General features: G+C 45.3%; 1 protein-coding gene across 6 annotated transcripts; it reads left to right on the forward strand.

Moving 5' to 3' along the window:
* Positions 1–5218: 5218 nt before the first annotated feature.
* LOC102104844 (serine/threonine-protein kinase PAK 3) lies at positions 5219–83201 on the forward strand. Of its 6 annotated transcripts, none has more exons than XM_014258769.2 (16): positions 5219–5281; positions 47354–47433; positions 49049–49245; positions 53253–53353; positions 57944–58097; positions 59138–59175; positions 60410–60541; positions 61145–61307; positions 63009–63072; positions 66642–66690; positions 68368–68480; positions 69359–69476; positions 69836–69935; positions 70364–70560; positions 72895–73032; positions 74555–83201. In XM_014258769.2, the coding sequence occupies exons 3-16, from the start codon at positions 49071–49073 to the stop codon at positions 74642–74644; spliced, it is 1632 nt and encodes a 543-aa protein (XP_014114244.1). In that variant the 5' UTR covers positions 5219–5281; positions 47354–47433; positions 49049–49070; the 3' UTR covers positions 74645–83201. The 6 variants fall into 6 exon arrangements, with proteins under 6 accessions (XP_014114244.1, XP_005530086.1, XP_014114243.1 ...); XM_014258768.2 differs by having other exon boundaries at positions 5251–5321; XM_088062467.1 differs by lacking the exon at positions 5219–5281 and adding an exon at positions 31792–31812.
* The last annotated feature ends 60523 nt before the right edge of the window (positions 83202–143724 follow it).

The following is a 143724-nucleotide window of genomic DNA, read 5'->3' on the forward strand; positions in this document are numbered from 1 at the left end:
TGCACCTGAGCTAAGAGGGATCCTCAGGACAGCAGAGTCATGTATGAATTCTCTTTGAATGAGCTGCATTGCTGTAAGTCCGTGCCCTGCCCTGAACAAGATTTGCAGGACAGGAATGGGAAGTATTCTAACCATTCACAGAAGCTACCTGCAAATGGGGTAAACTAAAGCACAGAGTCTTTCAGTGCCTTACCCTCCAAGAGGAAGCACATGAGAGCTGCAGCACCGTGGGAAAGCCTCCATGTGCCAGCCTCACTGTGTCACTTGTCCCAGGCTGTTCCCATGCAAGCCGTGGGCACTTTCACTGCTCAGCAACTTGAATCATTCCCAGGCAGTACTTGTGTGTCTTCCTTGCTCTGTCGCTGCCTGGATCTTAGCGTTCCATAGCTGAGCAGTTGGGACCCTTCGCTGCTGGCAGGCTGCCTTCTTGTTCCCATCACTACATGTTGGTAGGTGGTTCCTGTCTAATGAAGCTCCTTTCCAAGGGAGGCTGTTGACATGCTCCAGCACAGCCAGATGGTCCCCTTACCTCTTCTTCTTTTACACTCCCTTGGAAACATTAATGATCCCTAAACCTCTCTGATGGAGGAGCTCCTTTTTGTGACAACCTCATTACATGATTATCAGAAGCTGCCACTATCCATGTTGTCAGGACAACCAGCTTGATTCAGAGCCAGTGGGAAAGGTCTGAACCTCAGGCAAATAACCATCCCCAGCTCACAGCAGATGCTCACCCACAGCCAATCACCTGGGTGCTGGAAAGCCATGACATCATGGGCCAAGCAGGCCTCCAAATTTAATTGTTAGCTTTCAGCATCCCTCCGTGTTGCCTCCCCCCAGTGCTCTTCACATCAGCCCCTGCACAGTTAATCAAGTGCTGCTGTTGTGCCATTTCAGACCTCCCTGGAGCTGCCTGGTCTCAGCAGGGCTGGCAGAGGGGCTCCCACAGTACCCCATGTAATGCAGCCTTGGGGAGGAGTGGGACCATGGGGCCAAGTACTGGTGACTCATCAGCCTGGCATAGGGGAAAACTGCAAGGGACTGTAATACCCACAGCTCTTAGGCAACAGAATAAGTTGCTTCTTATTGGGGTTTTGTTCAGGGGGATGGATTTATGGTCAGAGTTAATTTTATCTGTAAGATGAGCTCTCTGGCAGCTACCTCTGAGTGTGGGAGATTATTGGGATTCTTAACAGGATCCTCTTCCCATGAAAACCTACTAACACCCCATCAGCAGTCATACTGTATTACTCAGATTATGTTGTGTTTGCCAGCAAGGTGTGATAAATATGGCAGAACCAATTGTGGTGTAGATGAAGGCTGTGTCCACCTTCCTGCTCTGCTGAAGCAGAGAAGTTTTACTCTGTGCCCTTGTGCCTTTACTAGAGCATGCCTGAGCCACCTCTGGAATAATGTATCAAATTAAGGTTACATCCCACATGGCACTGAAGCTAAGGCTTCCTACAGATGTGTATCTGCAGAGCTTTCCTGAATTCCTGCCCTGCTTGAGCACATTCCCTGTGAAAGCAAGATCAGGCAGTTCATTGAAAGAATTCCTCTTTTTGTTCAAGAAAGACTTTTTCTAACTCGCTGACCATCCCAGCTAAGTGTACCTTTGATTTCTGAAAATCTGGTGCTTGGTGTCCTTTGCTGAGACATTCAGCCTTGCACACCCCTCTGGCACAGGGAAGGCTGCTGGTTAGGCAGTGCAAGTTTGCAGTTCTGCAGTCAATTTGGGTGGTTCTATCTGATTAAATTTAAGAGGTCAGGTTACCTGACACTGGGCTTTTGAAGTCCTCAGGCATGTTTTGGAGGCTACAAGAAGACTAGTTGTTGCTCAGAGCTAAAATTTCTTCCTCTTGCTTTGCTAGGTGTTGGCTACCAGGCCCTGAATTTCTCTGGGGGTGCATCTTCAGGAAGGAATTTCCCCTGGGCCACTCCTGGCTGGGAACACCCCAAGGAGGGGCTGGGAAGCTTGTGCACAGCCCATCACAGCACAGATGGTTGTGATACAGGCAGTCCTGCCTATTTTAGTACACAAGAAAGGAGCTGTTTGGGTTGGTGATGCATGTGGCTCAGCCAGGTCCTTCCTCCTGCTTCTCAGATACCTAAAGCATTGGAGCTCAAATTAGGACAGCTTCTGAAGTTATTTTTGCAGGATAAGATTCTTGCTCAGAGACCAGATGGCTCCTGAAAAAAACAGGGTTTGGGCAGGCCCTGTGGGTCTTGGAGGCTGGACCTTGTGGTTGGGTGCACAGACTCTCAAAGCATTTCCATCTTGCTGGGACATGTGTGTGACAGTTACACGGAACTGACATCTAGAAGGGACTGGCCTGCTTTCCTATGCCCTGTGAGGACAAAGCCATCACCATGTCCGTGTCTGGCCCAGGCCAGCTGGTCCCAGGTGGGCCTGTGGAACAAGTCCAGCTTGCACTGCTGAGCCTGGCACGCCGGGACTGTGTAGGTGCCTTCACCATGCAGTGACTCATTTTTTCTTTTTTCCCTCTCCCAGCAATGTGCTTGAGCAATGTGCCCATTGTCAGCACATGCAACTGCTCATAGTGTGCAGCACAGCCCTCCAGCTCCAACAGGGTCAGCCTCATTACAGCTGGGATGAGGAGCAAGGGAGCTCTGTAGTTTGGGTAATTTCCTCTTTGTGACCTTTGTTTTTGCTTCTTCTCTTTGTCTCCTTTACCAGGAAGGCATAGGACAGGAATGCAAAATCAACTTTCTATCAAGTATGGGACAGTTTGCTTCCCTTTAGCAGCTTAAAGATAGCTGGAGAGTCCTGGAAGGCTGAAATGCACAGGTTCAAGGGCTTTGTGGTCTCCAAAGGCCAACCTGAAAGGCACAGACATTTAAAAACCTTTGTAATTTTCAGGCAGAACTCCACTGTGCACAGTCAATGCTTGCAAAGTTTCTTTGTCTCCCAGGAGAGTTGTAGCTTTGGACAGGGCTGAGCATAAGGGATCTGATCTGCTTTTTCACTGCATGCAGTCACAGAGTCAAGTTTTTGTTCCTTGTCAGGGGAAAGGAAACTGAAACTCTTCCTTCATCTGCTGTTGCCCAGCCTTTGGCAAAGTCAGATGGAAGCTGAACTGGGTTTGGTGTTTCAGAGAGCCTGCAGTTTTCTTATGGTGCTAATAAGAGCAGTTCTGCTGAAAGTTTATGCTAAAACTAGATTTTAGTTGTACTTCTTTTTAAAAGGAATGGAAGTGATTCACTCACAGATTCAGTCCTAACATCTGTAATTGCCTGATTTCATGCTCTATCTGCAGCTTTTCCTTAAGCTGCCTCCCTCTTTTGGAAGCCTGTAAGTGGGACTCACACTTCCCATGGCTTGTGGTACTCCAGGGTGTGGGGCTAGTAAATGACCCACAGTCTTTCCAAAGCCATCAGGAATGATTTTTACTCTGAAAGTAGCTGGGTACTACTGGTCCCCCATCAGCTCAGTCCTTTCTAGCTCTGGGCTGTTTTAAACAGCAGTTTGCAGCAGCCAGTGTGGTTTTCAGGGCTGTGAGCCTGCAGGGACCCTGACAGCTCCTTCAGCTGCATTCCGTTCCATGCTGCAGTCAAGAGACATTTCTCCAAAAGCTTTGCATGGACTTTGATAGGAGAGGAGCCAAAGGCCAAAACCTGCACTCTCTGCTAACTAACCCGCTTTGGCTCAACAAGAAAGTGTCCTCTGCAGGAGTTACCCCATTGCTTGTCCCAACCCTCTTGGATGCACACAGTGCTGTCACCAGGGTGGACACTACATGCAGCAGAAAATGGAAGCCCTCCTCTTCCATTGTTGAGGGACAGCAGATTTGCACAATTCCCGCTGACCTTACAGGATCCTGATCTAGCCACAGGCATAATTCTCTGAGGGAGCAGAAAGAGCACTGACAATTTGCTCAAGGGCTTGACTGTAATCATTGCAGAACCAGCCAGCTAAGTGACAGATTTGACTCATACTGGGAAAGAAAACCTTGGTGAGACTTTGGCTTACAGCAGGAGGGGATGGTAGTCAGGGCTGCTTGTCACGTCAGCGTGGACTGGGTAACTCAGTGAGTTCTTGCTTCTTGAGAACCTCTCCTTTGAACAAGCTGTAAAGCAACAGCCTGATCATGGTCAGAGAAAATCACATGGCATCTGGTGGGGTTCACATAGTTTGTTATCGCCTCTTGAATACATGTGGCCTGCCTTACCTTCTGCTGGCTGCTGTTGAAAAAGGTAAGTCTTCATTGCTTATCCTTGGCTGCTACATAATGTGGTATTACACATACTCTGTGCATCTCCATCAGGAAAAAAATTCCCAGCAAATCAAACAAAAAAATGGTCAAAGGTATGCTCACTTTGGTATGTAACAGCAAAACCCTTTCCCTTGGTGGCACTTGGAGCTGGTGAAGCTTCCTGCCAGCCCTGGGACCCAAGCGCAGAGCATGGATGGTGCTCCCAGCTCCATGCCCATATCCCTGTGGGCTCTGCCACAGAGATTGTAAAATTTGTCATGTTTATCTGCACTTTTTTTTTTCCCCTGGAAATATTGTAAATGTGAGATCATACTCATCAAAGCTGGGTCTGTTTCTACTTTTGATACCTTTCATGGAGGAGCTGAACTTGTGGATTCAGAAGGAGCAGAACAACCACACTTTACCTAGGGAAGCATAATTCTAAAAGAATGAAAGACGAGGGAAAACACAGACCGTGATTTTTCTTCTGGTGCGTCGGGGGATGTTTGTAAGGAAGTGCTCTCTTTGTTGCAGGAGTGGCCGGAGGTAGTTGCTCCAGCCTCACTCCTGCTGGGCTTCTCCCACGTTTGGATGCGGACAGAAGCCCACAGGCTGCCACATGCAGGTATCATCCGGGGGAGCCCCGAATTTCACGGTACATTTCCTATTTCCAGCAGACGACGACCAGGGAGCGTGATGATGCCGTTCAGGACCCCTTTCACCGCCGGCTAGTGCCGGTCCCGCCTCCCAGATACCCGCACACCTCCGAGGGGGCACCTCGGAAAGGGCTTGGAGGGCGAGCACCCCCCCGCGCCGCACTTTCCCTGCGCGCTGCCTTGAAACACGAGATTTGCCCCCAGCCCCAGCCCCGGCATGTGTGTCGTCACTGGCCGCCCGCCGCACCCATTGGCTGCGGCAGCGCCGCTGCGGCGGCCCCGCGACGCGCGGGGGGGGCGGGCGCGCGCGCGGCGATTGGCGGCGCGGGGGGACGGGCCGCGCCCGGGGGGCGCTCGGCGGCGGCGGCGGCGGGGGACGGGCGGGGCGGCGATGAGCGGCGGCGGCTCCAGGTAACCCCGGCCGGGCGGCAGTGAGCGACCGCGGCTCCAGGTAACCCCGGCCGCGAAGCAATGACCGCCCTGAGTTCCAGGTAACCCCGGCCGGGCCCTGCGGCCGCCGGCGAAGCACGGTGCCTGTGGCCGCGTCTGCGGCGCCCCGTCTCCTCCTGACGATGGGAAGATGACGCCGCGGGCAGGGCCGGGGTGCGCCGGTGCTGGGGTTGGCTCTGCGTCTCCGGAGTGCCGCTGCCGTCAGTGACACCTGTGTTGCCGGGCAGTCGGCGGTGACCGGAGCCCAGTGTCCTGCAGGAAGGATTCGCAGAGCCGCAGCTGAAGTTGTGTCAGCGCCCCGGCACCGGCCATGAAGGCGGTCGCGGTGCGTGTGTTCCTCATCTCCCAACAATGCCGCCTCTGGGCTGCGCTTCTGCAGAGGAGTGAGAAATTCTGGGCTATAAATAACCCCGCCTTTTTTTTTTTTTTTTTTTTTTTTTTTTTTTTTTTTTTTTTAATGGTTGTTATTGGCAAGGCGCATATGCGCATCCGATTGACCTTAGCACCTGCCAAGTTTTTTTCCCGAAATCCATTCAGGGAAGGGTGGTCTTTCCATGTGCATGCATGGTGATGCCTGATGCCACATTGGAGCTGGTCTCTGTGCTGGTTTGTCCCTTTGTCCCAGACTTGTACATCAGCCAGCTAAGGAAATGCTCCAGCGTGATGTCTGGCCGCTCCAGGCTTCCCTCCTCCTTGCGGGGGATGCACTCGGCATGAGTGGCCCCTTTTGCCGGTCACTGAGGCAGTTTTCACATCCAGTTTTCACCGATGCCAGAAAACGAGCCTTTTTCTAAATGCAGCGAGGTATTTAACTCCTCAGTGGAAGACTGAGAAAATTCAGGCAGGAGAAACCACGGCTTCAAAGTGAGCAACATCTGACAGATGGTGGGCCCGGGCTGGGAAGAGGGGGTTGTTTGGGGCCCTGCAGCCCTGGGGGGTGTTGAGGGGCTGGATTTTGCCTCTCCTCGCGTCCTTCTGTTTGCGGGGTGGGCACAGCGTGTGCCAGGAGTGAACAGCCTGGGTATCTGTCTGGAGACTTTGGCAAACCTCCTTAAAGGCTCCGTGCCCCTGGTGCCTTCGACCCGGCGCCGAAGCTGCCTTTCTCTCGGTTTTCTGGGCACCGTCGGGGATGCCTGCACAGGGAATCTGGAGGCCGGAGATCAGCATGGGCTTTGCTGAGCGACTTTAGGGCTGATATGGACCGCCTCAGAGCGAGGAGGAGGGGAAGGAGAACGGGCCTTCCGGAGCGCCGGAGCCAGGCTGCTGCCTGGCTGCCCGAGGTGGAGGGAAGAGGACGCTGCGGCTGGATGGGTGATGAGACTGGCTTTCCTGGCTCCTCTCGTGTGAATCCACCTTGTCTGTGGCTGTCAGGCAGGGCAGAGGGGGCCCGGGCACAGCTCCGGAGCCACCCGGGAGGAGGACGCTGTGCCGGAGGAAGTGGGGCACCGAGGAGCTTTGGGCTTCCAGTCACAGGTTACCCAACGATGTGGGCAGAATGTGGAGTAAATTAGGGGTCGGGGTAATGGGTTGTAGGTCTGTAGGGACATGGACTGGTGGGTTGTTCGAGGCCAGGGAGTGAAGGTTGCCGTGGCAGATTATGTGCACGGAAGGGAAGGTTTGCCGTGAGCAGGGTTTTCTGCAGTGAGCATAGGCTGGTGAGGGAGGGTGATGCTTGTATGATGGCTGTATGGAGGTGCATGGGTTGGAGCTGCATTCCTTGAGTGTGGACCTGGGTTTAGGAGCTGGTGGCACTGTACAGGAGGCTGGGGCTGGGGGCTGGCTGGCTTCATAGGCAGGGGGCTGCAGAGGAGGTTGTACTCTGAACCAAGATGTACATGGGTGGCATTTCTTCACTGAGTGACTCTGGATAACTAAAAGTAAGTAGCTGCTGTGGGCCCTGAGCTCCTGTTACAGCATTAAGTTTCAAGCCTCATGGGCCACCACTTGCAGCAGCAACAGTTTGGGAGGCAGTAGTGCTGCAGGAGGCAATACCCAGGTTGAGCTGCTTTGGTTGTCACAGGCCCTGGGCTTGGGCCTCATTCACCTCAGGGCTCTGACACAAGTGTGCTGGCTTTTTGTAGGGACTGATGGGGGCTTTGTGCCCTCTAAACTAACAGGCCCAGCGAGGAGGGTTTCCCAGAAGCTGGTGAGCATTTTACTGCTGACTGCAGGGAAGAGAACTTTACCTTTCCAGGTAGACTGTTGACAGTAAGCATCTGACCAGCACTCAGAAAAGGTGTGGAAGTTGGAATCCAGATTGTCCTGTGTGTGTTGAGCTGACTCACAAAGTCTGGAAAAATAAAGCTGGACACAAGAGGTTGTTTTCCTCCAACCCCCTGCATTTCTTTGCAGGTTTTCTGTGTGTAGTTACAGGGATAGTTGGGACACATGCAGCTCTGCAACATATTTTTGGCCATAACAACCCAGCTCTTGTGTTAGCCATCTCCTGGCCTGGCAGCTCCTACAGGAGAGCTGGTTTGTGGCGATAGTCCCATTCTCAGTTCCTGTTCCCTTTGCTTGTAGCTTTCTTCTCTTTTTCTTTTAATACTTTAATTGTGACTGTGGATCCAAACATCCCTGGAGCTGACAGTGTTCTGGGATCAAAACCAACTGGGAATCTGAAGGTCTTTCAGATCTGCCTACAACTCTCTCATTTTAGCTATGTCTGCATGGAACTGGTCACAGGGGGGATGTTGCCAGATTTGGCTTCCACTGCTGCTCTGGTTGGACTCCCTGTGATTTTGGGGCATAAACAGTGCTGTCACTTTGTGCCTCTCTGGTCTGAGTACTGATTTCTGGTTTTGCTGTGCTCCACAGTTGGGCAGGCAGGAGTCCACTGTGATCTTCCTCTTTCGTTACCATCTTTAGCTCATGCCGAAGGTGCTTGAAGCCTTTCTTCAGGAACTTAATGGGGAGGCCAGTGGTAGAAAGGGGAGAGAAGAGCGTGAATTAACTTTCACCTGCAGAAATGAACTTTTTCATTCACCAGTGCTATTTTGTGCTTGGCTAGGATTTTCTCCCTGTAGCTCTATTTTGCCTTTTACCTTTCAGACACAAATAGTTGAGCTTGTATATCTGCCTTTATGTTTGCTTTGATTTTCCTGTTACTTGAAGAATGGCATTAGGCTGAGTGGTAGTTAGTAGGTTTCACTGGGCTGGGGTCAGCACAGGTGGAGACACTGATGTAAATGTCTTATCTCAGACCTGGTGCCTGCTCCTGGCAGTAATTTTATAATGGAAAAATATGACAAAAGTGTCTGTGGTTTACTAGTGGATAGTCTCAGTGCTTGGAGTTCTGGAGATTGTTTTCAGGTAAACATCAGCAGCTGTAGCTTGTATGCAGTGAATAGCAAGTGTGTCACTGTGCTTTGAGGTAGCCAAAGGACTTCTCATTTTGCATGTTCAGTTGCACTGCTCCAGTTTAGCTCTGACAGTGCAGTGTTTATGAGTTGGCTTCCTAGGTTTTCTGAGACAGGGAATTGGGCTGCAAGGTGGCACTCACTGCCTCAGGTGGTGTGAGATGTGGCAGGTTGGGTGCACCTTGCTCTGGGCAAGCACCATGGCATCCTGCTGATAGTCATCCAGGAAGCCTGTGATGTTGATGCAGTCTCTTGCTACCCTTTTCTGGAGCTTTTGATCCCAGGAAGCCCTGGGCAGGGAACAGATAGGCCTACAAGTGCTCCAGTCATTGGTTTCTGGGTTGGGAGGATCTTTGTGTCAGCATATGGCACCAGCCGTACCTGCAAGTCTAGCTCTTGGAGCACTGAGCTAGGTGCACTTCTAGGTACTCTGATGTCCTGTCTTGTATTGTTCCTTCCAGAGGCAGACTTGGAAATCATGTCCCTCTTAAACAGGGGCATGTCCCATTCAGTTAGGAAACCTCTGCTAGGGATGTTGTTTTGTTTTGCTCTAAAGACTTATCATTATGGCTGTGTGCATTGAGTATTCAAGGGTAAAATAATATTGTTATATATTCAGTGTGCTCATTTCCCAACATTAGTTTAATTTTCAGTTGCTTATCTAGTAGTGTACCGACAGATGTGACTGAGTCTTGAATGATGCTGAACAAAGCATGTCTCTGCCCTGGAGTCTTTGCTGCCAGTTCCACAGTTGGAATAGTATTCAGTGCCTCCACGTACTGGATTTGGGGCTCAGTGTGGTGCTCTGATACAGCACTGTAAGGCTTACAAAGTAGGGGAATGGCAAAGTTCAGGTTGGATATACATCCTTTGCTCTGCTCTGGTCATGTATACTGTCTTATTGCCATCAGAAGCAAATTAAGGCAATTTGGATCCAAAACATGCTCAAGGAATCTTTGGGTAATTTCATGTTTCTTTATTGTCCTGGTGGCAAAAGTGTGCTTTCTCAGGGAATGGAAACAAAGATTTGGATATGATCCATTGACACCTGGCATGTGGACCAGTGGGCTCTGTGCTGTGGTCCAGCTTGCTGCTCATGCATGTACTTCACTTTGCCACAACTCAAAGTACTGCAATGTCATTTTTTTCTAGCCATAGATCTCCATAAGCCTGAAACAAACTGCTATTTCGACACTGCAGAGCCAAATCATTCTCATTTCCTTTCTAATCCTCAGGTATTGAAAATGCTCTGGCACCTTAGCAGACTCAATGTTGCTCTTCAGGATGTATGCACAGTTGGATGTATGTGATGAGGGCAGTACTAAAATATTTTCTTGTCATGTCACCTGAGTGGACTCATTACTCTAGACAATGCTGTTGAAGGGGCAGCAGCTGTGTGCCCATCTTCCCCCCCGTCCCCATCTCAGTCCATTTGATGGCATAAAAAAATCAGTTTCCTTTATTTAGAAAGGAAAGCACTTCTCTGTGTCTCTTGAGGGGAGTAAAAGGCCTAATGTTTTCCATTTTCTGTCTGCTACTTCTTTATTCCCTATTGTGAAGGAGAAAATCCTCCAGATCAGAAATCTTCTAGGCGCTTCCCTGCAGAGAGTCTTGATTCAACCTGCAGTGCCCAGATGCCAGCTCATATTTATCAGGTGCATCCAGCCACTCCCCAGATGAACCATAGAGCTACCTGGCGCATGGTAAACCTGAGAGGGAAAAACTGAAGGCACACAATTAAAATCCTAAGCAGTTGCTAAAGCTGTTTTTAATGTCTCCTGCCCTCATAGGCAGAAGATTGTGGACTTGGATTTGAGACGCTCTTGATGTGTCACCAGAAAAACTGTCATATGTGTGCTTGCAGAAATGGAGGCTTGGGAAATGCTTTTAATTGAGATTCCACTCTGCACGACACAGATTGTCATGCTTTGAGCTCAGGTTATTTTGTATCAGGGACAAACATTGATACCATAGCTCCTATTGGTGCATGAATATTTCAACAACTGAAACGATGCCTGCTCCAGAAAAGAGCTGCTTACATCCATGTTTGATCTCTTTAGCAAGCCTAGCCAGCTCAGGTTGCCATTTCCTACATATGTAGTCTGTGTCAGCTATGCTGTGCTATGACTCTTCTCTCTTCATTCCTGAGAATTCAGGCTAGGAAGAAGTGAGATTTCTAGCAAAAAAAAAGGACTAAATCAGACAGAATTTGTTCCCTTATTTGTTTATTTTTGAGGAAGGTACCTTGCACTTTGTAGGATGCATGCACCAGAAAGAGGTGGGGTAATATTTGGAAGTATCTAGAGTGGCAGTCTGCAGGGACAGTCTTCTCCTTTCGTTTTTGCCCCACATCTTGTACCACACCTTCTCTCCATGCTGTTATTCTCTCTCCACTTCTTGCAGTAGGGAAATGCAGAATCCTTCTCTTCATGGGCACTAATGAATAAAGTTTAGTGTTTCAGAAGGAGTAAGCTGAGAGTGGAGTCTTATTCTTTTCTGCAGTATATTGACAGTTCATACACATGGGTTGTGTCCTGGACCATTCTTGAAATCTATTGTGATACTGAAATGCTGGAATTTCTGCTACCTTTATGTGTTTCTGGAGTAAATTGTCCACAAAGCATCTCTAATTAGGGGGCACTTCTGTTCTCTAATTAGGGGGCACTTCTATGCCATAACTTACAATGCAAACAGAGCTTTTGAGCAACCTTCTCTTCAGGGCATTCCCTGTCTTCTCCCATGGTCTGTGGAGCACTCTGGACACTCAAGGTTAATTCCAGTCTTCTTCATGTAGTAAGGAGAAGAAATAAGAATCTGGTTACAAGGTAGTTTTCCAGTTCTAAGTCCTTGGTTTGATAAGCTCTCTTTCCTGTCACTTAGTGAAAACAGCAGCACATGGATGAAAGTCCCAGGCCCACATGACACAAGAGGTTCGTTACCTGATTCTTGAGTACTTTTTGAGCTGCATTTTGTGTTGTTTGCATTGCTTATCTCAGCACAATGACAGAGCCTGCCCTTACGGGTACACCTGAACACATGTGGCTCTCTGAGGATTGCATCTATCCTGAGTGTTCTTGCTTGTGTACTGGAACAGGAATTATACATATCTGTGTATGTATCCACATGAAGTCTGGTAAATATAGTCCCCAAATCAACCCATGATAGGACTGGCTTTTGGGCAAGGAGAGGAAAAGGTTGTGCTTCTGCGTAATCCAACAGCCTCTAAAAGCGCAAGTTCTCATCAGTCTGGTAGCTTTTGTTGGTGAGGTCATTAGGCAGAAGACACCTTGCACTGGTCTACCCTGTAGTGCTGGTGAGGCATTGCATTGTGATCCATGGAGCTGGCCATGTCTGACTCCTGATTCCCCTTGCTGTGGAAAGTGAAGGTCAGGCTTCCTTATGTGCTCACTGGAATGTTAAGTGTTGGTGTCAGAAGGCAGTGAGCAGTAGGTGCATGCGTCTAGCATTTTCTGCACTCTGAGGATCTCAAAGCACATTTTCTGTGAAAGCTCTTTTAAAGATTTACAATAAATGCCTAAAAGTCAGTCCCGGAAAAAAAAGCAGAGGTGTTAAGGCAGGGTCTGACTGCCCCAGGGGGTCTGGGTGCCAGCTTGACTCATGTCAAACACACTGGAAACAAAAGGATGAAGTCAGATGCCCAAGGTCATCAGTAGGGTGCTGTCAGAGCAATGAAAGATAGCAGTTAGAAGTAAACATGATTGAAGTTTTGTGTCCTGAACTCACTGTGGGGAATAGTGGTGTTTGTGTGGCTGGGAACATTGAAAACCTAGGCTCGTAGATGCCTAAATGGGTCCATGGCAAATAGTAAGAAAAATTTCTGTCCAGCAGTGTCCGGAGAGAAGAGCCTTGGCATCCCTGAGGCTGCAAGGCTCATTTGAAACACACAAAGTGAAGGAGGGACATATTGGATGGAGAATTGCTACTTGTGATATGTTAGGTGTTAAATGCATCTGACACAGGGAGCTTGAGAAAAGGTCTGGATTCAGGATCGGCTTGTTTTTAGCAGAAATGTTCTGTTCTGTGACTGCTGTGAGCAGAAAGACAAGGCCCCCCAGCCCCTGCTCAGCTGTTGCAGGCTGGTGCCAAGCTGAGTGTTGTCAGGTAGCCATTTCACTCTACACAGGTGGCTGTGGAATGCTGTGAGATTTGGAGTGGAAGATGTAGGGATCCCTGGCTTCTGGGGTTTTAAAGGTGCTTTAGACCCCTTGCATTGCTTTTTGCTTTTAAATGTTTGGGAGGGTGTCCTTGTATGTGTATATATCATATGCAGATAGATTTTGAGTTGTGTGTTTTGTCTGAATTTAGAAAAAGGAGTGATTTGAAGAAAGAATCCTCCAGGAAATGCTGCTTTTGCAAGCACAGGCCTCAACTGTGATTTTTGGGGGAGGAAGGAGTGGGAATGAGGGGGAGGTTCACTGAGGTTTTTTCTTGTTGCTTTTTGGGAAAACTCCAGCCAAGGCCTACATACAGTCGGATGAATCAGCCTCCCTTTTGCCATAAGTAATTAGCAGCTCTAGCTGCAATGCAGTTTTGATGTATGCCTAATACACTTTTCCTTAGTTAATTGAGAAACACTGCAGTAGATGTATGATGTTGACTTGGCCTGTGTATGGAGTCTTTGAGCTGCTAGGGAGATACTGTAGGCTGCTTCTTGAGAGGCTGGAATTTGCTGCAAATAATATTCCATACTCAATTCTGAAGGCTGTCATTGCTGTTCATCTGCTATAGAAAATAAATTTCCTGTCTCATACCCATGTAGAGAGCACTGTAAGTTGGCACATGGCACTGGACTGAGTAACAGGGTTTCCTTGGACCAGTCTGATTTTATAACAACTTCAGCAGAATTTTCATGCTCTTAGATGAATGGCTGTTCCTGTGCTGACAAATAAAGCATTTTGGCCATCTCATATTCCTGTAACAAAACGAAAATCACTTGTTTTCTAAAGCATCTGGTGCCAATTCAGACTCAGAGCTTTCTGTGTCTGCTCTAGGATTTCCACTGGGCTCAGAAAACTCACCAGACAAACTCAGCATTCACCACTGGAAGAATATGGAGTAACTGGAGGGCTTTCTTCTCCTGGAAACAGGACATGGAGCAGTTGCCCTTGGCAGGCTAAGACTTGCCAAATGTCTCATATTTCCTGTTGGAAGCCTGCTTTTACATGGAAAGACTATATTACTTTCACAACTGTAGTCATCTATTGGTAAATATTAGCTTTAATAACATGCACTTCACTTTATCAGAATATCAACAGTGTAGTGAAATGGATGTGCTGTACTGGAGCAGTAGTATCAGTATTCTTTTACTGTTTTTAGTGGTAAATACTGTAGCTATTATTTTCATAGCATTTGAAAATTCATTAGAAATAAGTACCCTTGTGGAACCCACAGTCAAAAATGTGATTATCTCAGCCTTGGAGTTTTAGCCATGGCCCAAGCTTTACTAAATGTTGTCTAAAAAGAGAGAATAAGCCTGGCCTTGAATTATTCTTTTATGGGATTGCTTCATTGCAGGCAGCATGTGGCCTTCCTCCAGTTAGTGTGAGGTGGAAGAAAACAGGTACAAATCTAGTCTTCACAAGGGGAAGCTTCACAACTGAAACAGTTGGCTCTGTAGCATTTTGCACCTGAAGTAAAACACAGAAATGGCTCTTTTGCCACGTACCTTTGTAGGGTACAGAAAGGACTCTTGAATGTTTGAAGATACAAACACATAGAAAGCAGCATGCTCCTTTCCATGCGTACTTAGCAGAGGAGCACTCCTACTTGTTTGATTCAGTGTGTTCATTTGTCTGGAGATGGGTTGTATCAAGGCCAGCTGGGCTGTGTGTATTCTCTCTCCAGTTCACTGGACAAGTGTTTTATGTTTTCTTCAGCATAACTTTAAATGGACATTATTTTACCCCATTTTGAAACGGAACTGGTATTTTTACAACTCAGGCTGATATATAACTAACCTTTTTCTTTCCTCAACAAGGTCATTACATCATGATGCAGTAATCCTGTCTGTGGGATAAAGCATTCTCTCTCTGTGTCTCTGTCTGTTGCTTTTATCTGTGTTTGTATGCATGGTGGGGAGGAGACATGAGTGAAGAGAAAAAGTTTTGATTCTGAACAGTTAAACTATGTTTAGAGAGAATAATACATAGGTTGTGAGATGCAAAGGGCTTTTGTCTCAAATCTATTGCTTTGATACTTTATCCACAAAGAAAAGCTCCATAGTCTCAAGTCAGAAGAGCCTGGGGATGAAATTACACCTTTGCCAGGCTATGACAGGTTAAACTTTATGGAGATGCAGGTAGGAAATTATCCGCAGACTGAATTGCAAAGGAGAGCTTTAAAAACCTGCTGGGGAGATTAAGTGAATAAAAATATTCAGTTCTTGTGTCCCTCTTTTTGTCATAGTAGAGCAATCTGTGAAGGAAGGAGGGACATCATTGTTATCTTGGTTTCAGCCCAGAGGAACCTAAGGGATGGGGAGGAGTGGCACTGTGAAACAGGAACAGGAAAGAACAGGAGCCAGCAGCAGGACCCAGGCATCTTGCTGCCTGTCTCATTCCCTGGCCATTAGACTAAGCTGCCTCCCTGCTTGTTGCAGTTTCTAATTTGTCTGTGTACTTTCTCTCAAGTCAGTTTATACTACAATAAGCCATGGCTAGCCTGGGATGTGCCCAGTGAGGTATGGTTCATAACTATTTTTGATTCACTTACAAAGGGATTAGGTGACATGGGTTGCCTGGACAGCAGGGGCTGTACTTGATGACTCAGTGGGTCTCTCTCAGTCCTGTGTAACCTGAAGTGATGCCATCTAAGCTGCAGCAAGATGCCAGTGATGTAATTTCAGACTGTCTGGCCTGAGCACCAGTGAAGGCTGGGAGGCTGTGCATGTATAAGACAGGCTGAAGCAGAAGATAGACAAGGTTTGATTCAAAATGAAACCAGGTGACTGAGCAAAATAGAGCAGGAATATTAGTTGTTGACTCCATCTTTCACTTGCTCTGAGGGGAAATAGCCCATACTTATTTTCCTGAACAGCTCTGAGTCTGTTGCAGGTTAAGACAACTAAGTTGAGTCACCATGTTGTAGTGTCTCAACAAACTACTTAAAAAGATGTCAGGTCCTCTTTGTGTGTGGATGCTAAAGTGACAGAACTATCAGAGAAATATACCTAAAATCACATGAAGACTTCTCTGTTAGCATCATACCAGGTTTATGGCAGTGATAGAGTCTTCCAGGCTGGAAGTGATAGACACCCATAGCTGTCAGCAAGACAGGGCTGTGATGGACCCCTTGCAGGTCATGCTGTGTTGCAGTCTGCAACCTCAGGATCTCGTCCAGGGAAACTGCAGGGTTCTGGGGACCAGCATAGAACACCAACGAAATGGGCTTCCGGTTCATGAAACCATTTACTCAGCATGGGAACAAACTCAGATCCAGAACAGAGAGCCCCGAACAAAGGCAGAGCCGGGGTTTTTGAGGGACAGAACTCCCGAGGGTCTCCACCCCTTGAGGGTGGAGTTCAGGGTCAGGGACCACTAGAAACACAGCACGGGAGAAACCCCCCCAGTGACTCAAACCCAACCAGAACTCCTGGGCCACCCATCACAAGGGGTTTGGGGTGGAACAGTGTAACTCTTTGTCTCCCCCGAGGCAGGTCGCCACAATGCTGGGGTGGGTACAGTGCTGCAGTCACATGCTTTTGCAGCTCTCAGAGCAGACATGTGCATCAACTTGCTTGGAGTGCAGGCAGAGAGCTCAGATCAGGCTGGGCCCATCTGTAGAGACTTAGCTATGGCTGAGCAGTCCCTGCTCCAGTCAGAAGGGACACCAGTAATAACCGCAGTATCCTTAAGACGATATTTCTATGCTTTGTACCTGTCCTTAATTTATTAAATCCCCAAATCCAGGAGTCTTCTTATGGAGATTACATGGCCAACAGTATTTTCATCCATGTTTTATCTGTACTGGCTGTTGATGCAGGTAGGCTCTGTGTAGCTTGGTCCAACGTCAGTGTTTTAATGGAGAAGGGGAGATTTCTAAATTAGATTAATTGATTATGCTCTTCTATAATTTTCTGTTACTAGAAAAATTCTAGCAAATGAGTGTGTATAATTTATTTGCATTATATTGGTTTGTGTCTATTGTATTCAGTGCAGGGTCTCAGTGTAGTGCAGATGAGAATGTTTTGACTCAAATTCTAGGGGAATGACCCATGTTTGAGAAAAACCATGGCCAAAGCAATACTTCCCATTTCTTTGTTTTTCAGCAGCCATTTGTTATATGGTAGTTTTGACTTTTTTCCCCTGCCAGGATGAATTTCAGAGCAGCATTGATTTTTGTTTCTTCGTATAACTTGGGATTTGCTGAGTTACAGGTGACAGCAGCTTTCACCTGTCCTTAAGGGGTCATTCTGCCTATAAGTGTGTGTTTAAAAGCTGCAGAGTCACATCTTAAAAGTCCTCTAAACATGCTTAGCTGAGTGTAATACCTTTCCTTTTGCACTTAGTTTTAAAGCCAAATATTATGAAAAAACTGTCAGTGCTTTGATATGGGTTCCTAATTTTCTCATTGATGCTATTAATATTGCATGCCCAGTTACTCCGTGGTGGGTGTCAGTGCTCTGTAACAGCAGCTGTCTATGAGAAAGGAGCTGCTTCCTGGTATAGAGTAAAATTTAGGCCAGCTGTGAATGCTGGAACCACATCTTAGAGACTCTTCCTCTGGGCTCTTCCTCCCCTGTGCTTTGCCTGAGCAGAATTTCTGGTACTCAGAATCCCACAGCCTGTGGAGCTGTATTTCTGTGTTAATGTGTGAGCCTCACACTCTGAAGAGAGAAGGTAGGGCCCGAATTACTGCCGCACTGTGCTTGTGCTGGTGGCATTCCAGAAGGCTGGTTCCCCTCAACTCAAAGGCTCACCCATGCTCTTGTTCAATTTGAGCAGTACTTGAGATGTCTCCCCCTGCCCCCATTCAGCACAAGTGATGTTTTCTGTAATTGCAACTCTGGCCTGATACTTTAGAGAGCCAGTTTTTCTGTGTTTTTTTTCTGTCGTGTTGGGGAACACATTGTCTCTCTATCCTTAAGCTTTAATTTCTAGGCATATAAGCAGGTTAGAATTGAGAGAGCAGGGGAAAATAAACTCTAAGCAGCATCCCATCTAAGTCTTAGATATAGAGAATGTGTGTCTTTCCCTATGTTGAATTGTTTTCCAATTAAACTTCTGGGATCTGAATAGATTTCCCAGCCTGTGTCAGAGCTCTCAGAGAGGACCTGACAGAGATTACTGTTAGCAAAAGCATAGTCTGTCAGTACCATTTTCTTAGTCTGAATTAACTACTTTGGGGCATCATGATGCACCTTCTAACTTAGAGGACAGTCCTTATGAAAAATAATGATCATTGGCCAAATTCTGCCTGCAATTATGTGTTCTGTCCTCAGCTTTTCATTTAATTTACAGAATTGAGGTTTATAAAATAGCTGTGTTTACTAATGCATCAATTCTTATCTTGATGCATTAGTAAACATCACATTAAACATTAGTAAACATTAGTGACATCCTAGATGACATTTGCACTCAGACTGTGGTCTCAGGATTTCTGCTGATTTCCAGCACACATTCTTTCTTTCTGTAGCTACCTTCAAACTCCTTTCCCTCTCGCAAGATTTCCTTTTTCAAGAGTTCTTGGGACAGGCATTTTTCAGATCACCACAGGCACAGGCCAGTTACTCAGAAAAAGGCTTCAACCCTGGAGGTGCTTCCATATAGGCGAGGAAAGAATAAATACATGGTTCTGTTCTCTATGCAGCCTTTGGAAGAAAGAAAACTTAGTTATTTTTGAGGGCAAATGAACCTTCTGCAAAGTCTTGGGAAGTGATTCATCTCCATTTACACTGTCTTCAGTATCAGCTTGTCGGATTGGGATTGTATGTTGTACTTTATGGTATAATGCCCCTGAATGTAAATTAGATCAAGACACTCTTACAGTTTGCAGCGGCCAAAGTTATATTAGTGCTGATGATAATGGCTGAAAGAGTAAAATGATTACTGAGATAATCATGGCTGAGTTCCAACAGAAATACTGACTTCCATCTGAGCACTCAACTTCTGATAATGGGCCCAGCTTTCAACTGCTGTGAGACTTTGCTGAGCTGGTAATGATGAAAGCCCAGAAAACTGGCACAGATTCTATCTTGGTGGCTTGTCAGATACTGGCCACATGGAAATGTTTTGTGGGATGAGAAATATTAGAACAGGATTTATGTGTTTTTTCCCCTCAGACTTTTATGCCATACAAGTCAGTGGAACTAGTCAGAGCCAAAGGGGCAAAACAGCTTTCCTCTTCAGCTCACAAGGCATCAGAGATTTGTATTATCTGATGTGAATCCTTTTTCAGACTTAAAGGAATACAGCCCCAAATCCTTCAGCGGTTCCCAGTTTTTTCATTGCAGATACCAGAACCACTGTTTAACCACTGCTGTGGTGATCTTGGAGGCCAGGACCTGAATGGTCTGTGGAAGCACCAGGAGCTGTCTCAGTCATGTAGGGTCACAGAATCAGAATGGTTTGGTTTGGGTTGGAATGGACCTTAAAGATCATCTGGTTCCAACCCCTTGCTATGGGCAAGGATGCCTTTCAGGAGAGCAGCTTGCTGAGAGTCCAAACTACCTCGGCCTTGAACGCTTTCCAGGATTTCCACTTTTCTGGGCAACCTGTTAAAAATAATTGAATGCTTCATGAATTTAGGTGGGTTCTTGGTAGTAAAGATGTTAATCTTGGCCAGGCCCTGAAGGTAATATACCATATGTCCTCAGTAAGTCGAAGTAACTTCTCCTTGGAAGATGAGTAGAAGTATTTGCTTCCCATATGGATGATAAGGTACATGCAACTGGAGGTGGATTTCCATAGGAGCTGATCACTCCTTCCATGTGCACCTGAAATGGCCAGTAATTTCTCTGCTGCATTACTGTGAATCCCATCATATTCCTTAGAAATTTATGGATAAGTTTAGCACAGGAATTTTGTCCCAGGGAGGTTGAGGTATGAATTTAGGTGGAGGCCTTGAAAGAGGAGCAAATGAGCTGTGCAATGAGGTCTGGAAGTGTTTTCTGATCAGGATGGTATGTCTTTCTGAAGGAAGAATGAGAAGAGCAAAGAGGACATGGAGGCTCTGTTTTGTTGGTAGATGCTATTGACTCCTTCATAAAATCCTTGATGAAAGAAAGAACTTTTTATGGTGGAAAGTGCTCATGCCAAGTAAAACAACAAGAGGTGGTGGCTTGAAATAGAATTAAGGTTTTCTAGGAGAAGCATGAAATGTGTTCTATTTTCAATGCATGCCTTAATGCCACATCTTAGAGTTTCCTTGATAGCATTTCTAATCAGCAGGCACTTGTCCATTCTCTACCACTATTAGCTGCAGCTTAATGATACATAATTGTATTGGTTCTTTATCACTCAACTTGCCAAGTTGTTTATGTCTTGGAATGCAGGACGGAGAGGAGAATTTATTGCCTCACTGTCTATTGATGTTCTGCAATGCAAATACATAATTTGCCAAAGCCTTTGGGAAGGTGAATTATCAGAAATTGTAGGCAACTGCACATCTAGAAGTAAAGGCTTTGCATACTGCCTGTACTGATCATCTTGCTGAGTCTTTTTAATGTCACATTACCCTACATCCACAGAGTTGGTAAAAAGATTAGTGAGAAAGCTGAATGATAAATACCGATTTTTGATGTGTGCACATACATACACATAAATTGAATTTTTGACAGCTGTTGCCAGCAAGCCATCAAAGCAAATTTTTTTCTGAGGATTGGCAGGTAGAGTAGAGGTGTGTAATTCCTGAGGTACCAGAACAGCTGCGGTGTTCTCTGCTGGGGCAAATGGTGATGCTGCAGTTAGATGGGAGTGCATCTTTCTTCCAGCTTCTCCATGGAAGACAGTGTGGGCCAGCTGCTCAACAGGGCACTTGTTGCTGGAGGTACCAGTGTCCTGTGCTGATGTGCTGGCTGGAAAAGCAAACTTGGAAGCACCTTTCAGAACTGCAAGCATAGCTTTGGCAGCAGAGTAGATGTTTCTTTGTTTTACAGCCATAGCTGGTCTATGACTGCACAGATAATTTGGCTTTGACAGACACTTACTCAACCAGCTAGCTCCTTGGAAGTAAACAAGTCCCCAAGCATGTTATTGATAGGCTGATTTCAAGTTCAAACAGGAGACCCCAGCCAATCCCTTTGAAGCCTACGTGCACCGATATCATTGGCCATTGAGGTAGGTGGAGTTTAGATCTGTAACCAATCACGAGTGTAAGAGCAGGTAATTAGAAAGCCCTAATAAAAGGGGGTGCCTGAGAATAAAATCTGGCTGTTGCTGCATTATCTTGGCGTCTTTATGTCACATTCCTGTCTCCGTCATCAGTGGCAATTGGTGACCCCGATGTGATAGAACAAGCTGCCGCAGTACTGCAAGGAGACAGGGAGCAGTGGAATATTGCTGCAGGCAGTGGGATTTGCTGTGGGTGGCCGGTAAGGCTGCAGAAGGTGGCAGAATATTGCAATGGGCAGCAGAATTGCTGCTGAGTCCTGGTGGAGAAGCGCAGTATTGCTGTGGGCAGTGGAAAGTGCTGCAGTAGGTGGCAGAGTGTGCTTTGTGGGTATGGACCCTCCTTTTGTAGACTGGAGACGCTGCCAGGAACATGGGAGCATAGGCTTCTGTGCCAGAAGACTCTATACTCCAGGTACGGACTTACAATTTAAAGAGAGAGGGATAAAATTCAACAAGTAGGCTTTGCTAGCCCTGCTGGCATGGTGTGAGAGCCACGAACTGGATGTTTCTGAAGGGGCTACCCTAGACTTAAAAACTTGTAAGTGGGCTGGGCAACATATACTTGCTGTAGCCTCCATTGGTGATGACACAGCCATCAGTGTTATAAAGGCATAGAGGCTTGTGCTGGACTTATTAAAACAGTTAAAAGATGAACAGGGCGTGAGAACAGCAGAGGGGATGCAGCAGGCACCACCCCTTGAGGTGAGTGGCAAAACCAGGGCTACGGCAGAGACAGCAGGAAGCATAGACACCAAGCCCGGCAGAGCCACTATGGCGAGTTGTGAAACCACCGCACAAAATCATGAAGTCTCCCTGGGCGGGGACAACCTGTCAGTGGAGCACCCTATGACCTCTGGAGACTGTACCACCACTCCCTGTGGGGACATCTCCCCAGTGGAACATTCCCCAGTCAGCCAGGACCCTGCCACCAACCTGGGTGGGGACACTCTGCTGACAGGGCACACTGCCATTGAGCTGGGCAGTAGGGATGCCAGCAGCAGCAACACTATTTTAAATGAGCGCTCTACCCCTTCTCCATTCTGTCCTGCCTGCCAAGACCCTGGAGACTGCAACTGGGTGCTTTGCTATTCCATGTCCTGCCGCTTCAGTTGAGACCACCGAAAGCATGACTGCCTGCCTACAAGATGGCTAGCTTCTGCAGAGCTACACCTGGCCAATATGGAATTGCCCCTGGCTGTTGCCAAGCGACACCCAGCTGCTGTGAGATGCCTGGCCATCATGAGATAGCTAGCTGCTGTGGAATGCCTGGCTGCCACTGTGAAGAAGCGCCTGTCACTGATCGCTGCTGTTGCCAAGCAGCATCTGCCGCTGAGCAGTGCTCTGTGACCTCTCCTGACTGTAGCTTTGTCACTGCACCGCAGAGGTGCTTGGCTCTTGCAGGAGCAGAGCTCCCTACAGTTCCAACTATGCCTGCCCAGACCATGAGCATGCCAGGACCACCTCCTAGAGCTGCCTGTCCCATCCCCGAGACTGCACCCTCTGCCCAGCCTCTGTGGGGAGTGTCCAGCTGTCAGGGTAACTCATGGGGAGGCAGAAGAACTGTGTCATCAAAAGTTTTGGAGACCCAAGTGAGTATTGTAGTCAGAAGTGGTGCCGCAGTCCCGAGCACTCCTCCACTGTCAGAATTGGAATTTTCCCTGGATTGTTTACTGGCAAGGGACATGAGAGAGAACCAGGGCCACCATCCCTCCATGGAGCCCTGAGATAGTGTCACCATTGCTATGTTGCTAACTGCCCTGCCTGATCCTGTAACCATATGGCAAAAGGTAAAACAAGCAAGCCACTATCGCGGATAGGGACTATGAAGGGGCAGAACTCATTGACTTACCCATGAGGGCTGGGAGCCAGAAGACAGTTCACTGGCAGTTTATCCCATAATAAGAGGCAATGGAACTACTCCAGAGAAATACACCCCTTTCCAGTGGCCAGTTCTTTCCGAACTGCGTCAGCTAATTGTCAAATGTGGTTTAGGTTCTAAATATTGATTACTAACATGCTGAGTTTCTTAACAACAGGGGACGTAATTCCTTTTGATATAAAGCAGTTTGCCAAATTTGTGTTTACAACAGTCCAATATATGGTGTTCAAACTGACATGGAGAAGCAGCACTGAAGAACAGAAATTAAAACAATCTAGAAGTTCCAAGAGAAGACCCATGTTATGAGACAGGGGTCTCTGTGCTCTTAGGACTCCCACCAGTGGGGGATCCACAACTCCAAGCCAGGCTGCATCCATTAATATTGACACAGGTAAAGGAATTGGGAATGCAGGCTTTATTGAAGATAGCAAATATGGCACATCCTAGCCAAACATATTCCAAAATCTGAGAAGGAGTCAATGAACCATATTTACAATTTATAGAAAGATTACAATACACTATGGAAAAACAAATTGTTAATGTTGAGGTCAGAAATCAACTAAGTTTACAATTGGAAAGGGACAATACCAGTGATGACTGCTGAAAGGTCATAGAACTGCTACCAAATGAAAACCCATCTCTAAATGAGTTAATAAATGCCTGTGCTAAGGTTGGTTGTAGTTCTTCTAACATGACCATGCTAGCAAATTCCATAGCAGCTGCTGTAAAGGTAACACCTCAATGCTACAGGTGTGGACAGCAAGGCTATCTGAGAGCAAACTGTCCCAAGTACACTCCAATGGGGACATATCAAGGACAAAGGAATATAGTCATTAATTGCAATCGATCTGGGAAACCTGGTCATATGGCCAAACAGTGCAAATATAAAATCTATAATAATAAACAATCTTTTAAAGAATCTTTTAAGAACCAGGGAAATGGATAACCCAGTGCAAGGAGGAAACACATGAAGACAGAAGCATCTCCTCACCTTCCTGTGCAAGTTTATGTGACCAGCTCATGGGAAGGACTTGAGGAACAGCTGGAATGGATGTGTCCACCTCCATTGCAGTAGCCATAAGCAACTCAAAGGTACATAAAGTCCCTCGAGGCCCAGGGACCTACTGGGAGAGGATTGAGTGCACTGTTAATTGGAAGATCTAGTGTCACAATGCAAGGTATCTGTGTGCACCCTGGTAATATTGACTCAGACTTTACTGTACAGTTACATGCTATGGTTTCCACCATAGTGTGACTATACCTGAAAAAAACAGAATTTCCCAGCTTACCCATTTTAAGTCTTGTGTCCCTAAAACAGACACCAGGGTACAAGGAGACCAAGGCTTTGGGTCGACTGGAGAACCCCAGGTATTTTGGACCCAGGTTGTTGGTGATCAGAGGCTCAACATGGTGTGTACCACCATGATGCCTTGGGTAAGGCCCTCCAAAATAAAGGTCAGTGGCATGATTGACACAGGGGTCAATGTCACCATCATCTCTGCCCTCACTTGGCCTCCATCGTGGCCCACCGAGCCTGTGGGATCCGTTGTTGCTGGTCTCGGAGGGACCACACAGAGCTGTTCGAGCAGCAGCAAACCTGTTTTGGTAAAATATCCTGAGGGTCAAACAGCTACCATCTGGCCTTACATCATCGCAGCACCACTCAGTCTGTGGGGGAGGGATGTTTTATCTGCCTGGGGAGTCCAGGTGGTACAGGTGCAATAACAGGCTTGCAGTGAGACACTTCTCCAGGGTCAGGCTGTTCTTGGTATAAGCAGTTTATTATTTAGGTAGAGGCTGGAAGAGATCCATTTACGCTGCCAGCCATGGCGTAAATGTGCTCAGAGAGGGAGAGAGAGAGTGGAGAGATGGGTAGGAGAGCATGAGGGTGAAAGGTAACTAAGGGGGTAGAGAGAGAGAGGGGCAAGAGGGGGTAAGAGAGTAAGAGTGGGGAGTAAGAGAGGCTAAGTACGAGGGTAAGAGAGAGTAAGTTAGGAGAAGAGAGCAAGTTAAGAGAGCAACTAAGTAAGAGAAGAGAGAGTTTAAGAGAGCTAAGTTCTTGTTACAACACATTATAACTTTTTCTATAGTGAATATTCTAATTCCCAGTGAGCAACCAGTATATGATACATATTCTATAGAATTTACATATAGCCTACAACAACAACTACATTACCATACAGTGTTACATTTTAAACTGTAAAAGCTACTTTTCAAATTCTTCTCTTGCTGCTTCAGCCTTTGGATTCATTATCAGCAGAAGGGTATTGTTTAATCAACAGTGATTCTCCTCCAGCTGGCTAGGCTATTGTTCATTGGTTATATTGTAACTAACAATGTCTTATAGCTCAAAGCTAGCTTTCATTTCTATTTTGATTCTAGGTTTCATATTTTCAGAATCTTTTGCCAAATAATCATATTCATAAGGTTTCCCTGTTTCATCTTCCCCAACAGAGTGGGAATGGATTTTTGATGGGGGCCACTGTTTTAAAGGACATGAAACACCCCACGCTAGCCTCAAAATGGCTTTCCACTCAGCCTGTGTGGGTACCACAGTGGCCCCTAGAAAAGGAGAAGTTATACACCCTTAAGTCTTTGGTGCAGGGACAGCTGGCTCAAGGGCACATAGAACCGTCCACAAGCCCTTGTTAATACCTGGTGTTTGTCATCAAAAAGAAGTCTGAGAAATGGAGGTTGCTCCGTGCCTTAGGAAAAATCAATTCAGGCATGGAGAGCATGGGTGCCTTACAACCAGGCATGCCGTCTCCTGTGATGATTCCTGCTAACTGGGATATTCTAATTGTGGACCTAAAAGATTGCTTCTTTACTATTCCTCTCCATCCAAATGATACCCCAAAGTTTGCCTTTACAGTGCCTTCTATTAATAATGCTGCACCAGTGGAGCATTATCAATGGAAAGTTCTTCCTCAAGGTATGAAAAACAGCCCCTCAATTTGCCAATGGTATGTTGCTCAGGCATTATTATCAGTAAGGGAACAGTTCCCAGGGGTGTACTGTTATCATTATATGGATGATATTTTAATAGTAATACCAACTGAAAGGGATCTTTGACTAATTCAGCCAAGCCTGATGGAGACATTAAAAATATTTGGGCTGCAAGTGGCACCAGAAAAAGTACAGCAGCAATCACCTTGGAAGTACCTTGGACTCAAAATTATTGATCAGATTATACAGCCCCAGACAATTCAATTTCCAGCAAAAATTCAGAATCTAAATGATGCTCAGAAACTTCCGGGTACCATCAACTTGTTCAGATCCTATCTAGGGCTGACCACCCCACAATTAGTACCTTTATTTCACCTAAAGGGCGATCCTGATTTGACATTTCACAGGAAATTTGATACCAGATGCGAAAACTGCTCTTGAAGTATAGTAGAGCAGGCTCTCACAAACAGACAAGTCCAGCAAGTATACCTGGAAGTGTGTATTACTGTGTTTATTTTCCTTGTTGATTTCCATCCTTCTGCACGTACTGGACGATGGGATACTCAGTGGTATGACCCTTTGCATGTTTTAGAATGGATGTTTCTACCTCACCAGCTTAAAAAGACAGACCCTACCATCTTTGAGTTAATAGCCCAGTTAATCATGAAGTGTCATCAAAGGTGTTTACAACTGACTGCAAAAGATCCTTCCAAATTTATCATACCTGTTGACACCAAAGGAATTCGAATAGTGCTATGCCAATGGTGCTGTGCTAAGCACAGCTTTACAGAGTGCTTTGCGAAATTTCTCAGGGCAAATTAGTTACCACGTACCAAGTCATATATTGCTGCAAATGAGTAAAACCACTGCACTATCCCTAAAACCTCTCAGCAGTTGTACACCCTTAAAAGGTATTACTGTCGGGAAAAGCAGTTGTGACATGGAAGGAAGAAAATATGGCAAACTTCAGAAGGTCATGAGAGAGGGTCACCTCAGCTAGTGGAGCTACATGGTGTAGCTATGGCTTTTCAGCGTTTTCCTAATGATTCCTTAAACATTCTCACTGATTCTGCATATGTTGCCAACGTCACATGGAGATTAAACCAAGCTCTGTTAAGGAAAGATGACAATGCACAATTATTTGGCCCACTCAAAACCTTGTGGGATACCATTCAAGCAAGAAATCATCCTTACTCCATTCTTTGCATTAGAAGCCACATTTATCTTCCAGGTTTCATTACAGAGGGCAGTGCATGAGCAGGTCACCTAGCTAGCCCTGCCTGGACAGCACCACAACCAGACACACTTGAACAAGCAAAAGCCTCACACACCATCTTCCATCAAGGTGTTCCAGCTCTGCAGAGGCAATTTCTGCTGTTGAACACAGAGGCTCATAACATAGTTAATACTTGTGCTGATTGCTAGGGCCGCACTGCTCCATTACAAATGGGAGTTAATGCCTGTGGTTTAAGTGTTTTATAAATTTGGCAGAGTGACCACTCATATTCCAGAATTTGGAAGATTAAAATACGTGCATGTGTCAATTGGATACATTTTCTTCTGCCATATGGGCATCAGTACATTCAGGGGAGAAAGGTCAGAATGCCACTGCACATTGGCTATTAGCCTTTGCTGCTTTGGGTATCCACCCTAATATCAAAATAGATAATTGACGTGCATATACATCACAAAAAACTAGACTTTTTTACAGCTCTGGAGTATATCCCACCAAACTGGTATTCCCTGGCTAGCAACTGGGCAGACCATCATACAAAGAGGACATGGCACTTCAAAACTCATTTTAGGTAAACAAAAAGGGGGAATGTGTGGAGAAACCCCACAGATCAGACTGGCAAAGGCTGTTTACACATTGAATCACTTAACAGTACTGGAACAATCCCAAAACCAAGTAATCTTGAATCATTTCCTGTTGCTGCAGTCATCTGGTGATGCCAAGTCACCCAAACCTAAAGTAATGATAAAAGACATTATTACAAACAAGTGGGAAGGTCCATGGGACCTCATTACATGGGGACGTGGGTACGCATGTGTTTCAGTGGACACTGGAACACGGTGATTACCAGCCAGGTGTGTCCGCCCTGCCCTATGTCCAGCTCTGGACCAGAGCCATCTCCCTGATGAAGCTCCAGCAGACATCATGAAGCAATGAGCTAACCAACTTGTGCAATTGATTCAGGACTTTCAAGGTGACAAGTTTATTTAAGAACTCTATCTATTTAAGGACACACAGATTTTGTATATATAAAGATGATCTATTGAAGAATATGAGCTACAAACCTAAAGACAGATTGTTTTTCCCTATTGGTTGGTTGTTTCCTAGGGTTTTAAAAATTGAAATATTTCTTGTGGATAGGGTTAAGTTGTAAGATTGTAACATTCAAGTAATGAGCCTGTGGTGCGCCAATTTGAAAGTTTGTGTGGTTGATGATCCCGCCTGACAGCTCCTGGAATTGAATGTATGAATGGAATTGAATTAACACATCTTCAATGATATGTGGATTGCATCACTGGCTGAGAGAGAGGCTAGGCTGGTCGAGTTTAGTAGAATCATACATGTCACCTTGCTGTCCTGTCATTCTATCTGTAAAGGACCTGTGCTGGTTTAAGACAAATTTGGGAGAGAACTTCCATATGGGGTCCGCCCAGAAAAGCAAATTCAAGCAGCCCTTCCCCCCAACTGGTTTGGGGAAAGAGATTTCTTTGGAATGAAGTGGAAAAAAACTATTTGACAGAAATTGAATAATATTAAACAATAAAACCTCTTGCTGTTTGATGAAATGGCAAATCCAGAAAAAACGTCATTTTCATGTGGTGTAGCTCAGCTCGCTTAAGTTCTTATCAGTCTCTCCGGTGCCAGAAAGTGCCGAGGCCCAGGCCCCAGTGGGCCACAGGAGTGGGCACCCGGCGTTTGTCTGGGTTTTTTTCAGTCCAGAGCAGGTTTGAACAGATCCAAGAAAAAAGGAAAAAAAGTCCAGGGAACTCTTCTGCCTCAGCTAGCTAAAAACTAACTAAAAGCCAAAGAGAAGCTCTGTCTTGCTGTCTATCTGTCCATGCTGCAGACACTACAGTCCAGGAGCAGAATGCGGGGGAGTGAGCATTTTTCTTCAACACCAACTGAGCGCTTCTTCTTCCCCCCCCTTTGCTCTTAGAGCCAGTTTTAAAGGTGCAGAACTTAATACGTAACATAAACAAGATGATTTGGGATACAAGCATCATAAAGTCACCCCAGGACAGGGCCCTTGCTGAAAGATGACAGAGAACACCTTGCATTTTTAATAAAACAGAAAGTGGGAACTGTGACAGCCATAGCTGGTCTATGGCCGCACAGATAATTTGACCTTGACAGACACTTGCTCAACCAGCTAGCTTGGTAGCTCCTTAGGAGTAAACAAGTCCCCAAGCATGTTATTGATAGGCTGATTTCAAGTTCAAACAGGAGACCCCAGCCAATCCCCTTGAAGCTCAGGTGCACCGATATCATTGGCCATTGAGGTAGGTGGAGTTTAGATCTTTAACCAATCATGAGTGTAAGAGCAGGAAATTTGAAAGCCCTAATAAAAGGGGGTGCCTGAGAATAAAATCTGGCTGTTGCTGCATTATCTTGGCATCTTTATGTCACATTCCTGTCTCCATCATCAGCGACGTCTTTGGTCTTTTGTCTTACAAAAAAATGAAGGTGATCCATGCTGTCAGTGTGGGAGAAGGAATCATTATATAATCATAGAATGGTTTGGGTTGGAAGGGACCTTAAAGACCATCCAGTCCCTCTGCTATGGGACATCTTCCACTACACTAGGTTGCTCAGGGCTCCATCCAGCCTGACCTTGAATAGTCCCAGGGATGAGGTAGCCATAGCTTCTCTGGGCAGCCTGTGCCAGGGCCTTGCTGCCCTCACAGTAAAAAATGTCTTCCTAACATAAAATTTAAACCTGCTTTCTATCAGTTTGAAGCCATTCTTTCTCTTCCTGTGACTACATATCCTTGTAAAACATCTCTCTCCAGCTCTCTTATAGCCCCTTTAGGTACTGGAAGGAAGTTCTGGGCTCTTCAGAAACATGGGAGCAGCCTAACTGTTTCACTTATAAATCTCCTGCTTTGATTGATGTAGACAGCCAGTGTAAACATGCTTGTGCAAATTCCAGCCTTTGCCTTGATCTGTTTTGTGCAATTGGATTGTCAGACTAAGTAGTACTGGCTGCTGAAAGAGTTAGGATAGAGTTTAGATGTGCTGGCATTGCAGTTTAGATTATAAGTAATTTTCTACGGAGAGTCTGGCCAGTGTGTTCCTTGTTGTCAGCTGGGTGAAAGAGCTGAAGGAAAGGCTGATGATTTCCAGTAGATCAAAGTCCTGGCAGTCCTCTCCTCCCCTCTGGTGGGAGTTACCATTCTTAGAGCCAAGTTGCAAGAGTGTCTGCCTCAGTATTTGTTGCTGTGGAGTAGGAAAGTTATCTCAAATCCCTTTGGTGGCACTTTAAGTTAAGTCAGCAGATGCTACACAGAAGTGGTTTAGTACAGACACATCTGCCAGCATTTCTGGGTGAACAGGAGCTTTTGGCAGAAGGTCTGTGTCAAAAGAATCTCACGGGACACAGCGAAGTCACACAGCTGCCTTTGCGTGTTAAGAGAGTGTGGCCCTGTGCCCATCTCCAGAGCTCTTTTAAAAGGTTCTAGGCCAAGAACCTTTTCATCATTCACTTGTTATAATTTATATGTTGTGCTTGCTTTGTGTTGATTCCAGCATCACAGGTTCCTATAAAGGATAGATCCAAGTTGCCTGTGGCATGTATGTCAGATAGCCATGATAATAATGGGAAATAATAGCAGTCCCTCACTGTTACCGCTGAAGATCAATAGATCATGCGAATACAGGTTGAGGTGTGGTGAAGGAAGAGCAGAGTTTATTTTTCCTCCCAGGATTTATAGGCTTCCTACCACGGCCAGGGATTGGATGGTCAGGATAACACTTTCTCACTGCACTGGCCATGAGAGATGCCCATCACAAGATGTGTAACAGAAAGAATGTACACATATCTATGTTTATAGTTACTGTCCTGGGAAAACTATGTTAGCAAGCTCAGAAGCTGAGTTTTCAGGGCAACACCTCACCTTCTACCTTTTCTAAGCACTCACCAGTCATTAATGAATTAATAATCTGCACAGAATCCTTGGGAGGTAGCCAGCACATTGTTTTTTTGTTGGTGAGAGGTTGAATGGAGATCTGACATCCTTGGACTCTTGACAGTTCATCTTGTGATACATATCTGTGTATATACAGCACCATTCAAAGGTAAGTAGAACCTGAGCTCTCCCTGTTGTGGGGCCAGGTAGGAAATGGTTTTGTCTTTGATATCTCCCTGGAATCAGGATCTTTTAAAGTTTTTGAGAAAAGAAGAAATGCTATTAAGATTTCACGGAGGAGTGGAAAAATTGTGCTAGGGAATCTGGATCTCCTGCCTTGCACCTACAGTGCTGATGCTTGCACTGAGCCCAGGTTTCTTGTGGATACTGAAAGCAGGCAGGGAGCACAGAACCTATGTGAAACTAAGTCACACAAAGTTCTCACTCTGACCTGAGAAATCATAAGGAGGAATCCAAACAGTCCTTGGAGAAAGACAACAATCTTTGCAGGTGTTGTCTAGATCCTTGTTTACTTGCAAGAAACAGTCAAAGGGGGGTACTTGAGTACTAACTCAATTGACCAATGATGGTAATGTGTTGGTTTAATGACCAATGAGAGTTTTACCTCTTGGACCTTTTCGGACCTGTCTATAAATGAAGATCAGGAATAATAAAACTTGCTGTCTTGGGCAACCCAGCTAAGAGAGTCTGTGTTGCACTTTGCCATTCCAAATATAGTGCGACGTCTGGTGGCCTCCTGATGTGCGTTGCAGCCACGAGCTGAAGGACATTGGAGTCTCCCTCCTCCTCCTTTAAGAGGTAAGGAGTTTTCGCCCATGTGCTCCTGGAGAGCTACAGGTCTGAGTGGCCCCGGGCAGAGGGCCCAGCGGGTGAGCGGGCCTGGAACGGCAAATCTCAACGAAGCTAGAGTTTACATTCCCGGGATAAGCCACTGCATTTGCATATTGCACTCACGTGTCGTTGAGATAAAGATTTTCCACAAAGGGAAGCCGAAGTTCTGCAGAGGAATAACTCATCCTCTCTCTGAATTGGATGTAAGCAGCGCTTAGGACTCACTGTATCAGAAGGCTTTGAAGCGTTACAGCTGTGGCCATCTGGGTACGCGAGAGCGGATCAGCCGGGGCGGGTCCCCGTTTGATTGATTCCCAGATAGCCTGGTCCTAGCCAGAGCAGCTCAGCTCCTGGAAACGCCTGTGGATGCAGATCTGGGAGACCATGCAGGGGTTCCTCAACCTCTACTTCCAGTGACAGGAGCAGCAGCGCGCCCCTGCCGCGGCCAGCCCGACTTCCCCGCCTGGCATCTACCGCGCCCCCCGTGCCAGCCTGTCCGGACTTCTGAAAACATGGACTACCTCCGCTGATAAAGCTTTGAACAGAACACCGTGGTCCCGAAGCGGAAAGAAAGTCAGGCAAAAGACGCTGTAACAGAGGGTTTTCCCCAGGGTCCCTCCCCATGGGTTTCGGGGTGAAAAGTTTGCCTTCTGAGTGTTTTATGCCTTTAACTTTTCCTATGTTTGTTTTAAGGATTGCCCGTGTGCTCTCCCCGCAGCGCTGCGCGTGGAGCACCCCCCCTCCCCCTACCCTTCCCCTCCTCCGCTCCAGTGTCGGAGGCGGCCGGGGCAGCGGCCGGGCGGGGAGTTGGCAGACAGCGGCTCGGGTTTCTCGGTCCGGGCTCCCCGCCTCCCACCATACGGCGCGGCAGGCACTGCTGTGACGTTAGCACACAGCGTGGCGGAGGCTGGGCGCAGCTCCCCCGCTCCCAAGGGGCAGCTCTGCCAAGGGGAACAGCCGTTTGTCTTCGCCCCCGCTTCCCCTGGGGGCAACGAAAGAGTACTGATACTTTGGTTACAGAATGTGAATCTACTGATACGATATTATATTGTTGATAAGTTACAGTTCTAGGGATTCATTTGGTTTTTACACCAGGATTTTGGGGAATTTTGTTTTAAAATTATATCATGTAGGAGATTCTTTTCCAGTTAGGGTGGGCACTGGCCACACCTTAGCTCTTTCTGAATAAGAATTACCAACAGACACAGATATTTCTGCAGCAAAAATTACATATGGGTTCTTTGACTCAACAATTTGACTTGTAAATATAACAGCTGAATTGATCTTTGGAGTGAACCTGAAACCCTTGCCATGGAGAGGTGTTCAGGTCTTCACTGAAAAGAAACACTTTAGCTGTTTGCAGTTTCTGGGCTGATCAAAATTTAAAAAATAAATTTAAAAAAAATAAAATAATTTGAACAAGGTCTATTTATATTAGAAATTTGAAAAATTAATTACCAAATCTTAAATTTGATTGACTAACAACAGTAAAGCCTAATAAATTTAATAACTTGGGAGAAGATATGCCTATGTTTTTATTATCAGCAGGTTCAAGCAGTCACATCAGACACCCATCACCTTCAAGGAGTGAAAACGGACACATCAAAGACATCTAGTGATGCTAAAGATCAACGTTCAGCTGATGGACTTTTCCCTGAGTTTCATTCATTTGGACTCTAAGCCAAAAATTATTAATTTTCCAAAAAGATGTAATTGTACCTCATGTAATATCTCACCTGCCTTTGGTTTGTTTGTGGTTACCAAGGGCTGTGGTTCTACTTTGTGGTAATTGGGATCATGTAGATCTTTGGGAATCAGGCTCATCTTGCAAATTCCTCCATCGATATTACTGTTTTCAATTCAAAGTATCATCCTACTGGTATCACTGGCAGTTGAATTAGCAGTGGTCCAATCTTGCAATGGGTCTTTCTAAAACATACAAGCTTGCAAAGCCCATACAGCTCACTCTGGTATTTTTACCACACTCTCTGCAAAGGGAAAAAGTGTAAGTGCAAATACACAGATTTCCAAAAGCTCTGAATGGGCTTTGGAGATTCAAGTTCAAATATTTAAGTTTAAATAAATATAAACATGCCTCTGCATTCAAACAAACAAACAAAAAAAGCAGCACCCATGCTGTCTAAATTGCTCATTTGAAACAATTTGAAAATTGTGAAAAACAGGAAAAGCTATTGATACCTGGAAGGATGAATCTGACTGGCAAGTGCTAGAAGGTCACAAACCAAGCTTGGCCCAGTTAGGTACCCCTGAATTTGGTCGTTGAATCTGCTTATATAGCAGACATAACCAAATGTTTGGATTATTCACTTTTGAAAGAGGTCAGTGGTGCAACCTTGTTTCATTATTGAAAATTTTCCCTGCACATTTAGAGTCACTCCAGTTTACCAGGTTTAACTGACTCCTTGCAAGAATGAACAACAAGGCTTGATGGTAATGCATAAAAGATTCGATAGCATGTGCCTGACAACCTCCCTGACCATTCTAAGTCAGTGTCCAAGTGAGGTCTTGTCTGATAGTTGACAAGTTACTAAAGGGACCTCTGATGCTGTGTTTATTCTCCTTCCTGCAAGGGCCCAGCAGGAGATGACAAATGCTGCCTTTCTGCCGTAAAACAAAAAAAGGGGAATTATGGATGCTGAAAGCAGGCAGGGAGCACAGAGCCTATGTGAAACTAAGTCACACAAGATTCTCACTGGCCTGAGAAATCATAAGGAGGAATCCAGACAGTCCTTGGAGAAAGACAACAATCTTTGCAGGTGTTGTCTACTTGCAAGAAACAGTCAAAGGGGTGTAGTACTCAATTAACCAATGATGGTAATGTGTTGGTTTAATGACCAATGAGAGTTTTACCTCTTGGACCTTTTCGGACCTGTCTATAAATGAAGATCAGGAGTAATAAAACTTGCTGTCTTGGGCAACCCAGCTAAGAGAGTCTGTGTTGCACTTTGCCATTCCAAATATAGTGCGACAGTTTCCCAGCCCAAATTCTGTGTTTTCTTCATCTGCTTTTTCTAAGAAAACAGAAATTATCTTCATTCTCTGTTTTCTTCAGTGACACATCCTTTTGATTAAGCCTTCCCAAACAGTGGCATATTCCCATGAAGAGATTCTCTTTCAAGCCACTGACATGTAACTTGCTGAAAAATTAATGACCAGTTCCTGTCAGAGACCTTACCTTTCCCATGAGGATGGCCTATGCCTGTCAGATACCTTCAGGGAGGCAGAATCTGAAGCATAGAATCAGTCCCAGGTGACCAGAGATTTGTTGCAGCATAATTGTAGCCACTGAGAAATGAAGGAATGGAAGCACATTGTAATTCTGCAGTTGGTGAGAGTCACCATGATAAGTCAGTTACAGAGCAAAAGAGAACATCTGATTTTTGGCATTTCCTCCTGTGCTCCTACACAGTGGCAGGATGGGAAACGTCCTTTTGATTTTTGGATTTGATTTGGATACTGAAGGCTGTTTGAAATGCCTTAGCTCCCATTAAGAAATTAGGAGGATGTCAGTAGTAGAGTTAATTTTTTGAAAGAAATCAGCTACTAAGAGATGTAGCGGGAGATTGAGAGACTGGGGGTCAGGGGCTGCAAACATGCAGAGGGGATGTGATCAATGTACATAGCAGGAGAGTATTCAGTAAGGAGTGTGACCAGGTGCACTTGCTCCTAGACCTGTAGGCAAGTATTTAAATGTCAGAATATGAAGATGAACATGTGCAGCAGTACTCTAGGGCAAAAGATGATATTGCTGTCATTGTTTTCAATTGACAGTGATTGCTATTCTCCGGAGTACAGGAGATGCTTTGTACAATTTAATTCAGCATATAGATTTGATGTCTTAGGTGCTGTGTACACAAGGGCAGAACCAGGGCACTCCAGTTGCATTTCTTAGCTGGGGACCTTACAACTGCTGGTGGTAAATGCTGGGCTGCTGCAAAAGTAGGAGTTTAAGCTCTTGAGGTGTGTATCAGGGACAGGTGGTGGCTTGTTTGTTAATTTAGATCATCTTTGCATCCATAGATTTCTTAGGGCAATTTGGAATGGTAATTTGATCTCTGTGCATTGATTTCCTAATTTGTAACCTCTTTGCAGACCAGTGCCTGTGCTCTGGCTTGCTCGGGTCAGCTGTTTCTGATGCTGAGGTGAGCTCTGTGTGGCACAGGCTGTGTGTGTCTGCCCTTAGTACGTTATTTAGGCTAAAAGGCCAAGACTTTCAGCAGTGGAAAGCCCAGTATTCTGGCCCTTGTTCTACAGACGAGTGTGTGATTTGTCTAATAGGAATTCACTGATTACTCCAGAAGTCCTTTGAGATTATTTGAATTAGGGATGGCTGTTACTCGCATTTACCTGTATGGTGTCCAAGGATTTACTTAATTGTAGCTGGTGAAGGGCTTCATGAACCTGAAATAAATCACTCTTCAGATGCCCAAAATGTTAGCATTCTGTAAAAATATTTTCTGGGCAATGGAAGAAAAATATTTTAAAACACGGGAAGTAATACAGGAACAAGATTTGTAAAATGTTGAATTTATTTAGGAGCTGTTGCAGGCTGAACAGAATCTGAAGATAGTGAAATAGTAATAAACCATGATGTGATGGTCCACATTTTCCAGCAGAGGCTCGTTCCATGTGTACTATTCTGCCTTAGCCCAAATTAGACTATTGGGTCCCAGGATGACATGGAGAAGTGTGCCCACTCATACAGCAGGACTTCCATGTGCCTGGCATGCCCAGAAAATGATACAGGGCTGCCCATTCTGAGCTACAGGCTTTGTCTTCACACTCTGTTCTCCCAGAAGATTGTGCATTTATTAGCTGGCAGCTTGGCTTTTGCCCCTGTGGCAGCCTGGTTTTTGGCATGCAGAGCCTGAGAGATGCCCTTGACTTTGGTGGGCGCAGAGGGAACGCAGCCGTTCTCATGCGTGGGCCAAGTGTGTCTGAGTCACAGGGCAGGCAGCCAGGGCTTTTCCTCACAAAGGCAAGGAAGCTGAACTCATTTAGTTCTTAAGGGAGTGTCTAGATCACTGATTGGAAGGGCTTATAGAAATCTGATACAACATTACTGGAGCCTATTCAGACACTTTGGTGAAAATTGAACAAGACTTGAAATGTGCTAAAGTCTTTGCACTTTTAGCTGTAATGAAGATGCTGATAAGCAGAGTTGAATTAAAGATAATAAGGGAGAAAGCTGTCTTCCCTGTACTGTTACCTGGTTTCTCTTGAATCTCTTAGAAATGTCTGCATCTAGATTATTTCAGGATTTGTTTTGTTTCCCTGTGGTATCATACTCTCTTTAATAAATAATTTGTGGCTCTTTGTGACAATTTTTCTTTACTCCTTAAGGGAGGAGATCCAGTTTTGTATCCATTTTGGCTTTAAGGTCTGTAGTTGCAAACAGCTTCTACCATGTCTCTTAACATTTCTTCCTGTTTACAGTTGTGCCTGCACCCTGGGAAAAGTTTACGCAGTGCAAGGTAAATATTTTCTCTCTTCTGGTACATTAAGGTTTTATTGTTTTATTTTGCTTCTGATGACAAATAAAAGCTGTTTGAGGTGCAAGAAATTACTAATTTTGCAAAAAGAATTAATCTCTTAAAATTGAGTAGATATTTTCATTCAGGTATAAAGACTAAACGGGATGGGTGGTAACTGCCTTTTTCTTAGAGTCTGCTTTTAAGTTTCCCTCTGAAATTTATCACAAGCGGGAAACAAAAGTCTGAATGTTTACAGTAGTAGATCCTTGACTGGTTTTCCACTGTAGCTTTCTCCTAAGTGTGTGTATCTCAATGATCAGGTGGATTTCTAATCTGCTGAGCAGTCCTAGCAAAGACTGGGGAATAAGAGGAACCTTTTCTTGCTGTAACTTGCTTCACTGGGGACAGGGGCACTCTAGTGGTGCATGTTCTTGACGAGTTCTGAGGATGGTGCTGGCTGGTGTATCATGACATGCAAAGAGAAGGCAGTGATCTGGCCCATCAAAGAGAAGGTATTGCATTACTGTCTGTGACACTCTGAAATCACTTGGAGTTTCCCATTTTAATTAAGTCATAATTTGGTGTGTTAATCCACTATCTTCCACTGGGACATGCATGCATTCTGTGAAGTTGCCCTTTCTGCCTGTCTTTGTTGCCATTAGTGACCACCAGGAAGTGCTAAAGGTTGATGCTCTCTGAAGAACAGGGGCAGTTATCCCTTGGAAGTACTTCATGGGGTTGTTTGCGTGGTACTTTCTCCTGGTCTGTGACCCAGACAGTGCTGGTGACTAGTGTGCATGGACATGTCACATTCCAGGGAATGTAGCTCATGGCTCCCTTTCTGTCTGAGCAAATGCACTTTGTGAGCTGTAAGGCATCAGCTGGTAAATGGAATGGGACATTGGCTTTCCATACTTGATCTTCTTAGGTTTGCTGCTGAGGCATCTTAGTGTTGCTGTGACTTTGGTATCACAAGGCTGGGCAGGGAAAAGCAGGCATCTGCCTAGGGCTGTAATTTAGGAAAGAGCTGACAAAATCAAGCCAGTAGCAGAGCAACTTCTTGTATACCAGCCTCTTTGAGTGGCTGAAGGGACAAGGGCTGATGCAAGTCTCCAGCTCAGGAAGAGGCCGTGGGGCTGTGCTGTGTTGCCAGCTCGTGGCTGTGGTTGCCTCCAGCCTTGCCCTGCTTGGGAGAGACATAAGGATGATAAGCAGCCCTTCGTATGGGATGGGACCCATGTCTGGCTGGGTCCCTGCAGTGAACCTTACCCCACCCATTGCTGCAGAGAAACCCCCAGGATGAAAGTGCTTGGCCCTGAGCACTGCAGTGTGTGCTGAAGGCCTCAGATGTTCCCAGACTTCAGATTCTGCAGAGCTGCTATAGCTTAAGATACTCATCACATCTTCGGTTCTAAGAGTTTTTTTAAAGGTCTCAGAGGTAAATGCAGGGGCAGGAGAATAAGTTCACTCAGTGGTGATTCTTAGATCATAGTTAATCTTTGTGGCCTGTAATTTAGTGTCGCTTTTAATGGTTTAGTGTATTCTGTGGTCTTCTGTTTCTGTTATAATTTTTTTAGTCAAAATGTCTTTTTTAAGGCTTTGCAGGAACATAAGTTTCTACAAAAACAATAATATTTCATTATCAAATGTGTTTATAATTTCATGTTTGCACAGTCCTGCTGCCAAGCAGTGGATGGTTCTGTCTCAGCTTCTGTCAAGCTAAAGTGATAATACCTCTGATTTTGTGAGGGTTTTTTTATCAGCAGCTCGTGTTTTCCCACTGATCTCAAAACCTTTTTTTTATTCTACATCTTCAGCATTCAGTGGCATTTCTCCCATGTAAGATTGTCTCTTAACACTGTAGCTGTTCTACAATCCAGCTGGAATCAGATTCTTCTCTGATTTAATGTCAGAGCAGCAATCATAGCTGTGGAATGGCTGGCAGGGCAGCTTCTTGTGCACAGCCTGACTATTTGAGAGTCTGCTGAGCTTTTATTGTGGAGATCCTTCTTTGTACAGGATCATCCTCAGGCGCTGCATTCACTCTTGTTATTCATGTTCTGGAGAAACTGCATTCTGAAGGCATTCTGTTTCCTGTGTGTGTTTACCCCACTGCTCTGAGCTGAACCTTGCTCTTTTTGCATATCTCTCTCTACTGTGCTCTGGACCACAGAGCCTGGATTTTCAGTCAGACTCTCCATGTGCCCTGGGTTCCTTTAATCACATTCTTACTCAGTGCAAATGCTCTTGCTCTCAGGGTCTGTCACTCTGCCACGCTGGCTGGATGGTCCAGGTGGCTGTGCTGTCTGGAGGCATTTCCCTAGAGCCAGATCAGGCTCCCATCTCACCTGGAACAGTGCATGTCTGGGGCTGCCACCCATTTCACTGGGGGGGCCTCTGGTATTCCTTCAGTCACACACACAGACATGGTGACACAGAGCTTTGTAACCAGAACATTTAATCTTTGCTTCATGATTTTGCCTAAACAATAGTGCCTTTAGACAAGTTCATTTTGTCTGAAGTCAGACAATATATCAGCTGTTCTGGGTTGGGATTTTTTTTAGATACTGACGCTGGCAACAGCATCTTGCTCATTTCTCATCATTTTCTGCCAGGGATGGGAGCAAGCTTACATCTGCCAGGCCCTCTGACTACTTTACCCTGATTGCTGATTTTTAGCCTGAGTGTAGCTGTGGATTAAAACTGCTTGAGAGTGGCTGAATTCAAGCTCTTGGGGCTGGTGGTTTGTAGTGCTGTCAGCCTTTCCTGTGCTGCAACAGGACAGGCTATGTGAATAAAATGTGAGGTGTCTGTCTTGGGATGGTCTGGGTCCATTTTAAGGTGATTCTGTGAGGTTGGTAGGTGAATGTCACTCTGCTGAGAGTATAGGCAGAGCCCACTGTGTGGTCCTGTGCATGTAACTTGGAGACAAGCCCCACACCCAAATGGATACACACCAGAGAGGCACAAGAAGTGGGGAAGAGCAGATAGGAGGTAGGAGAACATGGTAGAGAGACTCACAAGCTGTCAAAGGCCAGCAGAAGAACTAGCAGTTTAACCTGCACATCCTGAAGCTGTGTTGATAGAAGAAAGCAGAGTATGCCTGACAGCATGAAGTGATGACATGGCCCTTATGTGGTTCCAGATGCATCACTGTAACAGAGCTTTGCATCTTCTGCAGAAAGGGACACACAGGATGTGTAAAAGAAAATGTTTGCATTGATGCAATACCACAGCATGATTTTTCCTGGGCATTTCTCAACATATAGGAACATGTGGGGTAGCCTGCTGCCTTACTAGGCTAATGTAGATTCACCTTCAACATACCTTCATCAGAGAAGATGAGAGGAGGGGTGAAATTTTTGTGCTGTGTTGCAACAGTTGGGATCTTTGAATGTAATGAAAGTCTGCTTCACACTTTATTAATATGAGTATTGTTCTAACCCTGGCAGATCAGTAATTCAAGGTGCTATTGCACTCTTAACTGTTTCCAGGAGCAGGCCCAAATCTGGGTTTTCTTGACCACTTTGGGGCTTTGACTGATCAACTAAGTGAGCCACAAGTGTTCAGTTTCAACCTGCCAAAGATCCAGCAACGTGTTGCAGAGCCTTCCTGTGGCAAGGGATTGCTGCCCATCAGGTGGGTTGGAATCAGACTGGTCCATTTTAATTGTCTGTAGCTTGCAGTAAGGGCTGGCATCTCATACCTGATCTTGGACAGTGCTTCAAGATTAGCTCCAAGTTGCTGATTCAAATTAGACCATTTGTCTTGGTTGTTTTTAATCTGAATTAAGGCAATGAAATTTTTATTGAGGCACTTGCGATGGTTGGTGTCTCCATTAAGCAGCTTTTCTTCGTTTACATTTGAGTCCTCCTAGAGAACAAAAGTGAGCCTGAGGCCTAAGCTCTGAACTATGAATAATAAGGTCCATATGGAGAATTATTTCAGTCTGTCTGCAATGTTTACAGAGTCTCTTTCATGTTTAAACAAGGGCAAAGGATGAAATCCTGTGGAATGTGGGACATTTGAGAGACACAGTTGATTTTGAGACACCTTTTCCAGCTTTGAGGAGCCCTTCAGCTGTGTAAATAAAAAGCGAAACAGGGAGTGTGCTGTTGGGTTTTTTTGTTTTCCTCTTGCATATAAATGCCTTTTCTAGGTACTTTTTCATGGTTTCTTATCTATCCCAGAGAAGTGTTTCTCACTACATTAAAAAAAAACAAACACGGTCTGTGATATCGTTCACATTTTTCTCCTTCAGCTGCTTCTGGGGTGCCCATTGCTCTGTCAGTCTTGGCGTGACTCCAGATTCAGTAGCTTAGAGCACAACCTTTTTATTTCAAACCATGATTTGCAAACACATGACAAAAATACCCATGTAGCTGTCTGGGTTTGTGTATGAGTGGGTGGAGGTACTGGTGGCTCTTTCCAAGGCAGTCAGGAAAGTGGAAGCTCTCCACTTGCTTTCTGGGTGGCAGAAGCATCCTTGTGATCAAGCTGGCTTTTCTGCATCATCAGGGTATGTCCATAACCTTTGTCATATGAAGTAAAGTCACTTTTTCTATCAAAATAGTCACCACTTTACAATGCTTTGAGGTGCTTGCTTCATGTAACCTGCAGGAATGTACTTCCTTTCCTTGCTGTGCTGTGATAATGTGTAATTACTGAATGCCTGGACAAGCTTTAAAGGGGAAAGCTGTTTCCCTGATGTTCACCCTCTGTACTCACACTTCTTTCCCTCCCAGGTCACATAACCATCCCAAAGCTCAAGTGGTTTTAGTAAGTGTCTCCAGTGGGAGCACAATTTGAATGGATTGTTTTTGTTTTGATGTGGTCAAAAATACCTGCAAAGAAAATATGTTGGGCTAGGGGTGTTCTCCAGCGGGGTGGGGAGGAACTCTCTCTGGTTTTTCTTTCACAGTGTCCTGTAGCTATGCTGAAGCCTCAGCACCCTTGTTCATGTTATCTCACATTAGGCACTGGTTAAGCACAGCCCCTTAAATACATACCTAGCTTTAATCATTGATGGCTTTACTATGCAAAAGTAATTCTGTTTTGGTTTTTGGAGGCCACAGCTGAACAGCCACAGCTTTGTACAGAACAGGAAAGCGAGAAAAGCTGGGCAAGTCCCAATACTAGTTGCACTTGGAAAAGTGAACCTGTGTGAGGAGTCATGAAGCCTTTGTGGTGGGAGCAGGTATGGGGTGCTGGAGTCTGCAGAGCAGCAGTTTCACCATGTGGGAAGAGGCATGTAAAGTGGGTGTTCTGGGGGATGTTCAGAGGTAAAAGCCAGATGTATTTTGCAAAGTGTTTCCTGTGGTTGTATTGGCAGTGTGCAGAGAAAGAGTTGAAGAGTTGTGGAAAGAAATGTAGTTAGGTAGGTTATGTGTTTGAAGAAGGGTGATGGATCCTTGAAGACCATGAACTGAGAAATGCTGTTGAATGCTAATTAAGCAAGGGGGAAAGTATATTTTCAGGTTATTTTCATCAGTTGTGACAAGCTCCACTGTTACATTCCCATCTCTTAGCAATTAAACTGGGTGATTCAAGGTCCAGACAAAGGACATAACAATTTAGATTTGAAGAAATGTTTAGTCAAGACCATTAAATTCACAGCTACTGCATGAATATACCTTCTGTATTTGTTGTCATTCTGTATTCATTATTGCTGCAAGTGCACTGTCAAGAGGGAATTTTAAACCAATATTAGTAAGTCACTATGTAAAACTCTCAATGCTGCAGTTCCTAACAGAAGCTTGTTTATCCCATCTCAAAATGGATGTTTCCATTTCAAGTACTTGGGTCCAAGGTAGTTTTACTGGGATACAACCTGAATTCAAAATAACCTCTCCACACAGAGAGCTTCTTATGAAGAGCTAGTTCAGAGGCCAAAAGTTGCTTGTAGCAAGTACAGAGGATAACTTCTGAATAAATTAATATATTGGAGGAAATCATAAGCTGCTTACAGGGTGTTTGCAAAGAGGAACAGAGAGTACATTCATCAAAGAAATTACTCAGTTTGAATAATTTGTTCATCTCAGAGCATGCTTATCTGTCTGTGGGGGGAATGGGGAATTTTAATTGGCAAATGTTTGTATTGTGCTTTGAGACAGTTGCATGAAAGGGAAAGGGAATTCTTGTTGTTTCTAGGGTTATAATTCTTTCTGTAGTTTGTGTGAGTACAGCCTTTTCTTCAGGCTTGTATAAAGAAGGGATGCACTGGTTGTTTTGCGACATGTGTATGTGGGGGAGGTCCTAAAAATGATGTCTTTACTCGGAATGGCACCCTGGCTGTGTCTGCCCTGCCTGCAGAGCCAGCCCCACACACCTGCCCATATTCTGCAGGCACTCAAGGGTGGAAGCAGCTGAGCACAGACTGCCCTGGGGGTGTTATGGACCCTGAGTACTCAGATAGAGTTGTCTCTGCTTCAGCTGAGGCTGAATATGACAAAAGGCCTCAGTATTGTATTTTTTATCAAAAAGGCCTCAGTATTTGTTGCATTCCTTCTCCCCTATGGGACCCCTCTGTCCCACCCCCCGTGGTGAGAGTCCCGATCATCTCAGGGCACAGGCAGCGGAGGGGGTCCTGGAGTGGATACAACACGGACTCAAAGTATCTAGACACAGGAGGCTCAAACTTGCTGGAATAATCCCGGGTTTATTGTCTGTCGTCCGTCGTCCGTCCGGGGCAAGAGAGAGAGCGAAATGCTCTGGGTCTTATCTCTTATACCAGGGGGCAGGGGTGATTAGGGGATGCAGGGAGGTCACAGCCAATGGGAAGGGGGAAGGGAAAGAAGGTTCTCAGGTAGGAACATTACACAACCAGAGGTGAGTTTTACCCTTGGGAGGTACCAAGATTTTTAGATTAACTACAACAAGTATTGTATTTTAACTTAACCAAGTTTTACAGAGAAGACTGCATCTTCCACAAAAGTGATGGAATTGTGAGTGTATCTGTTCTGTCCAAGTCACTGTCTGCTCTTTAAAGGAGCTGTAAAAAACTGCAGGTAAACATGTAGATGTAGAAGAGCAGATACAGGTCTGAACTGGGCTGGGAAGTACTTGTAAATACCTGAACAGAGTCTCTCAGTACTCAATATCTAGAGAGAATCCTTCTCAGTTACATCACCATTGATTTTTGGAAATTGATAACATTTCACTGGGAGTGAAATTTGGTTGATACAACTATATAATAAATATCTGTTTGTGGGAAGAATATTTATAAACAAAGAGTGAGTCTCGGACCTTCGAGTTACGTTTGCAAAGCTACTGCCTGAAAATTGGCATAATTGATCTCTTCCAGTCAAGTGATCTTGGAGACAGTGTTGCTGCATCACAAGCTGCAATAGTATCTCCGAGGCTTTGAAAATGAGCACCAGCGTCTCTGCAAACAGGATACTATTTGTGAGTTTTAATTGGAACCAGTCATGTTTGAATGTTGCAGCTTTGAAATAGCAGGGGTAACCCAAGAAGATCTATCCACAGTGTTCCCCAGACACGCAGGGGTGAAGAGCTGACTGAGATCAGACTGAGATCAAGGCCCAGCATGAGATTGTGCTCTGAACTTGAACTTAATTGAACAAATCTTTTGTGTGTATATTATGAAGACATTTGAGTGCTTCAAATATCTTCCTCTCCTTCCTAGTCTTTCAAAGACTAGATGCAGAAATATTACAAGACAGGCTTTTACAAAGAGGGAATTGAGTCACAGAGAAGCTGAATGCCATATAAAGTCAATGTTTGTCTTCTCACTAAACAAAACTGGTGATTGGAAGAGGGAAGGAGGAAGTAAATAGATGTTGGATCATCTTCTATAACCCTGTAATAGTTACATAGAAGCAACTGACCTGGCTGAGAATTTAATTTTAGCTTTTGCCATTTGGCTGGGAAACTCTAGCTAACACACAGTAAAATACACTGTTGTATTTTGGTACAACAGTCTATCTCTTTAAATGCTTCCTTAAAGCCAATGGGCAGTGACAAGATTTTTCTCTGGAAGTAGGTAGTTGTTGGACAGCTGTCCTCTTTGTTGTACAAGTGTGATTATCTTGCAGATTTCTTCTAAAAAGGGTTACCAGCACTGCCTTGGTTTCACTAAAGGAGTCCTTGAGGACTGAGATGAGGAAAATCCTGTTGATTGTGCACTCCATTCTCTTGATGAGCACCAGCTGGCTTCTCCAGAAGCTGTCCCTGCTGACAGCCTGGGTGGCTTTCATGGCCCTGGTGGGGTATGGTCAAGTGCTCTGGTAGCTGTGTTGTTTCAGCCTACTAACCAACCAAAACAAACCAGCACAATCCTACCAAAAATCCCCCCACCCCCAAACGCCTAAGCAATTAAAAAAACAAAAAAACAAAAAAAAACCCCAAAAAAAACAAAACAAAAAAAAAAAAAAAAAGAAAAAAAGAGAAATAACACCAGAATTTGATGGACTGGATATATGGATATGCCATAATAATTTCCAATAGACAGAAAGTGGGTTTTGATGGAGTTAGTCAGACTAGCAGGACCAGGGACTTGTTATAATGACAGGAGAACCTGTTCCCAGAATAGACTATAACTTGAGCTATCTGCTGTTGACATTTCTCTGCAATGTAAATCTGAGGGTTTTCCCAGCTGAATACATCTTATTGCCTCTCCATTCATTACAACTTTTCTCTACGTTTGTGTTAGAGTAAATTAATACAAAACACTTAAATTATGAAGTCTTATGTGATAGCCAATGTTCTTTTGTCATGATGCAGTGGTATGTGAAAAATCTCTAAATTAGAATGAATGGAAGAGCAGATAGATTCTTCTGATCAGGAAAACCATAAGTTTTAAATCTCTTGGTATGTATTGCTTTTTGGTTTGCTTTAGTCTTGATTTAGACCAACTTTAGAAAATTAATATCAACCATGAAACCTTCTAGGCTATCTTCTCCTTTTTTTTTTTTTTTTTTTTTCCCTGGTTTAGAGTGAGTAAATGAGCTTTGTACAGTTCTTGAAGCTCAGCCTGAAACAGCTCTGAACAAAATATAGTGTTCCTTTAAAATCTTGGAAATAATTACATCATCAGCAAATTGGGACAGAAGCCATTAATAGTATCCTTTGTGGGATGAAATCCCATGGGAGGACCTATTTTGGGAGACTGGCATTGTTTACAAATAGATGCAGTGACAGGTACAGTTGTCCCATTCTGAGGAACAACTGAAACTGTGGCCTATAAGAATAACTGCCTTGCTTTTGAAAACAGGTTGAAAATGTGCCTTGGTGCTCCTGTGGTCAGCTTCATACTGATCATCCTGGGAGTGAAGGCTGTATTTGGCACTGGAAAACTATTTGTAGGTGGCTTAAAGAAAAAATAAAAGCTTTGCTTGCATAAGCTCCTGCTCTTGGAGAATTGCTGGAGGAACAGGGAGCTGTATCCGGATGTCTCTGCTGGGCTTCATAAGCTGGGAGGTCTGCACTAAAACCTGAGCATCACGGGCTTTCCCTTCACCAGGATAACAAACACATATCTCCCTGTTACCTTACAGTAGTTTTCATTACTGGCTTCCCCCCACCCACCCCCTCCCCCCGGCACCTTCCTTACTAGAAAACCTTCTGCATTTCAGGATGGAAATCACAAAGATTAGTTATATTAACTGACCTCAATCTGCAAAAGCATTTCGTTTTCTAGGTAGGTAGGCTAGTCTGTACTTGAAAACTAGACTGGCACATGCTCTGATCTGGGCACAATTACAGCTGTTCCTGTGTGATACAAAGCACATTACTGCCTCTGTACATGCTTCTACAGGAGGGTGAATTGTGTTCCTCCATCACCAGAGCACATCTTTACCTGGACAGTGGGGCTGTGTAAGCAGAGCCTTCTCTTGGTAACCAGACACATACTGGGGACCATGGTTTTTCTGAAGAATCACTTGTGCTTTCACAGATATTGTGGTCCAAATGACAAACACATCTTTCTCTCTGACAGCTGCCTCCAAAACATTGCTCCATTATTGACAAGTGTGTGATCTTTTCCATGCTTTTAGGCCTGAAGGCAAAGCTCTAGAGAACAACACCTGGTCAATGGCTGCCTGTGGTTCAGTGTTATCTGCAGTTACAGGTGGAGGTGAGCAACCCTATGGTGTAGGGTAAGTCTGGCAGTTGACACAGAGTGAGCCTATGAGTAGACATCCTCTTTGGATGGTGAACACCACATTGATCTACCAGCAGAGCAATTGTTTGAAGTCTCCCTAATTTGCTTCAGGGAAAAGATGCCGGAAAAGGTCAGGTCACTAATTGAACCAGTTGAAGGCAGCTGGGAAGGTGTTCATTCAAACTGCTCCCCTGGTGAATGTGAGCAACTGGGGTCACTAGCAACTTTGAGTGTGTATTTGTGAATCAGGATCTCCAGGATCACTGCTCCATTCTGTCTGTACTAGACAACAACCCAGCTGTTGCTAGAGTTTTCAGCTGTGTGACCTTGGGAGGAGTCTGTGGGATCCCATGGAGATCCAGCTATTTGGGGACGGATGCAAACTAGAGGTGTGATGGAATATTTAATTTGTTGTTCTTTCCATTGGACTGGTGCTTTTAGTCTCAAAACTGGTGTTTTGGGAATTAATTTAGATTAAATTAAAAATTTAAGTAAAGTAATTTTAAAAAGTGATCATTTTATGTGTGGTAATTTAAAATGGCAACAAAGGCCAAAATGTCCAGGTCATGAAAAACAGTCTAAAGTGAACATCTCTAAATGTTTCAGTTGGTCATTTAGCTTTTACTTGTAAGGTAATGTTAGTTAAGGCAATGTGGATTTCGTTATTTCCTATTAACATACCAGCCAAAAATCTGGCAAAATTACAGTTATATCAAAATAAATGTGGTTGTTGAAAATGTTAATCTCTGTTCTAATAAAAAAACCAAAGCAGCCCATGACCAACCATGCAACCCCAAAAACTCTCTACCATAGCAACTTTACCTGAATGAAGAAGGGCAGTGCTGCTGTTACCACTGGAGCTTCAGGAGTTCTCTCTGTGTGACAGTCAACATTTTTGGTTGATACTTCTGGAAAAAACCCTACAGCTTCCATAGCTGAAAAAAAAGTTGCTTCCCTTTAAATTTAAGAGAGTAGCTGATGAGGGCATTAGCTCTGTGAATCAGAATGAGGAGAGGGGATCCAGAACACATTCACAGTGATGTGCATGTTCTTCTGTAAAAGGAGTCACATTGATTTTAGGGATAGAAGACAAGTGCCTGTAGAACCATAACCTTTAAAAAGATGCCTACATCACTTCTGATCTGTCTGAAATTATACTCTATTTTTGGGTCTTAAACCAGTTAGTTTTACGAAGTGTTGTATGCTACGCATATCCCCTCAATGAGGGCCTTGTTTCTTACATCATAAAAAATGATTGACTACAATGCCAGGTAGTTTGAGTAAGTCTTAACTTTTACTTTGGAAGTCTGTTTTAGAGGAAAGTTTGGACTGTAAACAACTACAGGGGAAATAGTTAAAACCTGTAACAGGGATAAAGAAAAAGCTTTATTTTAATGGTAATACCTTACTTTTTAGGAATTAGCCACTGAACTTATTTACAGCAACCAGCAGTAACCTTATTCAGAGCAAACTTCTAACAGAGAGTTTTTCTTATGCCACTAGAAAGCTTTTCCTGCCCTCTTTCCTGCCCAGGTCACCAGCCTTGGCATCCTCCCTTGACAGGCATATTTTGTGTTGTGATTTGCAGGAGGCTGTGAGGGCTGCTGAAGATGTCTGATAGTCTAGATATTGAAGAGAAACCTCCAGCTCCACCATTGAGAATGAACAGCAACAATCGTGATTCTTCAGCACTGAACCACAGCTCAAAACCACTTCCTATGGCCCCTGAGGAGAAGAACAAGAAAGCCAGACTGCGCTCCATCTTTCCAGGAGGAGGGGATAAAAGTAAAGTATCAGCAATGCAGATGCATAGCTGCTTCTGTGGACTTTCTGGTGGTCATTGTTTTTCATGTTTGCTTTCTGCCACTGTTTTCTTTCTGTTTCAGTTCCAGGCCATGGTATCAATAGCCTTCTATTCCAATTACTCTAGAAACACATTTCAAAAGAGGAGTCAGTTACTTTGTTGTCTATGAAAAGATACTAAAATATGCATACATTGTACAACTTGCCTTCTAAAAATAACTTTATAGTTAAGCTGGGGAATCCTTTCCCTTGGATTTTGCTTTGCATTAGCAGTAAATACAGAGATGATGATGTGTCCTTGTGAAAATACATTCGCAGAAGTGAGAGGGCAGTATGCCTGACGCTTCAGGGGGTTTTTTATGCACTTACATTCCAAGAACAGGAACAAAGCTCTTCTTGCTTGTTCCTTTTGCAGTGAAAGTAGATGCAGAATGGCTTGGTTTATAACCTAGCTAGGTGTGGATGCACCAAGGGAGTCTTTTAAACATGCAGCAGACAGCATTTCAGTTGCATTACAGTTGCATTCTTTGAAATGCATTTGTGGTGTAAAGGAGTGTGTTTTGAGTTAGCATATTTACAGGTTTATGGAAAGGGGTTTTCTTTATTTCTAGTGCCACGGGAATTGATGGGCTGCACCTATAAGGCTGATGTCACTGCAAGGCCACTCTTGATTGTCTTTGAAAGGTTGGGGTCACTGGTGGATGTTCCTCATGATGGAAACAAAGCAAATGTCAATCTGTCTTTAAGAAGGAGGATCTGGGGAAGTGTAGGCCAACCAGTCTCACCTTGGTTCTTGGGAAGGTGGTAGAGACAATCCTCCTGGAAACCATTTCCATGCAAATGAAGGATGAAAATGTGGTCAGGAATAGTCGGCATGGATTTGTGGAGGGGAATTCATGCTGTAAAAGGCTACTGACAGCCTTTTACCTTAAAGCATCAGGCTTGGTCATGAAGGGACAGCAATGGTTGTTACTTATGCTTTAGTAAGGTGTTCAGCAGAGCTTCCCGCAGACTGGGGAAGTACAGTATTGATAAGTGTACAGTGAGGAAGACTGAAAGGCTGGACTCAGAGATTGTGGTCAGTAGCATTAAATTCGGCTGGATTTCAAGAGTGATTCTGTCTTCGATGTCCATCAGTGTCCCTCCAAGGAGAGGTCAGAACTATGGAACTGTGGTCATTCCCTTGGAGTTCCAGCTTATCTGTGCTGCTTGGCTGCCCCATTCATGAGACTTCATGAGATTGTGTGGAGCAGCTGGAGATAATCTGGCATTCAAAACTCCTCACAGGCAGTAGAAGGCACAGTGGCAGTCCCATTCCTCCCCTCAGCCACGGGCAATTCTGAAGACTTCTCTGATGTGAAGACTATAACAGGATGGGCCCATTTCTTAGGCAGACATGGCTAGCTCACTTTGCAGATTGTTCCCCCAAATGCCGCCTTCTGGGAACAAAATTAATTTTCAATTGATTCTTTTTAAAGGCCAAAATGAAAGTTTTTCCCAGCCTGCTTAATTCCCGGAAAGACTTGGATCACTTCTTCCCTTAAGTGCTAGCAGGATGGTAATACTCCTTTCCTGAGGAAGCATTTCTTAAGTAGGAGATGCTGTCTAAAATGCATGCAGAAAAGGAGAGACCCAGAAACAACTCCTTCTGGAAATGATCAGTAACATTAAAAATGTAATTAACTACCACTCAGAGCAATCTTAGGGAACATACAAGTGTCATGATTTTAAATGTGACCGTGAGGAAAAGTCAGGTAAGATTTATAGCTTAATTTTGTTGGGTGAATTAATAAACAGAGGAAGTTTAGCTTGAATGGCCAAGTCCCTTGAGGTAGTTTGGGTCACAGTATCAGCAGGCCTGTGTACTTCATAGACTCTGTGACACATTTTTGAGACTCTTGCTTATAGAACAGAAGGTGACTGATCTCATGTCTGGTCTCATATAGTACAGTGCTTTGTGGCATCACAGTGTTAAGTCCGTGGTTCATCACTGGTGCGAGTCAATAGAATGTGAAGAAAAACCATGGCAGGGTATTTCTGCCTGAACCTGCAGGAACTTTGTTGTCTTTCATTTGCTCACCAGAGAGGAGGGATGTAAGGATGGATGATGTGGAGGCCCTCATAGCTAACTCTGTGCAGCAGGAGTGTACTGTGAGAGACATTTACAAGAAAATCAAATAGGAATGTTCAATACAAACTGCTTGCATCCAGTCAGTCAGGTGCTTCAAAGAAGTCATGGCTTTTCATATCATCTTGCCAGCTTGCATGAAATAGATATGACTTGATTTGCAGAGCCCACACAGAAACATTGAAATTTTTACACTGGGGAGAGGTGAAGGTGTAGTAAAGAGATTCTGTATTTCATTTGTAGTGTAGGTATCAGCATTTGGACCATAGGTGTTATATCACAAGTCCATGAAATAAATGAGACAGATCTTGGGGAATGAGCTGGAACACCTGTCCTCCAGCAGGAGAATCCTACAATGGACAAGTGCTGCTTTTCATTGAATGTTTTTATGTAATCCCTTACTTCACTTCTAGACTTGACTGCTGCTTTGAACTGAATTTGACAGTCCTTAAATCTAATTTTCACTACATTAGCTTGCAAATGATGAGGTAGAAGAAGCCAGTTTTGCTATCTACACCCAGATGACATCTTCTAACTGGCAACATCTGTCCTGAAAATTAAACAATGTCATCTTAATGATAAAAGAAGGGGAAAGCCTTTGCATTTGTATTTGATTTATTGCTGCCATCTTTACTGAATGGTAAATGAATATATTTCATCAGTGAACAATGTGTACGGTATGCAGCACAGACAAAATATGACAATTATTTAATGAGGATAGATGCAGCAATGCAGAGAAAGGATTAGAGGCATTCAAAATAGACTGTAAGTACAAAGAGTAGAGCATCTTCCTCTTAAAGGAGGCTGTAAGGTATAATAAGAAATACATAAATAGAGGCCTCGTGGGGCTATTACCCGAGCAAAGACAAACCTGGACTGGTCAGTCCAGCCTTGGATGAAACCCTAGATGAACCTACGGAGCTGGCAAACATAATATTTAAACACTGCAGGAAAGTGAAGGCAGCTTCCCTCAGCCTTTATTTCACTCATTCTTAATCAGGGTCAGTAAAACAGGGCTGAAGTGTCATTTGTCAGTAGTCAGAAGTGCAGGAGATGGATGACCACAGGGGATGTTATTTTCAAAAGGTTGTAAAGAGGGATGGAGATGAGAAGCAAATGCAGATTCTTCCAAGACTGCCTGCTTAAGTAAGATACCCCACATACTGGGAATACTGGTGATTTAAGAAGAAAAAAATCCAGGACACTAATAAAGCCTGCATTTTATGATCATATGTCTTAGTTAATTGAGAGCTCAAAATGTCTTTTCCAAAGACATTTCTGGGATTCTGTTGCTGGGCAGATTCTGTCTTTTCTGAAACAGAGCTGTTGTTTCAGCCTTTTAGCTGGAAGAGGAGTCATTGCATGAGTTGCTGGTTTTCACAGAACCTGTAGGAGAAAAAGCCTTTCCTCTGGTTTGGCTGACTTTGAAATGGATTCAAACCATATTGGAGAACAGACACTAATAAATATGGTGTGTCCTGTGTGATTTACTTCGGCAGGAACCCACAAAGTCAAATAGAAGTTAGTTTCTAGATAAGAAAACTCAATGAAAAAAATAACTGAAAATATAAATCATACTGGTTATAGATAGCCTAAGAAGGCTATTTCATGAACAACTTGCTTTGGCAGCAGTCACACTGGCTCAAAGAAAAACAAAATAAAATAACACCTGGTAGACCTTCCCTAGCAGGGGTTGACAGGCTGGCATTGTGTTAACCTGGGTCTGTTTCTTAAGTTGGATGGATGTTAATTGATTTGTTTTCCACTTTTTTAAAACACTATTTTGAGCACACCTGATTGTTAAAAGTTTTAAATGAAAAACTGTTCAGAAAATAAGTGCTTGTTAACATTTTGCCTCTAGCCAACAAGAAGAAAGAGAAGGAACGTCCTGAGATCTCTCTTCCTTCAGACTTTGAACACACCATTCATGTGGGATTTGATGCCGTCACTGGAGAATTCACAGTAAGTAACTTCTGTATTTCATGTTTACCAGAACTTCTAGTTTCTTGATGGTAAAATAATCTCTTTTTGCCAGAAACATCAGATCACAGCAGCCAGGCTGTGAAGAAAGAGACTTTTATTTGTTTGGCTTAGGATTTAGAGTACTTAACTTATGATTCAGGCTGCTTTTTTTTTTTTTTTTTTTTTTTTTTTTTTTTTTTTTTCTCTCCAAGGATTGTCAGCAGAGTGTCTGCAGGAAATGAAAACTAGGAAGAATGTAGATGTATGCTTTTCCCAGTCTCTCAAGCTGCTACAAGGGTTGGTTATTCACTGTCTTTGGGAAAGCATAAAAATTCCCCCCCCATGCATAGCAGACAACCAGCCTCAGTGCAAAGTCCAGCTGCTCTGCAGGTAACCCTTGGAGACACTCAGAAAGCTGCAGCACTGTGGAAGTCCATTCATTTTAATTTAGTATCCTTCAAAATATATTTATACTCTAGGTGATCAGTGTTTCTAGCCTTTATGTACTAATAAAATAGCTGTCAGCTTTTGCATCTTGAATCTCAACAAAGTGCTGGGAAAAATGAATCTGATAGAAGCTCTGAAGTGTGCAGGGATTTAAGAGCTTTTCTTCTCCGATTACTACTAGGGTGCTGAAACCATTGTTCTTTAAAGCTGAGATGGCAGTGAGCTTACATTTTGTTAAACTGTGGAGGTGAGAAGGAGCATTAGCAACTCTGCTGCAACCAGTAGTGCCCCATGAGCTGAGTGGTCAGACTGTGTAATCACCATTGTGGACTGTGCTAGTGCTGACTGACTGCATACACCAAACACAATGGGACAAATCATTTGCCTGGACAAAGGATGGCTAATTTTCAGAATTTGAGCCCTAAAATGGGATTTCTTCATAATTTTGTACTTTGATTGCTACTTTTGTTTCACAAAGAGGTTTCAGAAAGCTGGAAACTTTCTGTGTCCTACACTAGAGTTGCAACAGTAGGAATAACAGTAGAAGAAAAAAAGACACATTTAATTATAGCATGTCTTCAAAGGAGTAGTGAAATAGAATTATCCTTTGTAATTAGGAAATACAGATACATTTAAAATAAATGGACTAGTTAATTAGGATTTTTAAAATTAGATGTCATAAAATCTTACTTCAAAATTTATTCTGTGCCAAACCCTAGGGCTTGACTAAATGCATATTTAAAAAGCCCAGATGTCATCATTTTTGATCAGAAACTTTGCATAAAGCTTTTAAAACTGCATTTTCCCTGCTGTCTGTCTTGATTTTTCCTTTTTTTCCCCTCTCTTTCTTTTCCTGTAGCCACTTTATTGTTCTGGTTAATCTTCAGTGCCATTCTCCTTATCTTCATATCATATTACATTACTTTATGCTTTTGTTTCTCTCCTTTTTGTGTTTACGTCACTTCTTGTCTGTCTTCACCTTCCCACTTTCTGTTCTCTTCCCACTGGATGTTCAGCTGTTCTTATTCTATATCTGTTCTTGCTTTTTTGCCTTCTACCTTTATTTCTGTGTGTTTGAGACTTTTTCCTTCTGATTCCAAGCAAACACAATGGGTCACATATGTGTTCTCTCATAACCTGACTGGTGGTCAGGGTCCTGGTTAGTTCATGTTCCTGTGAGCTGAAGCAGAAAGGAGGGGTGTCAGACTTAAGACACTTCAGCACAGGCACTCACTACCTGTATTTCAGGGATCAAGGCTTAGAACATTTTGAATGTTGTTATTATCTACCAGTGTTTCAAAACAGTCTCTAACATCTTTGGTGGTTTTTTTGCTGTCAGATACTGCCAGCACAGAGTAAATCAATTCTCCATTATTAAATAGGTCCAGCTTTATTGCAGTAGTGTAGTTTCTTTTTAAATATCTTTCTCCTTTTCCAAGCAATGGATGTGAGATGTCTATTTTCCAATTACACTTGTTCTTGAAATTTGGAAGTGCAGTGCTGCAGTCTGAGAAGGCTGTAAACAATTCAAAACTAACCAAAGGGTCAGGTGACTTCCCATGCACAGCTTGCCAGCACAGGACTTAATGGTGTAGTCCTCAGTGGAGTCCATCATCAATCAAAGGAAGGGAATTTTTGCACCATTAAGAACTAGATATTGGTCCCAACTAATCCCAGATGTAGGCATTACATTACACATTACATTAGGCATGTTTGGTTTGTCCCAACCTGGATAGAACCTGTGTATCAGCTGAGTAGTCATGTGGTAAGTACCTCCTGCAAAGGAACTGCCACTAGCCCGTACCATGTTCTGGTATTCCCACTGTCTAGTGATCATGCTGTCTGCCTCTTTCAAAAGTTTGGAAGTGCCATGGGAGTGTCTAATTAATGTGCAAACACACAGGGTTTTTTTTGTTTTGAATTATTGCAGCTGTCATGCCAGTAGTGCCTGCTCTCCTGGTTATATGCAATGCATTGGGTCATTTTCTGACATCAAACCATTGCTCCCAGCTGCATCCCCTGATTGCTGTTAGATGCATCCTAATGCACGATTGCATGGGCTCCTGAGTTCTGGCTTTCAGGCTTGAGCACCAACTTGTGTTGTCCATCATGAAGAAATATTACATCTCCATTTCACTGTGCTTGGAGCAACCACATTTGCTAAGAAACAGGGCTTCTAAAGCAGAGAATAAAATTGGTTTGAAACCGTTGGATGGGAGCATCTTGCTAGAGCTTTATGATCCTTTATTTGAAAAATGAGTTGCGTTTTCTGAATGAAGGACAGCGTGGTTAGCAGGCCTTTGGGGGGTGTTTTTTGTAAGGCATGCATGTTTGAAACCATTTCCTCATCCCCAGCCTAGAAGAAAATGTGGTTACCCGCCAAACTTTTAAACTTCTAAATTAGGCCATTAGTAGGTGGGAAAAGTTGTGGCTGTAGATCCAAAGAAGTTGCACATTCCTAATCTAATCAAGCATTTCTTTACAATTGTCCTCATTTTCAGTCTGACACACACAGATTGTGTTGTGGCAATGTACAGCCTCCCAGATTTCACAATCTGACTTTGATCATCTTCTTTATCCACTGGTCAAATGGTGATCTCAGGGCTGGAGAACACCCAAGCCTGGAAAAAACTTTTATAGAGCCATTCAAAAATGGTAATCTGGCTTCAAAACTAGTCAAACAGCAAAAGCCCAGATATTTCTCCTTTTTTTTTTTTTTTCTTTTTTTTTCTTTTTAAATTTAAATTGACAAGGAAAAACACATGTAATTTTTCTAGTCAATTTGCATTAATTCTTAGGAATGCATATTTATGAGGAGAGAAAAACTGTTTAAAAGTGAGAGAAGGGGGAATGATGCTTCCAAACTTTGGAACAGTTGTGATTTTTCTGTTTTCCTAAACCTACCTTCCTGTAGCCTGTCTACCACCTGATCTATTTGGTATCCACCTCGTAACTCTCATTTTAGATGGGTCTTGCCCATTCTGTCCCATTGGTTTCCTTCTCCTACCACCTTCTAAGTTTTCCCACATTCTGTTTTAACTTTCTTTTCTTTCTTTATTTACATCCATTACAGCCAGATCTCTATGGCTCACAGATGTGCCCAGGGAAGCTCCCAGAGGTGCGTCACAGGCCCCAAAGGCTTCTTTGAGATGTCATAGCACTGCAGCAGCAGGTTGATATCTGTGCAGTAGATTTGTTGCTTGGCTTTTCCCACTTTTTTTCATCAATCTTAAACTTTGGAGGCTCATGTCACACATTGTTTTGTGGACAATTTCTGAGAAGAAGCTATATGAAAGTAGATTAGCACATTTTTTCTTCAGTGAGCCCTGCAATTTGCTGGGCAATGTCAGCTGTGCAGTAAGAGGGGGGAAATGACAGGCTGTTAAATCTAGGGAATTATCCTGGATAACTGAAGCAAGTTCTTATCAATAGAATTTCATTGTGGAGGTGGGGCTTTTAGTTATTGGATCGATTTTCAAATTCTGCTTCACCCATAACATGTCCAAGCATTCATCCAAGGCTTTGGCACTCTCAGCCTGTTTTCTGAGTTCTCGGTTTCTGTATGTTTGCAGTAAGGAATCTAGAGACATCCTTTGCAGCAGTGGTATAGCTCAGTATCATGATTTTGAGAGCTGAAAGACAGATTCTCTACCCTGCAGTGTTCCCTGGTATGCTGAAAATTAATTGTATTAGAGTGGGGTTTACCTTTGAATCAGACAGCAGTGATCATTTCAGCAAAATGTGTTTGGATTCCTAAGCATGAAAAGTCCCTGTAAAGTTCCTAAAAAACACTGTGTTGTCCACCAATAGAGAATGGTCTTGTTATGTCTGCCCTGAATCACCAGGCAAACAAGCTTAAGCCTTAAATCATTATTCCACGGAAGAGCAGAGTTGATTTCTAGAGAAGTTTCATGTCCTTTTTTTCTTCTCATAGTCATTACTTTATTTTCTTTCTAAAGCTGGGTCCTGATTTTAGCTAGATTTTTGATAGAGAAGAAATGATTGCATCTAATTTTAATTCTAAGGTGTCAATCAAAATTTCTGCAAGTAATCTTACAGCAAACATGGAATCATGGTAAAGATCTGTGAGGCTACATATTTTAAATACTCTAAACCCACTTTGTTTCCACTCAACATCTACAGGGCATTCCAGAGCAGTGGGCCAGGCTACTACAGACCTCCAACATAACAAAACTGGAGCAGAAGAAGAACCCACAGGCTGTTCTAGATGTTCTCAAATTTTATGATTCAAAAGAAACAGTTAACAACCAAAAATACATGAGTTTTACATCAGGAGGTAAGTTGACATCTCCCAACAGAGGAGGTCAGGCTCCAAAACAAGTCAGAGCAAAGTTCAATATTCAAGTAGTCAGGAAGCAACCTTAACCAATTCCACATTGTGGAATACTCCTGAAATTAATTCCATTTCTCTTTTTTCCCCCCCAAATATCATTAAAATGGTGACATAGCTTCATTGCAGGTTTTTAGAACTAACCAAGATTTTGAAACCAAAATGCCATTAAGATACCATTAGTTTGGTAGAGTGCCTGTTGACAGCTTCAGCTAAAAAAGGGGATGTCTGTAGCCAGCAGGGTGTGGACAGCATTTGGAATTTACCTGCTGGAGTTCTATTTCCTCCACAGGATCGTCTGTGGCAGTAGAGTTTGTCATTTCCAGGAGTTTGAAGGTTCAACCAAGACAACTTCCAAAATGCAGAAGTTTCTCAGTCTTTCTAAAAACTGTGCACTTATCTCCAGGATTGAGAGAAATAGTTTTTTTCCCCAAATTCCATAATTAAAGGATTTGACTAATTTGATGCTTACTGTGTGCTAAAATAGCAGTTCCCTTTGTGATGAAATGTAAACTTCAAAACAGTTCATGTGTGCTCCTGAGCCCAGGAGCTGTTCTTATGCTTCGTCAGAATAGAGTTGCTTGGCTAAACGGGGGTTTCAAGGAAGCTTTTCTGTGGAAATGTCATCAAGCTAATGAGAATGAATGCATGCAATTTATTGAAAAGAAAAATAAAACACAGGAAAAAAAGGAGAAAAAGCTGCTTTAGATCTTGGGTGGAACAGAAGCATTGACAGTTAAAGAACAATTTGCATTTTCTTGATCAAATTTCTATTTACTTTATCTACTTACTGTATTTACTGGCAAACAGGACAAAAAATAGACAGTCTGGAATTTTGTCCTGTTCTCTTCCTTGCTGTTGCTCCTGAAGGGATGGTGTGAAAGAAAAACAATCTCTATTTGGTTTGACTTGTTCTATGGGCTTTTCCAAAACAGGCAGGATTTCTTTCTAATGGCATCTGGTTCATTCTCCTTTGCTCATTGCAGATAAAAGTGCCCATGGATACATAGAAGCTCATCCATCGGTGAGTGGTAAAGTAACCTTTGATGTTCCTAGTGTTTAAGAATTGTGGAGCAAGCCATGAGCTTTCCCTGGCTGATTTATGGTTTTCCATTTGAGATATTTTTTAAAATGTGAAAGTCTGGTTTAGCAGACAGAAGATTGCTGGCTGGTTTTAACCATGGTGTATATCATTCACAACAATATGCAGCACTGCCTAATAAGCCCATTTTAGTGTAGTTTTAAAAATTTAGAATCCCATTTCTATCAAGTTTCATGATTTCTCCTTAGTACAGCTGGATATATAATTGAATATAAATAAGGTTATAATTGATATTTAATTTGCTATTACCATTGAAGGAAAGTTTTAAATAACCATTCACTCTAATTAATGCTGGATTGCAACAGCAATCCCAGAGATATAGGAGTGACATACACATTAATACTGACCTAATCTATTAGAATTATTGTTAGTGAATTAAATAGCAAGTGACTGAAAGGGGATTTGGCTTTTCTTTTAAACTGTTAAGCAGCTTCACGTGAGGTTGTGATTACACAGCCAACTGTGTATAATAAAATGAAAATCATCTTTGAATATTCACACCGTAGATTTTCAATCAGTGCCACTTCCTTTATCTTTAATAAAACACACTTCTCAGAGGAGGTGTGGTGCTCACCAGAGCAGAGTAAGCCTTTCCAGTAGCTCTTCCAGTGGGTATGGACACCTTGGCATATGCTGTAGTATTTTTGTCTAGCAAACAGGGGCTACATGTCTCTAGTGAGACAGTCAGCATGACAGCTTTCCAAAATTACTGACTCAGGTCTCCCTGTTTGCTGTGGACTTCACTTACTGGTATTTCTACTGGACCAAAGGGGTGGCATTTTAAAGAGAGTGACACTCGTGTGAGTATGTTGAATGGTGCCTTTGATTTGCTTCAGTTCTCTAAGCGGCCTGTTGTAGCCAGCCTTGAAGTTGGTAAACACTTCACAAGGCTTTTTTTTTGTGTGTGTGTTTCACCAGCACTTTTGGGATGACATGATATAACCCCCTGCCTCCAAGCAGCAGCTGAGACTAGTGGAGTTCAATGCACCTAGACCTTTAAGTGTTGTGCTGAGTTTAACTTAGAACTTAGGCCCATAGGAGCATGTGCATGTCTAGATTGGTCTCTAACATCTAGGAAGACTAAGGCTGTAGGTAGCTATCAAAGCTTCAAAGTTGCAGGATAGAGACTGTCACTCACAGTGCTGTCTGTCCACAGAGCACAAAAACAGCATCAGAACCTCCTCTGGCTCCCTCTGTGTCTGAAGAAGAGGATGAAGATGATGAAGAGGAGGAAGATGACAATGAACCTCCACCTGTTATCGCCCCACGGCCTGAACACACAAAATCAGTAAGTGCCAGATTTGATTAGGTGTGTGTTTGGTGCAGTGCAGAGCTGCAAGTTTCTGATCAGACAGCACTTGCTGGTTGGGGCTGAAGGTGCTTGGCAGGAAGTCCTGTCATGACACAGCGCCTCACTTCAGCCACTGACATTGGGAAAATTGGGTTTGACCTTTCACATTCATCGTCAGTATCCTGGGATCTTGATGGTGGTCATGACTTTCTTCTTGTATCAGGGAAGGGCATGTCCTTTAATGTTACTAGTGTGAAAATGAGACACATTTTCCAGCTGTGCAGGCTCCCTGTCACCAGGGATAGCAGTCCAGAAATGCAGTTCGTATCCTGGCAAGATACATAGGTCACACTGTCCTCTGGAGATACCTGCCCCTCTCCATGAACTGTATCAGAAAATCCATTAAAATTGAACACAAAACTGGCCATGAACTTGTAACCTTTCATTTTTGCTTGTTCAGTTTGAGAAGTGGACAGCAAAATCAGTTTTAAAGTCCTGGATGTGGCTGACACGATCTTCGTAAGGGTTTGTACTTGAAATATGATCTCAGAGGCATCTCTGCCACCCACCTTTCTGACACAAAAAAATTTCTTGTCACAGATCTACACACGCTCTGTTATTGAACCTGCCGCTGCACCAGCACCAGCTAAAGAAGCCACCACTCCCCAGCCTGAAAACTCAAACACAAACACTCTGTACAGAAACACAGACCGGCAGCGAAAAAAATCCAAGATGACAGATGAGGAGATCCTAGAGAAACTGAGTATGTATTGAGTATTTCGAGTCTGCTAGAGCAGTGTATTTCCTGCATGCATCATCATTAGCTGTACCAAATGTTTGTCTCAGTTTAGTGTCACAGAGTCATTTACAGCTCCTGGCAGAAACTGTTGTGCTTCGAGGCAGCGAGAGAACACTTGGGGTGTTCCTGCTGCCTCTGAGGGCAGCTGGGACTGGGTTGGATTTGCCTGAGCTTCTTTCTGTGCTAAAGGCAAAAGCAGAGATTGTTTCTTGTTGAGGAAAAGGCTGTGACCTAGTGAATGACATTGGGAACTCCTGTGTACTAATGGTCAAATAGAACAGAATGTTTGGGTTCCCAAATTCTCTTTAGACTCCTAACTTCTCATGAGTCATCGGAGTCAAAATACTTTGCAAAAATCTGTTGGGTTTTTGTTTGTGGGAGGTTTTTTATTGGTGTGGGGTTTTTTACCAGTCAACAGCTGCAGCACAAAGCTGGTTCCTTCAGCCTCAATGAACTCCTTGTCTCCTTGAGACAGTTACACATCTTCCAGGTGTTCTTCTGTCCTTTTCATAACTGTTATTGCTCCTACTTCTACAGTTTGTTTTATAATAATTGTACAATTTTGTTGGTGACCTCTCCTTTGAAAGGAACATCCGCTGTATCAGATGACATGGCACTTTTTCATGACTAATTCTCAGCCAGCTAATATAATTAGAACTCCAACCACTGGCTCAGCCACTGTGCAGATCATACTCTATTAAAGCACCTCAAGCACTTCATGATTCTGCAGTGCAACAAATTTAATTTGCTTCTTGCATGTGACAGCCGCCAGTGCAGTGTTCTCAGATTAAATGGTTTCATTCAGAACAGAACCCAGGATACTCTGTGTCTACCATTAACTGTTAGTAAAAAAAGCAGATTGATCTACACCTCCTTCTGTCAGATCACAAAGCCAGTAATGTCTTTAATGGTGGCAACTGCTTGTAATAGGGTGCTGTTTGGCTGTGGCTTTTTCTCAGTGGTTGCCATTGCTCAACATTCTTGTCATTGCTGTGACTGCACAGCCTTCCTTAGCTGTGAGATTGCAGCTGCTTGCCTAGAGATTCCTGCATCCTTACCAGGCTGACATGAACCTCATTGACATTAGGGAGTATCCAAGAGCTAAATTCAACAGCTTTAACTGAGGGCACAATGAAATAAATTCCAGAGCAGGTGGTTACCTGCAGACATGTCAGCTTATATAGAGAGAAATTCTGCTTCTTCAGGTGATGCTAAATGTTTGAGGCAGGCTTCTCCCATGAGATCTACAGGTATCCTGCATCCATGAGCTCAAGTATGTCTGTCATTTATTCAAGCTGCTGTATATGTCAAGTTGGGACTGAGCCCTGGAGTTTTTGGGGATTATATCTCCGAAATGTTACATGCTTTCCTGCTTTTTCTTTCTTAACAATTTGCTACCAAGTGAGCAAGATTGCATTGGTGCCTCTTATTTTCTCATCTCTGTCTGTTCTGAATGTTTATCCTTGTGTTTAGTTTCCTGTCTAGGTAACCCTAAAGGACTGTAGAAAATCAGTTTGTGGAGGCCATCTGTGATGCCTCTGTTGTTGTTGTTACACAACTGACCACAAATGGCTCAAAGCCCCAGACAGCAGGGCTGCATTTCAGATCTGCTGGAAGGTGGAATCTTTATTTTGAAGTGAGAATCTTGCATTTTGTTTCTTTCAGGGAGCATTGTGAGTGTGGGAGATCCTAAGAAGAAATACACTCGATTTGAAAAAATTGGCCAAGGGTAAGTCATATCCCAGTTACTTGTGCAAAACCATGGGCCAGGTATTTTGCTGGTGTAATATCAAGCATGAAGATAGGCAAGCTCCAAATGTATTCAGATATGATCAGGTTTAGATCCTCCTGTCTCTCAGTACTGGTCAGAATTTCTAAGAGTGGTCAAAAGTAATCATCAAAGACAACTTGATGCTGACAGTATCTTATCTGCAGCAAGGAGCAGGGCCTGAAAGATCTCCTGTCCCTCAGGTGTGTGGCTCTTGTTTGCTTATTTTCTTAGAAGAAATCATTTTTGTATGTCTGAAAATAATACGACCATGCTCAAGAAAGGAGAAAAAACATCATTACCTAAAAGAGTAACTTACCACCTGATAGCTGACAGCTCTCAATAACATTTAGTTCAAATATTTGCTTTAAACAATATTCAGTGGTCAGGCTTATAACCACATAGTTTAGAAACTGAAACCAGAGATTAAATAATAAGCTCTTTTTTCTAGCAGGGGTTGTAAAATCCAAACATTCAGTAATAGACACAGTGCTAATGCACTTCAGAGGAAAATATATCATCTACCTCATGGCTGCAGGTTTAAGGCATTTATTGAAAATAATCACCCAACCCATTCCCTTTTGAAACTCAGCTTTGCTTAATGTAAATTGGATCAATTTGTAATATTTCCTATGTGAGGAGGCAAGAACAAAAGAACTTACCTCAAAATTAGGTATCTGACTCACATTTAAGTATGTACCACCTGCACCATTAGTGTTTCCTTGGCAGTGTTGTTGTTCCAGGAGGGCTGGCACCATCTGTGTAACACCAGGACACTGCTATCAGTGTAGGACAGAAGCTGTTCACTGGCATCAGGAGATAGTTTTCTGCCTTAACTGTGAGGTCTGAGCTCAGAGTAGCTTGTTGCTAACCTAGAATAGTTAATGTCCTGCAGAAAGGCTGAAACACTCATGCTCTTTCTCTGGCAGGTTTTATCTTAGATCTCTCTGGTTTGGTAGGTAGGGCCCTTGTGGGAAGATGTTTATGCTCCATTCATTGTATAAAAACCCTTTCTCAAATTCCAACTTGCTTCCTATCTGAAGGTTTTGTTCTTACTGTGGTTTGTAAAATGTCAGTGGATACTTCAAGCTGTGCCTGTCTCTTAGAAGAGAAGTGTCAGATGAACAAGTGAGAGCAGAATAAACATGTGTGTGAAGCAGATTATTGCTGTCACTGTGAGAATGTGGCCATCACCCTCACAGTGTTTTATTTTGATAGTTCTAGGAGTGAGCTTATACAATGGTGCCTTGACATCTGGTGCAAAAACAAGTAGCTGGTATGTGGCCTAAAAGGGTATCTAAATGGATTTCCTCCAGCTTATAGTACAGCCTGAAGATTGCATAGCCTCCTTGGAGAGGAGTGAGTGTGCTGCTATAACTAACTCATGCCTCTAATACTGCAGGCAAATTTACTGTGATAGGAAAAGATCCTAAAGAGAAAGATCATCAGAAAGGTAATCAAACAGGATGATCAGGAGGACCCAAAGTGCTGCATGACTGGGGTTTGGGTGTCTGCAGCAGTGCTGGGCTGTGGCACTGCCTTGGCAGGTGCTGATATGCTCAGTTAATGCAGGTGCCAGTTCCTGAGCTGCCATCTCTGCAATGAGTTGGGTACAGCTATGCCAAAGGCAAGTGTTGTAGTGTTGGAAGTGAGCAAGTTTTCAGTAGCTGCTAATGAGAGCACTGCAAGGCAGGGAGAGGTATGGCTGCTCAGAGAACTGCAGACACGGTTCAACTGCTTATGTTAGGAAAAGCAATTTGTACAGCACATTGCACTTCATGGCTTCATACAGCTGGGAAGTTAATAAATGCTGTGATGGTTTTACTGCCACTTTGCAGTGAAGAGTAGTCAGCAGGCCTGTGCTGCAGAACAGGCCAGTGGTGAGTCCCTGTTTTGCCACCTGTCTCCAGCTGGGGACTGAAAATGTAGATGACACCAGAGGAAACTTAGTTCTAACTAGCACTTGATAAAGACCTTGTGTTCACTCAAGCAGTGTTAGCTCTTTTAGCAAGACAAATTAGTACGGAGCCATGAGGTTAGTACACACTGCATTACAGCGATGCAGATTTAATGGTGAGTCCTGGCACTTGACTAACTGCAGTAAAGGCAAGGTGCTGCAGAACTGATTAAAAGTTACTGATCAGAAATTAGTTACTTAGAAGTAAAAGTTTGTAATGCAAAATCACAAAGCCTCTGCAATTAATTCACAGCTTTACTTAAATTACCTTCATCTAAACTCTTCACAGGTGGCCTGGAGCATTCCAAAAACATTTTAGTTTCAGCAGCTGTTTTGAAATAAAGCCTGATATGAGTTTGCTCAGGAGAATCATCGCAGTGTTAGCAATTCTGAATGAATGTTGTTGATTTCTTATGAAAACAAATTGGATTAATCTTGTCAGTTAGTCATAGGAAAATGTATTTGCCTTTATATTAAAAGAATGCATAGCATGCCCAATGGGAATATTACTCTCAATGCAGACATAAGGTCTCTGTTGAATTAAACTGCTTCTGAAATATTTCAGCCTGCAGGTAAACAAACAAGCCAGGGGATCATGTGAAAAGGAGACAACTGATTTTGGCACTTCAAGTCACTGATAGACTTGCTGGATGCACATTCCTGCTTGTGAGAATTCCCTCCCTGACTCTCAAATGCCTCACTGCCCCTGCTGACATGGGCTTCTTAAATGATGGCAGTGTAAAGCTGTGGTTAAGCTCAGAAGGAAGAGTTTTCAAGCCCCTAGTTGCTTTGAAACCCAAAGGAATTGCCTCTGCCTGGGGCCTTTTCAGCCCTTCACATCATTATGGGGAAGAACATCTTTGAAGGCAGATGGCAAACCAAACACCACCCTGTCTAGTGTGCAGATGGGTACAGAATTTATTTCTGGTGGTTCTACAACACTACCTATGTTTGCCACAAAAGCAACACATGGATACCATGAAGAGTCCTTCATGTGTTAGGTGCACTCAACAGAAGCAGCTGCCTATGGTTCTTGACACACAGAGAAGCTCTCTAAGTATCCTCTGTTCTGAGTCCTTCCCAATTTGTGTGTGAAATAATAGAGGCCTTAACCTGCTGTAGTTGTGACCTTGCAGGAAGACTGGAAAATTGTTTACTTGCATGCTGGAGAAAGTTGTATTTAGATCTTTTCCTCAAATGGTTGTCATATGTTCAAGATTCTCAGAGTGACTGTGTGACATTGCCTGAGATTGGCAGATGAATTCAATTTAAAGGTGTGAGAAGGCCCAACTGGATAGTGTGTTACACTTCATGGAAAAAACCACAGTCATAGACACACAGAGAAAAAGGGGGGAAGAAACTAAATTCAACACAGCAAAATGGAAAATAATTAAACATACTATTTTCTCTTGGACACCCTGCATGGCAGAGGACTGGTGGGCTGTCATGCTGTTGGCTGAGGAGTGGGTAAACCTGTATAAACACTCCAGGCAGCACAGCTCTCTTGCCTGGGCTGGCTTTCACTTCCAGGGACTAAAGAGTTTCTCAGTTTCTCCTGCTGTCTTGTTTCTAGGGCTTCAGGAACTGTTTATACAGCAATTGACATTGCCACAGGACAAGAGGTAAGTGTCAAAAATCCCAGCAGATTCTGCATTAGAGTACACTGCGTACCACCAAAACTGTAGCAGTACTAGTAGCTTTCAGCTCTGGTGTGAGCTGTGGCTGGAGCTTTGGGTGGCCAGTAGAGCTTTCCTGCAAAGGCTGTTTCTCTGATGCCTGGGCAGCTGGCAAAATCCATCATCTGCTGTCTTCAGCTTTTAAGTGAAAGGTCTTTAAAGGGCAGTGTGGTTCTGTGCCTCGGTAACTGAATAGTTACTGTGGCCATATGCTTTCCAGCAACACTGGATCTGAGGTTTTCATAAATGCCTGAAAAGGTGTGAATTCCTGGAATCAATAAGAGCCTTGGTGCTCTCTGTGCTTGGCTGGATGCTTCAACCATAGCAAATTTTAAAAGATTAATTTTTTTACTTACTCTGTCTTCAGAACAAGTTGGTGCTCTCCACAGTATTGTTGATCCCACCCTGCTACCATGTTACATTATTCCTGAATGTTTTTTTAATGGAAAGTAATCTGCCAAGAAATCCCAACAAGCTTTTGTGGTGATAAAAAGTAGATAATTTCTATTGCCAGCATAAATGTACTGGTTTAGAAATTGTTCTGTCTCTGTTCCCCATTGTGCATCAAGTTGTGCCTTTCAGAGAATGCTGGTCTAGATACACAGTTTAACTCTGTATATTTATACCACAAAATCTGCCTGTGCATGTGGCCACAGACTGGTTAGCAATGCAACTTGTAAAATCAAAACATCTGTTGTAACTAGAAGCTGTGGGAAAACACTTGAGGTGGTCACAGATTCTCCTGTTGCTGTGAGGAATAAATAGCTTTGTTACATTGCTTGATTTCAGAAAGACTTTGTCCATAGAACTGCCAGAAAAAAGGAGGGCAGTGGTATCTGTCAGAGAAAGACATGGTCTCAGTCTTAATTACTAAATCTGTTAAGGCATCCATGAGCTGAAGTCAACTGTCATCATTCAGGCCCAATTTATCACAATCCCAAGTTTGAACAGTTACACTATTTGCCATTTGTTCCATCATGTGTTTTGTCTTAAAGTATAATGCAAAATATAATTAAGGAGAAATCATGTATTGGACTCAGTTTTGTGTTTCAGTCCTACTGCAGCTGGTAAGAAGTTGTGTTTTGGTCTGGTCTCAGTGACAGGCTATTACAGTGATCATATTAGTAAAAAACAGACAAGGTCATGTGTCAGAGAATCCTGCTCTCTTTGGGGATCCAGCTTCAGATTCCTGAATTCTCATTTCTGGATCTCAGCAGAGATTTGGATCTGAACCTTACTGGTAGTTCCTTATACACCTGCCATGCTGCATTTGGTAACCACAATTAAATTGGGTCTCCAAGGGGTCTAAAAGCCCTGTAAACTTAAACCCTGGGTACATCCATAAAATACCAGCACATGGATTATTTCCTTTTAGACCCTGACAATAACTGGAAATGTGAACCGTGTTAAAGAGTGTTCTTTAGAGGAGCAAATAAAAATTTCAGAATTTGGGAAGTGCTAGGATTGTTATTTTTGTCATGGAGCAACATCTGTAACATATGTCTGTGTTTGCTTTGTTATGCAAACAAGAATAGCAGGTGATACAATCAAAAATCATGTAGTTGTCCACTACAGTCTTGTGCAACAGACTACTCAGGTTAATGGCTTTTAATATCATTTTAGGTGGCCATAAAGCAAATGAATCTCCAACAGCAGCCCAAAAAGGAACTAATTATCAATGAAATCCTGGTCATGAGGGAAAATAAGAATCCTAATATTGTTAACTATTTAGACAGGTAAGTTGTTCTGGTATTATCATGTGAATGTTCGTTTACACACTGCAGGCCAAAGGCTAAAAAAACCCTTTGATCACTGCATAACATGGAGCTCTTTATTGTTTCTCTATTCTTCTCCAGTGGATGGGAGGAGATTGCATTGGCTCTGCATTAGTCTTTTCTGGCATACATAGTTTGAAGTCTGTTTTCAAAAACCAGGATCAGCCATATCTTCCTAAAATAAGTCTGTCAGCTCCATGTTCCAAGCTGTGTTGTTGTTTTGGGGGTTTGTTTTTTTTAAAGTTGATTAGATTTTCTGTGTCTTGTGCAAAGTGCTGACAAACCGTCCTAGAAATTCTTTCCTTTGGGCTGTTTCCACTATTTTCCATTGCTGAAGATGCCAGGAAGACTAAGTTCTTGTTCCCAGAAACAGCTAATTTGACAGTTTTTCAATGGTCTTTCCTGTTTCTGAATGTATATTTTGCATGATTTTCCAAACATTTGACCAACTTCTGTCCTCAGTGGTGCATACCCTCCTCCCATGGATAGCTTTGGAAGTTATGTTGCCTCGTTCCTGGGGTTAATGGTGGAATTCATGAGTTAAGATGATGAACCAGCTGGTGGAATGTGTCCTGGCTCCAGATTTATCTTTGCTTGGTTATCTTACTAAAGTGCATTCTTCACTTGCTTGTCACCTAAGATAAGTCCTTTTCATGGATATGTCTTTCTCATGTATACTGTGCAGATTCCGAGAACTATATAGCCTAAAAGGAATGTCCTTTTCATTTTATTCTGTCTTCATTTAAAATGACCTGGATACAAGAATCAGTTTTAGGTTATAGTTATTCATTAGTTTAGGTATGCACATTCATCTCCACAGCATTGTTTTCTCCTTTCAGCTACCTTGTTGGTGATGAACTGTGGGTGGTGATGGAATACTTGGCTGGAGGCTCTTTAACCGATGTTGTCACCGAGACATGTATGGATGAAGGACAGATAGCTGCTGTCTGTCGGGAGGTGAGGGATCCCACTTGTGCTTCTGTTTGCACAGACAAGGTGATGCTTCTGTTTCTGTGGTATTGTCATTACATGGACGAGAAAGCAGATCCACTGCAGCAGCAGTCATTCTGTCTGTGTTTGCAGGGTACAGTCTGTAGCAATAATTGATGTTTACCTTTCAAAAGTTGGTATGTGCCTTCACCTAGAAAGACATGACTTTAACAGTGTTGGAGCACCAAGCTCTTTTCTTGTCTGCAACATGTTCTGCCATTCCTCACCATGCCCCTAGAAGGGAAATCTCGTAGAGCCATTCCTTTCTTGTGTCATAAAATCATGTCATGAATTTTTACCCTTACATTTCTTTTTTCTCTTATCAGTGCCTACAAGCCCTGGATTTCCTTCATTCCAACCAAGTGATCCACAGAGACATCAAAAGTGACAATATTCTTCTTGGGATGGATGGATCTGTCAAATTGAGTACGTATTCTTAGTCAAGTGCAGCATTCCTGGATGTGGGGTGTGGGATTGCTTTTGAGTGATGGTCAGTTCTCCAAAAGCGGTGCTGGTGGGAGTGCCTGGACCCCTGCTGTGAGGGCACAGCTGTGTGCAGAGAGGTCTAGAGAGAAACAAGGTGTCAAGAGTAGCTTTGCTTTGTGTATGACCCTTCCAGAGTGGAGGGAGTTACAGTCTAAAGTTTCAAGTGATTAAGTAAAAGCGAGTGGATGAAACTTGAGGGTTTCTTTAAGTGGCCAATTCTGTATTACCTTGGCTGCAGCCCTGAGGAAACACAGCATGGCTGCTTTTCCTGCTAGATTCCACAGTGAATTCTCAGGCTTAAAATGGGGGTTCTTTTGCTTGATTTTGTTATTCAAGCTGGCTTTAACAGTATTTGTTTTTCTCCTCAGCTGATTTTGGCTTCTGTGCTCAGATCACCCCTGAGCAGAGTAAACGGAGCACAATGGTGGGGACTCCTTACTGGATGGCACCAGAAGTTGTAACAAGAAAAGCATATGGCCCTAAAGTGGACATCTGGTCACTTGGGATCATGGCAATAGAAATGGTGGAAGGAGAGCCTCCTTACCTTAATGAAAATCCTCTCAGGGTAGGGTGAAATATCAGATACTGCTGTCTTTCTAATCTGTGCCATATCTAGTCCTTCATGAGATAAAATCCCATTCACATCAGCTTGAACTAGTTCTACAAAGGCCCGCTTCTAAAACTGTTCCTACAGCACATCAGCATCTGCTGTAGCTTTGATTGAATCACTATGAAAACCTCAGAGGCGGTGGCATGTACCTGTGCAGAAACTTTCCACTTTGGCCTTCAGCAGTGTTTGAAATTTCTCATGCCATTTTTGAACTCTCTTTGAGCTATATCTCTGAATGACAAAACTTTCAAGTGCTATGCTTCTCCAGCTGGGGAATTTTTATGATAAGCATTGGAGCTGCTGTACCTGCAGGCACAAAACTCTCTTCAGTCTCAGGCCAGTGCTGATTGATTACCTGAACCTTCCAGGAAGGATCACTGCTTCAAGTAATGCCATAATTATTTATTAGCAAACACTATTCTAAAAGTGTCTTTTTGCACAGATAATCTTAGTAAACTAGTGTACTTTGAAGTTTTCAGTTTTATCCTAATGTCTTAAAATTAAATGGCCAGGTCTTACACCAAATGAGTGTGTAGTAGTGGAGGAATGTATACCAGGATAAAACCTCATGACTGACAACTAAAACAAAATGCTGCACATTTAATTCCTGCAGAAGTTTATAAGATAATTAATTTTTACCTATATGTATACATACATACTGTTTGTTAAGGCTAGAATTAAAATAGAATATGATCTTTAGCTTTGTCCATGCTGTAAGGTTGTGCTTTCTCTGGTTTGTGGCACCCAGACTGTGTATTGCAGACTGACAGAAGAAATTACAGAAGGGTCAGGATGTACCTCCCAGCTGCTTAAGAAAAGAATACATCAATTATACAAATCCTACTCTTTCAATTATATAAGTTTTTCACTCTTCTTGAAATAGGTTCCTAAGTTTTCTTGGAAGACTTCCTTTGGTTTGATAGGTTCCCTGGGGTTTTTGGTTCCAGGGCACACATGTGGAGTGTTGCATACTGTGTCACCTTGTAAAGGTGGATAAGAAAGAAACAGGTTTCAATTCAGAGTGGTGCTGAATAAGCAGAGTGCACTGTAGCTGGCAGGGTGACATTAAGCCTCTGTCACTGCAACTGTGTTGTACCAGCAGCAACCTTTACACATCACGGTTTTGCTTCTGATTCCTGTGAAGCCATATTTCACTTGCAAAAAATGCAGTTGCCTTGTATGAGGCAGCAAAAGCAGGTGATAATGATTAGCATTATTGATCTGGATGCTGAAAATTTGCTTCCTTAGTCTCAAATGTTTATTAGAGCTCCTCAAGAAGCCTCATGTCAGCTGTTAGAAAGATAACTGGATTTCCTGTTTCTGACCAAATTCACAGTCAGATATTCTTGAGATTTGTGTAAGAGGTCTCAGCTGCCTCTAAACAGAAAAGCTTATAAAGCAAGACTGTTTTTTACAGCAAAAAAATTTTAGCTGATACCGCACACTAGTTGTTGGACTTCTTGTAATATATACTGAATATATTTCTTTCATAGCCCAAGCCACTTTCTCCATGTCACCAAGCCTTCAGCATTCCAGCTGCCAAAACCTTTCCTGACTTGCAGTTTCTGGGAGGGGGATATCATTAATGCATTTATTTAAGTATTAAAATTAGTGGAGGGCTACCATAGGGATGGAATTACTCCTTTTTCTGATGAGACGATTAAAAGTTTTACCACATAGGTGAAGCTGATTTGGAATTTATAGACTGCTGAAAGATAGTTGAAGGTGAGTCCTCTCTGCCCAGTTATGTCTTTTCATCATAATATATTTGTGCATGCAACTTGACATGTCTGTTGAACTTGAGACTCCAGATGTTTGTTTTTTATCCATGGAATAAGCTGATGGTTTGTTTTTTTTTTTAATCCAGTAACCATTTTTATCAAGAACAGAGCAAAAAATCGATGAATTTTGTTTTATGGAAGCCATATTTTAGGGACCAGTGAGCACTGCAGAGATGCATTTGATGTAATAATCCTTGGAAATAATATATTTAGACCACACTGACTCTTTAAAATGGCCTGTAAAGCTGTGTCAGTACTTGGAGAAGTAAAATGCGCTGATGTAGTTCTGACTAAGTCAGCCAATGAAATCAACTGTCAAAGCGAGATCATTTTGATATTGGAATAGCTGTGATTTTTGGGTTTGTGGGTTTTTTTGTGGTGTTGTTGTTGTTATATCCAACCCTCTGCCAGGGAAGAAACTGTCAGTGGAGATTGGAGCTTAAAAATTGGGTCTCTGTGAGTATTTCTGGGTATGAATGAAACAGTCTTCTTTTTTCTTTGTCTCCAGGCACTGTATCTGATAGCTACAAACGGGACACCAGAGCTGCAGAATCCAGAGCGACTCTCAGCTGTGTTCCGAGACTTTCTTAACTGTTGCCTGGAGATGGATGTGGACAGGCGAGGGTCTGCCAAGGAACTTCTGCAGGTAAGATATCAAGCAACTGCAGGTGAAATAGATACGCAAGGGATCAATCCTCTTGTCAGATAAAGGCATCAGGTGGCCTCCCCACATATTAATCTCGTCTTGGTGCTTTTAAACAAAAACTAAGTAAAATCCTATAATGGTTCGGGTTGGAAGAGACCTTTAAAGGTCATCTAGTCTGACTGAGATGGGATCTCTTTAACTAGGTCATGTCACTCAGAGCCCCATCTGACCTTGAATATTTCCAGGGATGTATTTCCACCTACATCATCCCTGAGCAATCTGTACCAGTGTTTCACCACTCTCCTCGTAAACAATTTCTTAATTAGATCAGATCTAAATTGATCATCTTTGGGTTGAAAACCAGTCCTTCTTGATCTGTTGGAAAAGGCCCTGCTAAAAAATGTGTCTCCAACTTTATTACAACCCTCCTTGAAATATTGAAGAGTTGCAAGGTGAGGTCTCCTCAGGGCCTGCCCTTCTCCAGGCTGAACAAGCCCAGCTTTCTCAGCCTTTCCTGAGAGGAGAGATGCTCCATCTCCTGGTCATTTCTGTGGCCCTGTTTTGTACTTTTGGGAGTAAATTCAGTTTTAACTCTTCACGAAAGAACTGAAGTAGAACGATACCAGGTATAGAGGCCTGAAATAGTGTTGATGGGGGAGGAGTAAAAGCAGTCCCAGACAAGATGTCAGAGATTTGGCTGTGGGAAGGAGGAGGCTGTGGGCCTCAGAGGGGCCCCAGCTTGTCCTTCCTGCTCTGCTCCTCTCTTAGAGGTTTCTGCTACTAAGCCCCATTTTTAGAGGTTTCTGCCACCCAAACAGGGACAGTTGAACAGGACTTATCCCAACCCTGTTTGCTTCCTGGCACAGTCAAGCTGCTTGAGGTTTGCTGCCAGGTGTTATGGGAGAGGGAGCTGCAGAATGTGCCACTTGACTGTCCCTGCTGGGAAGGAAGGTACCAGCCAGCACAGGAGGGCCAGGGGATAGAAAGGTAGACACTGTTCTCCCTGCAAGCCAGAGCTGAGTCCATCAGCACTCTGCCACTTGTCTCCCTGCTCTTGACTTGCTGCTGAAAACCTGTACCTCAGTACAGATCTCAAGAAAACACAGAAACCTAAATCCTACTGGGTTGAACATTTCTTAGAGGTATTTGAGTTTCTTAAGGAATGACTTACATGCATATTTTTTGAGAATTAACACGGTTTGTGTCTTTAGAAAGGAGGAACCTAAGTGAGTCTTTTGAGTTTCCTGTAAGGAACAAAGCTCTGGGGCAGCAAGCAGCATTTTCAGAGCACTGGCAGGGCAAAAATCCCAGCAAGGTGAAGACACTGGGAAAAATGGATTGATAGGCATATAGGCCATGTTTGCCTGTGATAGCAATGTCCTGGACTTCCTGGTGGAAGTGCAGATGGCCCCCTCAGTCCTATTTCTGAGTATTTCTGGTAACGAGTGGAATCCTGGTTGAGCCTGTGAGGAACCGAGTTTGGAAAGTAATGGCACTTTTCTTGGTTTTTTTGTTTGGGCAGCATCCATTTTTAAAATTAGCCAAGCCGCTCTCAAGCCTGACTCCTCTGATCATTGCAGCGAAGGAAGCAATTAAAAACAGCAGCCGCTAGCACTGCAGGTCGGCTTTCTGCCCTGCCAGCTCGGAGCAGGACTGAGAACACAAACTCTGTAAAAACTCAACTCTCATGCTGCAGGACAGATGGATGGATGAACAAACCAACAGTCACAGTCATGGTGGTAGGATCACCCCAGTTCCTCGAGGAGTAAAAAATTATCATTTGTCTTCTTCCTGCTTTCCAGCTCCTTAATTTATTTTTAAGATGAATCGGGGCTAAGGACAGAGAGGTAATGACAGAAAATGCTTTGCTGCCTCAGTCATTTCCAAGGTAAAGCAAATTCAGCTGGAAGATTGCCTTCCTTCTCACCCTGTGAATAATCTGTACATTCACTTTTAAATTGTCAGTTCTTTCTTAATGATGGAAAGTTGTGTTTATGGGGTTTCTGGTATGGCTTGGAATTGGAGAAGGGCAATTCTTCATTCATCAGCTCCAGACTGCCTTTTGAATATGGCCCATTTGCCAGTTTTTGCCCAGCTGTGGTACTTCTACATGAGGAAGAAAGTGCAATTGCATTTCCAACCAAAAAGGAATGAAGAGTGGGACAGACAAAACATCCCACGGAGATACAGGTGTTCAGCTGGGACTGTGTAATGATTCGGTCCTTGCCAATTGGATTTGTACCCCTAACTGCAATCTCTTTGCCCAGGTGAGAGTCTTATTCAGCTGAAACAGCAGAAAAATCAGTCAGTGTGCTCAGAACAGGTTTGTCTGATGCAAAGCTGTCAGAGCAATTTGAGGGGAGAGTGGGCCCAGCTGTGCCCAGGCCTGAGCCCCCAGCAGAGCCCTGGCAGAGCCCAAAGCAGCCTGAGCATTGGCAGAGCCAGACTGGAAGGAGGCACTGGTAGCGACAAGTGGCAGCAGCCTGGCTGTGGGTACCTCTTCCTGGGACAGGACTAATCCTCCCGTCTCTGAGCCAAACTGGGTGGGGACTGTTCTCCAGGGAAATTGTGTCCAAGCTGAGAAATGCACAGCCTGGTGGGATTTGCCATCCTGAATCTCTGCAGGAGTAGAGAAGAGCTAACAGAGCAGAGCGGTGGTGTCACTTCTGAGAGTGCCTGTTCTTCTCCCATCTGTCTTGTAGCTCCTGGAAAAAGTTCATAGTGTCTGTGGAATTCTTGGCAGAGGGGGAGGGGACCAGGCTGCTCTGCAGGCTCCTGCACAGGTGAGCATCCTTTAGGCACAGGAGTTCTGCCCTGGGAACCAAAGCTGATGTGAGGAACAACCTGCAGTTCCGATCTGCAGAAGCCAATGCAGCAGCCAGCTCTGGAAGAAAGCACCTTAAAACCTGGAGTTGTGCACTGAGCAAGAACAAAAGTGTGAAATGCAGGTGGATTGCAGAATTAGTTGGAGGCACCAGGCCAGCCTGCTTTCTGCTGTCTTACATATGGCAAGCACTGCGCAATGAAGCTCTTGAGTTGCTGCAAAAGATTTGCCTGATGTTGGGGATGTTTCTGAGGATTGTGCTTGACAAGTCAGCAGATTTGGAATGGAGCAGAATACTTTCAGTATGCAATTTGTGTTTTATTTATTTATTTCTGAAAGACAGTGTGGCTTCACTCAGTAAAAGCATTTTATTGGCATACTTGTTGCTGTATTTTAGAGTACAACTAATGCAAGACCTTCAAAACTGATGCAGCTGAAGCAACATGCACCCACTGAGCAAAAGATCCCCACAAGTAAAACAGCTTTCTGCTATAGATCTTCATGTTGGCCTGGTCCTGCAAAGGGTTAAATAGCCTTTAAGCCACTCACTGCCTTCATGTCTGGCCAGCAGTAATGAAGGATGCTTGGGGCTGTTCTTGAATCAGGCCAGGAGCATCCTGTTTAGTTGCAGTCTTTGTGTGGCAAATGTCCTTACTTCTGCTACCTTCGCTCACACTGGCCATCACAGTGTCCTTGGCAAAGGCAACAGGGAGAGGCAACCCTCCTTGAGTTACCACAGCTAAGTAGAAATTAACTTCTCATCATTTCCTGGGGAGCACAACATCTGATTTTTCAGATGGCCAAATAATACGTCAAGGCGAGCAGCTCCGGTTTCCTGAACTGGGGGAACATCAGGAGGAGCTGAGGGAGCTGCCAGGAGCCCACAGCTGGAGTGACAGTGATTGACAGGTCCTGCACCAATGGCTCCCAAGCTTTGCACCTATAAAAGAAGCCCCTGGGGAGTGGAAGCGGCCAGGACAGGCAAATAGGCCAAATAGCAGATGGTGTAGAAAGGTGTGCAGGAAGGTGCCAGCTTGACCAGAGAGCAATGGTGTCCACCCAACAGAAAGCCATGGCTTCTCTAAGCTCTGCACCCACCACAACCCATGCAGTGGCCCAGATAGAGCTATGGTGGGATCATGCTGCTAGCCAGGCAGTTTGTGCAGCTGCAGACTGTGCCCTGCTCTTAGGCCAGTCCTGGAGGCAGCAGCATGAGTACAGCTGTGGGACATGTGCCCAGGGAGAGGAGCTCCTCCGCTTTGGGCCTGAGCTGCAGCAGGAGGTGAATAGGGGCAGGAGTGTCCAAATTCACTGAGCCCCTTTCCATCATTTACCAGTAGTCCTAGCTAAGGGGGAGATCCCAGATTATTGGACTACAGCAAATATGACATCGATCTACACAAAGACCTGGAAGGATGATCTTGAGAACTACAGGTCTGTCACCCTGACCTCAGTGATGGGAAAAGTCATGGAGCGGATCATCTGGAGTGCCATCACATGGCACATACAGAGCAACCACGGGATCAGGCCCAGCTAGTGTGGGTTTGTGATAGGCAGGTGCTGCCTGACCAGCCTTATCTCCTTTTAAAACAGCATAACCTGCCTAGGGCATGGTGGGAAAGGCTATGGATGTGTCTACTTGGAATTTAGTAAAGCCTGTGTCAGTGTTTCCCACAGCTTTCTCCTGGAGAAATTGGCTGCTCATGGCTTGGATGGGTACACTGTTCTCTGGGTAAAAAAACTGGATGGATGACTGGGCCCAGAGAGTCATGGGGAATGGAGTCACAGCCAGCTGGGGCTGTCAGTTGTGGTGCACCAGGGCTGGGTACTGGAGCCAGTTGTGTTCAATATCTGTATCAGTGATCTAGACGAGGGGATCGAGGGTATTCTTAGGTAACACCAGGCTAGGGTGGAGTATTGATCTGCTGGAGGACAGGAAGGCTCTGCAGAGGGATCTGGACAGGCTGGATTGCTGCTCCAAGGCCAGTTGGATGAGGTTCAACAAGGTAAAGTGTCAGGTCCTGCACTTGGGTCACAGCAACCCCCTGTAGCTCCAGGCTTGGAAAAGAGCGGCTGGAAAATGCCTGGTGGGAAAAGACCTGGGAGTGCTGGTTGAGAGCAGCTGAACATGAGCCAGCAGTATACAACTGCCTGAAAGAGATTAGAGCAATGGAGGAATCAGTCTCTTCTCCCAAATAACAAGCTTTGGGACAAGAGGAAATAGCTGCAAGTTGCACCAAGGAAAGTTTAGATTGGATATAGGAAGAATCACCAAAAGGATGGTCAAGCATTGGAACAGGCTGTGCAGGGCAGTGCTGGAGTCACCATCTCTGAAGGTATTTAAAAGATTTGTAGATGAGGCACTTGGGGACCGGTTTAGTGCTGGATTTGGCAGTGCTGGGTTGATGGTTGGACTTGATGAGCTCAGAAGTTTTTTTCAACCTGAACAATTCTGTTCTGTTTAGAAGACTTTGTGAGGTCCCATTTTTGTCTGTCAGCTCAAGATCTGTGTCTGTAGGAGAAGCTTCCTTGCAAAAGAGTAATTTGGGCTGCCCTCAATGTGTAAAACATTCAAGATGACACATGTTTGTATTCCTGTAAGAAGTGAAGAAGTGAGTGACGGTTTCTGTTCCCAGTATATCTTTTATTTTTTCATATCCACAAAAGAACAGACAGTCATCCTTTTAAAGGAAAGCACTTTGTAATGGCAAGTGTTCGCTGGACATACAGTCTAAATACTTCTGTCAACAAACTAGTCTATTTGATTGGGTAAGGGGGGGAATTCCCTATTTATTTCCTTTACCTATAAGTATTTCAGCATATGTACTTAAAAAAAAACTCCACCACCACAACTTTCCAGAAGACAGCAGGTATGAAAAATAAGGAAATCAAATGGTAGCTTTTTCCTCTGATCAGTGTATGCCTCAGGATACAGAATATTGTTGCCACTGCCTTGTTAAAGACAGACACTCTCCTAAGAGGCCTTACTTTTTATTTTATTAAATATTATATTCCTTTTTCTTTCCATCAGCAAATCTTTGGGTTTGAGATTTTTCTTTTAAAACAAATTCCTGGGAAGCAGACAAGATTCAGTAGACATAATCTCTGCCAGTGGCTGATTTCAGCATGGACTAGATTTGCCTAGTGGAGACTGTATGACATGCAGGGAACATACCTCCAGTATCCCTGTGGCTCTGTGCCTGGGACAGTCTCTGGTGCTGATTCACACTCCCTAATACTGAAAGATGGGAGCTGTGTTTGTATCCGCCCAGCCTGTATATTAAATGTAGAAAAGACACAGGTACTTTTAAAAAACCCAACATAAACCCACAAAAACCCAGTCCTGAGGGAGTCAAGTCTTGTACATTATTTTCAGGCTCACAGAGTATATTAAGATTGACATTAAGCGTATTAGCATTGCCCTTGCTGAAAGGAAAGAGACAAATACTACAAAATCTCTGGAGCAACCTCGAGTTTTCTGACTGCTATCCTCAGATCAAGCAATTAGTTATACATATTTTTGAAGTATTAGAAATAGTCTGTTTCTATTGCAAAATGAAAACTAAATGTTTCAGACACTTTTATTCCAAGGTTTTAAAGGATTGGTTAATTGTCTTAATTTTTAAATTAAACAGTGAAATACCCTGTCCAGGAACTTGACTATGATTCCCATCCCTGCAATGAAGACGTGAAAATGAGCCAGTAGCTCACTGTGGTTTAAATGTGTTTTGGGACAGAAGCATGGTTGCAGTAAAGTCAGGGAAGTTTGAGAAGTACGGAAAAGTTTATTTATTTAAGAAAAAAAAAATAAACATACCTATGTGAAATTCCATACAGCTCCTGCATGCACTCCTGGGAACCTGCATGGGATGGATCTTACAGTGCTCTCAGGGTTGGATCCCAAACTTGGGCTGGGGTTACATTCTCACTTCTTGTGTCCTGTGCTTTTGTAAATATATGTGTATTTATTCTTCATCTTTGGTTAGTGGTTGGCCACTCCACTACACACAGAAGAACTCAAGGGTTTGTGCTGAGTTTCTTTGAGGCTAGTGGCTGCACTTTGAGTCAGTCCTTCCTGTGTCCTGCCACCAAAAATTAAGCACATTTCAGTCACCATGAGAAGGGAAGTACCTGTCTCCTGTCCTTTAGTTGTAGGAAATGTCACCATACTCTATTGTCCATACAGCAGTTATTTCCAGTATATAATCCTTGGTGTGGCTACTGACTATTCCTCACACTGAGCATGTAAATATTTGTATTTCTCAGTCCAGTCCTGAGCAAATCAAGTGAACAAAGAGCCAGAGAGAGCCCTGTGACATCTGCCATTAAAGGCAGGAGCCAGTGTTTCTTTGCTTGACACCCAGGACATGCATTCTAGTGCCAGCTTTGCCTTGCTAAGTGCTACCAAGTCAGTGCTCCATACACCTTCCTGGTGTTCCTGTTCCCTCTTGGATCATTCATTCATGTCCAGATAGGCAGCAACTTAATGATGGCTTGATGAAGACCTATAAATGTAAGTGTTCATTTCCTTTTTTTCTCCCCCTCTCCTCTCCCCATACCAGGTAAGTATTTCCAATTTTGTCCCAAATTTTCAGGAAGCAGACAAAGGACAACCTATCTTTCAAGAGAAACCATCCAAGCTTTTTTTGAGTGTGATTTGCACTTCAGGGATCTTTAAAACTTCTCTTTGCTCACGTCTGTCCTTGAACTGGCAGGGTAATTTTATTTTTCTCACTGAAACTTGCAGAATGTCACTCATCCGTCTCTTTGGATGCAGTTTAGAGCTGGTTGCCATAATCCTAGGTGTGCATTGTGCCTGCAAACCATCACTGGCTAGAGCCTACCAACAGTTGCATGTACCTTTGGTTACAAGAGTTATCTCAAAAGAAAAAAAGGTCTTATAGTAAAGAGGAGGGATGTCCATATGCTCTATATGGGTGCCCTTTGGGCTGCCATGTGGGCACAAGCCTGCAAACCTTGTTCTTGCTGCTTAGCAATTCCATTAGGCAAGCACTTGAGTTCTGCGAGAATCTGACCTTGACTGAGGAAGCTGGGAGCGATATCATTAGTTAAAGTTGATAATACTGGAAACTGCTAATTTATTTAATAGCCTGTGATCACAGTGGCTTTGCCCTGCACAGTTTTCAAGCAGATCAGACATCAACTTCAGCACCTGTGTGTAAGGTACCTTCTGCTCTGTTTGGTGGCACAAAGTTCGCAGCTGCTGGAGGCTTGTGAGCAATGCTTGCCTTGCCCAACTTAGGTATGGAGCCAAAAGGAGCATGGTTAGGCACCGTGGCCTGAGTTGGCAGCCATGAATGCAGGTCAGAAGAGCCGTCAGACACGTGTGCACACCTTTGAATTACAACTCCTTGGTGTTACATGTTTGTGGATGCCAGCCACTAAAACAGCTCCTGACCATGGCATCCAGAGGTCTTTTCCAACATAAAGTATTCTACAGTTCTGTAACTCTATCTGCTGGATTCAGCTAGGTCCATGTTAGCTACTTTAGTTTCATCCAGTTTTCTCTTGGTCAGCTCTTGTGGCCTAAGGCTTTGGCTGCTTTAGCTCCTAGTGCTGAGCTGCTCATGCCAAATGATACAACTCAGAGAGAATATATTTCATCCAATTTCTTCTAGAACACTGAGAGGGTGAGTGTGTGAAAACACAAGTATTGTTTATATGTAACCTCCTTTCTGCCCTTCATGCCTCTCAGGTGTTTGAAACATGAAAGAGCTTTTCTAAAGAGTGAAATGAAGCAATGTGTTACTTCTCCCAGGTCTTGCCCATTCCAGTCTCTGCACTTGACTAGTTTTGTCCGTCTTTCTTTGTTTGTGCCCTTTGCTCCCCATGTGCTCAGTGGCTCCTACCCAAGACTGTGTAACTGGCCCAAATAAAGTGGTTGAGACCCTCATTTCTCTGTCCTTTGAGCTGCCTGGTCACAGCAGACTTTTTATACAGAAACTCGATATGGGGAGGGAATCTCCACCTCCATTCCTTGCAAAATCTCCAGGAGCCCAGGGCCTGCCATCTGAAGTCAGATGCATTGAGGGCTCCCAGATGCCTCAGACTGGTGTGACACCACTGCAAATGGGAGGGAATAATGGCAGGAAGTTGTTTTGAAAGGTCTGTTTGCTGTGTCACACTGTGTGGGTCCAGCACTGCCCCAGGCTTAGGGATCAAATTCAAGCACTATTGCTGCTCCTTCTGGAGTCAGTGAGAATTTGGTTGTTGCTTTCAATGACAGCTGAACTGGTCACTGAAACAGCAGGTGCTGACAGTGCCCCAAGTCCCAGGGCTGGATGGTTCCCTTGGCTGCCTGAGTGGGAGGGAGCTGCCACTTTTTCTCACTCTGCCTCACAAAAAACTGTGCTGGTCACAAGTGGGTCAGCACAGCAAACAGGCAGCCTGTCAGTCTATTCCATCCTTGGCTCTTGAGATTTTTCACCTTTAAGCTTAGCTGTACAAAGGCAACTGATTTTGGTCCATCTGTGTATCCCCATGTTAATGCTGATAAATCCATCTGTAGCACAGCAAGGGGATTTGCCTTAGCCCTTCAGTGCGAGGAGCTGCCTGGTTCTGCCTTTAGCAGGTCTGCCAGTGGGAAGGGAGCTGCTCCACAGGGGAATAAGGAGCAAAGGACCATAGCACCTCCTTCTTGGGCAGAGCCCAAATTCTGTGGGGGAATGTTAACAGAGTTATTCTCATGCGCTGGTGCATCAGCATTGCAGGTGCTGTGCCTGCAAACACATGATTTGAGATCTGCAAAAGAATTCTTCAACTCTTGACTAGATCAGGATATCACCAGTGCTAAACTCCGGTTTAGTTAAAAGCAACCAGTTTACACCTATGCTGGTGTGTGATAGATTTTTTCCTTCAGGGTATCCAGACAAAAGTAAACAGAGGAGGAGCCTACATTTTCATTGTTTATCAGAAATGTATCTCATTTTGCTGTACATTCCTTTTTTAGGACGTGTTTATCTGTTTAAAAAAAAAATAAAAAAAAAATAAAAAACAGAAAAAAATATTAAAGAGAAAAACAATAAACAAATGTGTAGTGAAAAATCTTCTGTAACTTTGGATTAAGAGGTAACTGATCTTTTTAAAAAGAGAACTAAGTTATTTACTTTGTAAATGTGCTGATGGCATGGATCCATCTTATTGACCTCAGCATCCTTTTTTTAAAGATTTTTGGGTTTTGTTTCAAATATTAAGTTATTTTGAATTGTGGTTGAAGCAATAGGAAATTGAAATATGGATTGTGCATGACTGTGTCTTGAGTGTAAAAATATTGCAGTTTGAAACTTGGACCTAAAGTATTGCAAATAAAAGTTGTAAATTCCAATGGATTGTGTGACAGCAGCTTTTCCTGTAGGATGTGCAGCATCAGAAAGTCTTCATCAGTGTAGTTGTGCTTTTAGCTTTGTCTTGTGCCAGTCTGTGTTGTCATGACACAGGACTTGACCTGCTACCAGCCCAGGTTGCTCTCCATCACCCCAACTCCTCAGACCTTGTGTCCACACAAGTAGACACAAAGTGTTTCTGCTGCTCCCCCTTTTTGCACAAATCCACAGAGAGCTATGACTTTTCCAAGTCTCATGTCTCCATTGTGCTATATTCCTAAAAGAACCAGCAGCCCATGCCTATGAATATGGTGAGTTACGCAGATGGTTGTCAGCTCCACTTCCTGCCTCGAAATCTTGAAACTGCTTCTAAATGCTGCTCACTTCAGGTCTTGGACACCTACTCACACAATGCTGGGAAAAAAATCCCCCAGTGAGTTATGCCAAAGTTAGAGGTCTGTAGGAAATCTCTACCCATCCCTGTCATTTTAATATATCTATATGAGAGGGTATGCATAGATGTGTCTTGTATATAAAGGAAGGAGTGTGCAAGCAATGTGACTGGCACCTTTACTCTCTGTGCTCGTTCCCTACCCATGGGTACAACAACATTATGGAAACCCTTGTACAGACAGACCCTTCTATCCCGATGGAACAGAGCATGGTGAGTGGGTGTGTTTGGTGGGCAGCAAGTCCCAGACAGTAGGCAAGATCTGGCTCCCCACCTGCCAGACCTTGCTACGGTTTAATGCTGGCTCCTCTGCAATAGGAAAGACCTTCAGCCTTGTCACTCCTAGAGGGACGTGCTAGCCTGGCCACGCAGGTTGTTTTCCCCACAAGTTGCAGGAGTTGAGAACATAACATTTGCAAACACTGACTGCAAGCCACAGCTCTGGGTGCTCACTGTTAATCTCAGCTCTGGGACCACTGCTTGCCCCAAGCTTCAGGGGATGCAGTGGGAGAGAGGCTGGGCTCTGCCCTGGAGCCGTCCTACAGTGAGAGCTGGAAACAGGGAACACTTACTTGTCACAAACAGTCAAGCCAAGGGTGGAGGGGAGCTGGTCCAGGTCCAGACTGCACTGTTGTGTGCTATGCTCTGGGACTGATGCTCCCCGCAGAGAGGACTGGACTGATGTGCCAGAGAAGACAAAGAAGCTTCAGCTTAAGCCTAACTGAGGTGGATGGGTGGGCTGGGAAGAGTGGGGAGGGTCAAGGGGTTTTACAGAGCTGGAAGGACAAGGAAAAGGGAGTGAGAACTTAGCAGTGAGGAGAACTGAGGGCTAGAGAGCAGGTCTGAATTACACTAAAATCCCACCAGACCTCTGAGACATTGCTGTTCTTCAGCCAGTGACAGGATGAGTCCCTAAACCTGGGGCTCAGTCTTCCTTGTGGTGAGGGGCATCAATGAAGGCTACAGTGTGATGGAGACTGCAATGGGCTGGGAACTCACTGGGGGGAAAAGGGAGCAATTGTGAAGTAAAAGGCAGGTGGAGGAGAGAACTATTGAGAGAAGGGCTGAGCTACAGCTTGAGCAAGCTGAAAAATGGCATTTAGGGTCATCCTAGATAGATTTCATTTCAGAAGTTATGGAACAAGTTTATTTTTTGGGAGGGATGTCATGTTACCCTTGGAGGTATACACTGCAAACTTGAGCTGTGTTGCAGAAATGCTCAAGCAAGTCTGCTGCAGGTCACACCATATCTTTTTTGGCTTATTGTTGCCCAGTGCTGAGCCACAATAGAGGCCTGGCAGAGCCCAGAGCAGCCTCAGCATCCACAGAGCCCAACTGCAAGGAGAGAAACCAGAAACTGCCCATCAGTTGTAGGCTCCTTTTCCTCTTGTCCCAGCCACCCATGGTATCCAGAGCATGCTGGCTGTGCTCAGTGGTGCCCAAACCTGCCTATCATTGCTGCCTTTGGCAAGAGGGCAGGACGTGTACCCAGCCTGCAGCCAGCCATGGCAGATCCACCTCCTCAACAGCTGCCCAGAGCTCCTGTGCTTGCTGCCATCTCCCAAAAGCTCTTATCCCACCATGCCAAGATGACCCACCTCACACCATCCACTGCTGGAAGAAAAGCTGGTCCCAAACAATGTCCTCAGCCTTCTCCAAGGGTATATCCCATCCATGCCACAGCTGGTCCCAAGCACTTTCCGATCCAGGCTGGACACCACCAAGAACACTCCCTTTAGAAAAAAAAACCAACAAATTATTGAAAATAGATTATAGACAGAAAGGAGAAACAAGAAAAAAAGGTAAAAAACCTTATCTCTGTCGGGGGCTTGAGGAAGGCCCCAACCCCTACATGCTAAGGAAAAACCCACCCATGGGTAAGGGAAACCCATGCTTTCTCCTTTCCCCCCTGCACTGCCTCCCTAAAGTAATGATGATCGCAAAGCAAACAAGGGGAGTGGAGCAGCCCAAGCCTTTCCTTGCCTGCAAAGCAAAGCAGTCCGTGCACAGGTTCTGGAGTCCCACTTCGGCTCCCACCATGGGGTTTTATTTGTGTTGGGCTGGACGCCCCAGCCCCAGCCCAGGGCATGATGAGTGGGGGGGCTGTTGGCAGGGCCAGGAGCTTACTCCCATTTTGTAACCACCCCAGCCTATCCCTCCAGGATTGGGAAAAAGCAGCTTGGCAGCCAACTGAAGAATTAGTTGCATCTGCATCTACCCCAGCAAAGGGAGGAACCTTTGGTTCCTGGCCAAGCTGTGCAATGCCCAAATCTAGGAACATCCTTGTGACTCTGGACTCATCTGCAAATTCGCTGTGGAGCCTTGAAGAAGCTTCCACAATTCACTTGTGGAGCTTTGAAGAAGCTTCCAGAATCGAAGTCAATCATCTTCAGCTTGCCAGTGGCCAGGTTGAGGAAGAAGTTGTCATCCTTGATGTTGTCATCACTGTCTCCAGCAGCAGCAGCTCACTTGGTACAGCTTCTCCAGGGGCTCCTTCTTCCCTGGGGATGAGACCAGGCTGTTAGTGTTCTGCCCAGGGCCCCAGCTGCCAGTGAAACAAAACAAGCAAAACCAGCTTGTATGATGGCCACCAGTGCTGGGCAGACCAGCTCAGCTCCAGTACAAGAGCTGCATGTTCCCATCTGGTGATTCCTCCACAGTGATACAGGCGTAACAGTCACAGTTTGGAGACAGGCAAATGACAGGACTCACCAAAGGTCATGCAGCAAACAGCCAAAATTTATTATGGACACCTGCTTTAAAGGAGAGTCCATCCTAGTTTAGGGCAAATTTGGGAGAAAAACTCTAAATGGGGGTCCCCCAGGAAAGCAAAATCCAAACGACGCCTCCCCCCAACTGGTTCGGGAAAGAAGAGATTTCTTTGGAGACAAGTGGAAAAAACTGTTTATTTAACAGAAATTGAATAATATTAAACAATAAAACCTCTCACTGTTTGATTGGATGGCAAATCCAGGAAGAAAAAAGTCCTTTTCATGTGGTGTAGTTCGGCCCACACAGGTTCTTATCAGTCCCTCCGGTGCCGGATAGTGCCGAGGCCCAGGCCCCAGTGGGCCACAGGCGTGAGCGAGCTCCCGGGATTTGTCTGGGTGTTTTTCAGTCCAGAGCAGGTTTGCACAGATCCAAGAAAAAAGAAAAGAAGTCCAGGGAACTCCCCTGCCTCAGCTAGCTAAAACTAACTAAAAGCCAAAGAGAAGCTCTCTCCCGCTGTCTGTCCATTCAGCAGACACCACAGTCCAGGAGCAGGATGTGTGGGAGTGATGTTTCTTTCAACACAAACTTCTTCTTCCCCTCCTTCGCTCTCAGAGCCAGTCTTAAAGGTGCAAAACTTAATATATAACATAAACCAGGCTGTTGGGAAGGTAGAATTAGAAAGAAATTATAAATATGACTCTTTAGTCTGAAAGGCTAAGGAAGAAATACAAATGAAAGCACGGTTTGAAGAATTCAAAGAAACCGGGCTGCCAGAACACATTCTTTCCCCCAATAAAACTAAGCTAAGACCCCTTTTCCCAACCTTATAAGGAAAGGTCTGAAGGACCCTGAGATAACTAAAAATATGCAAAACCAGCTATTTCTATAGGTCGCACACAAATGTTACTGTATTAGTATACTTAGAAAGATTGGTTAGTGAAAGAATAGAATATTCAATGTATAGGTTATATAAGTAATTGTAAAAGAGAGTTCTCTCTCTTGGTTCTCTTGGCTCTCTTGCTCTTCTCTTGCTACGTTCTCTTAGCCCTCTTAGCTTTTTTGCCTCACGCTTTCTACACTCTTGCTGTTCTCTCTTTCCTGCTCTTCTTTATCCCTTCTTTTTCCCAGCTCTCTCACTTCTGTTCTGTTACTCTCTTTCTTAGCTATCTTAAGTCTTGAGCTCATGTATTCATATTTTACCCCCTTTTGTATTGTTCTCTCCGAGCCTGCTTTGAGCTCTGTCTGCTGGCTCATAGCAGGCTCTCTCTCTCTCTCTCTCCCACGCCCTGAAATAAACTACTAACATCTAACTCGACTATAGAGGTCTCTGACATGTCTCAGACCATACACCCTGAAAGCGTCTCTTACACCAGGCAATTGGGGATACCAGTATCATAAAGTCACCCCAGGACAGAGTCAAAATTCCCACACCTGAAGAACTGATTGGTCGGGGTCTCAGCACCACCCAGCTCACTAGCCAGTTAGGTGTTTGCATTCAGGACTGAATGGGATGGGCAGAGGTCCCGTGTTTGAGTTCAAGTTCAACCTTTCATTGCTCACCCAGGGACTTGTTTACTTCTTTTCTATAAAGAACTAGGCTAGTTTCTTATTATGGCCAAATTTATCTGTACAGCCTCAGAGCAGCTGAAAAAGTCTGTGTTTCTTTGCTTCTTATTGCCAAGGCATGTCTGGAGCTGTAACTTACCAGGTCTCTGGATCAAAGTGTGCCTATAGCTCTCTCCCTTCTTCTATGGCAGATGAATATCCTGCATCCAAGGATCACAGAGCAGGTTTTCTAATGAGGACCTGTCCAAGTCCATGCATGGATAAACACCACCTGATAAGATCTTCACACTCTGGGGAGAGAAACCAGAAACCTCCAGTCAGTGGGAGAAGGCTCCCATCCACTTTGCCCCACTATTCCCATGCCCAGGCCATGCTATATGTGGTCAGCGCTGTGCCTAAAGTTTCCCATCGATTCTTTGTTTTGGAGGAGAGCAGGAGAGCAAGACATGTGCCACCTCCTCAGCAGCTGCCAGAGTGGGATGCTCATGAGCATGCTGCTGTCTCCAAACACTGGTATTACTCCCACGCCACAGAGATGAGGATCCACCTTGAGAAAGCTGTTGTGGGATCAAGAGCTGGTGGTCCTAGATGATGTTCTGGCCATTCCTGAAAGGGTGCTCCTCACAAACCATCTGGTGCAGCAGGATGCCCAGGGACCAGATAGTAGCTGACTTGCCATAATACAAGCTGCAGTGGGTCCATCCCAGGGGTCTGTAGGACAGTGTTCCTATGGAATACAGAAAGAATTTATCAAGGGGATGCTGCCTACTTCCAGAACCTTGGAAGCATCCTTGGGTGTGCAGGGCCTGCACCAGTGGCATGCAGTGTGACTCCCTGCCCTCTCACCAGCACCTCTGGGACTTGAGTACAAACTTTGAGTTGTAAAAGAAGCCACTGGTGTTGGAAGAGGGCAGTGGAAGCCTTGCCAAGGCCCAACCATTTCATGCAAAAGAAAAACCCATTCAGTGCTGGGAAAAACCATGCCTTCATCCTCCCTGCCTGCATTGCCCCAGAAAACATTATGAAGCCATGGCAAACCAGGTGAGCAGAGCAGTCCAAGCCCTTCCTCACCTGCACACCAAACCAGCTGGTGCTCTGGTTCTGTCCCCCTGCCAATTCCCCCACCCATGGGTGCTTTTATTAGGTTGCCTGCCCAAGCCCCAGTCCTGGGCAGAATGGCTGGCAAAGGCTGCCAACAGGGCTGGAAGCTGGCCCCTCACTCATCCCAGCTCAAAAGTGACTGGACTGAAGACTCAGTCCTATGTCTGTCAGCAAAAGGGAGAATCACGGCTGCGACACCCAGACTGGGCTGTTGACTCTGTTGGGCCATGAGATGCTAGCACCAGAAGCATAGCCCTGCTGTGGGCTCACCAGCAAAGAGAGTGTAAGGCTGTGTCTTGCTGGTAGGTGCCACAGACAAGGTCGATCAATTTTGCTTGGCCAGTGGCCAGAAAAACCAGGATGTTCTCTGGTTTGATGTCCCTGTGTAGGACCCCACAGCTGGTGCAGTTCCACATGGCCTCCAGTACCTGCAGGAACAATTCCCATGCCATGTTGGGAGAGGAAGAGGGGGAGAACGATGGGCATTGCATGGCACCAAGAGGAAGTTCGGGCCTCAGGACATTCTGTCTGCGCTACTGCACCACAATTGGCGGGTGTGTCTTGCAGGCTGCAGACCTGGCACTGTGTCCGCTGAGCTGACAACACTGCAGGAGCTCCCTAGGCTTGGCTCAGGCTACTGCTGGGACAGGGCAGCAGGCTGTGCTCTCGCTACCACTCTCCTTGCTTCTTCCATTTCTTCTCTCGCATACCACTCCATTTGCTTTCCCCTCACTGCTCTGACCTTGCCTACTCTCTTTCTTGACTAGCCTACAATTGTCTACACTTGGTTTGCAGTGCCTCATTTGTGTGGTAAGCAAAACAAAGCAAAGTGAGGAAGATGTAGGTGGAGCCAGGCAAGGCAGACATAGGCAAGCAAGCAAAGCAAGGGTAGGCTTAGGGAAAACTAGGCGAGGTACTGAAGTCAAGGCAAGGCCAAGTGACTCAGAGCACCTTTCCTTGGGAAGAGACATAGTGCCAGTGTTGCTGGAGCAGATGTTAAGGTAGCATAAGGAGGAATAATCTAGCAAGACATTTCTCTCCTGGCCCCTTCTGGGTAGGAGCATATGCAATATTGGAGGTAGTGTGTAACTTTATCTTGGTAAGTTCCTGAATGAGAATGCCAATGTTTTTTCATGGGAAGGAAATCACATAACCCCAGTGCTTCACATGCAAATAAGAACCTGCCTAGTGGAGGTCAGGGGTGGCAGTAACTTTCTGGCCTGGCATAATCAGTGTGGAAGCACTGCCTCAGTTCATACAACTAAGGAGTCAGTATCCATTTTTGGAAGGTGGTCTCCTGAAAGATTGAATTTGGCATGTGGCTTCCACTTCTCGGAGGTGGCCTTTTTCATTGGGTGCTCTTAGTGAATGTAGAGGCTTTTTCCAGTAGGCAACACTGTGGGTTAGAGCTGTTCAGCTGTTAGAGGGAATGCAAATGCCCGGCTCTTGAGCTTTTTGTCCTAGGACCTTTAGTATGTGAGCAGTCCCGGGTGCCATTCTCTTTGGATCCTGACTCTGGGAGACTGAAGGCTTCAGATGATACCTAAAGCTAAGAAAGAAAGTGTTGACAGCAGGGTGTGAGCTGGTAAATCAATGGGTGCAGTGGAAGTTGTAGACAGAAAGAGCTTTCTCAGCTGGCAGCTTTCTCCATGAGCTGTTTTTGCCAGATGTTTTCAAGTTGGTGGCCGGACTCTGGAAGAGTGCAAAGCATTGCTAGGGCAGAGGAGTTGGTGTTGCTCTTTGAATGTGTTACAAAGAAGGCTTTGCAACTGGAAGGCGAAGACTGGGGAAATATTTTTGTCCTGACACCATTGATTCGAGTGCAGGGACGTTCCTAACTTGACTTTCTTCCCTCGGGGTGGTTTCAAGTTGGGTCCGTGAGTTTATTTCTTTTGCGAGTCGACAGCGCCGTCGTGTGGTTATTTTGATGAGCGCTGACAGTGCCTGGAAAAAGCCAAGTGCTTTTCTGGCCTGCCACACCCCCACGCACCCCGCCACCTCCACTGTTGTGTGGAAGATTGTGGAAGAGCTCGGCTGCGGTTCCTGGCTCTTGGAGACTGACACAAGGTTATCCCGCATCCAGCGGTGAAGAAAGAAGAATAATTTCATTGTGGGATTTACAGTTTATAGGCTGCAAAAGAAAAGGCAATTCAGGCACACCTAATTTCTATAGAACTTTTTCTGTGCAATTAATGTCTTAATATTTAACACGCACCCACAGAACTGCATCAAAGTCCTTGGAGATATGCACTTTCCACCAAGCTCTGCATACCTTCTTACCCTCTCACTCACGCAGATTCCAAACCCCCTTCAAAACATCCAGCAGCTGGGCCCAAAGAAACAGTCCTAGAGCAAGAAGGCAGTGCTGGATTTCATAGTCCCTTTAAAGTCTGTAAACCAGGTGAAGCACCCTAAGTGATATATATAGTTTAGATAGATAGATAGATAGATAGATAGATACATAGATATAGATCTAGATGGATAAATCTAGATGGAGATATATATATATATATATCACATTCCCTGAAGGTGGCAGAGTCCATTGTCCATTGTTACAGCCATTTCCAGTTGCAGCTCAGACTGAAAAATGTACCAGGACAAAAAGCATTCACTGACCTTCTGTCTTCCCTGTAAAACATGATTCCCAGTGCAATCACTTTCATACAGCTTCAGAGTAATCTACAGTCGAGGCAGCTATATCTCACAGAGAATAAAGTGTCAGGACAGAATATGTTTTAAAGGCAACTGTTTCTTCCAACAGCATTTAAATTGTGCAGAGCACACTTGGAATATGTGCTTTCCTTTTTACATATACAGACAGGAACATTTTTAACTCGTGCAGGTTGGTTGCAAACATCCAGCAGCTGCCCTATCAAACAGGCTGTAGAAATAAGAGCCAGTGCAGGGCTGCACCTTCCTCTTGTAGAATGTAAACCACATAAACTCCCTGCTACACTCTGAAGTCTGAACAGAAAACTGTGCCAGGACTAAAAGCTTGCCCCTGAACCATGGAAACTTGCATTTGAACTGCATTCCAGGACAGTCCTCTTTCCTTTACAACCTGCACAGCACCGTCAGATCACAATGCTAGCTGTACATTCCTTCTCAGCCCGAAGTACAACCATACACAACATCGCCTCACAGGCACCAAAGATGTGGATAGATGTCCCACACAGAAAAATGTGCCAGGCATAAACATGTTCATCATTACACACTTGCTTCTCCCAGATTTTGGTGCTGTGATGAAACGCTGGGACATTGAAATGCAGTAAGTGCTTCTCTCTTGGTACATTTCCCTGAGGGAGTGCTAGATGGACAGCTTGGACTCTTGCGAAACAGAAAGAGCACGACTGAACGTAAAGCTGAGGAAAAACAGGGAACAACACACTGAATGTGTGCAAGATAGAGGCTGAAAAGCAGCAAAGCTGAAGGCCATCGCTAGACTTCAGTTCTATACAGACCACGGAAGGCAAAGAATGAAACTTCAAAGACTGGGGGAACCAAACACTTTTTGCAGTCATTTTGGGTGATTTTGAGGGTTTTTCAGGTGATTTGGGGGTCTTTTGGGGATTGTGGAGTGATTTCGGGGGTTTTTGGGTTTGACGATGCTGATTTTCAAGTGATTTCAGGTGGTTTTTGGGGTGATTTTGGGTGTGCCAAAGCAAATTTTGGCATGATTTCAGGTGATGTTGGGGATTTTTTTGTGCATTTGAAGGTTTTTGGTGTTGCTAAAGCCAATTTTGGGGTGGTTTTGGGCGATTTTGGGGATTTTGTGGGTTTTGGGGGCTTTATTGGGGTGATATTTTGGTAATTTTCAGTGATTATGGAGTAATTGGGGGGGTGGGGTAAATTTTGGAGGTTTGGGGGCTTTTGGGCCAATTTTGGGGGTACCAAAGCCAATATTGGGGGGGTTTTGGCTGATTTGGGGGGCTTTTGGGGATGCCAAGGTTGATCTTGGCCAGTTTTGTTGTGATTTTGGAGGGGTTTAGGGCGTTTATGGGGCAATTTTGGATATTTTTGGTCATGCCAAAGCTGATTTTGGGGTGATTTCGGGTTATTTTAGGGTTTCTTGGGCAATTTTGGGTTGATTTTCTGGGAGATTTTGCAGAATTGGGAATATTTTGGGGCACCAGCGTAGTTTTGGGTGATTTCAGGTGATTTTGGGTATATTGTGGGGTGATTTTGGAGGCTTTAGGGGGTGCCGAAGGTGATTTTGCGTTAATATAGGTTGATTTGGGATGTATTTTTGTGTGATTCTGCATGTTTTGTGGGGTGATTTTATAATGATTTTTGGGTTGATTTTGGGATAAATTTTGAGGCTATATGGCAGTTTTGGGGGGAGGTGAAACTGTTTTTCAGGAGATTTTTGTTGGTTTTGAGTGATTTTGGAGTGATATTGGGGGGGTTGGGGGTGGAGAATCCCATTATTGGGTAATTTAGATGATTTTATGGGGTTTTTGAAGTGATTTTGGGGGAAATTAGAGGCGATATTGGAATTTATTTTGTGGGCAATATTGGGGTAGTTTTGGGGGCTATTTTGGGGGGTTTTGGGGCACCAGAACCAACTTTTGCAGTCCTTTCTGGTGATTTTGGGTGTTTTTGGAGTGATTTTGGGGTGATTTTTGAGGCGACTTCGGGGGTTTTTCAGGAATTTTGTGGAGATTTTGGGGTGTGCTGGTATTGATTTTCAGGTAATTTCAAATTATTATGGGTGTTTTGGGGGGATTTGGGAGGATTTTGAGGGTGCCAAAGTTGATTTTGGTGTAATTTTGGTTGATTTGGGGTATATTTTGGAATGACTTTGTAGATTCTTGGGGCAATAGTGTAATCATTTTTGAGGTGATTTTGAGGTAGTTTTTGGGGCCATTTTGGAAGATTTTGGGAGTACCAAGTCTGATCTTGGGGTTTGTTGGGGTGATGTTGATGTGTTTTGGGGCAATTTTGGGCATATTTTTGAAGGTGCCAAAACCAATTTGTGGTTGTTAAGAATAATTAAAAGATTGTTAGCCATGTTAAACAGTTACTGTTTGTAAACCCCTTACCTTGTACCCCTGCCCCAAGTTGCTGTACCCTGTTCCTTGTTCAGTGGGGCCCTGAGGAGGAGGATGACATAAGGACTTATATGTAAACGAGAAAAAACAGAGACTCATGGGGCACATACAGACTGATAAAAACCCAGAGACAATGAGCCACACTAAAAAGAATAAATAAAATCAGCACCATCGAATGAGGAAGACCAAGAAGAGTCCCCTGACTTCCCACCAAGAGCTGACATAACCAAGACGGGACTCAACTAGGATGACACCTTAGACTACAAGGCCAAGAAGATTAGTATTCCTGTGGATTCCTGTGAGAGCGGAAGCTCTGACTCTGCTGTGTGATGAAGTCAACCTCCTCCTCTTCTGCAGGAAAACTGGGAGCAGTGGTGGTGTGTGTGACCCCTTGGGCCCCCACCCAAGCTTATTCTTATAATAAAGGCATTAAAAGGGCTTCTAGTCCTGTGCATTCATTTCATGGTGATTTCAGGTGATTTTGGGGGGTTTTTGTGGTGATTTTGGCTTGCTTTTTGGAGCAATTTTGAACATTTTAGAGGCAATTTTGGGGTGTTCTGAGGGTGTTGAAGAAGATTTTTGGGTGATTTTAGGTGATTTTGGGAGTTCATGGGAATGATTCTGGGATTTTTGGGGTTCTTGGGGGTGATTTGGGGGGGCTTGGAGGTGTTGAAGCTGATTTGGGGGTAATTTTGGTTGATTTGGGGGGGGTTTTGTAGTGGTTTTATGGGTTTTGGGAGCAATATTGTAATTACTTTTTGGTTGATTTGGGGGTAATTTTTGGTGTTATTTTGGAGGTTTTGGGGGGAGCTGAAGATGATTTTAGGGGTGATTTTTTGGGATTTTGCAGATGATTTCAAGTAATTTTGAGGGTTTTTTGGGACTTATCTTGGGTCATTTTGGAAGTGATTTTGAATGATTTTATGTCAAAGACTATGTTCTAAAGGCCTAAGGCTTAGAATAGTAATTAGTGAACTTAAGTCAGTACAGCATAACATAGGTAAATATGACTTGTGCCTTAATGTTCTCACAGCAGACCATACAAAACTTTAATTTTTGAGTTTGTTCTATCCCTTCAGATATATCTTATACTTACCTCATTCCCATAGTATGAGAGTATTTATGACAAGGTTGAATGACCTCATACAACTTCCTAGAAGTAAAGAAGAAGAAACCAGAAAAGAGAGGAAAAATTGTAAATTGCAGATGAAAAGAAGGAAGCAGATAAAAAAAAAAAGAAAAAACAACCAAATAACCCAACCAACAAAACAAAAAAACCCAAAATAAAAAACTAAAAAACTCCCCCAAAAAATACCACAAAACAAAAAACAAAACAAAAAACTCCAACAAAAACAAAAAGAAAATTTTATTTACCTATTTTGAATGTTTTATACAATTAGGCCCTGTTCTTTATGGAGCTTTGAAACTCTTCTAAGAGTTGTATGACTACACATATATGAGCCAGAGCATTTGAACATTTCAGAGAATTTTACCTTACTCCTGTTCATTGGAAGAATCTTTGGGCAAAAGTATGACCATTTGGAAACACTAATGGCAAACTACTTTTTTTTTTTTTTTTTTTGGTAAAAGTGAAATGTAAACACCCTTATCTTCTGTATTAAGCAATGAAGATGCTACGTCCATGTTTCTTGGTGGTTCAGTGTCCTTCCTTTTGATCCATCTCACCTATGGAGCTTTTTGTCTGTTAGTTGTGGGGGAAATCTGATTGCTGGTACTTGCTGGGTGATTGAGAAACACAGGGAGTTTTTGGCTGGGCCCAGGGGGGAAGGGGGGCCGGAGAGGGGGAGGGTCGGGGCAGCTGTGGGCTGGCAGTTTCTTGGGCTGGAGAGCAAGCCATTCTCTCAGAGCTGTTGCTGTTCGGAGAAGGGAATTTCGCCATCACCCATACAGAGCGACTGCTTCTTCCTCTCCTTCTTTCTTCTTCGTTGGTGGGCCTCGCACCCTCTGCCTTGCCAGGACGTGCAGCAGTGCCAGCCACCGCAGCAGAGCTGCTGATACACCTTCAGCCACTGGCCTGGAATCTCTGCTCATTCCTGCTGTTCCAGCTAAGTGTTCCTCAGAGCCCTGCAGTAACAGTGGGACTGACTGCCCGAAAGGGTTAGTGAAGCAAAGCCTTTCCTCAATCCCTCTTCTCATCTCCGCCAAGAATGTTGTCATGGTTTTGTTTTGTTGCTAATATTGTAGTTATTGTTGTTTGTTTGCCTTGTTATACATGTCAATAAAGAACTGTTATTCCTATTCCCATGCTTCTTCCTGAGAACACCTTGATTTTAAAACCATAGAAATTTGGAGAGAGGGGGTTTATATTTTCATTCAAATGGAGGCTCCTGCTCTCCCTAGGGGACACCTATCTTCTAAAACCGAGATACTTGTATAGTAACTGGATGGCAACGTTCAGAACCTTAAGAAATATTTCATCTGTGTAGAGTACTTTTAGGAAAAGGATCACAAAGAAGTCAGATCCCAACGAAACGCAAAGAAACCAGCTTGAAATTAAAAGTTGTTAGAAGAAATAATAACTCAGCAAAGAAAATAAACTTAGCAAAACCAAAAATGAAAATTAAAATGAAAACACTTGACTGCTGTCTTCACAAGGCTGCAACAGTCCGTCAACTTCACACTCTGTGCAGCAAGTAAAAAGAGGTGCTGGTTTACATTTGACACACGGAGTATCTACGGTAATTTTTGTTCAATTGACACACGAAGAACATGCAAGCCAAATAATAACATAGAATGGTCATAGAGAAAAATAGGAAAAAAAGGCTCTTGGATACAACAATCCTAACTTCTGTTTCAAAGGAAACTGCTAGTGTTTTTTTTGTCTATATGGGAAGCATATGGGTAGTATGGAATTAAAAAGAAAATTGTGCTGTAGGTTAAAAAACCCAGTGGTTCAAATCTTCTCAAACACCCAAAGTGCAGAAAGAATCATAACTTGACAAGGCAGAGCAAGAGGTTGGGTACGAGGTTTCTTGAGGGTTAGCTAAACAGGCTCTGCACGTGGCACCATGGACAGCTGGGTGTATGTGTTCCATACAACTGAGGTGTCCTGAGGAGATAGCAACCACAACAAACCTTAGTCTGAAGAACACTAACAGCTGCATTCAGCAACAATCTTGGGAATAGAGGGGTCAATTTCAGCAAGCTGAAAACACCCTCATTAAGGGATGGACACTGTGAGGTGGCCTTAAAAGCATGCAGAGTAACCCAGTTGGTATAGAGGAATGTAAAAAAAAATCAGTGGGAAAGTAAAGGCATCCAGAGCTCAGAGACCTTCAGTGTAATGTAACACAAGAACATGTGTTTACTGCACTCAAAACAAGAAAATGGTAAATCTAAAGAAACACCTGTTTAATTCGTAAATGAATGAAATGTTTGCACCCCAGCCAGCCGCTAAGCGGCTTCGTTCTCCGCCTTTTGGCAGCGCTCGCGCTTTCGCGCTCTCGGACGGGAACCGCCCTCTTCTCGCACGTACGCTTCGTTGTGCCGGCTGCCAAGCGCTCCGGAACGCTGCTTCCGCCGAAAACACGCTGGCATCAACGCGGTTACCTTCTCAGAGCTCCGGAGCTCGGCCTTCTGCGTCTCGTGGTCCAAATTCAAGCGGAACGCTTTCCTACTGCGTCTGGCACGAAGGAACTGTGCCGAGACACTACCTTTGTCAGGAGCTTGTTCCCGCCACTTGTGCAAACGCAGGTTTCCAGCGCATTCAGGCGGCAACCTTCTTTCTTGCACAACCTGAAATGTGCTCTCAGGTGCCCGTGCTCCGCGTCTGCTCGAAGCACCAGCACGCACATTCGAGGTCGGCAAGCACGAAGGAGCGGCGCAAGAGCGTGGCTCAGCAAAACGAGCCAGTAAAAGTCGTTTGTTTCAGGTGTCTTTGTCGCCGCCCAGCCTGTGCTGCTGTGTTGAAAGCATCGTGCGCAGAAGGCGTAAATGCAGCAAAAAGCAAAAACAACAAAAAAAAAAGCTGTCTCTTTCATAGGCGACGGCTGCGCGAAGGCGTTGCAGAGTGTGACTGAGAAGAAGTGTCCTGGCAGCACGAGGTGAAGGAAGAGCGTGCACAGGGTGCACTGGCTTGTGTGCGGTACAGCCCCGGAAAAGCGGCAAAGCTGAATGCCAACTGGGACCAAGCGGCAGAGCGCCCGGCACGTATGAGCAATGCACAGAAATGGCAGAAGCAGCGAGTGCTTCTTCTCGATCAAGACACAGCGGGCCCTGCTCCTGCTGCTTGAGAATGGGACGCGCAGTCGTGGGACACCATCCGAAATGGTGCAGAGTAGCACTCTTACACACTTTGCGTTACAAGGCTTCCGCGCACCACGAGGCGTTTCTCTACATTTCAGAGCCTAAAGGAAAGCGCAAGAGTTCCCGTGGAGAGCAGCAACAGGAATAGGTAACAGCACAAGGGAAGCCGCAGCTGAACTTCTTCCAGGCGACTGCTAACAGCTCACCTCGGCTGGCGGGCGAAGCAACAGCTACGTTCCTCTCGGAGTCCGAAGGCTCTGTGCCCCAGCCAGCCGCTAAGCGGCTTCGTTCTCCGCCTTTTGGCAGCGCTCGCGCTTTTGCGCTCTCGGACGGGAACCGCCCTCTTCTCGCACGTACGCTTCGTTGTGCCGGCTGCCAAGCGCTCCGGAACGCTGCTTCCGCCGAAAACACGCTGGCATCAACGCGGTTATCTTCTCAGAGCTCCGGAGCTCGGCCTTCTGCGTCTCGTGGTCCAAATTCAAGCGGAACGCTTTCCTACTGCGTCTGCAACGAAGGAACTGTGCCGAGACACTACCTTTGTCAGGAGCTTGTTCCCGCCACTTGTACAAACGCAGGTTTCCAGCGCATTCAGGCGGCAACCTTCTTTCTTGCACAACCTGAAATGTGCTCTAAGGTGCCCGTGCTCCGTGTCTGCTCGAAGCACCAGCACGCACATTCGAGGTCGGCAAGCACGAAGGAGCGGCGCAAGAGCGTGGCTCAGCAAAACGAGCCAGTAAAAGGCGTTTGTTTCAGGTGTCTTTGTCGCCGCCCAGCCTGTGCTGCTGTGTTGAAAGCGTCGTGTGCAGAAGGCGTAAATGCAGCAAAAAGCAAAAACAACAACAAAAAAAAGCTGTCTCTTTCATAGGCGACGGCTGCGCGAAGGCGTTGCAGAGTGTGACTGAGAAGAAGTGTCCTGGCAGCACGAGGTGAAGGAAGAGCGTGCACAGGGTGCACTGGCTTGTGTGCGGTACAGCCCCGGAAAAGCGGCAAAGCTGAATGCCAACTGGGACCAAGCGGCAGAGCGCCCGGCACGTATGAGCAATGCACAGAAATGGCAGAAGCAGCGAGTGCTTCTTCTCGATCAAGACACAGCGGGCCCTGCTCCTGCTGCTTGAGAATGGGACGCGCAGTCGTGGGACACCATCCGAAATGGTGCAGAGTAGCACTCTTACACACTGCGTTACAAGGCTTCCGCGCACCACGAGGTGTTTCTCTACATTTCAGAGCCTAAAGGAAAGCGCAAGAGTTCCCGTGGAGAGCAGCAACAGGAATAGGTAACAGCACAAGGGAAGCCGCAGCTGAACTTCTTCCAGGCGACTGCTAACAGCTCACCTCGACTGGCGGGCGAAGCAACAGCTACGTTCCTTTCGGAGTCCGAAGGCTCTGTGCCCCAGCCAGCCGCTAAGCGGCTTCGTTCTCCGCCTTTTGGCAGCGCTCGCGCTTTTGCGCTCTCGGACGGGAACCGCCCTCTTCTCGCACGTACGCTTCGTTGTGCCGGCTGCCAAGCGCTCCGGAACGCTGCTTCCGCCGAAAACACGCTGGCATCAACGCGGTTATCTTCTCAGAGCTCCGGAGCTCGGCCTTCTGCGTCTCGTGGTCCAAATTCAAGCGGAACGCTTTCCTACTGCGTCTGCAACGAAGGAACTGTGCCGAGACACTACCTTTGTCAGGAGCTTGTTCCCGCCACTTGTACAAACGCAGGTTTCCAGCGCATTCAGGCGGCAACCTTCTTTCTTGCACAACCTGAAATGTGCTCTAAGGTGCCCGTGCTCCGTGTCTGCTCGAAGCACCAGCACGCACATTCGAGGTCGGCAAGCACGAAGGAGCGGCGCAAGAGCGTGGCTCAGCAAAACGAGCCAGTAAAAGTCGTTTGTTTCAGGTGTCTTTGTCGCCGCCCAGCCTGTGCTGCTGTGTTGAAAGCATCGTGTGCAGAAGGCGTAAATGCAGCAAAAAGCAAAAACAACAAAAATAAAGCTGTCTCTTTCATAGGCGACGGCTGCGCGAAGGCGTTGCAGAGTGTGACTGAGAAGAAGTGTCCTGGCAGCACGAGGTGAAGGAAGAGCGTGCACAGGGTGCACTGGCTTGTGTGCGGTACAGCCCCGGAAAAGCGGCAAAGCTGAATGCCAACTGGGACCAAGCGGCAGAGCGCCCGGCACGTATGAGCAATGCACAGAAATGGCAGAAGCAGCGAGTGCTTCTTCTCGATCAAGACACAGCGGGCCCTGCTCCTGCTGCTTGAGAATGGGACGCGCAGTCGTGGGACACCATCCGAAATGGTGCAGAGTAGCACTCTTACACACTGCGTTACAAGGCTTCCGCGCACCACGAGGTGTTTCTCTACATTTCAGAGCCTAAAGGAAAGCGCAAGAGTTCCCGTGGAGAGCAGCAACAGGAATAGGTAACAGCACAAGGGAAGCCGCAGCTGAACTTCTTCCAGGCGACTGCTAACAGCTCACCTCGACTGGCGGGCGAAGCAACAGCTACGTTCCTTTCGGAGTCCGAAGGCTCTGTGCCCCAGCCAGCCGCTAAGCGGCTTCGTTCTCCGCCTTTTGGCAGCGCTCGCGCTTTTGCGCTCTCGGACGGGAACCGCCCTCTTCTCGCACGTACGCTTCGTTGTGCCGGCTGCCAAGCGCTCCGGAACGCTGCTTCCGCCGAAAACACGCTGGCATCAACGCGGTTATCTTCTCAGAGCTCCGGAGCTCGGCCTTCTGCGTCTCGTGGTCCAAATTCAAGCGGAACGCTTTCCTACTGCGTCTGCAACGAAGGAACTGTGCCGAGACACTACCTTTGTCAGGAGCTTGTTCCCGCCACTTGTACAAACGCAGGTTTCCAGCGCATTCAGGCGGCAACCTTCTTTCTTGCACAACCTGAAATGTGCTCTAAGGTGCCCGTGCTCCGTGTCTGCTCGAAGCACCAGCACGCACATTCGAGGTCGGCAAGCACGAAGGAGCGGCGCAAGAGCGTGGCTCAGCAAAACGAGCCAGTAAAAGGCGTTTGTTTCAGGTGTCTTTGTCGCCGCCCAGCCTGTGCTGCTGTGTTGAAAGCGTCGTGTGCAGAAGGCGTAAATGCAGCAAAAAGCAAAAACAACAAAAAAAAAAGCTGTCTCTTTCATAGGCGACGGCTGCGCGAAGGCGTTGCAGAGTGTGACTGAGAAGAAGTGTCCTGGCAGCACGAGGTGAAGGAAGAGCGTGCACAGGGTGCACTGGCTTGTGTGCGGTACAGCCCCGGAAAAGCGGCAAAGCTGAATGCCAACTGGGACCAAGCGGCAGAGCGCCCGGCACGTATGAGCAATGCACAGAAATGGCAGAAGCAGCGAGTGCTTCTTCTCGATCAAGACACAGCGGGCCCTGCTCCTGCTGCTTGAGAATGGGACGCGCAGTCGTGGGACACCATCCGAAATGGTGCAGAGTAGCACTCTTACACACTGCGTTACAAGGCTTCCGCGCACCACGAGGTGTTTCTCTACATTTCAGAGCCTAAAGGAAAGCGCAAGAGTTCCCGTGGAGAGCAGCAACAGGAATAGGTAACAGCACAAGGGAAGCCGCAGCTGAACTTCTTCCAGGCGACTGCTAACAGCTCACCTCGACTGGCGGGCGAAGCAACAGCTACGTTCCTTTCGGAGTCCGAAGGCTCTGTGCCCCAGCCAGCCGCTAAGCGGCTTCGTTCTCCGCCTTTTGGCAGCGCTCGCGCTTTTGCGCTCTCGGACGGGAACCGCCCTCTTCTCGCACGTACGCTTCGTTGTGCCGGCTGCCAAGCGCTCCGGAACGCTGCTTCCGCCGAAAACACGCTGGCATCAACGCGGTTATCTTCTCAGAGCTCCGGAGCTCGGCCTTCTGCGTCTCGTGGTCCAAATTCAAGCGGAACGCTTTCCTACTGCGTCTGCAACGAAGGAACTGTGCCGAGACACTACCTTTGTCAGGAGCTTGTTCCCGCCACTTGTACAAACGCAGGTTTCCAGCGCATTCAGGCGGCAACCTTCTTTCTTGCACAACCTGAAATGTGCTCTAAGGTGCCCGTGCTCCGTGTCTGCTCGAAGCACCAGCACGCACATTCGAGGTCGGCAAGCACGAAGGAGCGGCGCAAGAGCGTGGCTCAGCAAAACGAGCCAGTAAAAGGCGTTTGTTTCAGGTGTCTTTGTCGCCGCCCAGCCTGTGCTGCTGTGTTGAAAGCGTCGTGTGCAGAAGGCGTAAATGCAGCAAAAAGCAAAAACAACAAAAAAAAAAGCTGTCTCTTTCATAGGCGACGGCTGCGCGAAGGCGTTGCAGAGTGTGACTGAGAAGAAGTGTCCTGGCAGCACGAGGTGAAGGAAGAGCGTGCACAGGGTGCACTGGCTTGTGTGCGGTACAGCCCCGGAAAAGCGGCAAAGCTGAATGCCAACTGGGACCAAGCGGCAGAGCGCCCGGCACGTATGAGCAATGCACAGAAATGGCAGAAGCAGCGAGTGCTTCTTCTCGATCAAGACACAGCGGGCCCTGCTCCTGCTGCTTGAGAATGGGACGCGCAGTCGTGGGACACCATCCGAAATGGTGCAGAGTAGCACTCTTACACACTTTGCGTTACAAGGCTTCCGCGCACCACGAGGCGTTTCTCTACATTTCAGAGCCTAAAGGAAAGCGCAAGAGTTCCCGTGGAGAGCAGCAACAGGAATAGGTAACAGCACAAGGGAAGCCGCAGCTGAACTTCTTCCAGGCGACTGCTAACAGCTCACCTCGGCTGGCGGGCGAAGCAACAGCTACGTTCCTCTCGGAGTCCGAAGGCTCTGTGCCCCAGCCAGCCGCTAAGCGGCTTCGTTCTCCGCCTTTTGGCAGCGCTCGCGCTTTTGCGCTCTCGGACGGGAACCGCCCTCTTCTCGCACGTACGCTTCGTTGTGCCGGCTGCCAAGCGCTCCGGAACGCTGCTTCCGCCGAAAACATGCTGGCATCAACGCGGTTATCTTCTCAGAGCTCCGGAGCTCGGCCTTCTGCGTCTCGTGGTCCAAATTCAAGCGGAACGCTTTCCTACTGCGTCTGCAACGAAGGAACTGTGCCGAGACACTACCTTTGTCAGGAGCTTGTTCCCGCCACTTGTGCAAACGCAGGTTTCCAGCGCATTCAGGCGGCAACCTTCTTTCTTGCACAACCTGAAATGTGCTCTCAGGTGCCCGTGCTCCGTGTCTGCTCGAAGCACCAGCACGCACATTCGAGGTCGGCAAGCACGAAGGAGCGGCGCAAGAGCGTGGCTCAGCAAAACGAGCCAGTAAAAGGCGTTTGTTTCAGGTGTCTTTGTCGCCGCCCAGCCTGTGCTGCTGTGTTGAAAGCGTCGTGTGCAGAAGGCGTAAATGCAGCAAAAAGCAAAAACAACAAAAAAAAAAGCTGTCTCTTTCATAGGCGACGGCTGCGCGAAGGCGTTGCAGAGTGTGACTGAGAAGAAGTGTCCTGGCAGCACGAGGTGAAGGAAGAGCGTGCACAGGGTGCACTGGCTTGTGTGCGGTACAGCCCCGGAAAAGCGGCAAAGCTGAATGCCAACTGGGACCAAGCGGCAGAGCGCCCGGCACGTATGAGCAATGCACAGAAATGGCAGAAGCAGCGAGTGCTTCTTCTCGATCAAGACACAGCGGGCCCTGCTCCTGCTGCTTGAGAATGGGACGCGCAGTCGTGGGACACCATCCGAAATGGTGCAGAGTAGCACTCTTACACACTTTGCGTTACAAGGCTTCCGCGCACCACGAGGCGTTTCTCTACATTTCAGAGCCTAAAGGAAAGCGCAAGAGTTCCCGTGGAGAGCAGCAACAGGAATAGGTAACAGCACAAGGGAAGCCGCAGCTGAACTTCTTCCAGGCGACTGCTAACAGCTCACCTCGGCTGGCGGGCGAAGCAACAGCTACGTTCCTCTCGGAGTCCGAAGGCTCTGTGCCCCAGCCAGCCGCTAAGCGGCTTCGTTCTCCGCCTTTTGGCAGCGCTCGCGCTTTTGCGCTCTCGGACGGGAACCGCCCTCTTCTCGCACGTACGCTTCGTTGTGCCGGCTGCCAAGCGCTCCGGAACGCTGCTTCCGCCGAAAACACGCTGGCATCAACGCGGTTATCTTCTCAGAGCTCCGGAGCTCGGCCTTCTGCGTCTCGTGGTCCAAATTCAAGCGGAACGCTTTCCTACTGCGTCTGCAACGAAGGAACTGTGCCGAGACACTACCTTTGTCAGGAGCTTGTTCCCGCCACTTGTGCAAACGCAGGTTTCCAGCGCATTCAGGCGGCAACCTTCTTTCTTGCACAACCTGAAATGTGCTCTCAGGTGCCCGTGCTCCGTGTCTGCTCGAAGCACCAGCACGCACATTCGAGGTCGGCAAGCACGAAGGAGCGGCGCAAGAGCGTGGCTCAGCAAAACGAGCCAGTAAAAGGCGTTTGTTTCAGGTGTCTTTGTCGCCGCCCAGCCTGTGCTGCTGTGTTGAAAGCGTCGTGTGCAGAAGGCGTAAATGCAGCAAAAAGCAAAAACAACAAAAAAAAAAGCTGTCTCTTTCATAGGCGACGGCTGCGCGAAGGCGTTGCAGAGTGTGACTGAGAAGAAGTGTCCTGGCAGCACGAGGTGAAGGAAGAGCGTGCACAGGGTGCACTGGCTTGTGTGCGGTACAGCCCCGGAAAAGCGGCAAAGCTGAATGCCAACTGGGACCAAGCGGCAGAGCGCCCGGCACGTATGAGCAATGCACAGAAATGGCAGAAGCAGCGAGTGCTTCTTCTCGATCAAGACACAGCGGGCCCTGCTCCTGCTGCTTGAGAATGGGACGCGCAGTCGTGGGACACCATCCGAAATGGTGCAGAGTAGCACTCTTACACACTGCGTTACAAGGCTTCCGCGCAGCACGAGGCGTTTCTCTACATTTCAGAGCCTAAAGGAAAGCGCAAGAGTTCCCGTGGAGAGCAGCAACAGGAATAGGTAACAGCACAAGGGAAGCCGCAGCTGAACTTCTTCCAGGCGACTGCTAACAGCTCACCTCGGCTGGCGGGCGAAGCAACAGCTACGTTCCTCTCGGAGTCCGAAGGCTCTGTGCCCCAGCCAGCCGCTAAGCGGCTTCGTTCTCCGCCTTTTGGCAGCGCTCGCGCTTTTGCGCTCTCGGACGGGAACCGCCCTCTTCTCGCACGTACGCTTCGTTGTGCCGGCTGCCAAGCGCTCCGGAACGCTGCTTCCGCCGAAAACACGCTGGCATCAACGCGGTTATCTTCTCAGAGCTCCGGAGCTCGGCCTTCTGCGTCTCGTGGTCCAAATTCAAGCGGAACGCTTTCCTACTGCGTCTGCAACGAAGGAACTGTGCCGAGACACTACCTTTGTCAGGAGCTTGTTCCCGCCACTTGTACAAACGCAGGTTTCCAGCGCATTCAGGCGGCAACCTTCTTTCTTGCACAACCTGAAATGTGCTCTAAGGTGCCCGTGCTCCGTGTCTGCTCGAAGCACCAGCACGCACATTCGAGGTCGGCAAGCACGAAGGAGCGGCGCAAGAGCGTGGCTCAGCAAAACGAGCCAGTAAAAGGCGTTTGTTTCAGGTGTCTTTGTCGCCGCCCAGCCTGTGCTGCTGTGTTGAAAGCGTCGTGTGCAGAAGGCGTAAATGCAGCAAAAAGCAAAAACAACAAAAATAAAGCTGTCTCTTTCATAGGCGACGGCTGCGCGAAGGCGTTGCAGAGTGTGACTGAGAAGAAGTGTCCTGGCAGCACGAGGTGAAGGAAGAGCGTGCACAGGGTGCACTGGCTTGTGTGCGGTACAGCCCCGGAAAAGCGGCAAAGCTGAATGCCAACTGGGACCAAGCGGCAGAGCGCCCGGCACGTATGAGCAATGCACAGAAATGGCAGAAGCAGCGAGTGCTTCTTCTCGATCAAGACACAGCGGGCCCTGCTCCTGCTGCTTGAGAATGGGACGCGCAGTCGTGGGACACCATCCGAAATGGTGCAGAGTAGCACTCTTACACACTGCGTTACAAGGCTTCCGCGCACCACGAGGTGTTTCTCTACATTTCAGAGCCTAAAGGAAAGCGCAAGAGTTCCCGTGGAGAGCAGCAACAGGAATAGGTAACAGCACAAGGGAAGCCGCAGCTGAACTTCTTCCAGGCGACTGCTAACAGCTCACCTCGGCTGGCGGGCGAAGCAACAGCTACGTTCCTCTCGGAGTCCGAAGGCTCTGTGCCCCAGCCAGCCGCTAAGCGGCTTCGTTCTCCGCCTTTTGGCAGCGCTCGCGCTTTTGCGCTCTCGGACGGGAACCGCCCTCTTCTCGCACGTACGCTTCGTTGTGCCGGCTGCCAAGCGCTCCGGAACGCTGCTTCCGCCGAAAACATGCTGGCATCAACGCGGTTATCTTCTCAGAGCTCCGGAGCTCGGCCTTCTGCGTCTCGTGGTCCAAATTCAAGCGGAACGCTTTCCTACTGCGTCTGCAACGAAGGAACTGTGCCGAGACACTACCTTTGTCAGGAGCTTGTTCCCGCCACTTGTACAAACGCAGGTTTCCAGCGCATTCAGGCGGCAACCTTCTTTCTTGCACAACCTGAAATGTGCTCTAAGGTGCCCGTGCTCCGTGTCTGCTCGAAGCACCAGCACGCACATTCGAGGTCGGCAAGCACGAAGGAGCGGCGCAAGAGCGTGGCTCAGCAAAACGAGCCAGTAAAAGGCGTTTGTTTCAGGTGTCTTTGTCGCCGCCCAGCCTGTGCTGCTGTGTTGAAAGCGTCGTGTGCAGAAGGCGTAAATGCAGCAAAAAGCAAAAACAACAAAAAAAAAAGCTGTCTCTTTCATAGGCGACGGCTGCGCGAAGGCGTTGCAGAGTGTGACTGAGAAGAAGTGTCCTGGCAGCACGAGGTGAAGGAAGAGCGTGCACAGGGTGCACTGGCTTGTGTGCGGTACAGCCCCGGAAAAGCGGCAAAGCTGAATGCCAACTGGGACCAAGCGGCAGAGCGCCCGGCACGTATGAGCAATGCACAGAAATGGCAGAAGCAGCGAGTGCTTCTTCTCGATCAAGACACAGCGGGCCCTGCTCCTGCTGCTTGAGAATGGGACGCGCAGTCGTGGGACACCATCCGAAATGGTGCAGAGTAGCACTCTTACACACTGCGTTACAAGGCTTCCGCGCACCACGAGGTGTTTCTCTACATTTCAGAGCCTAAAGGAAAGCGCAAGAGTTCCCGTGGAGAGCAGCAACAGGAATAGGTAACAGCACAAGGGAAGCCGCAGCTGAACTTCTTCCAGGCGACTGCTAACAGCTCACCTCGGCTGGCGGGCGAAGCAACAGCTACGTTCCTCTCGGAGTCCGAAGGCTCTGTGCCCCAGCCAGCCGCTAAGCGGCTTCGTTCTCCGCCTTTTGGCAGCGCTCGCGCTTTTGCGCTCTCGGACGGGAACCGCCCTCTTCTCGCACGTACGCTTCGTTGTGCCGGCTGCCAAGCGCTCCGGAACGCTGCTTCCGCCGAAAACATGCTGGCATCAACGCGGTTATCTTCTCAGAGCTCCGGAGCTCGGCCTTCTGCGTCTCGTGGTCCAAATTCAAGCGGAACGCTTTCCTACTGCGTCTGCAACGAAGGAACTGTGCCGAGACACTACCTTTGTCAGGAGCTTGTTCCCGCCACTTGTACAAACGCAGGTTTCCAGCGCATTCAGGCGGCAACCTTCTTTCTTGCACAACCTGAAATGTGCTCTAAGGTGCCCGTGCTCCGTGTCTGCTCGAAGCACCAGCACGCACATTCGAGGTCGGCAAGCACGAAGGAGCGGCGCAAGAGCGTGGCTCAGCAAAACGAGCCAGTAAAAGGCGTTTGTTTCAGGTGTCTTTGTCGCCGCCCAGCCTGTGCTGCTGTGTTGAAAGCGTCGTGTGCAGAAGGCGTAAATGCAGCAAAAAGCAAAAACAACAAAAAAAAAAGCTGTCTCTTTCATAGGCGACGGCTGCGCGAAGGCGTTGCAGAGTGTGACTGAGAAGAAGTGTCCTGGCAGCACGAGGTGAAGGAAGAGCGTGCACAGGGTGCACTGGCTTGTGTGCGGTACAGCCCCGGAAAAGCGGCAAAGCTGAATGCCAACTGGGACCAAGCGGCAGAGCGCCCGGCACGTATGAGCAATGCACAGAAATGGCAGAAGCAGCGAGTGCTTCTTCTCGATCAAGACACAGCGGGCCCTGCTCCTGCTGCTTGAGAATGGGACGCGCAGTCGTGGGACACCATCCGAAATGGTGCAGAATAGCAGTTAGCCCACTTAAGTTACTTCACTCACTAAGTGATTAAAATACAAATATTAAAAGAAAATTAATTAATAATATTTCTAAATATAAAATTATTATTTTTGTACTAAAAAAAGTAGGGTACCGTAATACTATAATCCAATAAGTAATGTTATGTGTTGAAACTGCAAAAATAAAAATACTGGAAAACACTGGCCATAAAAATCTAATTAAAAATAGATTACTCATGTACAACTTTGTGGTAATTTACAATAGTGGCACTGCTTACCAATAATTCACAACAGTTTAAATAAAGTATGCTTTAATTAATTAAATAAGCATTTCATGTAAATAATATAAAATCTAATACTATGTAATAATATTTGGAATATAATACATTATATATTTTTATTCACAATACTTTAAGAGTGTTGAGCATGTTCTAGACCTTGCATATTTATTGGAACAATCATAACTTTAAAGAAGTGTTTACACCACCTCTTTTCGGAATGGTCCTTCCTCCCATTGAAGAGTGACAGTTTTTGATCCACCCTCCCTCTCAGAGCCCCATGGGGGGGAATGGATCTCAGTGCATCCTGCACTTCATGAACCTGTCACTCACTTTTCACAGCGAGGTTGACCACACCTCACACTCCACTCTCCACACAGGTCCCGTTGTGAGTTCACCCTTTAAAATTGTGACAAAAGGATATAGCTCTTTAAAAAGGGTTTTCCCTGACTTAAGGTCCCTTGATGAGATTTGGTCTCACTTGAGTTTCTGCGTTGGGGAGGTCCTCTTTTCTTCCAAATAATTTCTCTGAGTCAGGTTTGGGAGCAGGTGCTGAGAGATAGCTGTTGAATGTTGTTTGATGAATGCTAAAACTAATAGCCAAGTTACAAATAGTACTACCAGGCGAAAGAGGTACTGGGCTGTATGTCTCTTCCAAATATACCAGGTGGCTTTTACTGTAATGCCTCAAGTGAGAAAGGTTAAAAATATTCTCATAATAGTCTGTCAGCTAACAAGGTAGCCAGAAGCATTTCCAATTTGCTTCAGCAACTACAGGATCAGTTATTAAGGTGTTTTTGGAAGAAAAAATCCCAACATATAGGATTGTAGAGGCAATAGAGTCAGACATGGGACCTTTTCTTAGAGGAAAGATTTTTCAGGGAGTTATAGCTGTTTTTGGAATACAATAGAACATCCATGCCCAATGGCACCCATAGAGCTCCACAGGGTCTGTGGACAGCAGTGAGCTAACCAGCAGGGTGACCACAGTCTCCTGGAAGAGAAGCCATTAGTATTCAGCTTGCAACCCTCCCTTTCAGGCGAAACCCTAGTTCATAGCCCTCAGTTGTGGTGGCCAAAAGAAGTCACCTCCCAACATGCTTACAGGACACGTAAATTCTAGGCATCTCAATGGTTCTTCCCCTTTGCCCTGTCCCACTCCTTCAGGGATAAAAACCTCTTTTTGCTGTATCCTTGGCTATTGTGGGATTTCTTGAGGGAAACAGCTCATTAAAACCTCCTGAGAGAGCTATTGTGAAAAGCTCAGTCTCTTTCTTCTGAGTCTATTTGGAGAATAGGAGTTACACTCAAAAGGCCTTCTAAGGCCTCTGGGATGGACTCACAGGAGTGGCTAAAGAAATCCCATACACTGCTACTGAATTGGCTAAGTTAAAGAAGGAGTACGGGCTTCTCCCTTATGAGTCAGAGACAGAATACGTATTCCATATGTCTCTCACTGATCAAATTTGATTGAGAGATCGGGAAGCGAGTGTGTACTAGGGCATGAAGTCTTCTTTACAACAGGAGACTGACTTAACCCATAGTCCCTAACTCAGCACGCAGCTTATTGGACAGAGGGGCTTTAACCCCTTCAAAAAGGGGGACTTCATTACTATAATGAGTACTCCTGACCAAGTACAGGAAAACATTCACAAACCTGCCTGCTTGCAAATGAAATGTAACAGAAAATTAACTTCTCGCTGGGAATTGCTAATGTACTTACCTGTGAAGCCTGAAAGTATGACTCCTTAACTTGAAGCCTTCAAGAGTCACTCAAAACTATGACAATTCCCCTCGAAAAAAACAAAATCATAGCAACTGTAACCCCTGTAAATAGACTAGATGGATTTCATGGGAACCTAACTGATCGACCTGGTTCCATTGATCCTGGCTTGATGCCCTTCACCACCCTTTCTCAGCCACTAGGTTCACAATTTCATTCTGCTAAGAACCATAAAATTTGGACATGGAACAAAGTTTAAAAAGAGGTAATTAATTACAGTAAAAATTATGGCCCTGTGAAAATCCCAGAAAAAAAAAAATCAGAAAAAGAAAAGGCTGTTAGATACATTCTCCTAACAAAAACCCCAAAAAATGAAAACAAATCTCTAACCACCAGTATTGGTGGTCACTAGGAAAAAAGAAGTGGGTCTCCAGAAATGTTATGGCTAGATTATCACTTAAAAGGTAGAGTAAAGTAGTTTCTGCTTGGCAGTGTCCCTTGTTCATAGTATAGAATGCCCCCACTCTACAACCCAGCACACTTTCACGGGCTTTGGGCTGTGAGCCAAAACAGCCTCCTTCTCAGCTTCTGGAAGTGGAGCCCAAACAGCCTCAGAATCAGGGAAACTGGTAAGTCTGCCTCTCATGGGTGAGCAGATAGATGGAGGTTGGTTGTATTTAAAATGCTCATTAGATATAACAAAACTGGAGTCATACTGATTATAACAATAGAAGGTCATAAACGTGCACCTATTACTTCTGTAGTTAACACTAGAGCCCAAATTTCTGTGTTGACCAATACAGAACAGTACAGGATTTGAGAACAATAAATAAAATAACTAAATGTATTTACCCCATGGTAGCTAATCCTTGCACATTGTTAACATCCCTAAAAGAGAAATATAAATAGTTTAATATAATTGATTTAAAAGATGCCTTTTTCTGCATATCTCTTTACAAAGAATGTAAGAGACTGTTTGCCTTTAAGTGGGAAAATCCAGAAAATGGAAAGAAAACTCAGCTCACTTGAACACGACTGCTCCAAGGATACAAGAACAGTCCAAATCATATTTGAAAGCCAGCTGGCAAAGGAGATTTGGACCGAGAATAGATAAGTACTAAGAGAACAATATCTGCTGTTAAAGTGTTTTGATGATATACAGATTGCCACAGAAGAGAAAACAACCTGCATAAAGGTAACAGTTGAAATCTTAAATCAACTGGGAATGGGAGGACATCAGGTGTCTAAAAAAAAGTCACCAATTGCCCGGCAGATTGTGATTTACCTGGGATGTGAAATCTCACAAAGGCAATATAAGCTACATAATAATCATATTCAAGCTATTTGTGTTATTCCAGAACCCCAGAACTTACATGAGCTGTGAGTCTTCTTGAGGATGACAGTAAGAGACACCTGTGGATCGTAGACTATGGACTAATTGCAAAACCCCTATATGAAGCCCAGAAGGAAAAAAAACGCAGAAGGAGGCCTTCCTCAAACTGAAGGAGGCATTGACAACAGCTGCGGTGTTAAGATTACTGATTTGTACAAAGATTTTCGCCTAATTGTGCATGAAAGACCACGTCTAGTACTGGGAGTACAGACCCAAATTTTGGGAAGCTGGAAAAGGCTTGTAGGCTACTTTTCCAAACAACTTGACAACGTGAGTGCCGGATGGCTTTCATGTCTGTGAGCAGTTGCAGCCACCCTGATGTTCACACAAGAAGATAAAAAGAACTCACTATAGGTAGACACAATAAAGGGCTACGTGCCACATATGGTAACCACTGTTTTAGAACAAAGGGGGGCCATTGGATATCTCCAAGCAGGATGATGAAATTCCAGGTAATTCTGACTGAGCAGGATGTTTTCACACTAAAAACAATTAACCTTTCGAATCCAGCTTTCTTCCTAGGTACCACAACTGAAGAAGGTCCATTAGAGCATAACTGTTTAGAAGTAATAGTGTACACATATTTGGCAAGAGAACACGGGAAATACATCCCACAAGAGCACCCAGAATGGAAGCTATTAACAACTGGAAGCAACTTCCTGGAGAACAGGACTAGATACGCTTGATATGCGGTAACAATAGTACAGTAGTGGAGGCAAAAGCATTATCACCAAATACATTTGCCCAGAGGGCAGAACTGGTTACTTCAACCGTAGCACTAGAATTAAGTGAAGGGAAAAGGAGCTGACTCGTATGTATGAGGCACTCATATGGACTGACTCAAAGTATGTTTTTGTACATGTACATGGAGCACTGTGAAAGAAAGAAGACTACTGTCTTCTCAAGGTATGCACATTAAACATCAAGATGCAGTCTACAATTGATAAAAGTAATACAAAAACCTTAACAACTGGCAATTATACACTGTAAAGCACAAAAATCAAGAAATTCCAAAATTTGTGAGGGGAATCAAAAGGCAGACTGGACAGCTCAACAGAGTGCTTGAAAAGTGCAAACAGCAATGGCATTGATACCTTTAGAGACTAATGTATCTCAATTCAATCTGCCTCCAAAACTGAAATATTCAGTAGAAGATGAGAAATTGGGACATTGGTTAAATGCACAAAAGAATTCAGCAGGGTGCCATGTAACTGCATTAAAAACAAAAAGTGTTACCCCCCCCTTTTAATGAAAGGAGTTCTACATATTAAACATAATAAATCTCATTGGGGTGCAAAGGCATTGGTAAAATTGGTAAAAAATTTATCTCGGTACAGATGCTAACAATGGCAAAATCAGTGACGTCAAAATGTGAGATCTGCTTGAAAAACAACTCAGTGGCTATACACAGGCACAGCTAGGAAGGATTAGAATAGGAATAAAATCAAGAAGACACTTAGCAAGAACCCTCTAGTAGAGTGAAGTTTGGGTGGGCCTTAGAGTCTTTGCTCAGTCTTATAGCAAACTACCAGATTAGAGAAATGTTATACAAACTTACAGGTCAGGTAGATTGGCAAGAGTGACATAGAAGGATTTAAAGATCTAAATGCAAGATTACAAACCACCACAAAAATTACTTTATAAAATTGATTCGACTCAGATTTGCTACTCCTGAAAGAGCATGGAGTGTGTATTTTTAAAGGGACGGATTGATCATTGCTGCATCCATATCCCAAATGTAACTGCAGATGTAAGACCTGACATCAATCAGTTGCAAGAAATAGAGCATTTAGTACAGGAAGAGCAAAAGGATTTGTCTACAAGTTGGTTAGGCAAAATCTTCAAAGAGTTAGGGTGGAATGGGGGTTCATGGATTAAATCTATCATTGAGAGTGTGATAATTGTATTCTTATCAATTTGGTTAGTTTGCAGCATCTTAAAGGGAGAAATACAGAAGAAAATGTCCTGGAATAAAAGCACTGACACGAGATCCACACCCACCATCTTCTGCTTCTTCAGTTCGTGACAGCATTCAGGACAAGGCTTACATCAATCAAGGATTCTCAAAGAACATCAAGTATGAACTCAGAAACAAAGGACTGTATCAAGTGAAAACATTTGCGCTTATTGTGAAGTGAAAATGCTTTCAAAGGGGGGAATGATAGTAAAAGATTTTAAAAATCATAGAAAATTTGGGGAGTTAGAAAAAAGTTAAGCTTGGGAAGCCCTGGGAAAAGTGTTAAAATAGGCCGTGGGAAATGTTAGGCCTTGTTAAGATCATGTGAAATTACACTTGTGTAGTCAGTATATGAAAAATTATATAATTGTTAGATGTGATTAGATGCAATTAATATTTAAAGAATCATGAGAAACTATGTTAGGAGTTTGAGGGGATCACGAGAAATCCATGTTTGGGTAAAATCAATGCATACAATAGAACAATGTACGTTTAATAATTAATATGTAAGTTATATAACAATAGAGTGTAAAACATGTTCAGCTCAAATCCAAGCTGGGTCAGCTTTGGGTATGTGTATTCATGACACCCAGAGCTTTTCAATAAAGCACATTAATATAATCATTCTGTGATTATGTGTTCCTGAATGTTAACAATCCCTCCATTATTTGAACATCAGATCTTTTGAATGTTAGGGTCCTTCCAGGTCATTACAGATTTGTGGGATGACCCTGAGCAATCTGAAAAAATAGAGCTATGAGAGCTGTCCTACTTTGGACTGATTTTGGGGTCAGATTAAAGGCCATATTAAAAAGTTTATTTTCTTGGGAGGTGGATGAAAATTTGTCTTATATAGCTATTTAAGGCAAACTGAAGTTTTTGATTAATCTGAAGCAAATGCTTCAGGTCTCCAGTAGTCAGTGGCAGGTATATGCATGTGAACTCACAACCTACAAGAGAGCAGAGGCTAGTTCTGGTCTTTTTTAATTAGCTGTGTCATGATAAAAAATGGTAATTGTTTTTATAGGTTGTTTGTTTGAAAAAATCCAATCAAATATCAATAAAAAGACTGTGATTTGAGTGCCCAGTTGGAAAATCAATCCATGGAAACAGGGGGCCTTTTCCAAAGTGGCAAGCTGGAGAGGCAGGCTGGGCTCAATGTGATGAGCTTTGCATGAAGACAGGGCTTCTTGTATTTTGGTGATGATGCCTTGGGCTTCTGATGTAAGAGTACATGGAGAGTCCAGGTCTCTGCTGCCTGGGAGAAGATTGAACAGAAGGGTAAAGTCTTCTGTTGTAATTCAGATCAGGGCACAGATCCAGTTGATGGACCCACACAAACTGTGCAAGTCTCTCAGGGTCTTTGGGTCGTCTCAGATGATGAGCTGCTGAGGTACAATGGTTCTTTCACGGATCTGGAGTCTAAGATAAGTCCATGGGCTGTTGTACTACACTTTGTCATCACAAATCTCGAATCCTACTTATCTTATGGCTTCAGTGGTCTTTTTAAGTGCTTTTTCCAAATAAGTTTTTTCTGACGTACAGACCAGGATATCATCCATATAGTGGTGGATGATTGCATCTGGGAACAGGTTCCCGACAGAGGACAAAATGTGAGCAATATGCCACTGGCATATAGTGGGACTGTCCTTTAAACCTTGAGGAAAGACGAACCAATGATACTTTTTGAGTGGGGCTGTCGCTGTTGCACAAAAAATGAGTCACACAGGCATACTTCGAGGTGTGGTGAAGGAAAAGCGAGCACTTTATTTCTTCTTTCAGTATTTATACATTTCTCACCAAGGCCAGGGATTGGATAGTCAGGTTAACACCTTCCCAACCACACTGGCCATGAGAGGTGTCCATCAAAAATGTGTATCAGAAAGAATGTATGCAGTCACTGTCCTGGGAAAGTTTTTAGAAACTATGTCAACAAGATCAAAAAACTGAGTTTTCAGGGCGACATCTCACCCTTTTTTGTTAGGTTTTTTTTTTTTAAAAAAAAAGAAAAGAAAATAAACAAAGAAGCTAATAACATTCTAAACGATCAAAAGGAAAATTAAATGGAAAAATAATCAGTGCTACATACAATCAGAAGGCTGTAATTTCAGGGTGATACCTTACCCTTTCATTACTACAAAAAAAAAAAAAAAAAAAAATGAAAGGGTGCCTAGAATCAACACCTGCTTGTGGATGGGCCATCAGGGTAATCACCCACGTCATGTGCATCTGAGTCATCATCCGATGGCCCACCCATTCAATGACTTTTTATTTGGTCACAGTCTCCAAAACCTGCCACTCAGATCTATCTTTCCTGGTAGCCATGGCTTTTCTAGTCCTCCCGCAACCATCAGTAAAGGCAGCCCAGGCTCCTGACTATGTTTGTGCTGCAAAGAAAGTTCAGAGAAGTTTGCCACTTACTTGTGACTGGGCAGATGATAGGTGATCTGCCCAGAAAAATTCTCCAGAGCACTTTGCATGGAAATACTGTTTACAAAGCTTCAGTCAAAGTCCTCCTGTGGTACTGGGAGCACAATTTTTGTGGGATCCGCACCCATCAATTGCAAACACTGTTGCCAGCATTTGATTATCAAACGAGCTATCAGCTTAAAGAGTGCAATTGCTGTCTTCTGTGGCTGATGAGGCAGGAAAAACCCATTCCAGGACATGCAAGGGATCAGACCACTCATCATTCCATTTGCCAATCTGGATGAGTAATGAAAACAACGACATCAATGGAAGGATCAATGTGATAAACTTGACGAGCAGAAACTTCTCACTGAACCTCCTCCAGCACCTGCCGTGCCTCTGGGGTCAGTGTCTGAGGTGACTTTAAATCAGAGACTCCCTCTAACAGACCAAACAAGGGAGACAGTTGTGTCATGGTCAGCCCCAAATAGGGACGCGACCAAGTAATGACACCCACCAATTTCTGGGCAACATTTGGTGTCTTCACTGAACGCACAAATTGCACCTCCTGATGCTGGGCTGGTCATTCCAAAATTTTGACCCCCCAAATACTTCCAAAATAGGTTGTTGCTGAACCTTTTCTGGAGCCACTTGCAGCCCATGAGAATGCAAGGCAGTGAACAGCTGAGGTTGTATCTGCTGCAGTTCATCATGGGCGGGCTCAGCCAGCAAGATGTCATCCATATAATGATAGAGATGAGCATCAGGAATCTGCTTGTGAACTCCAGACAGGGTTCGAACCACATACCATTGGCAAATGGCCGGTGAATTTTGCATGCCTCGTGGCAAAACCCTCCATTGATATCTCTATGCGGGCTCAGCATTATTGATAGCTGGCACTGAGAAGGCAAAAGACAAAAAAACTGTCATCGGGATGCAAAGGAATTGTAAAAAACCATCCTTCAGATCCACAATGAGAATTGGCCAATCAGTGGGAAGCATGGTGGGTGACAGCATGCCAACATACAACGTCCCCATGCTTCCCATTGATAGTAAAAGGTCTTAAAATCTTAGAAAATTGGGGGACTTTGAAAAAAAGTTAGGTTTGGAAAGTCCTGGGAAAAGTAGGCCCTGGGAAATGTTAGGCTTTGTGCTTGCTAAAGATCAGGTCAAACTGCACCTGTGTAGTCAGTATATGATAAATGATACAATTGTTAGATGTGATCAGATATAATTATTGTTTAAAGAACATGAGGAACAATGTTAGGGGGCTAGGGGGGATCACGAGAAATCCATGCTTGGGTAAAAACAATGCATACAATAGAACAATGTAAGTTTAATAATTAATATGTAAGTTGCATAATGATAGAGTATAAAACATGTTCGACTCAAAACCAAATCGGGTCAGATTTGGGTATGTGTACTCCTGACACCCAGAGTTCTTCAATAAAGCACTTTCATACAATCATTCGTGATTATGTGTGTTCCTGAACGCTAACACCATCACAACATTAACTTTCCAGAGACCTTGTAGCAACCTCCATATCCCAGACTACTTCTTGATACAGAAAACAGGAGTGTTCCAGGGACTGGTCGCAAGCTCCAGATGACCCTGGTCCAACTGTTCCTGCACCAATTCACGGAGAGCTACTAGTTTATCATGATGGAGTGGCCACTGATTCTCCCAAACGGGTTTCTCCACCAGCCAGCGTATGGGAGTCATAGGACAGTCTGCACCCTCCAACCATCAAAAATCCATCCCAACAGGCACCCTTTCATGCAGCCAGAATGGCCCTCCCCCAGAGAGTCATTTATGAGTCCTTTGTGAAGTACGGTTAAACCATGGCTGTGTCTCCCTCAGAGTTCATGATGAACACGAGCCTCCGACTCACATTGCATTGTGCTGCTCCTGCCAACTCCATGACAGACGTCTGCACCGGGTCCAAGGGCCACACTGGGGGCCAGTAGGCAAACCTGACAATTGTGATGTCTGCGCCAGCATCAAGAAGCCCTTGGAGGTGAACCTCTGACGGTGTCTCACTAGGGATGCACAGGGTGCAGAGCCGTTCAGGACAATCCTTGGCTGTCAGAACAGCAGTCCAGTGAACCTGAGGCAGCCCAGTGGACTCAAAGCCGCCCAGTGGACCCCGCAGCCAGTCCTCAGCTCTGAGAACACAAGACTGAAAAGGGACAAGTTGAGCAAGTCTGGTTCCTGCAGGGATAGTAACGGGGGGGGGGGGGGGGGTGTGAACATGGAAACCACAGCATAAATCCACCCCGTGACATCCGAATCAATGATTCCTAGGTGCACAATGACGCCCTGAGCAGTGGTACTAGATGTCCCCACAAGAAGAGCACTCATGCCCTCACCTACTGCGCCAAAAGCATCCTGAAACACAGGGAATGCCTGATACCCATCCAGAGGAGCGGCCTCCCTTGCTGTTGTCCTCTCTCAGAGTCCCCCAAGACAGGGCCAGGCACCTGGCCGGAAGACCCCACAACAGCATCCAGCACCACAGCTGCTGTAACACCAGCAGAACCCGAGGAGCAATCCTTGCCGTCCAGGGGGCCGTGCCCAGAATGACAACCAGCTACCTCATCAACCTTAGCCTTCGCAACGCTCCAAAAGTGTGCCTGATCCTGCGGCTGCACAGTCATCTGGCAGGAGGGCAGAGTCTACAGGCCAGAGGAAGAAGCTCCAGCAGCCTGGGACCCGTTTCCTGTGGAGGCCACAGGCTTCACCCCCCAGCATCACCACCCAAGCCAATAGTAAACAACGCAGGCCCCTGATTTGCCGCGGCCGCAGGAGGTGGCAGGGTCATCTCTCCAGCCGCAGGCTCAGGCTATGCCCAGGAACACGAGGCGGGGCAGGGTGGGGCCAGGTCGGCATGGGCCGCCTCCAGCGTGGGGAGGGACCAAGGCGCAGGTAGGGGCATGGCCCTCGGAGCCGAGGCACTGTCCTGCTCCTCTGCCAGGGAGCATCCCGGGCTCACAGGAAGGGAAACCCACACCATGGAGCCAGCAGAAGCTGGCCCAGCATTCGCACTACTCACAACACCCATCCCCACGCCCCACAAATCCAGCACGGGAGGAGCAGAGCTCGGAATTGCCCTTAACAGCGTTTCCTAGGGGGCACAAAACCCCCACTGTGGGGTATGGCACAGCCCAGCCACCAAGGGAACATGGGACTGTCCCCGATGCCTCCCCCAGGGGCCATCGTAAGCCACAAACATCACCCAGATCAGGGAATGGCCTAACGTGTCCCAAGCCAGCTTCAAAAAACCGCCTCAACAACAGGAAAAACCCTTCAGCTCTCCCATAAGCATACAGTTGCTGAATGTCAACATCCAGAACATCAATCTGTTTCAGATCAAAAACAGCAGGCCACACCCCGACAACTAGGGCTTCCACAGGAGAAAACCCAAAGGTAGCCATGGCCCCAGGGCTAGACAATACCCTTCAACCGTCACCTGCAACACACGTTGTGGTCACCAGGTGTCGCTCTTGGACACGAAATGAGTCACACAGAGGCACTTCGAGGTGTGGTGAAGGAAAAGCGAGCACTTTATTTTTTCTCTCAGTATTTATAAATTTCTCACCACGGCCAGGGATTGGATAGTCAGGTTAACACCTTTCCAACTGCACTGGCCATGAGAGATGTCCATCAAAAGATGTGTATCAGAAAGAATGTATACATATCTATGTTTGACATGGGGCCTTTCTGTTAAGGGAGAGGACGAAGAAAGCAAATCCAGAGGCATTCCTGGGGGTGGAGTAGAGTGTTGAAGAAACAGATATCTTTGATACCTATGACGGCAAAAGTCCAGTCTTGAGGCAGCATTGATGGTGAGGGCAAGCCAGACTGGAGGGGGACCATGTCCAAAATGACCTTGTTATCTTGCGAAGATCATGGAGAAGTTTCCATCTGTCCTTTCCAGGCTTTTTCAGCACAAAGACAGGGGAATTTCAGGGGCTGGTAGTCTCGATGATGCAGCCCTTGGCAAGCTGCTTTTCCGCTAGGTCTTCCAGTGCATGCAACTTTATTTTTGAGAAGGGCCACTGCTCGATCTAAACTGTGTCCTTAGGTTTCCAGGTGAGCTGAGGGGTAGATGGTAACATTCCTCAGTGGCCCCAGTCAGAAATTCCGGCTGGGAATGCATAGGAAGCCCTCCAATGGGATAGAAGGTCCCTACCCTAGAGGGTGATGGTGGCCCTTACCACAAATGGCCCAATGGTTGCCAGCTTGCTTTCAAGCCCTTTGACAACGACGTTCCACTTACTCCACATAGACACTGTGATTCCACGAATCCCTGAAATCATGCCTGACACTGGCTGCAGTTCCCAGTTCACCGGCTACTCTGAATAGGCGATGACGGTCACATCTGGGCCAGTGTCCAGCATTCCTGGTCAGTAGGTGTTCTCCCCCTTACAGAATAAGCCACATTTGATGGGAGTCTTATTTGAGCCCACAGACTCTGCCCACATTATTATGGGGTTGACGGGAAGCCATTCCAAGTTGTTTGGTGGGAGTAGAAAGGCTTGTGCAATTGGTGTTCCCTGTGAAAGGTAAAATGTTGTATCCGTGCAGCACAGCTGGACAAAGATTTCTTGTCCAGGGTTGATTGTCTGTACTTCCAGAAAAACAAAAATTTTTACTGGACCATGGAAAGTTTCCCCTATGATTAAAATGTCCCAAGGACCATTTTGAGGCCCATGCTTTCCCGTGGGAATGTGGTAAAAACACTCATCTGTCAAGTCACTGGACAGTGTGGTTACCAGCTGGTGCCGGGTTCCCATCAGTATTGTTCTGTGTGTTGGATCCCCTTCATGTGGCTTGGGATCTCCTGCGATGGTGCGCTGTGATGTTCTCCATTTTTGGGCAGGATGGAGCAGTATGGCTTTGGATTTATTGTCTGCACACAGGGCCTTACTGCACTATGCTGGGAGTTTCCTGAACACTGCTGGCATTGCTGCGGTCTCTGGGGCCTTTGGTAGTCGGTGCAGGGGTCTTGGGTGAATGACTTCTCTGAGCAGTCCTTTATAAAGTGTCCAAATTTCCCACAGTTGAAACAGCGGGCATTGTCTTTGGAGGCCACCACTGCAAATGCACCAAAGACCCCTTCAGTGATGCCTTTAGCAACTTTGTTTGGAAACTGTGTTTTCAGGAGACAAATGGTGTGTACGTCTTTCCACCATATGTTCTGTTGTGGGCTCTGTATCCAGGGGTAAGGCTCTTAGGATGGTCTTACATTGTTCGTTAGCATTCACCTTAGAAAGTTTACTCACAAGTTCTTTTCCTTCTGTACTCTCTTTGTTTCTAGGGCACCTTTTAATCTGTCTACAAATTTAATGAAACTCTCATCTACCCCTTGTTTGCTGTTAGAGAAATGTTGTGTGGGGACAGTCATCGGGGGTAAGGAGCAGTGATGTTATTGCTACATTAGCTATGTCCTGCAGTGCAGGTTTTGGTAAAGTTTTGGCTTGATCTGAGGGTTTTTTAAGCCCACCTTCTCCAGCTAGCTGCTCGACAGTCAAATATGGCTGATGGGCATCTTTAGAATAGGCATCAGATAATGTTTTTAAATGTTTTTTCCATAACATATAGTCAGCAGGAGAGAGGAGGCAACTAAGTATATTTTTAACGTCATGTGGGACTAATGTGTGCACAGGGAAGGTGACTTCTAATAAGTTTCTAAAGAAGTGTGATCCTCACCCATGTTCCTTTGCTACCTTACAAAGTCCTTTGATTTCCCTCTATCGAATTGGTTCCCATGCCCTTGTATTTGAAAGCCCCCCTCCTCCCTTTCCCAAACACAACCTGGAAGGCTGAGATCTTCTGAGCCAACTCCCAGCCACCTTCCTGGGTGCCTTCTTTCTGTGCAAGAGCCCACCGATCTTTGGGCTCAGTGTCAGAATCTGAGGTGCTGCCACGGTGTTCCTCAGAAGATAATGGAGGGTGTGCATCTGCTGTGCAGTGCCTCCTTGAGTGCACTGACAGTACCTGGAGCAGAGTGGCAGGGGACCAGGGGCCCGCAGCCCGGGCTCAGGAAGGTGGAAACGGTGCAGTGGTCCCAACACTGCTGGCTGTGTGGCAGGCGCCAGTCTCGGCAGTGCAGGGTGCTAGGTTTGCGGTGGCAGCTGGGGCTGCGGTGACAGGGCCTGGGGCTGCAGCAGCAGGAGCTGCGAGGGGCATGCAGGAGAGGAGTGTGTGTGCTGCAGCAGCGTGTGCCGCCGTGGGGGAAAAGTCATCCTGGGGAGAAAGGTGCCGGGTGGGGTGTGGGGGGTGGGGCCGGGGCCGGCAGTGGAGCCGCAAGAGCTGTAGGAGCCACAGGCAGTGCGGGCAGCATGGGCAGGGGTGGTGTCCCACCCCACGACCACTGTTGTGCAGCAGCCAGGACTGGCACGGCGGCCACAAGTGGGGTAAGCTCCGGGAGTAAGGGAGGAACTGACAGGGTTACTCCATGAAGCAGAGTGGGGTTAGGGATAGGGGCTGAACCTGGTGGGGTGTTGGGGAAGAAGCTCTGTGCTTCCTATCCTGAAGGGGAGAAGTGGGGGTGGGGGTGTGGCTGGGAAAACACCCCGGGGGGAGGGAGAGGGGTGGCTGGGGCTGGAGTGGGAGGGGAGGGTAGAGGCAGGGCAGGCCTCATGCCCGCTGTGAGGGCGGTAGCATCGGCCACGACAGTGCTGGGCAGGAGTCGGGTGGATCCCACACTCCATGCCTTGGCAAGTGGGGCCGGGTGGTGACAAACCCTGCGGTGCCGTGGAAGAGAAGCAGGTGGAGGGGAGAATGGGGTCAGGCCCTGAAGAGCCTGCCTGGAGGAGGTGGGGGGAGGCAAGGGTTGGCCCCGGGGGAAGGAAGGAGACAATGGGTGGAGGAGATTCAGGTAGAAAAACTGGTTTTGCAGGTTTTAGCTCTGAGGCAGAGTCAGGGTCATTTGCCATTGTAGGGGGGCAGTGGTAGGACCGGTTTTCCTAGTTCTGACTTCGAGGTAGCCTGATTAGCATTTGTATAGCAAGGAAGAAGTACAGAGAAGCACGGGGAGTTAGAGCAGGACATTTTAAGCTGAGAAGGATAATTTTTTTCTACTAACTTTGCAATAGTAAAGAATAAAACGAGTTACTGAAAAATCTCCAATAGCTTGAAAGGCAAAAAGTTTGTTCCCTACTCTATCCCAGAAAGAGTGGACACAGATAGAGTCACCATTAAAGTCAAAAAAATGCTTAGAAATCCAGTGGATAAACTATTTCAGATTTCTTTTAGAAAGATTTCCTTTAAAAATTTTGAAGTTACTAGCAGAAAGGGTGTTTAGAACTTAGTAATAAAGGGCTCTCAGTTTGGGATAGGTGGGATTTCCCCAGCCTTATTCCCATCTTGGTGATCCTGATCCCAATGTTATAAATCTGTAGTATGATATTGGCTTTTGCAAGTATTAAGATGAATATTATATGTTAAATACTTTTTGGCTATGTATGTACTTTTTTCTGGCTAACAAGTTTTAAGCTTAAAGGAATCTCCTAGGTACAAAGCAAGGAAACCCCAGAGGGCAAAGACAGTGGGGCCCCAGCTGTTATCAATAGAAGAACAATAGAGCCCAAGCCGTTATCAAGAAGCCAAGATCAGGCCGCTGGCAACAGGGGAAAGATATGAAGCCCAGCTGCCCTCAAAGGAAGGATGAGGGTCCCAGACTGTTATCAACACTGACGGTTTGCAGAAGAAAGGAAACCAAACTACAAATAATGCTGACCAGCTAGAATAATGATGACCAGCAAAAAAAAAATGCTGACCAGCAGAAAATAAAACTGTACAAGAGCATGTTCTAAGAAGGCGGAACCAGGGTGGGGACGTGCTAAGTACTTCTTGAAAAAGTTTGAATATGCATCAAACCCTCACAGCAGGAGGGGATAAAAAGAGTGTTCCCAAGATACCAGGGGTGTACCTGGCAACCCGCCAGGGCTCCCGGCCGTTTTAACCCTTTGCTTTATTTCCTTTGTCTCCTAATTGTCTTTTTGTTTATATTAAACTTTTTATAATTTATTAGGTGAATCTCGTTTTTAATACAATCGAGAAGAAAAAAAAGAAGAAAAAAAAGCAAAAAATACGCAAATATAAAAGCTCACAGAAAGAGGCTGTTAAATTAAAATTCTCAGCTGATCAGGTTAAAAAAAAGACTTCTGGGCTGGTGGTCTGTAACATGCTGGTCGTGACTGGAGAGACAAAGATCCACAGCTTGTGCTCCAGGTGCTCATGAGACAAACAGCCTCTTTTATTATTCAGAACTTACTTAAATACTCAATTCAAATTTCCCGGGATAGACAGACATTGGCTGATATCTTTCTCCCTGCCCAGCTTCCTGGCCAGTCATGTGCTTTCCTCTCAGTTTGAATGGAGCTAGCTGAGGGTCCCCTGAAACTTATCCAGGGACATGTTCAGACATGAACTAGGCTAGCTGAATTGAATTTGTGTTATGGTCAGATTTACTTTGTCCAGTCCAGGCCAGCTGTACTGTGACAATACTGTGATCAGGCTTCTGTTCCAATCCTCAGGATTTCTTCTCCCAAGTGGTGAATTCAAGGGTCTTGGAACTGTCTCCTCAGATAGCCTCTGCTAGAATGCAGGGGGCTACCTTAGAGGAGTGAGGAATCCAATGGCAATTCAGACCCAAAGCTTCTGCAGGACAACCCTCTTTCCTCCAGGCTTCAGCTGGAGGGTCCAGGAACTCTTGGTGCACCACTTGTGGTAGCCAGGCCAGGTCCATTGGTCTGATCCAGGATGCCACGACTTTCCCAGAGAGAAGGGCCCCACAAGAGACAACCTTCAGGGGTTCTCTGGCAATCCCTGGCCACCTGGTAAGCCAAGGCAGCCTGTGGCTCAAAGTGATTTCAGCTCAGTGTCAGCTCTGCTTGCTAGGTTATCCCAGGCCTAGAGACAGGAGTGCCATGCGGCGATTCCACAGAGGTAGCCTTTATTGTCCAGCAGTTCTGCAAAGGGTAGCCAGTGATAGCGACTCCCTGCTGAACTGGGCAGAAGCTGGGGTTTTTATGGGGCAAAGCCAGGCTGGTACGTGGGGGGGGGGGGGGCAGACACCAATGGGTTACAAAGGATCATAATCACCAAAGCATGGTGGGATAGCTCACCATAACAAGACATGGTCCCATCAAACGGGTATTTCTCAGGAGAGGGCTGAGATAAGCTTATCCCAGCTCCCTCAGGGCACATTCCTCCACGGGAAAGCCTTGGCAGGCTTGAACTGCCTCTACAAATGTTTCTCTTGATAATCTTAGCTTTATATTATCAGTTAAGTTCAGGCCAGGAGTGAGAGAAATGTTTTTTAGTCCTAGGAGAAGAGCAAAAACCATTAACCTTAGTAATTGTTGCTTCTGCAGAGGTCTGGGAGGATCTCAAGAGTGGCCATGGGTGGCTAGCCCAGTCAAACCTAAATGGTAGCTGTCATGGAGTTACTTTACCTTTAAGAAAGTTTAAGTTGCTGGGATCTGCCTGGCGTCTTTTCTCCTGACCAATTATCGGTCATTGCTGAGAATTGACAGCAGTTTAGGCCATTGAAAAGTGTGATCAACTTGTGAACCCTACCTTAAAGTGTAAAACCAGAGCTCTCTTGGTTCTCTTTGTTTCCTGGCTGGGAAGGGCGGCAGAGCTCCAGGCCTCCCGTTCCCTGCCCAGGCCATGCGGCTGGGCGGGGACTGGGCTGGGCCCAGCGTCTCCCGGCCGGGGGATGCGGGCCCTGTGGAGGGGGTTTTCTCCGGGCTCCGGCCGGGCCGGGCCGAGCCGATCTCTGGCTCGGCTGCAGGTTTTTTGCTGTGGCTGGATTCACTGGAGACTGCTGAGTGAAGAAGGAGAGGGGCTCTGGGCCTGCAGCGGGCTGGGCGCGGCGACTGCACTCTCCAGAGCAGCCATGAGGAGCTTTCCATCGCAGACGGCTCCAGCTCCTGCACCGGCCGAGGCCACAGAACTACCTACAACAGCCTGGGCAAGATTTTAACTCTTTCATTTCCCAGATGAGACTTGCGGATTAATCTTTTTATCCAGACAGAGAAAAGAGAGTGATCAACATGAAAAGAGACTTTATAAACTACCAGTGACAGGAAAGAAAAGAAGCTTCAGAAGAGGTAGAGAATTAAGAAGATGCTTTAATTAAGCTGAAATATCTTTCTGTTAAAACTATGGAAATGGACAATAAGGTTCTTGAAAACACTCCTTTAATTCATGACAGTAAATAGGGAGGAATAGAGTGTTCAAAGTGTAAATTTTGAGTAAAAAGTAGAGTAATTATGGTACAGTGAAGTGCTGGAAGATTTGAAGCCTTGAGAGGCAATGAGAAAACTGTTTTCTAGTGAAGCTCACAGAAACAGATGAAGAAGACTTTTTTGCCTTTGAATAACTTATCCTTAAAAATCCCATCCCTAGACTCATGGCCCATACACACTTGAGGGTGATGTGAAAATGGGAGGAGTGGGCTCTAATAACAGCAGCTCTGGGCAGCTAACATTAGAGCAATGGAAAACTATAACAAAAATAGTTTTTCTTGTGAGAAACTCCATAAATTAACAGGAAGAAACTTCTGTTTCTCTATAAAGACTGGTGAAAAGACTGTAGCAAGAATTGGGACTGTTTTAACCATCAAGTTCCAAAGTTTTTGTCTCTTTTGTCATGTGAACAAGGGAATAGTGGGTAGACAGGGGATGAAAAGGTTTTTTCTGGAAGTTTATTCTGGTGTTCTTATTGTAGTTTGTCAATAAACTTTCTTTCTTTTTTCCCTTTTAAGTTTTATGCCTGTTTTGCTCTTGTTCTAATCCATATCTCACAGCAAGAAATAAGTAATTTTCTTAGTTATTGGTTTAAAACCACGACAGTAGCTCAGCACCCTCAGTGAAGTCTACATGGGCATAAGATTTTGGGACAAAGAAGGAAGGCCATGGCGATTTTATTCTCCTCAAATAGGCACTTGTTGCCTAAATAGGATGGGGGTGTATATGTAGGAAAAAACATTTGTGACTGGACTTTAACTAGGTTTAGACTGCTGGACCCCCAGCTGCCCTCCTCATGGTTGTTCCAACTATCCAGGCGGAAGGAATCACACCCATGTTCAGCTTACTAATAGTAGGTGGGTAAGGTGTTTCTACCCTAAGTACTGAAGGGATTTTGAAGGCTGTAAAGCAATGGGGAGGGACAGTTTTTTTGATCACTTATTTTTAAGCTGCCCCAGAGATAATTCCACAAGTAGAGTGGAAACACTGGACAGAACATGAACCCTTTTTAGTGCATTCTGCTCCAAATCCAACCAAACAGCTTGCAGATGTAAATGTAGATGAGAACTCTGCACAGAAGATTGGAAATGGAAATACTGTGGCTCTTATGGTGGGGCAACTATTGTTAGAGTACCATTATGCCCAGGAAACAAGCTGTATTTTGACCCACCAGCTGAAGATGAAAATTGGGAAGGATCCTTTGCCAATGGAACCTGGGCTTTGAAAGGACATTATTGCGTTTGTTTGACATGTTTATCAGAGGTTACCCCCAAAGTGGTCAAGGATATGTTTTGTAGGGTATATTAGACCATTGTTATTTGTTGCAGCCACAACTTCAGGGAAATCAGTTCGGAATCAAAACCTGTTGGTGATTCAATTAGAGAAAAGCAGTCAGTTGATGCAGTCCTGGCTAAAGGGAGCACCCTACAATGAGGAAAAAGCTGAATGGTCACCAGAACCAATCATACAACACTGTGGACCAGCTACTTGGAATCCTAATGAATTAATATCAGGTGCCAGAGAACCAATTTATAATTTGAATGGGGTAATTTGGTTTAAAGCTGTCCTTGAAATAATAACTAACCAGCCTAAAAACTAAAAACTACAGGTTTGACCTTCTTGCCAACCAATCTGCTCAGATGAGGAATGCGATATTTCAACATGGCATGATATTAGATTATCCATTAGCAGAAGGAGTTTGTGGAAAATGAAATGACTCACACTGCTGTTTGCAAATAGATGGCAATGGAAAAGTGGTTGAAAAAACATTAAAGGAAATAAGAAAGTTAGCTCACGTACTGGTCCAAATGTGAAAGGAATGGGAATGGGAAATGTTTTTGTGGTTACTGGTAGACTATGGCTTAAACAAATACTATTTCCCCTCTTTTGTGCTATAGAAACTCTAATCTTTTTACCCTGCGTGACACCTTGATGAATGCAGCTCATTCAGCAGATGATCAAGGGGATCCAGGTAGCAGCCCTGCCTACTGATCCACTAATGGTTACAAAAGGACAGAAAATTATGTCACTGCTAGTAACTGCAAAATCAAAAAAGACCCAGGAAGATAAAATTAAGTCAACAGAAACTAAGATTTGTAAAGACAATTACTGAGAAAGTAAGAAGAGGGCTTGAAATTAGTGAGACGGAGGTCTTGTAGGATTCAATCACCTTGTAGGAGTGAAACACCATTTTCAGATTCATATTATACTACATTTCTGTGGTCTTCTTTTACACCTGCATTGTTTCATAGTGTTGGTTTTGGGCATTAGTTCTTTGGACATTATTCTGGAAATAAAGAAAAGAACAACACCCACATCCTCCCCCACCACCGCCTCCCCTTCCTCCCGAAAAAACCCGACAACCCTAACAAAACCAACCTGCAGAATATTCAGTATTTCAAATGAGAACAAGCAGAGAGGGGACATAAAAAGATGGATCCTCTTTAACAATTTGCACACTCAGTGCTCTGCAATCAACTCCTAAATCCTACTTCTCGTATGCAAAATATTTGTCTTCAGAACTCCTTGTTCTCCATTCAAACCCTTCTGGGAAGGTAATGACAGAGATACTGTACATATTTTTAGCACATGCTGAATACTAGTCAGTTAAATCCAATGCACAGGATAACATGCCTAAACCATCAGTGGTGATTGAGGTGATGAAAAAACAAGTACATGTTCGTGTTTTAATTTGGAGCTCTTCAAACTGCTTGAAAATTGAAGCCTTGGACCTCTAGAAGGTTCAGACAAAGCAAAATGCAGAATATGGACAGCATCTTCCTTTTGCTGGAAGCCTTGAACTCCTCCACTGCAGTCTACAGCATACACAGATTATCTGAGTATTATGGAAGTTCTCCAAGGAAGAAAAGAACAAAGCTAATGAATGCACACAAGTGCTGATCAAAAGCACTTGATGGTCTTGGAGAAAATAAGTAACCTTTACTTTCTTGAAGACAAAGTGACTATGCTTGTCTCTAGTACTAGTAGGAAAAAATCTTCCTTTTTCAAAACCTATTTTCAGGGTTTTGTTAACTTCGCAGAACTGAGGAACACAGAAAGACCTGTCACAGATTTGCAGAATGCAATATAAACTGCTACACCTACTTCACCACCAAGTAACATTATCTGCAAATAATGACCACATGCAGTTCCGACTGATACAAACAGACAGGGACAACTGGGCAAAGTAGTTTCCAGATGAACAATTTGGCATTATTGTGTCTGATTACATGTTCTGACCTTTTTGCCTTCAGCTATGCATACTATACCCTCCTACACTCACACCTGCCACTGAAAGTTCCCTGCGTTGAAGCTCGTGTAGCACCTATACCAGCATCAGTGCTGCCATGCCACTTCAGTTCCATGACACCTACCACAAGGTAGCTGAACTGGGGGGAAAAAAGAGGTCTCCAGTGGAGCGAAGTTGCTCCTGCCGACAGCTAAACTCCAGTGTCGCTTACATTTCTTTCCCAGCACAGGTGGGAAAACACCTTGGGGGAGAGTGGCGTTGGGCAGGAGCAGCCAGCACGACACCAAGCGCGTTTGCCGCTCACTGCTGTCAGCACCGTTGCAGTGGGAGCTCGATTTCACCAGAATTGGCCACGTGTGGCAGGGAGAGCAGCGGGGCAAAGGTGGCCACCCCTCCTCACTCTGGGAACACCAGCCTCAGCTCCCCACTCTCACCACTGGCAGAGGCAGTGCCATCAGCCCCTTGCTGCGGCTGCTGCTAGCCATACGCTCGCCAGCCCCACTGCTCTGTGAGCTCACACAGCACCTGCTGGGCTGCTGCCAGAAGGTGATATGAATGAGCCTTACCAAGGGTGGATTGAAGAGATGACCAGAAATCCATGTTCTGCATTGCCAGTTCAGAGTTCTGTGTTAAAGGTGTTTCTTGTAACCCCTGTTCTATTTCCCCTTCTGTCAGGTCACTGCTGGTGCTGGCTGCTCCCCAACATGGCGACCAGAGTATATGATGCAAATCAGTCACCAGAGAACACCATCCCGGGGGAAAAACTTGACGAATAACGGATCAGTACATGAAATAAAAGAACCAAAACCAACATATTACAGTCAGAAGCGAGGGGCATCACTCACCAGCTTCGCCCTCCTCCCTGTAACAAATATGAGACTCGCCATGGGTGACACCCCCTAGACCTTCAAGCCAACGGGGCCTCTAGGTATACCTGCTAGGACAGAGATCCCGACTCTGCCTACATTGCAGTCCAGTGGGAAGAGCTGTATTCCTCCTCCTCCAAGTTGCTTTTTAGGAAGCAGTGATGGTGCGCACGCGACCCGTCAGGCCCCTACCCTAAGCTGATTCCAATAAAGGCTTTGAAAAGGAGTAGTATCTCCTGCCCTGTTTTTATCAGCTGGGGGCTCATCCGGGATCACCACGCCCACAGGAGACCCCTGACAGGATGGCCGCCTGCTTCGAGGGACTCTTGGGAATCGCTGTTGACCCCCAGACCCTGGGAATCAGCAAGGGATTAACGACATGAAGGAGCGCCAGAGTGGTGAGAACATCCAGTGGTGGGAATAGAGGCATGCGAGTGGAGCGTGAATGAGATGGGGGCTGGCAGCCCGGACCCCCAAAACGAATGTGGACCCCTCAGTACCGCAGTTCCGGACTCCCGCGAGGGGGCCGGACAGGAAAAAGGGGAAGCGAGTGGAGGACGAAAGATTGAGGTGCCTCTGGGATAGGGGACCACCCCTCTGGGTGTGCAGAGAAATCTTAGTGAGTGAGTGGCACTCAAGGGTAGGCCTCCCAAAACTGGACAGGGGTGTAGGGAGGAGTAAGCGGAGTGGCAAGCTCTGTTAGGGACCTAGCCCCAAAGACTAGGGAGAGGCATAGAGAGGGGCAACTGCAGTTGCAAGCCCTGCTAGGACCTTGTCTCAGGAAGAGGGTCAAGTGGACCCTAGTAAGACAGAAGTACTGGGAGGGGCAAGCAGAGCTGCAAGCCCAGTTAGGACCTTGCTTCTGGAGGAAATTGGAGGGTCTCTTAACATCAGGAGCCCAAGTGTTAGGCAAGGCATCAGAGGTAGTAGGGTGCATGAGTTGCAGTTTAGATTTGTGTTGCCTGTCGTTAACTTCCAGTTCGGGTAAAGGCACAGTTGAATTTTTTCTGGGAGATATTGCTTTGTACATTGAAGGCCAGAAGAGCTTGGTTACAGTTCAGATTTGTGCTGCCCATCGTTAATTTTCAGTTTGGGTAGGGGCACTTTATCCATTTAGTTTGAGGCCTAAAAATATGGGAGGGTGTGTGAGCAGGAGAGCAAGTACTCAAAAAAATAGGGAAAAGAAAGCCAAGAACATCCCTCCTAATAGTCCCTTAGGGAAATTATTGGACGGATGGGAGAATTGATAGGATAAAGATGATCCACTTCTGTGTGGAAGTATGGCCCAACTTAGACCTACCAGGACAATGGCCGTGGGTCGGAACTCAAGACCTGTGGATGTGCAGGCAAATGAATACCTGAAGGCCCAGGAAGGGTTTGACTTGGAGGAGTTATGGTACGCTGCATGCTGGTTAGAAAATGTGGCAAGGGATAAGGAGACAAGGATCTGCAAGCTACAAAGTAAAAGGGAAGAGGTGGAAAAACCCCCTCGATTACTTGCCCCCTCTAATCTCTTCTACTATCCCTCCTATCGCACCTCCAGCACCTTCTCAAGTCCTCCTTATGTCAGGCTCAACTCCTCCCCCTGCCATCCTTCTGTTACCGCCCCCGCCTTTTCCAATGACCACCCTTTCTTTGTCTCTTGACCCGACTGTGCCCCCAGTCCCTCCTTCAACCGCAGCCTGTTATCCTTCCCCAACTGCTATTCCTTTTCCCCCTCTTAACTAGGATTCTAGCAGACCCTCACCACCTTCACAAGCCTCTTGTGATTCCTCACATTCTGTCACTCTACGGCCTGATGCTACTACTAACCCTCAACAAAGCCTTACCTCTCAAATGAATGATTCCAAGGCAGATGATGGACCATATTGCAATACTCTATCGAAAACCTGCAAGGTAGAAAAATTGTTCCCTCTTAGGGAGGTCCCTATGGGTGGGGCAGCTGGTGGCATTGGGTTTGTGAATGTTCCCTTGACCGCCTCAGAAGTCAGAAGTTTCAAAAAGGAAATAGGGAATTTGGTAGAGGACCCGGTGGGAATAGCTAATCATGTTGATCAATTCATAGGACCCAACACATATACATAGTGAGAACTTAATTCTATTTTTAACATACTATTCTCCCAGGAAGAGGTTCGACTAATAAGGACTATTGGAGTGTAAAAAACGCTCGCTCGCAGTGAGAGACTTCTCCAGGGTCAAACTGTTCAAGTATAAGCAATTTATTATAAGGGTAAAAAGAGGGGAGACCCGTGTCCGCCACCAGCCTCGGCGTCCACGTGGTCCGGGGGAGGGGAAAGAGAACAGGTAGAGCAGGGGAGATGAGGTTGGAAGGGGGAGGGAGGGAGTAAGAGAAACAGAGAGAAAGACGGAAAAACCAGAGGGAGAGAGCAGGGAAGACTAGAGCGGTAGGAGCAGGGAGAGGGGGCTGAGAGTTAAGAGTGGGGGAGAGGGGTAAAGGGGTAAGAGGTAAGGGAGAGGGGTTCAGAGGTAGGAGAGAAAAGGTAAGAGAGCTAAGAGGTCAGAGTTAAGAGATAAGAGTTAAGAGGTAAGAGCTAAGAGAGTGAAGTTCTTGTTACAATCCAATATATCTTTTTCTATCGTGAATATTCTAATTCTCAGTAACCAATCACCATAAGACACACCCACTAAAGAATTTACATCCAGCCTATGTGCTTCCCTATATTAACATACAGTGTTGCATTTTAGATTCTACAAAACTTTACAAGTTCTTTCCTTGCTTCTTGACCTTTGGACTTTGTTTTATCAGAAGGACATTGTTTTATCAACAGGGATTCTCCTCTAGCTGGCTAGGCTATTGTTCTTTGGTTAACCACTACTCAGTATCCTAGGACTCAAAGCAGGCTTTCATTTCTACTTTGATTCTAGCCTTCATATTTTCAGAATCTAGTGCCAAACAATCACATTCATAAGGTTTCCCTGTTTCATCCTCCCCAACAAAGGACAGCGGGAATAAAGATTTGGGAGCAAGAGAATAGACCAGGGCCTCCAGGAGATGAAAAAATGCCCCTAACAGACCCCAACTGGGAGCCCAATGAGGAAGAAGGGAGGAGGAACATGAAGGAATATATGTCCCTGATGGTGAAAGGCATAAAGGAGTCAGTCCCCGGGGGGAACAACACTAAGTTGGTGTTTGATGGCACACAAGAAAAAGATGAAACTCCAGCAGCATGGCTGAAGCAATTAAAACAGAATTTCCAGTTGCATTCAAACATTGACGCCGATGGCCAGAAGGCCAAATGCTTTTAAAGGTCCAGTTTATATCAAGAGCTTGGCCAGATATTAGGAGAAAATTAGAGAAGATGGAAGACTGGCAAGAGAAAGGTATTAATGAACTTATAAGGGAAGCCCTTAAAATGTATTTACGAAGAAAAGAAGAAAATGCTGAAACAAAAGCTAGGATAATGGTAGCAGTCGCCAAAGAAAGTGTAGGATCAGAAAGAGGGAAACTGGCATCAGCCAGTCAGGAGAAGCCAGGGCCAGTAAAACCTTGGAGGAAGTATCCAGAAAGACCAGAAAGGCCAAGAGCAGGACATGGCTTTTACTGTGGTGAACCTGGGCATTTTAAGAAGACCTGTAAAAAGCTGGGGTTTGATGAAACCATTGCAAAAGAACAGGACCTTCTGCAGAAAGTTTTGAAAGGTGATGATTAGGTGTGTTGAGGGCTTTATATAATGGAGGACCCCATGAAACATCTGACAGAGCCCTTGGCAAACTTTGAAGTGGGTCCATTGAGGGAGGACATGGAATTTTTATTAGACGCTGGGGCTGAAAGGTCTAGTATAAACAAATTGCCATCAGGGGTCACCTTAAGTAAAAAGACTTGTGAGGTAATAGGAGCGGAAGGGAAACCATTTAGAGCTCCCATGATTGAAGATGTAGAGATAAAGGGAAATTCTAAATGGTGCAAAGTGAACTTTATTTACCTACTAAAGCTGGAAAGTAATTTATTGGGGAGGGACCTTCAAGTTCATTTAGGAGTTGGAGTAATTCCCGAGGATGGGAAGATGGTAGTAAAAATTATGGCACTCACCCAAAATGAGATGAAAGAAATTAATCCGGAAGTATGGGATGAGCAAGGAAAAGAGGACTCTTAAGGGTACCCCTAATAACAGTGGAAATGATAAAGAATACTCCACCAGTGAGGGTTAAACAGTACCCTATCTCACTGGAAGGAAGAGAAGGGTTGACCCTGATAATCAGACTATTACTGGAGGAAGGAATTCTAGAGACCTGTATGTCCCCACACAACACACCCATCTTGGCCATGAGGAAGGCCGGTGGAAGCTATCGACTAGTGCAGGACTTACGGGAAGTCAACAGGTGTCTCTAGGCACCCAGTTGTGCCAGATCCTTACACACTCCTCAGTAAGGTGCCAAGAGAATATCAACGGTTTACAACCATAGATTTGAAAGATGCCTTTTGGACGTGTCCCCTTGCAGAGGAGAGTAAGGACTGGTTCACTTTTGAGTTGGATGATCCAGCCACCAGGAGAAAACAACTCAGGTGGACAAGTCTCCGCCAGGGATTTTCAGAATCCCCTAACCACTCTGGGCAGTCATTAGAAATGTTGCTAGAAAAATTTGACTCAGAAAAAGAAATCCATATTCTCCAGTACGTGGATGATTTATAAACTTCAGGAGAGAGCCAAAGTCAAGTAAGGGATATCAGTATACAACTCCTGAATTTCCTAGGTGAACAAGGACTGAAAGTATCACAAAGTAAATTACAATTTGTGGAACCAGAAGTAAAATTCTTAGTGCATTTGATTGGGAAAGGATATAAAAAATTAAGCCTGGAGAGGATTTCGGGGATCCTGTCCATTGAGTCTCCAAAGACTAAGAGAGATATAAGGAAACTGCTGGGATTAGTAGGATACTGCAGATGGTGGATAGAACAATATTCAGAGTGTGTAAGGCACCTATATAAAAAGCTAGTCAGCCCAGACCCCATACACTGGACAGCGAAAGATGAAGTTCAGTTGCAAAATTTGAAAAGTAAATTGTCTACAGCCCCAGTCCTGAGTTTACCTAACCTAAGCATGGGTTTCAACTTGTTTGTAAATACAGAAGGAGGGACAGCATACGTGGTACTAACCCAGGAGTGTGGGAATTGCAAGAAACCTGTATCATACTTATCTAAATTACTGGACCCAGTAGCAAGGGGGTGGCCAGTGTCTCTACAAGGGATAGCCGCCTCGGCTATCTTACTGGATGTTGGAGGTTAAGTGTCTTCCTTTAAGTTCTGGCTCAGCTGTGGAATTTTTACCCATTGGTTGCGGGGAAAACCTGTCTGCGGGTACTTGGTGGGTGCTTGAGAAAACACAAAGAGTTCGTTGGGGCCCAGGGTGGGAAGGGGGCAGGAAAAGGGGAGGGCAGGGACAGTTTGGCAAGCTTCTTCAGCTGAAGAGAAGGACACTTGGGGGCGCAGAGCTGTTGCAATGGAGAGAAGGGAATTTTGCCATCACCCAGACAGAGCTGCTGCTTCTCCTTCTTCCCTCTTCGTTGGTGGGCCTCTCACTCCCTGTCCTCACTCCATGTGTGACAGTGCCAACCACCACTGCAGAGCTGCTGATCCACCTCAGCCACCGGCCCAGGATCTCTGCTCATTCCTGCTGTTATAAATGCAATGGCAAAATAGGGTTAATAAAAAAGCGATTTATTATAAAATAATTTCAAGCACCAGCAACGAGAGAAAAAAAACACAATAAAATAGATCAGCGCAGCGCTGGGTGGACAGGGGTCTGTACCCAGAGGTACCGAGTTCCCAAATCCACGAAGTAGGCACTGCAGTCTGGGGTTCTTATAGGGGTTTTCGTATCCTGGGGCAAAATCCGGAGTAAGCACCGTCCAACAAAAGAGTTTGAATAGACTTCCCGGATCCGTTGAGCTGAGTCAATGGTCGGTGGAGCAGAGTCCTTTCACATGTGAGAGGCTCTGAGTGTCCTCCAATTGCATTTCCCAGAATGGAGTGTCCAGTTTGGGTGCGGGAGCAGATGGATATCTCGACGGAGCAGAGTCCTTTTCACATGCGAAATGGCTCTGAGTGTTCTCTGATTGCACCTACCAGGATGGAGTGGCCAGTTTGGGTGTGGAGGAGATGGATATCTCGACGGAGCCACTCTCATTGTCTGGTTTGATTGCTTGTGTCCTGCTTTTTATTTTGTGTTGATAAGCGTTGCTGCCGGTCGTTACTGCCCAACTCGGGAAGGTATCTCTGGATTATTTTACATTTTGCATCTTTACAGTATTACAAATATAACATATAATTCTTTATTCTCTTTCATGATTTTTTATCCAATGTTATATTTATCACAGTCCCCTGCCTAATAATTTATCACATTAAAAATTCGTGTTTAACAATATTCATCCTCTTTCCAGTCTGTGAGTGAATTCCCACAGTATTCCTGAGAAGGGTTGTTTTTATTTTGCTTTCAGGGTCCATCCCTTCCTCATCTCTGGAGAAGCAGAACACTTGATCAAATTGTAAACATACTCGGTCATCATCATTTTTTAACAAATCAAGAATTATCGGTTCATTACTAAAGGAGGCTTTTTCTTCATGTTTTAAATTTTTACCTTCCCAATACAATTTCCCTCCTATGGTACACGTTTTTAAGTTTGCTTTATCGTAACACAAAGGGTTGACTTTATAATATGCTAAAAAGGTGGATTGTCTTTTTCCTCCTATCCAGACAGTTTTATTACATTGGCTACAGGTTGGAATCGGAGGAAGCATTTCCACTTCTCTCTTATACCTGAAGTGGGTAGCTTTGGTTTTTCTTCTCATAGGAGTCTTAGACTGCCCGTCCTTAAAACCTGCCCCTGAGTGGTAACACCAGACCTCCCCCTTTAATTCACAAAGATTATACTGAGTGCCGTTAGACAAACAAAACCCCTTTTGTCGTTCCGGAGGACAGTCAATTATTCGTCTGGTATCTGTGGCAGTCAGGCACTGCTCACACTTCCCCAGGAGACGCTCCCCCGGAGGTACCTTGGGAATCATTCCCTCAGCCAAGCACACGGCTAGACTCAGGACAGTCAGGATTCCCCACCGGTGTATCCCTCTGCCTTGCCCTTCGCCCTTATAGAAATATACGGCGGGGATTACCATCTTCTCGGCAACAAGGATATTCTTCAGGGGCCCTTGTAGTCCTAATGGCGTACCTTCTCTTGAAAGTAGCCCACCGAGACAACTTAATTGTGTCTGTCCTGCACGGTACCTTGACTGTCTTTCGGCACTCGATTTCTAAAGCTTCTGCCTTGGAGTCTAGTTTACCTCTAACCCCCTTTTGAAAAAGCAGGTACCACTCAGGAGAGTCAAGTTCTAAAAACCCCGCCCGAGTGGCAAGTGCTAAGAGATGGCTAGTCTCCTCCTGTTCTTTTTCCAGACACTTGGTACACAATCCCTTAGGCTTGTACCCTCCCCAACAGTGGGTTACCCAAATCTGTTTACAATAAGCACACTTAAAATGTATAAACAGAAAACAATCACATTCAGGGTTGATACAACTTATCTGGTCGTCACTGGTCATTTGTGATGACGCCGAAGTTTAATTTTCAGCTCTCCCAGAGGGGTGGTGACTTTCCACTCGGAGGCATCGTAATCCTTTACTTTTTTTACTCGAGATGAATGTGTCCAGCCTCTTTCTGCAGTCCGGACAGCTGTGTCTGTGGTCAGGAGAACGAGGAACGGTCCTTCCCAGTGGGGGGTGAGGGGGAGCTCCTTCCAAGCTTTGATGAGGACTTTATCCCCAGGCTGTATCTGGTGTATTGTGAATCCCAGAGTGGTGCTTTGGGGGATAAGCCCTTGCTTTTGCAGGTCCTGTAAATTTTTGTTGATAGCAATGCGATATGGTTGTATTTGCACATCCTCCACTTGAGGGTGTCCCACCAGCATTCCATGTTTGTATGGCATCCCATATAACATTTCAAAAGGGAGACAGACCTGTCTCAGAGTGGGGCATAGTTCTTATATTTAGCAGAGCAAGGGGAAGACATTTAATCCATGACATCTTTGTTTCTATCATGAGTTTAGACAATTGGGATTTCAGTGTTTGGTTCATCCTTTCTACCTGTCCTGAACTCTGAGAATGCCAAGGGGTGTGGTATTGCCATCTAATTCCCAGAGCCTCTGAAATTTGTTTAATAATTTTTGAAGTGAAATGGGTTCCTTGGTCTGAATCAATACAATCTACTATCCCATATCTAGGAATGATTTCCTCTAATAAAATTTTAGACACCGTTTGGGCTGTGGCCCTTGCTCTGGGAAAGGCTTCTACCCAATGTGTTAATTTATCTACTATTACTAATAAAAATTTGTATCTACCGATTTTCGGTAGTTCGGTGAAGTCCACTTGGATCCTTTCAAATGGCCTGTATGAGAGAGGATGACCTCCCCAAGCCGTCTGTTTAAATTTGGACCGGTTCACTTTTTGGCAAACCACACACCCTTGTACCTCTTGTTTAGCAAGTTCAAAGATCCCCTTGCACCCGAAAAACTTCAGGAACTGTTCAGCTAATGCTCGAGTTCCCCAGTGGGTCTGCTTGTGTAACCTTTGCAATATCTTCCTTGCCACTCCCCTCGGGATTAATTCTCTCCCATCAGGTAACCACCATTTTCCCTGTTTCAGGACTCCCCCTATCTTCCTGAATTCCTCAATCTCTCTCTCAGAAGGGGACACGGGGATTTCAGGTGATTCCTCCGGGGTTACCTTGGGAATGCTTACAGTGAGCAGAGCTGCTCATTTTGCCTCTTTATCAGCTAAATTGTTACCTCGGGTTTGAAACTGCAACCCTGTTTGGTGTCCCTTTACATGGACAACTGATATTTCTTTTGGTTCTCAGACAGCCTCGAGAATCTGTCGGATTATTTCCCCATGGATTAGGCCTTTTCCCTTAGTATTTATCAATCCTCTTTCTTCCCAAATCTTCCCAAAAGTGTGTACCACCCCAAAGGCATACCGTGAGTCCGTGTAGATGGTCCCTCTCCTTCCTTTCAGCCTCCGGAGGGCTCTGAGGAGAGCATAGAGCTCGCAAGTTTGTGCGGACCAGTTTGCTTTCAAGGGACCTGATCCTACAACTTCCCCAGATGCACCATTTATTATCGCATATCCTGACTTTCTCTTTCCCTCCATAACTTTCGAAGATCCATCTATAAACCACTTCTCTCTTCTAACTCCTGATCTTCTAAGTCCGGCCTTATTCTGGTCTGCAGTTCCACGATCTCAGTACAGTCGTGTAATAATTTCTCTGGTGGTTCACCGAACAGGAACTGAGCAGGATTTTGTGCAGAAGTGGTTTTTAATTCTAAACCAGGTGAGCTGATTAAAATGGCATCATATTTCAGAAGCCTGGAATCAGTCAACCACTTCTCTGCTTTTTGCTGCAATATGTTTCTCACATCGTGGGGAGTGTAAACTACCAGGGGAGCTCCAAAAGTTATTTTCTTGGCTTCTCCTACCAACAGAGCTACTGCTACAATTGCCTGTAAACACGTAGGCCAACCCCGACTAACAGGATCTAAGATTTTTGAAAGAAACCCTATAGGCTTCCTTTTGCCTGCCCATTCCTGAGTCAGGACTCCCTGTGCTGTTTGTCCACTCACATCCACAAACAACTGGAATTCTTTATTCGTATCTGGTAGAGTTAGTACGGGGGCAGTCATAAGAACAGTTTTCAATTTCTGGAAATTAGACTCATCCTGTTCAGTCTACTTCAGCCTGTCAGTGTTTAATCTTTCATACAAAAACTTCACTTTTTCACTGAAACCCTCAATCCACTGCCTGCAATATCCCAAGAGCCCTAAAATTTGTCTAATTTGCCTTTTTGTTCTTGGTGCAGGCAATGCAAGGATGCCTGCTACCCTCTCCGGGTCCAATTTCTTTTTCCCTTGAGATATCCAATGTCCGAGGTATTTTATTTCGGGCTCTGTGAATTGCAGCTTGGATTTTGAGACTTTCAAACCCTTCTTTCCTAGAAAGTTCAACAAGGCAATCGTGCTTTTCCTCACACTCTCCTCAGTCGGTCCAGCTATTAGCAAGTCATCTACATACTGCAAAAGCTTTGTCCTGTCCTCAAGAACAAATTGGGTTAACAATTGTCCTAGAGCTTGCCCGAAAAGGTTCGGAGACTCCACGAACCCCTGGGGGAGGACCGTCCACCTTAGCTGTTGGTTTCGGTTTGTATCTGGGTCCTCCCACTGAAATGCAAAATAATCTCTACTCCTTTCATCCAGAGGGCAAGTCCAAAAAGCATCTTTCAAATCAATCACACTATACCACACATCTTCCAGTGAGAGTCTATTTAGTAAAGTATAGGGGTTGGCCACCACCGGGAACCTAGTCCGGGTCCTAGCATTTACCGCTCTTAGGTCCTGGACCAATCGGAAACTGCCATCCGCCTTTCTTACAGCCAGGATGGGGGTGTTATGTTGAGACATGCAATGTTCTAAAGTACCTCCTTTTAAGAGGTCATCAATTACTTGTTTCAACCCCCTTCTCCCCTCCATCGGGATGGGATATTGTTTAACCCTTATAGGGTCCTCAGGGTTCTCGATTTCTATTTTGATAGGTTTGATATCTAGCTTTCCTACCTCTCCTTTTGAATGCCATACTTCAGGATTTATTTCCTCCTCATCCTTAGGAGTCAGTTTGAATATTTTTACTACCAATTCAGAATTTTTAATCATGATATTAATTCCTAAAGCGACAATCATGTCCCTTCCCAACAAATTGTAATCAGCTTCTTCCACTAGTAGCAAATTCCCTAAGCAAATTTTATTTTCAGATTCTATTTCTACATCCTTTATAACGGGCACTTCGAAGGGGTCTCCCTTTGCACCGATTACAAAAACTTTTTCTCTGCTGGCCACACATCTGTACGGCAATTTCTGCAGGGTACTTCTCTCCGCCCCAGTATCCACAAGAAAACTTACTTCCTGTCGTTGGGGGCCCACTTTTAATTTTATCAAGGGCTCCTTGGATGTTCCGGTCCCCAAATTAAAGAGCCCCCGACACCCCTAATCTTCCTGAAAAATTTTCTCGTCTTTTATTCTTTGTCTACAGTTCCGCTGAACGTGTCCTACCTGTTTACAGTAGTAGCATTCAGGGGGTCCTTTCCGTGGGATCGGGGCTGCCCGGTGAGAACCTCGACCTTTTCCGGGTAGTGTTTTAAACTTACCCTGTATCTGCTCTTGTTTCTGGACCTCTTTCACTGCAGCTACTAAAACCTTAGCTTGCAATTTCTGCTTCTCATCTTCTCTCCTCATGTATACCTTTTGAGCTTCCCTTAGGAGCTCCTGGAGACTTTTATCTTGCCACCCCTCGATCTTTTCTAATTTTCTCCTAATGTCCTCCCAAGATTTAGGAACGAATTGTGTTTTTAACAGAACCTCCCCCACAGGAGAGTTCGGGTCAGTCCCAGAGTAAATCTGTAAACTTTGCCGTAATCTCTCGATCCATTCAGTGGGTGATTCCTCTTTCCCTTGACACTCTCCAAAAACTTTGCTAATATTTTGGCCCCTAGGGACCGCTTCTCTTATACCTTGGATAATTATGTTCCTTAAATCTACCATGTTCCGTCTACCTTCCTCCGTCTGTACGTTCCAGCTCGGGCTTACGCTAGGCCATTTCTGGTTGCCTGGTGTCCCCTGTGGATTGCGTCTGTCCCAGTCTCTGATACCAGCTTGTTTAATCATTTCTCTCTCCTCTTGATTAAACAATGATCTTAGGATTGCCATAAGATCGTCAAAGGTATAAATGCTACTCCCTAGAAATTCGTCCAACCTTTCAGCCACACCAAAAGGATCATCCAGCAATCGCCCCATCTCTTTCTTAAATGCTCGTACATCTCCGGAGTTGAGGGGAGCATTCACAAATCCGATCACTCCCGGAGCTGTCGGTACTTCCCTGAGAGGGAATAACCGGTGCTCATTCTCATTCTCTCCCCACTCCTCGCCCCCCATTCTCGCTTTCAAATGGGTTCTACTTGCGGGAGGGGAACTGCGGGCTGTGGGTGGTCTCCCCTTTGTCAATCGTGGGAACTCTGCCGCCACCCGGTTAACGGGAGGGATCCCTTCCGTTATATGTGAAGGTCCCGGCTGTGGCGACCGGACTGGCAAGTGCGGATAAAGTGGCCCCCAGCCTTGCGCAGGAAAAACCTCTGGAGAGGTTGCTGTGACTATGTTGTCCACAGGCGGGGGTAAGGGGAGGGCTGCCGGCACAGCTGCTGACGCCGATTCTCCTGCTCTGGATGTATTTATCTCTGCAGGTTGTTCTTGGGAGCCCAAAGGTGCGGAAGGCACCACTTGATCTATAGAAGAAGGCTCCGCCAGTCCATGATATGGGTGTGGTAAATGGTCGAGAGATTCCCAGGGTTCAGCTCTCGACCCACGTTTTTCTTTTTGTTTTATCTGGAATAGCCCTGCTCTGGCGGTTAACCAGAGTCTAGCATATTCCCTCTCCTTGGAGTCTGAGGGGACTTTGCCCTCCACGTAGGAGAGCAATTCATTACATGTCCATCTTTCGAATGTGCCTAACACCGGCCAAGTGAGGTGACTTCTCAATTCTTGTCCTCCCCAAACCTCTACACAATAATGGATCATTTTTGTCTTAGACTTACCTTTTCTCTGGGGACAATCTTCCCAGTATTTTAGCATCCATCCCAAGGGGCTTTCCAGCGGGATGTCTAGTGATCCCTCCCCCTGATTGGAGGGGCTTTTCTCTGTGGTCTTTTTGTGAAGCTTACTCTTTTTCTGCCCCATACCTCGCAAATATATATTAGATTTCTTACCAGTCTTCGACTCCTCTGTGAGTCTGTTTCTGTTTCTGCGTTGTGACTTTTTCGCACCTACTCGAGGAATCAAACTTTGCCGATACTCACCCTTCAACGAGCTGAGCTGAGGTCTCTTGTAATCGTCACTTTTGATCCTCTTCTGGACCTATACCTTGATCCGTTAACTAAAAGGGTTTACCAGTTCCCGAGCCTGACAGGACGTATCCTTCCCCTTTTAATTCCTTGTGATCAGTCCCCCGAGACACCCTTTGGTCTCAGGTTTTTAGAAGTGTG

The sequence above is a fragment of the Pseudopodoces humilis genome, chromosome 15 (genome assembly GCF_049639895.1).
Source record: "Pseudopodoces humilis isolate 2021_Gansu_Grassland_sample_001 chromosome 15, ASM4963989v1, whole genome shotgun sequence".
Lineage (NCBI taxonomy): Eukaryota > Metazoa > Chordata > Aves > Passeriformes > Paridae > Pseudopodoces > Pseudopodoces humilis.

Excerpts from the sequence above, each read along its gene's own strand:
- LOC102104844 (XM_014258769.2), top strand. The coding sequence starts at position 49,071 with ATGTCTGATAGTCTAGATATTGAAGAGAAACCTCCAGCTCCACCATTG. Across the intron at positions 53,354-57,943 it reads CCGTCACTGGAGAATTCACA|GGCATTCCAGAGCAGTGGGC; the intron begins GTAAGTAACTTC and ends CAACATCTACAG. Across the intron at positions 70,561-72,894 it reads TTAATGAAAATCCTCTCAGG|GCACTGTATCTGATAGCTAC; the intron begins GTAGGGTGAAAT and ends CTTTGTCTCCAG.